This window comes from Haliotis rufescens, unplaced genomic scaffold (genome assembly GCF_023055435.1).
Source record: "Haliotis rufescens isolate VD_foot unplaced genomic scaffold, xgHalRufe1.0.p SCAF_1, whole genome shotgun sequence".
NCBI lineage: Eukaryota > Metazoa > Mollusca > Gastropoda > Lepetellida > Haliotidae > Haliotis > Haliotis rufescens.
This window is the reverse complement of record NW_025963779.1, coordinates 4,212,002-4,317,199: the sequence shown is the minus strand read 5'-3', so window position 1 is coordinate 4,317,199 and position 105,198 is coordinate 4,212,002. Positions and strand designations below refer to the sequence as shown.

The window sequence follows — 105,198 nt, the reverse complement described above, 5'->3', positions numbered from 1 at the left end:
AATTTCCAAGTGTAGAGAAATCATGAGTAATATGCCACTTGCCAAGAAATGGTGATGCCAGTAGGGCAGGTCATGTTTATGATAATAGGGTACGGGGCGGTCGGGTAGCCTAGTGATTAAAGCGTTCGCTCGTCACGCCGAAGACCCGGGTTCGATTCCCGACATGGGTACAATGTGTGAAGCCCATTTCTGGTGTCCCCCGCCGTGATAGTGCTGGAATATTGCTAAAAGCGGCATGAAACCATATTCACTCACTCTTTAGCCCCAACTGCAGCAGCATCGATAATTATGACAACCACATCCACAGTGGTGTCCACCAACTACTCCATCCCAACCCAGTACATCAAACACGTATTCTATTTTGTAATTGCATTTTCTTACGAGTGTATGAAAGCAAACTGTGGTATGTTTAACGATGTGATTTGTCTGTTATTTCTATTTTTCAGTGATGTGTAACTGTTTACAAAATGGTTATGAAACACCGGTGATCATCATAGCACCGTAAAATCACATATAAGGATATTTTCCAATAATGTTGGTGTGCTGAACTGGATTTATTTCCTATAATAAAAACAAAGATGAAAGAGGGTTGGATTTAACGCCGCTTGGATATGACATCGTGTCGGTTTATTGTTGCAAGAAAGCCCAACAAGTGAGGACAGGCCAAGGATCACACGAAGGGTATGCGATCTGAATATATATACTCACACGCAAAAGAAACACAAGTGGTTTTAAGCAAATAGGTAACAAACACGGAACCATAAATTGATACGAGTTTTAGCATGTAGTGAAGCCTGATGGTATTATCAATATTTTTTATTGCATTTTGGAAGCCCAACGCAACATAAAAAACGAATCGCCAAAACGCACTCATTTCTCGCGAAATCGAAAATGCACGAACTTTCTCGAACTGTAGTGGGTATAAACTGTGGCCGATTCTTGGACCTACCACTCCTTGGTCAACAATGCCACGCCTTACTCAAATTCAGAGAAACCAGGCGATCGGACGTTTGGAAGCTGGACAGTCTGTCCAAGATGTTGCCCGTCATTTCAAGGTTAACAGAACCACAATTTACCGTCTCCTGCATCGATACAATGCTACACAGACCACAGATGACCTTCCTCGGAGCGGTCGTGCTAGGATCACCACACCTCGACAAGATCGGCAGATTACCCGTCAACACCAGCAACATCCTAACTGCAAGTGAAAGTGCTCGACAGACCATAGGAACACATAATCGACACATTAGCCGAGACACTGTGATCCGACGTCTCCGTTCCAACAACCTCAGACGTCGCCGACCAGCACGTCGTCCTGCTCTCCAACCACGGCATCGACAAGCACGACTTCAGTGGGCACAGGGTCATCACACTTGGCGTCATCGTGAGTGAGTGAGTGAGTGAGTGAGTGAGTTGATATTTAACGTCACATCGGCAATATTTCAGCCATATCGTGACGAGAATTAATACATTAATAACATATAAGTATGTATACTTTATAAAAACCTGTCATCGAAGGACAGTACAATAACTAGAATATCACAGAGTGTATTAAAACTAGTTGAGGAACATATAAAAGCAGAAAGAATGAGTTAACAACACAATATAAAAATGGGCTAGAGATCATCAGTAACTAAAGGGAGATCACCATACCAGGGACCATGGGGACTTACAATGCCTTTGCTTCCTGCATGGGCCCTGGCTGGATTTATATCATCCCTTCAGTCACTGGCGATAGTTTACCAGTTAAGCCTTAGATTAAAATGACAAAAATACTACGTTTTAAAATTCTGGTATGCATAACAATACATTGAATGATGTGGGACTGACATACCCTCTTAGGGGGACAATAATTTTACGCTACTTCAACCCCCCTCGAGGGCACAGCCACTTACAATCTAAGTTATTTATTAGCACTACCAATATATAGAAAATATTTTTTGTACATCAAAATTTATGAATCAGTTCAATTTCCTTTAAAAAACACAATACTAAAATATAGCTGCAAGCAGCGATGTCGGGCTCCCGCTGGTTAGGAATTGTAGAAGCGGATCCTGTTCTATTCATAGAAGTACTTTTGCAAAATTGTACTTTGGTTATACAGAGTACTAAAAATCATTGAAACTGAGTTCTTAATTAAACTAATTTATTACCATTAAGGCATTTTCTCTTGTTGTTATATAAAAGCATTCGGATATGCGGAAGGATATGTGCTATACTGTGTACGAGTATAAGCTGATCTGGATTATCAATAGGAAATTTCACCGGTCCGTTTTGACCAAGAAAAGAATTCCCATTTTGTCCCTGGGTCTGTTCAGGATGGAAGATACAAGCATGCAGAGGTGTTGGTGACTTGTTATTGTAATATTCAGGAAATGGATCTTGTAATTTGACCCGTGCTCAGGGATGAGATGGCTTAGACCATTATCTAACAGTAACAACACATGTCGGTCACCTCTTGTCATGTCCTTGTTGAAGCAATTCAACCAATCAGCTAAGAAAACAACAAGTCTTCCAAGCGTTTGTGATCAAAGTTTAAAAGAAGATTAGCTGTAAACACAATGGAGATGAGAAAGGGACTGGTTTCTAAACCATAATGATTTGGGTAAATAATACTCCTTAAAGTTGGCATTATATCTGGGATCTTTCAGGAAAAAATGGAATTATCAAAAATGAACAGGTTCGTATTATTAAAAGCTAATTTGATAGTGCGGAAATCCGTTCCAAGGAAAATAAGGCATTTTATAAGAAGAATACCAAACATGTTGTACAACGATCCTTTTAGACAGGGAGCAACTGAATGGATCTAGTGTACAAGTACGGGAAACTGTGCACTTTCCACTGGCAGAATGTATTACAAACAGCGTGAAGAGAATCTATACAGAAACAGACTAGAAGTCGCTACTATTGAAACGAAGTGAACATATAAATGGTCTGTTATTATTTGAAATTGTGGTAATACAATTAAGACAAGTACCAGTAAATTAAACGGAGAGTTCAGCGATATTAAACTTTCAATCACAAACGTACAAAATGCGTGCTTTCTGCTGGCAGAGACTACTGAAAACAGCGTGAAGAAAATCCATAATGAAACAGACTATAGAAATCGCTGCTATCGAAACATGAAGTTAACATATAACCCGTCGGTTACTGTACTTGGAAGTTGCGGTAATACAATTATGACAAGTACCAGTAAATTAAACGGAGAGTTCAGCGATATTAAATCACAAACGTACAAAATGCGTGCTTTCTGCTAGCAGAGACTACTGAAAACAGCGTGAAGAAAATCCATAATGAAACAGACTATAGAAATCGCTATCGTCGAAACATGAAGTGAACCTGTCTGTTGTAGTAAGAAAATTATGACAAGTACGTTTAAAAGATAGTACATTAATCGGAGAGTTCAGCGATATCAAACTTTCAATCACAAACCTACCGTAAATCCCACAGTCTGAACAGCATTTATGAAGGAGGCAACACTTCGGGCGGGATGTAGGTCATGTTTTGACTGAAGCACCCCACACGCGGCTCTCGGACGACCCCGCTATAGCTGTCTCACCATACCATTCCCGTGCACGTGGATCACGTTCCAATATGCAACCGACCGACCGACCGACCGACCCAGCCGCATGGGACTGAGGTACGCTGGCACGCTGTGAGGCCAATACACATGTATGCGCAGTTCTTTGCTTAAGTCTGTTGACAATGTGTATTGTGAATTCGCGCCAATTGATGCAGATATGAGCTTTCACATAACAAATCACACAATGTCGTTATTTACTCCAAGCTACACTGTTTTCTATGCAGAACCGTTGAACAAACGAGCGCAAACGTAAATCTATTTCTATAGTCCGTTTCTGCTTGCGTTATCCATCAGCTGTATAAACACTGTACCTCATTGACCCTGGTAACTGATTTCTGTAGTCCACAGCCGAAAACTATACACAAAGCTCACGTACTGCAAACTGTAGTTTGTTATATAAATAAACCTATACCGACAATAGTGTAGCGTATAGCGCCAAGAGAACGGAATCGTATGCACGAGTATTGCTGTCGATTGAAGTGCAGTGAACGGGACTTATTTGTCATTCTATGGCTGCTTCTTTCAGTGTCTTTTACTTTAAAAAATGTTTGAAGAGTTCGTAAAGCACCCATGTCATCCCCACTAAATGACATTTCCAGAACATGTGAAATAAGAGTTTGATGTATGTAGGATTTGTGATTTGTGACTGCATTTTAATATCGAATTGCACATGTAAATACTAAAGATTGCCTAGTCTGCCAGTTATAGAATGATCTGGTTAGGAGCAAGATGCTGAAAGATGTTGTTATACATAAATTATGCATCATTTCTCGTCCCGTCGTCTTATTTCCTATGTCGCTACAATTGGTCGTGATAACAGACATCCCCACTCAATATACATATACAAAATCTGGTCGAAATCGGACGAGTACTTTCGGAGTTACGGGTATTTAGAGTTCAGCTACGGGTATTTAGAGTTGTGCTATTTGGCAAGTTGATGGACCTGGGCCAAAGAGTGCCGTTTTCAAAAGGCTGTAGCTCCGTTGTCCATTGAGCTACAGATAAACGGTTTGGTGTTCTGGAATCGTCAGGACAAGGGCTATCAGGTCAACATATCACATACATATATTTTCTTTGAAGTTGTTAGTATGGTACTTGGAGCCAAAGTGTGGAGAGTTTGGAAGCTTTTGAGCTGGTAGTTTGAGCTGAGGAGATTTTGGGAGTCAAGTACTGAGATATCTGGTAAAAAACAGTGCCAAAACACTTAATCCAATATGGAGGCCAAACGAAGCAATTTGGCTACATTGGATGTGTAGAGATTTTGTTGGGCTTCTGATTCTGGATCTGTTCAGGAATTTTGGAAGTCTTTGGAGCTTTCGTGGCGGAGTTATGAGCTGTTGAAATTGGGATTTTTAGAGTTGTTTTGAGTTATCTGCCCTTAGTCTTGGAGTCTAGAGTCTTGAGATTTTTGTGGTATCTGCTTCAGGACCTGAGCTATCTTTGTGGAAATTTTGAAGAGATTCTGAGCAGTAGTTTTGGAGGTAGGATTGGAACAAAAAACGCCGGAATAATAATAATAATAATAATAATAATAATAATAAAGAATAATAATAATAATAATAATAAATCGAACAATTACAATAGGGCTCTTGCCTTGTAGGCAGGGAGCCCTAATAATAATAAATCGAACAATTACAATAGGGCTCTTGCCAGGATGGCAGGGAGCCCTAATAAGAAATCGTTATTTTTGCGATTTTGGCACTTTTGACCCCGGGATCGGGTAGCTGGACTAAAACCATTTTAAAAAATTCAAGGTCACCAAGGTCACGGGGTCAAGGTCATTTAGGTGGTCCGTTAAACGAAAATGTACTTTTTTTGGCGAGCTCTCACGCGACTGTTATTGCATGTATGGTGGAAGTGATTAGTAATTATGCATTACCCCGACCAGTTCTAGCATATGTATAGGTAAATTTTGATGATATGCATGTCCGCCGTCCGTCCGCGCGTCTGTCCACCAAAACTCTGTTTTGTCATTTTCTCACGAACTATCTAACTTACAAAGCTGAAACTTTGCAGACATCTTCCTATGGTCTGTATCTAATAGTTCTGTGAATATCAATGCATTCCGTTGTCAAGTTTGGTTTCCATGGCAACCTGACGAAGAAAAACTTAAATCCAAGATGGCGGCCAAACGGCTGGAAATATCCATTTTGACGGCCCGATCGAAAATGATCGCTATCTTATGACGGTGTCACATGCAAAATAGGGTAGCTATTGGAGCAATTTTGGCGGAGATATATGCTGTTTTGTGCCGTTTTTATCACTTTTGGCATTTTCACGGTCTTTAATCCAATATGGACGCTAAATGACGCAACTTTTGACAAACAGCTAAGAACATGAAATGTTCAGCGTCTGATGCTGGTGTATTGTGGTAATTTGTAGCACTTTCTATCAAGAACTTTAGCAGCTACGTAGTTTGCAAAGTAAAAATATGAGAGGCTAGCAAAATCCAATATGGCCGCCACATCACGTGACTTTTGACATAAGAGCAAGAAGAGATCTTGTTCAGCAACCAAAGCAAGACTCAACAGAAGTTGTTCAAATGCCTTACCTCATAAGTTTCCAATGCCAGAGCTAGCTAAAGATGTCCTCTCAAAATTTTAAAAATAACTTTGAGCCGGAAGTTGGAGTCAATATGGCGGCCATTGAAGACATATCTGAGGATTTTTTGTTTGAAGTTGTTAGTATGGTACTTGGAGCCAAAGTCTGGAGAGTTTGGAAGCTTTTGAGCTGGTACTTTGAGCTGAGGAGATTTTGGGAGTCAAGTACTGAGAAATCTGCTAAAAAACAGTGCAAAAACACTTAATCCGATCTGGAGGCCAAACGAAGCAATTTCGCTACATTGGATGTGTAGAGATTTTGTTTGGCATCTGATTCCGGATCTGTTCAGGAATTTTGGAAGTCTTTGGAGCTTTCGTGGCGGAGATATTAGCTGTTGAAATCGCGATTTTTAAAGTTGTTTTGAGTTATCTGCCCTTAGTCTTTGAGTCTAGAGTCTTGAGATTTTTGTGGATATAACTTCAGTAGCTAAGCTATCTTTGTGCAAAATTTCAAGAGATTCTGAGCAGTAGTTTTGGAGTTCGGATTGGAACAAAAATCGGCGGAATAATAATAATAATAAAGAATAATAATAATAATAATAATAATAAATCGAACAATTACAATAGGGCTCTTGCCAGGATGGCAGGGAGCCCTAATAATAATAAATCGAACAATTACAATAGGGCTCTTGCCAGGATGGCAGGGAGCCCTAATAAGAAATCGTTATTTTTGCGATTTTGGCACTTTTGACCCCGGGATCGGGTAGCTGGACTAAAACCATTTTAAAAAATTCAAGGTCACCAAGGTCACGGGGTCAAGGTCATTTAGGTGGTCCGTTAAACGAAAATGTACTTTTTTTGGCGAGCTCTCACGCGACTGTTATTGCATGTATGGTGGAAGTGATTAGTAATTATGCATTACCCCGACCAGTTCTAGCATATGTATAGGTAAATTTTGATGATATGCATGTCCGCCGTCCGTCCGCGCGTCTGTCCACCAAAACTCTGTTTTGTCATTTTCTCACGAACTATCTAACTTACAAAGCTGAAACTTTGCAGACATCTTCCTATGGTCTGTATCTAATAGTTCTGTGAATATCAATGCATTCCGTTGTCAAGTTTGGTTTCCATGGCAACCTGACGAAGAAAAACTTAAATCCAAGATGGCGGCCAAACGGCTGGAAATATCCATTTTGACGGCCCGATCGAAAATGATCGCTATCTTATGACGGTGTCACATGCAAAATAGGGTAGCTATTGGAGCAATTTTGGCGGAGATATATGCTGTTTTGTGCCGTTTTTATCACTTTTGGCATTTTCACGGTCTTTAATCCAATATGGACGCTAAATGACGCAACTTTTGACAAACAGCTAAGAACATGAAATGTTCAGCGTCTGATGCTGGTGTATTGTGGTAATTTGTAGCACTTTCTATCAAGAACTTTAGCAGCTACGTAGTTTGCAAAGTAAAAATATGAGAGGCTAGCAAAATCCAATATGGCCGCCACATCACGTGACTTTTGACATAAGAGCAAGAAGAGATCTTGTTCAGCAACCAAAGCAAGACTCAACAGAAGTTGTTCAAATGCCTTACCTCATAAGTTTCCAATGCCAGAGCTAGCTAAAGATGTCCTCTCAAAATTTTAAAAATAACTTTGAGCCGGAAGTTGGAGTCAATATGGCGGCCATTGAAGACATATCTGAGGATTTTTTGTTTGAAGTTGTTAGTATGGTACTTGGAGCCAAAGTCTGGAGAGTTTGGAAGCTTTTGAGCTGGTACTTTGAGCTGAGGAGATTTTGGGAGTCAAGTACTGAGAAATCTGCTAAAAAACAGTGCAAAAACACTTAATCCGATCTGGAGGCCAAACGAAGCAATTTCGCTACATTGGATGTGTAGAGATTTTGTTTGGCATCTGATTCCGGATCTGTTCAGGAATTTTGGAAGTCTTTGGAGCTTTCGTGGCGGAGATATTAGCTGTTGAAATCGCGATTTTTAAAGTTGTTTTGAGTTATCTGCCCTTAGTCTTTGAGTCTAGAGTCTTGAGATTTTTGTGGATATAACTTCAGTAGCTAAGCTATCTTTGTGCAAAATTTCAAGAGATTCTGAGCAGTAGTTTTGGAGTTCGGATTGGAACAAAAATCGGCGGAATAATAATAATAATAAAGAATAATAATAATAATAATAATAATAAATCGAACAATTACAATAGGGCTCTTGCCAGGATGGCAGGGAGCCCTAATAATAATAAATCGAACAATTACAATAGGGCTCTTGCCAGGATGGCAGGGAGCCCTAATAAGAAATCGTTATTTTTGCGATTTTGGCACTTTTGACCCCGGGATCGGGTAGCTGGACTAAAACCATTTTAAAAAATTCAAGGTCACCAAGGTCACGGGGTCAAGGTCATTTAGGTGGTCCGTTAAACGAAAATGTACTTTTTTTGGCGAGCTCTCACGCGACTGTTATTGCATGTATGGTGGAAGTGATTAGTAATTATGCATTACCCCGACCAGTTCTAGCATATGTATAGGTAAATTTTGATGATATGCATGTCCGCCGTCCGTCCGCGCGTCTGTCCACCAAAACTCTGTTTTGTCATTTTCTCACGAACTATCTAACTTACAAAGCTGAAACTTTGCAGACATCTTCCTATGGTCTGTATCTAATAGTTCTGTGAATATCAATGCATTCCGTTGTCAAGTTTGGTTTCCATGGCAACCTGACGAAGAAAAACTTAAATCCAAGATGGCGGCCAAACGGCTGGAAATATCCATTTTGACGGCCCGATCGAAAATGATCGCTATCTTATGACGGTGTCACATGCAAAATAGGGTAGCTATTGGAGCAATTTTGGCGGAGATATATGCTGTTTTGTGCCGTTTTTATCACTTTTGGCATTTTCACGGTCTTTAATCCAATATGGACGCTAAATGACGCAACTTTTGACAAACAGCTAAGAACATGAAATGTTCAGCGTCTGATGCTGGTGTATTGTGGTAATTTGTAGCACTTTCTATCAAGAACTTTAGCAGCTACGTAGTTTGCAAAGTAAAAATATGAGAGGCTAGCAAAATCCAATATGGCCGCCACATCACGTGACTTTTGACATAAGAGCAAGAAGAGATCTTGTTCAGCAACCAAAGCAAGACTCAACAGAAGTTGTTCAAATGCCTTACCTCATAAGTTTCCAATGCCAGAGCTAGCTAAAGATGTCCTCTCAAAATTTTAAAAATAACTTTGAGCCGGAAGTTGGAGTCAATATGGCGGCCATTGAAGACATATCTGAGGATTTTTTGTTTGAAGTTGTTAGTATGGTACTTGGAGCCAAAGTCTGGAGAGTTTGGAAGCTTTTGAGCTGGTACTTTGAGCTGAGGAGATTTTGGGAGTCAAGTACTGAGAAATCTGCTAAAAAACAGTGCAAAAACACTTAATCCGATCTGGAGGCCAAACGAAGCAATTTCGCTACATTGGATGTGTAGAGATTTTGTTTGGCATCTGATTCCGGATCTGTTCAGGAATTTTGGAAGTCTTTGGAGCTTTCGTGGCGGAGATATTAGCTGTTGAAATCGCGATTTTTAAAGTTGTTTTGAGTTATCTGCCCTTAGTCTTTGAGTCTAGAGTCTTGAGATTTTTGTGGATATAACTTCAGTAGCTAAGCTATCTTTGTGCAAAATTTCAAGAGATTCTGAGCAGTAGTTTTGGAGTTCGGATTGGAACAAAAATCGGCGGAATAATAATAATAATAAAGAATAATAATAATAATAAATATAGCTGCAAGCAGCGATGTCGGGCTCCCGCTGTGTAAGAATTGTGGAAGCGGATCCTGTTCTATTCATAGATGTACTTTTGTAAAATTGCACTTTGGTTATACAGAGTACTAAAAACCATTGAAACTGAGTTCTTAATAAAACTAATTGATTACCATTAAGGCATTTTCTCCTGTTGTTATATAAAAGCATTCGGATATGCGGAAGGATATGTGCTATACTGTGCACGACTATAATATGATCTGGATTATCAATAGGATATTTCACCTGTCCGTTTTGACCAAGAAAAAAATTCCCATTTTGGCCCTGTACCTGTTAAGTATGGAAGATACCAGCATGCAGAGGTGTTGGTGACTTGTTATTGTAATATGCAGGAAATGGATCTTGTAATTTGACCCGTGCTCAGGGATGAGATGGCTTGGGACATTATCTAACAGTAAGAACACATGTCAGTCACCTCTTGTCATCTCCTTGTTGAAGCAATTCAACCAATCAGCTAAGAAAACCCCAAGTCTTCCAAGCGTTTGTGATCAAAGTTTAAAAGAAGATTAGCTGTAAACACAATGGAGATCAATGCACTTAAGTAGGTTGAGAAAGGGACTGGTTTCTAAACCATAATGATATGGGTAAATAATACTCCTTAAAGTTGGCATTATATCTGGGATCTTTCAGGAAAAAATGGAAGTATCAAAAATGAACAGGTTCGTATTATAAAAAGGTAAGTTGATAGTGCGGAAATCCGTTCCAAAGAAAATAAGGCATTTTATAAAAAGAAAACCAAACATGTTGTACAACGATCCTTTTAGACAGGGAGCAACTGAACGGATCTAGTGTACAAGTACGGGAAACTGTGCACTTTCCACTGGCAGAATGTATTACAAACAGCGTGAAGAGAATCTATACAGAAACAGACTATAGAAGTCGCTACTATTGAAAGGAAGTGAACATATAAATGGTCTGTTATTACTTGAAATTGTGGTAATACAATTAAGACAAGTACCAGTAAATTAAACGGAGAGTTCAGCGATATTAAATCACAAACGTACAAAATGCGTGCTTTCTGCTAGCAGTGACTACTGAAAACAGCGTGAAGAAAATCCATAAAGAAACAGACTATAGAAATCGCTACCGTCGAAACATGAAGTGAACCTGTCTGTTGTAGTTACAAAATTATGACAAGTACGTTTAAAAGATAGTACATTAATCGGAGAGTTCAGCGATATCAAACTTTCAATCACAAACCTACCGTAAATCCCATAGTCTGAACAGCATTTATGAAGGAGGTAACACCTCGGGCGGGATGTAGGTCATGTTTTGACTGAAGCACCCCACGCGCGGCTCTCGGACGACCCCGCTATAGCTGTTTCGCCATGCCATTACCGTGCACGTGGATCACGTTCCAATATGCACCCGACCGACCGACCCAGCCGCATGGGACTGAGGCACGCTGACACGCTGTGAGGCCAATATTCATGTATGCGCAGTTCTTTGCTTGACAATGTGTATTGTGAATTCGCGGCAATCGATGCAGGTATGAGCTTAGACATAACAAAACATGCGATGTTGATATTTACTCCAAGTTTCTATACAGAACCGTTGAACGTACGAGCGCAAACGTAAATGTATTTCTATAGTCCGTTTCTACTTGCGTTGTCCATCAGCTGTTTTAACACTGTATCTCATTGACCCTGATAACTGATTTCTGTGGTCAATAGCCTAAAACTATACACAAAGCTCACGTACTACAGACTGTAGTTTGTTATATAAATAAACCTATACCGACAATAATGTAGCGTATAGCGCCAAGAGAACGGAATCGTATGCACGAGTATTGCTGTCGATTGAAGTGCAGTGAACGGGACTTATTTGTCATGTTACTGCTGCTTCTTTCAGTGTCTTTTACTTTAAAAAATGTTTGAAGAGTTCGTAAAATACTCATGTCACCCCCACTAAATGACATTTCCAGAACATGTGAAATAAGAGTTTGATGTATGTAGGATTTGTGATTTGTGACTGCATTTCAATATCGAATTGCACATGTAAATACTAAAGATTGCCTAGTCTGCCAGTTATAGAATGATCTGGTTAGGAGCAAGATGCTGAAAGATGTTGTTATACATAAATTATGCATCATTTCTCTCCCCGTCGTCTTATTTCCTATGTCGCTACAATTGGTCGTGATAACAGACATCCCCACTCAATATACATATACAAAATCTGGTCGAAATCGGACGAGTAGTTTCGGAGTTACGGGTATTTAGAGTTCAGCTATTTGGCAAGTTTATGGACCTGGGCCAAAGAGTGCCATTTTCAAAAAGCTGTAGCTCCGTTGACCATTGGGCTAAAGACAAACGGTTTGGTGTTCTGGAATCGCCAGGACAAGGGCTATCAGGTCAACATATCACATACGTATGTTTACTGCGAAGTTGTTAGTATGGTACTTGGAGCCAAAGTGTGGAGAGTTTGGAAGCTTTTGAGCTGTTAGTTTGAGCTGAGCAGATTTTGGGAGTCAAGTACTGAGATATCTGCTAAAAAACAGTGCAAAAACACTTAATCCGACCTGGAGGCCAAACGAAGCAATTTCGCTACATTGGATGTGTAGAGAATTTGTTGGCCATCTGATTGCGCACCAGTTCAAGAATTTTGGATGTCTTTGGGGCTTTCGTGGCGGAGATATTAGCTGTTGAAATCGCGATTTTTAAAGTTGTTTTGAGTTATCTGCCCTTAGTCTTTGAGTCTAGAGTCTTGAGATTTTTGTGGGCATAACTTCAGTAGCTAAGCTATCTTTGTGGAAATTTTGAAGAGATTCTGGTCAGCAGTTTTGGAGGTACGATTGGAACAAAATCGGCCGGAATAATAATAATAATAATAAATAATAATAAATCTAACAATAACAATAGGGCTCTTGCCAAGATGGCAGGGAGCCCTAATAAGAGTTGACATGACTAAAAAGGTCCTTGATGATATGCATCAACCAAGTCAGCGAGCCTGACCACCCGATCCCGTTAGTCGCCTTTTACGGCAAGGATGGGTTGCTGAATACCTACATGTATTCTACCCCAGATCTTCACGGGTGTACACTGTATGAAGCCTTTGGTGTTCCCGTCATTATATATTGATAAGAGCGACGCAAACCACATTATATCAACTCAGAAAGAATGCTTGGTTTAAGTTACACGCGTCGCAGTTCTGTTCAGTGCACAACATTGATCAGTCAGGCCCCCTCTAGCATGGAGGAATACGCTTACACGTAACTACGGTACCAGTCATTAGTTGCATGACATAGACAGCAATCACGCGATAGGTTTATCCCCAGTATGGCGTTCAGGTAAATTGTAAGGGAAGCCGACCGGTTTCAGTTCATACGCTGGAAGACAGCGTGGATCACAGTGTTGAGCTAAAGATAGGGAGGTAGCAGAATGTACGAGGTGATTGTAAGTCCCGTACTTTAACATAGGCTTACGAACATCGTAGAGCGAAGATTGCTTTGAGGCGCACAGACATGAGGCCGCAAAATGTCAGCACACCTGTTGAGTACTGGCAACACTGATGATCACTATGTGATGCAGGCTCTAATGTTCTGACTGGTTTGTTTGTTTGCTTTACCTGAATTTGAATTATTTGCGATAATACGTTAAGATGACGTAACCAATCAGCAAGAGGCAAAACAACGTAGTAAGAATTACAGAAAATAATTGTGTAGCAGGGCAGTGAATGATGTGATAGCCAAACACTCGCTACGGGTGAGAGACGTATATTAAAGGAATGATAAGTAATATGAACAATATACATAATGCAATCATCGACATCACAGTATTACAAACCATTTTTCGTCACGATATGGCTGAAATATTGCCGATGTGACGTTAAACTTTAACTCACTCACTACAAACCATTTTACATTACAAACACATCTTATTCATATATTAGTAGTTACACTGTGCAATGACCTGCTAATTGATGTAAGAACCAAATAGAAAAATTATTCAAATATTATATTATCTAAGTGTAAAGCGATTATAAATCTCTTCCAAAATACATACATATACATGACTTTACAGGTGTGACACACTCATGGTGTAATATAGAAAACTGATTATACAAGTTATTATGTGCCTACCCTGTGGGTGAGACTGGGGTGTCTTCCCGACTAGCGCCGAAACTTATAATTCCGGGGATGTGAATAAACCATATACTTTTATAACAATGACTAATACAACTATTTACATACATATTAAAATATTTCTCCGGATCCCGTATAGTACAGATTGTATATTATACAGAACTGATCACAAAAGCAATTAAAACATAGCCTATTCCATAAAACAACACATACACTCTTCCTCATACATACAAGAATAAAGAGACAGAAAAGTGATATATTAGTAATTACCAAAGCTTACAATTTAGAAGTCTTGTTTACCACATTGACTTAAATAGGTTGTAACTGAGAATATGTGGTATCAAACACGTTTAGTTAAAGTTTAGTATTATATGTTTAATATACTGCAACATTTAACTGCAAAAACATACAAGTATACACATATATATTAAACTAACCTGATTTTAGATGATTTCACCTGTCAACTTGTCTGTGCAGGAATTGTGTGCAGACTGAGAACATGCAGTGAGACAAAGGGTCAACTTTGAGGGTTAGCTTGGCCAATCAGTTGAGCACGTCTTGGCTTGGGTTTGTTAAGGCTTACAACATGAAGGACACATTAAGTACATCTAATCTATCTTAACAAATGATTAAACATAAAAGTTGAACACTTAAAAGCAGATACTGAAGGTGAATAAAATAAATATGTACAATGTTGAATCTGTCACAATTGCACCTATACTCTTGCCGATGCATAACATAATTACCATGAAATGAACTGTGAAATGAACTTCATTTTCATAAAGGCATCGCCAATATCCTTTTCATCATTCCCACAGACATTGAGTCATGCTCCCTTCTGGTCAAGAGACGTGGCCAAACTGCTCAACCCTGAAGACCTTCTGGACTGGACACTTCTCTCTAGACGTCTTGGCTACACCAATAATGACATCAGGAGCTGGGCTCAGATGCACGACCCACGTATGGCCATGCTGAATGAATGGTACGCGACGAGGGAAGCCACATACGCTGTGCTGACAGCACTGCAAGAGATGGGCAGAATGGATGCAGCTGTGATCGCGGAGGATGAATCTGTACAGGAAAAGTGGGATGAGGAGAGATTTGATGAATTGTTGACTAAGCCAGACCAATATGTGCCGGATACCATAGCGTTTGGTAAAGGGGAGGCAATGGAAGAACCATTCCCGTCTTCAGAAGAAATCCCTGACGAACAGGACACACTAACACCTCTTCCCAAGAAGGAACCAGAAGGAGGTTTTGAGCAACAACCATCTTCAAAACAAACATCCCAACAACATTTTAGCAACTCCCTCTTCAACAGCTTCCTCAAGAGCCTCTGCAACAACAGTCGTATTCGCATCGACAGCCACATCATTAGCCCCAACCGCAGCAGCATCGTTATGACAACCACCTCCACAGTGGTGTCCACCAACTACTCCATCCCAACCCAGTACATCAAACACGTGTTCTATTTTGTAAGTGCTCGACAGACCATAGGAACACATAATCGACACATTAGCCGGGACACTGTTATCTGACGTCTCCGTTCCAACAACCTCACATGTCGCCGACCAGCACGTAGTCCTGTTCTCCAACCACGGCATTGACAAGCACGACTTCAGCGGGCACAGGGTCATCAAACTTGGCGTCATCGTGAGTGGAGGCGCGTCATATTCTCTGATGAAAGTCGCTTTTGTGTCTCCCATGCAGAGGGAAGAGTCAGAATTTGGCGGCGTCGAGGTGATCGTTTCGCTGACAGAAACGTTGTGGAAAGGGTTCCATGGGATGGACCTAGCGTCATGATATGGGCAGGGATTAGCCTTAATGCGAGACTTGGACCCATGTGCTTTCTGAATGTTGGTCAAGGTCGGGGACACGGCGTCACTGCTCAGCGGTATATCGACCAAGTGATCAGACCCTACGTTGTTGCAAATTTTGCACAACATCCAGAACACATTTTTCAGCAGGACAACGCTCGTCCCCATGTTGCCAGAGCTAACATGGCCTTTCTGCAACAACACAACATCCGTGTTCTACCGTGGCCAGCCCTCAGCCCTGATCTGAACCCCATCGAACACTTGTGGGATGAGGTTCAAAGGCGTCTGCACAATGTGCGCTCAGTCCCTACAACTGGAGAACTACGCACAGCTGCTCTGGATGTGTGCAGGAGGATCCCTAGGGCCTTCACAAATCGTCTGATCCACTCAATGTACAGGAGTGTGGCAGTGATAAATGCTAATGGTGGTCACACCAAGTATTGACTGACATTTTTGGTATTGACCCGAAACTGTGTAAGCCCTCAACATTTGAAACAAACAATTTTGTCATCTGCCTTTTAATCCATTAAGCTGTCTTCAGTCAAATGTTTGCCTATCTTGCCCTATTAGTATTTCTTGTCTTTACTGTTGAAAGTAAATAACATGTATACTGCAAACTCGACTTGCGTTTCTTTTGCGTGTGAGTATACTTGTTATTATAATTAAGTTAGTTATTGTTTTGTGTGTTTTGAATTATGGCTTTATTTTGTTCGCATATGTAATTATGATAGCATGTTGATAAAGACACGATGTACACACGCAATCTAACACAGACACACACACGGGTGAACATACGTATATACGTACAGACACGCATTTGAACTCAGACGTACACACATGAAAGTACACACTTGTACACAGATATCCACACATACGTATAGAATATAGACATACAGATTAACAGACGAACGTACACACACACACACACACACACACACACACACAAGAATACATTAGCACATCCTTATCTTTACACACACTGCAGAAGCTGAAGCTTGTGGGGCCCATGTCTTGTGAGGTTTCATGTCATGTATATTTTGTACATCACGCAAACTGAATAAATACAAATTTGAGGCACCTGATGTTGGTACTTCCTCGATTGCTTCACTTCTGTATCTACGTGCATTGTAAACGGTTGGATATAATGTTACTTCTTTTGGTTCAGTGTTTGCTGGGGAGTGGGGTAGCCTAGTGGGTAAAGCATTCGCTAGTCACGCGAAAGACACGGGTGCGATTCCCCACAGCTGGAGTATTGCTAAAGGCGGCGTAAAACAACACTTACTCATCCCTCATTCATTCAGAACATCAATTGTCCCTTCAATTATCTTAATGTAGAACTCCTTTCCCATTGTAATAAAACCGTAGGCACAAGAAATCCTAGACATGTGGAGCTAAGGTACAACTGGATACAAGACATTGATACCTATTTCCTCTTCATGCGTTAACTAAAGTTTACTTTACATACCCACACATGTAGCTGCTTCTGGAGTATAGGCTATTTTGTCATGAAAGTTCCTTTCATAGTCTGTTTTCTCAGGTGAATAATTGCCTTGCCTTTGTATGTATTTATGATGGGAGCTGCTGATGGAAAGGGATACCCTCACCTTTTCGCAAACACCTGGTATATTCACACATACTAATGATATAGTCGGAATCATACACTGTTTTTTAGCAGAGTTTGTTTTTACCATTATGGAAAGGGTTGTGTCCGTTTTGCCTCACTTCATCTTCTGTTAGCTGCCTCCTCTTTGTTTTCATCTCGCTTCTGATCCGTGAAGATCCGGGGTAGAATAGGTCTTCAGGAACCCATACTTGCCGTAAAAGGCGACTATGCTTGTCGTAAGAGGCGACTAACGGGAACGGGATGCACATTTCATCATATCCCAATTGCGTTTATCGATGCTCATGATGCCAATCACTGAATTGTCTGCTCCAGATTCGATTATTTACAGACCGCCGTCATATAGCTAGCATATTGCTGAATGTGGTGTTAAACAACAAACCAACAACAAAAACATCTTGCATCTTCACAATATATTTTACAATTTGCGAAGGTTTGATGGGACCCAGCTCAATTAACTTGGACAAACGAATGTCCGGTAGGGCAGGACATGCTGACACCCGGTGTCATCACTGGTCTTTAGTGATCCATTCATGTAATGTTGACCACTAGTTTGCTTTGTTCGCCCAATTGAACCTGTTTCGGCGGATAATCGATAGTTTTTTATTTATATATATATTTGAGAAAGAAGGAAAGGCTAATGAGAAATATCACGAAACCTCGACTATACCGCATCCAAGTAGTGATCTTATTATTCTGTGAATTACGGGATTGGATATAATGAAATGATTGTCTACAGGAGTTTGTTATACGCGGGGTTGACTGTAACGTGAATAGTGTTCATTGTTGTGAAGAATGCACATCCCATATGGTTGATAATTGTTCATATTTAATACATACATGAGTTGTTTATATTTAGTTCATGTCTCGTTTAATACGTATATTGACTGTTTGACAACTATACACTAATAGACACTGTGTCACATTCTATTACCCAGAACTGTGATCTATCAGCTCATATGCACAACTACAGCTGACATTCGAAATCGTCTTCCTGATCTCAGTACTGTTAACTTCTGTCCATCGCCATTCTCTATCTGTTCTTCAGTAAACGATCACATTCTCCTGTGTTGGAGCTCGAACTGCTGAATGAAAACCGCAGCATGTGTGTTTCTTTGTTTACCCTTCACACCTGTCCAGCTGACCAAAAGCCAAACATGGAACAATGCCTCATCTATTGCCTTCACACACACGCACGCACGCACGCACGCACGCACACACACACACACTTTAGAATTAATCATGTGATATCATTTACTCTGCATTCGTTGAAACGAAGGTTACACTTCCCAACTTTTTATCATTATATCAAATATACGTGAATCATTACGCAACGAGTTGACAATTCTTTAAGCTATGCCCGTTTGTTTTTACACGGAGCCCAGTCGCAAACAGGGCGGTCGGGTAGCCTAGTGGTTAAAGCGTTAGCTCGTCATGCCGAAAACCTGGGTTCGATTCCCGACATGGGTACAATGTGTGAAGCCCATTTCTGGTGTCCCCCGCCGTGATATTGCTGGAATATTGCTAAAAGCGGCGTAAACACATACTCACTCACTAACTCACTCACTCACTCAGTCGCAAACAGGGGCACGAGTCGCTATTCGGCTTGTTCCGGAATAACACGAGTTTGTTACGAATGTGTCCAGATGATATCATACCCTAGTCATGCGCCTCCAAACACGAAATGTCGATAACCACCCTATAAGGACATATAGCCTGTGACTATACAGACTCGTTATCTTATCAGTAGGTGATTCACGGAACATTATCAACTGTTATCATGCTAGCATATGACGTAGTTATTACTTCATGGAAAAGGCATACCTTGTGTGGTCCCCATATTCTGTAGGCAGTGCAGACATCTTGCTGGGACGTGAACGTGAGTATGTCTATCTTGGTAAATGAATGATGGTAACATTGTTTTACAGCAATATTTTAAACATTTGCAATTATACTTTTTTTTCTGTAAAACGACGTTCTATCATGACAGAACCTTTTGTTTCCAAACTAAAATAAATACTGACTCTATTTGACCCTCTGTACCATACATGTACAAATCCACCATTTGTAGATTTGTGTCCTCTACAATACGGTTTACAATGTATCAACGGGTATATATATATAACACATGAACGCCATGACTCATATTTCCTGGAACCCATTGTTGTCCCTATATGGCATCTCTAAGGCCTTATTACTTGACTACAGGTACCCTGTTACGTACACAGTTCAGTCAATAGCTGTAGGGAGCACATGTGAGTTAGAGATCTTTAGATATTAACTTGTTTACCAGATTAGATGTGGTGTTATTAGGCTTTGCAGAACAAGAAATATGTCTGTCTAAACCGACACCATGATAAAAATATCATGTTCAGCTGGAAGTGCAAGTCCCAAGCATGTTGCTATGGTGACGCAATATATACGCAGCACCAGGCGTGTCAAGCTGACATTGATGTAGCAACGTCAAGTTGGCTCATTGTCAGGTACCGTTGACAATATGTTTTGCATACAAAATTTTAAGGTATCGTCTAAATAAAGATTCGGCACAAGTTATCAACTTACTAGTCCTTCTCCTTACACATTTTAACAACATCGATAACCACAGGCCTAGAAATTGCAATTATAAGATTTCTGATATATTACATACTTCAGCGTCAAAACATTTTCTGAAGTTGAGAAAAGTGATATTTATACTGCAGTAAACCAGAGACGTATATACGTCCGTTCGTGCTGTTAATTAGACGTTTCAAAACCCATGGGGAATAGCCTGCCACTTGCTTGGAAGGTGCTGTCCTAATTCCCGTATATTTGCTGGTGGTCCATGGCTGTTTCTCCCCACCTCGTCCCATGCATGTTCAATCGCAGCCGAATCAGGAACTCGGTCACCACTATAACACGATGTGGTGTGGCGTTACCATCCTGCAATATGGACTTTGATCAAGCTGGCAAAGTGCAGGAAGGACTCAGGGTTGAATAATCTCTTTTAGATAACAGTGACAAATTTAAAACAGTAACCCAATACAGTAGATTAATCCTAGGTTAAGCTTGAGCGCTACCGTATGCAGACTGTTACTTGTGTGGATCAACTTGTTGTAAGAGTTGTGTTTCCTACTGAGGAGTCATGAGGAGTTGCACCCGAGTATAGACTGCATACTTTGGAGGGTATGCTTAGCCCAGGTCAAGATGAATTATCTGATCCTTTGTCATCTGAACCTAATTGATTTCTGTTACTGTTTCAGGTGGCCACTGGACATTGTTCGGCATAAAACTTTGGTGACAGTCAGCTCAAGATGGACCAAGATACACAGTCAGCTGGTGAGTTACAATCAGTTGAAGCAAATTAAAAGATTTAAAAACATCGATGTAAAAACATATATTAAAATCTTCTACTTGTTTAAAATATAAAGTATGCATTATAAATGTAATACATTAACCATCAATATACATAATTCAACTTGGCTAAAGAAAAGAAAAAGAAAGTACTCAGTAGCATGTATACTGAACTGCAAAAGAAACGTCACCCCAAGTAAATTTGCATGAAAAGTTGTCATTTAAATATGTGGGTACTTTTTGTCAAAGTTTCTAAAATTTAACATTACCATGTCCGGACAAGTGAAATTTGATGATAAAAAACAAAGCAGATGACAATAAAACTAATCGCCTTAACGCATCACGGCAATGGCCATGGTAACCCGATACACGTGAGTTCTGTGGAAATTGAAATGCACATGCGTTCCCCCATTTCTTGCCCTATAAAAATCCACCCAGATCGGATAACATTCGTTCGTTATTGAATTTCTACCACATGCCAAGATTGACAAAAAATCAGCGACACCAAGCTCTTGGCCGATTGCAAGTTGGACAAAGTCTTGAGACCACACGCCATACCTCATTTGGCACGTCGCCGCAGCCACGAGATTCAGCATGATAACGCCCATGCCCATAGTGCGAGAGCAACAAGAGACTTCCCCCAGCAGAATGGCATCGGAACCATGCAGTGGCCGCCTCATCCATTCCATGTATCGACGTTGCACGGCAGTCATCAATGCACATGGCGGACACGAGATACTGACTTGTGATGCCATTTTCTGAGAGACTAGTGTTGTGTTTCACTTTAAGAACATTTGACACTTTAATTTCAACCTTGATGATCAGTTTTGCCAGGTTTCATCTTTTTAATATGTCTCCAAGTATGTTTTCAGTGTTTGGACAAATTGGGCTTCTCATATATCTATCCATGGTGACGTTTCTTTTATGGTTCAGTATATATACGAACACTCGAATGATCGAAACGGGGAAGGGTAACATATGTATTTTATTAAGAAGACGTTCTTTTACAAAGAATCAGACGATGATGGCTACACATGTATGGAGCTGCCTACCCTTGTCAAGCAGTTGCAGGTCGTTCTGGACCAGTACCCTGATGATGGACAGATACTCAAGGTAAGTCAGCGTTGGACCAGTGACAAGATGATGGACAGATACTCAAGGTAAGTCAGCGTTGGACCACTGACAAGATGATTGCCAGATACTCAAGGTAAGTCAGCGTTGGACCAGTGACAAGATGATGGACAGATACTCAAGGTAAGTCAGCGTTGGACCAGTGACAAGATGATGGCCAGATACTCAAGGTAAGTCAGCGTTGGACCAGTACCCAAGCGTTAGGTCAGTATCCAACTGTTTGAGTATCTAGATATGCAATGTGAGTCTATGTTGGACAAGTACCAGCGTGTTGGATCAGTACCTAATTGTTGTGGAGATACTTATTGTGAGTCTACGTTGGACGAGTAGCCACGAGTAGTTGTCAGCAGTACTTTGGTACCGCTCCTGGCTTCTGATTGGTCGAGAGGATCTGTGACGTCACTTCCGGTTTCGGTTTGGTCACGTGACTGCGCATGCGCACAGGGCATAAGGGGGTCCTGCGTGCGCATCCAAGATGGCGGCCCATCCGTTTCCGGTGGCGCGCGCATCCAAGATGGCGGCACATCCGTTTCCGGTGGCGTGCGCACCCAAGATGGCGGCACGTCCGTGTCCGGTGGCGTACGCCTTCAAGATGGCGACGCATCCGTGTCCGGGGAGGAGGAGGGATGGGGGAAAAACCCAGAGAAACGGCCGTACAAGGTGAACAAGAAAAGAGTTTTGTTGTTGTTGTTGTTCTTGTGTTGTTCTAAAAATAGAAATAGAAAAGGCGGTGGTGGTGAAGGGAGGAAGGTGGGAGGAGGAGGAGGAGGGAGGAAGGCGGGAAGGGAGTCGGGTTCTTTGTTTTGTTTTGTTTTGTTTTGGTGGGTGGGTGGGTGGCGATGGCATGTGGAGATGATAGCTCACTGAGACGAGCTTATCATACACAGTCGACGACTCTGACACTTTGTTGCTAGGTTGACGTCATATCGGCGAAGGATCTTGCAACAACATGTCACAAATCATGTCATCGGGTATGGTGATGTGTTTGTCAACTTTGAGGTGTAAGGTTTCGTTCCACAAGGCGATCGTGTATTGTAGCCCACGATGACAGCCGTTCGTCTAAGTTAAAAGTCGGGGAGTGGCGAATTTAAAGGGGCTCAAGGTGTTGGCTGAATTCTAACGGTGAATCGACAGGCACAGACATGAACGTGTTGTAGGTATATGTCTACGTGAAGTACTTCGTGTCACCCCCATGCAAACGTGGTGCCACGCGTGACGACAAACAGACGTTGACGTTGATCCATAGGATGATTATTATCATTTATTTATTCACGATACCGAGGTGCTGGCACTCGTGTCGGTTGACAGGTGTACTGTCATTCGTGTTGCCAGGCACCCGTAGTGTTTTGCGCGTGTTGCCAGGCAAAACGTGGTGTCCTCTGTGTGTTGTGCGTGTGTGTGTGTGTGTGTGTGTGTGTGTTCAAACAGACGTCGACGTTGATCCATAGGATGAACATTATTATGAATGACGCCGAGGAGTCGGTACTCGTGTCGGTCGACAGGCGTACTGTCATTCGTGTCTCCATGCACACGTCATGTACGTCGTGTTTTGTCATGCAAAACGTCATGTACTTCATGTTGCCATGCAATCGTGATGTCATGCGTGTGTGTCTTCAAACACACGTTGATCCACAGGAGTATTGATCCTATTTTGTATTTTATAAGGAGAGAGAGAGAGAGAGAGAGAGATCGATAGACATACGTGGTGTTTGACTCGTGTCTCCAGGCACCCGTGGTGTTTCACGCGTCTCTATTTCTATATATTTATTTTATCATTTGGAGACGTACCATGGTGGTGTCACGCGTCTACAGGCGTGTACCTCCAAGAGGACGAGGGGGTGGGTGTGGGTTCTTTTGGATGGTTGTTGTTTGGGTTGGCAAAGCAAGCAGGGTGGGTGTCGATGGCGTGTGGAAATGAGAGATCACTGAGACGATCGAGTTTATCAAAGTTATCATACACAGTCGACGACTCTGCCACTCTGTTGCTAGGTTGACGCCACATCGGCGAAAGATCTTGCTACAACATGCCACAAATGACGTCATCGACTATGATGATGAGATTGTAAACTTTGAGATGTAAGGTTTTGTTCCACAAGGCGGGCGTATTGTAGCACAAGGACAATCGTTCGTTTAAGCAACAGGGGATGAGTGGCGAAAAGGTGCTCAAGGTGTTGCCTGAATTTCTAAAGGTGAATCGACAGCCACAGACATGTAGGAATGCAGGGAGCGATCGAAATGGTGCCTGTTTTGATTGGTCCAACACACTGCGCGCTGATTGGTCCGTTCCGGCGCCTGACTTTCACCTCGGTTTTCCAAACTGGCCCGGCCCTTGTGTTTCTTGTTCATAGGAAAAATGATGACCAGAGAGTGTCTATCTTATTTAAGACACTGTCGACCTGTTTCCTGATTGAACGACAACCCAAGCTTCTGATGGGTAACCATTTTTTATCCTGTTTTTCTCCCTGGGGTGAGCATGCTGATTTCTCCATCCTAAAAAACACAACACAATTCATTTTTTCAACTTTTAGAGTGGATCGAAAGGGCTCCTGTTTTGATGGCTCCAAAACGCGACACGCCGATGGATCCGTTTCGATGCCTGGACTGAGCCTCAGTTTTCCAAATGGGTCCGACCGTTGTGTTTGGTTTTTTTCATAGGAAAAAAATGTATTTTCCACGGGAGAGAAAGCACAACTCGGCTCGGGTGCTGTCTTCTGATTGGTCGGGGCTGTCTTCTGATTGGTCAGATTTTCGACCAATCAGAGACCTTCTATAAATAGATCCTCTTTTCTGTGTATATAAAGGAAGGGCTGACGTTCATCAGACACTCATCGCCACCATGACGGACACGCAGAGTACACCCTATCGTTTGGAGAGGAAAGACATCACCCGCTCCAGGCGGTTAAGAACCGCTAACCATACCTATCGTTTGACTTTCAACCCAGACTACTTGGACACCGTACCACCGGAACGCGTCCCCATGGAACTGCCTGCATTATTTGACAGGGTGATCGATGACTTTTATGAACAGATGTCAGGCCAGAATGGAGATCGTATTGGTCTAGGTATCGATCATCCCGCTTTGAACACCCCCATACGGATTCCCTTTCGACGTTTTGAAGATCTCCATGGGCTCGATATTTTGCAAGCCGTGGAAAAAGTCCAACAGTCCAACAAAGACCTGAACATCGATGCCACCATGGATGTGACCTAAGTACACGTCGCAGATCCCGACAGGCTAGGATCTGGCAGTGGTGGTCACCAACTGAAACACGTGATTGGACTCGAAGCCTTTTTAACACGCAAAAAGGGTATCGTACGGATCAACAACCAAGATCAATCCTGTTTGGCACGGGCCCTGGTGGTGGCACAGCATTATGCCCAGAAACCTTACCCTCTGACCCAAGAATGGAAAACCCAACGAGTGAGACTGACGAGAACGGATCGCGTCGACGTTCAAGGCATACGGGCACGGGACTTGTTTCGGCGCCTTGGCCTGCCCGAAGGCCCCTGTCAAGGTCTGGACGACCTCGCACGCGTGGGACGCGCCTTGGTCCCCCTGAATTATCAACTGAAAGTCTACAGTCAAGAGGTGGACCAGAGACTGTTGTACAAGTGTGATGAGGCTCCACCCCACGCCACCGTGCTGCATGTCTACCATCATGATCAGCACTACGATGTCATCACGTCCATGCCCGCTTTTTATGCCTCTAGCCATTACTGCGAACGCTGCGACCAACGTTACGACCATCCCGAAAACCATCCCTGCAACAAGGAATACCGCTGTCACCGCTGCCTCCACTCTAGCTATTGCGGATCCCAGGAAGAGCACGGGATCCCTTGCTTGACATGTCAACGTTGGTTCCCCAATCCATCGTGTTACACCCGACATCTCCAGTCACCGTCAGAGGGAAAACCCAGCGCCTGTCAATCGCTTCACAGGTGCCCGACCTGTTTTCATCTGGTCCGCGTCTTGGAGACCCCCATGGTTAACCACGAGTGCTTCGACGAAAAACATCCCTGCTCGGTGTGCCGAGAACCGATGACCCCAGATCATCGCTGTTACATGACGCCTCTCCGTGAAGAAAACGAGGAGGAGGAAGAGGGGGAGGGAGAAGAAGCGGAGAAGGAGGAGGGGGAAGAGGAACAACATCACGTACGAGACAACGTCCAATACGCCTTCTACGATTTCGAATGCATGCAAGACACGGGGGAACACATTCCAAATTTGTGCGTGGTGCAACTGGGTTGTGGACGATGCATCGGTGAAGTGAGCAAGAACTTGTGCGAACACTGTCCATGGAGAGAAGAAGGGTATGGTCCTAGCCGTGAGATCGTGTTTCGAGGCCCCACCACGCGACATGATGTGTGTGTGTGGTTGACCACGTTGGCTGAAAAACCCAAGAAGAAGCCCCACCCAGAGGAAGAGGAGGGCAGCACACGCAAGGGGACAACACAACAACAACAAAAAAGAAAACGGGATGGCACCCCCTCGAGAAAGGTCGCTTCCAAACGTCAACGACATGCATCACCCCAGCAGGAGGCGGAGGAGGGGGAAGAGGGGGAAGAGGTCATGGAAGTGGAGAAAGCAAAGAAGCCAAAGCACAAGAACACCCCCCCGCCATACAGTCCCGAAGGAGGATCGCATTTATGTGATGGCCCATAATGCACGATCGTATGATTTACACTTAGTCCTGAAGGGTCTGTCCCCCCTCCTGGTGACACTCCCTACCAAGATTCGACATGGCCAACAAATTTTGCAGATGACCCTGGGACGGTTGTGTTTCGAAGACAGCTTAAATTTCATCCCTTACCCCCTGAAAGCCTTTCCGAAGAGCTTTGGGCTGACAGAAATGAAGAAAGGGTACTTTCCACACTTTTTTAATACGAGAGTCAACCAGACCTACAGAGGTCCCTATCCACCAGCCGTGACGTACGATCCCGATGGCATGTCTCCCGCGGAACGCACAGTCTTCCTCCAGTGGCATACCCAAAAAGTGCAAGAAGGAGCCTTGTTCGACTTACAAGGAGAACTTTTAGCTTACTGCCAGAGCGATGTGGACATGTTGAGACGGGGATGCGCCGACTTCCGACAGAACGCCATCCACTCGGTGGGCATGGATCCCTTTGTGGAAGTGATGACAGCTGCAGCGTTCACCATGAAATCCTTTCGAAAACACGACTTGAAACCCAATACCATCGCCATTCTTCCACCTCAAGGCTACCAACCCAAGAGAAACTATTCCCAGGCCTGTCTGCACTGGCTCCACTATCTGATGGAAACGGACCCCCATCTGCACCTCCAGCACGCCAGGAATGGAGGTGAACAAGAGTTCACGTGTGGAGAGGGTCAACATCGGTACACCGTGGATGGCTACGATCCAGCGACGGGCACCGTCTACGAATTCCTGGGCTGTTTCTGGCACGGGTGCCAGGTCTGTCACAAGACCCAACGTGGAGAACCGCATCCCGTCCTGGGCTCGTCGTTGGGAGCCCGTTACACCGACACCCACTACCACTTGAGTCTCTTGAGTCAACACCCTGAGGTGAAACGAATCGTCACCCTGTGGGAGCACGAGTTTACGAAAATGCAACGGGAGGACTCCGCTCTGCGTGCTTTCTTGCAGGGACCCCGCTGTATCCACGTCCCCGGACCGCTCAACCCTCGCGACGCCTTCTATGGAGGACGCACCAATGCGACGCGATTATGCTACGAAGCCCAAGAAGGTGAAACCATCAAGTACATCGATATTTGTTCCCTTTACCCCTACATTTGTAAGACCGGAGCGTTTCCCACGGGACACCCGACCCTTCTCCATCAACCCCCTGTGGACACGTTGTTTGAACTGAAAGGCATGATCCAATGCCGTGTCCTACCCCCGAAACGCCTCTACCATCCGCTACTGCCTTACAGATCGGGTGGCAAACTGCTCTGTCCTTTGTGCCGTACGTGTGCCGATACCCGGTCAGACTCCCCCTGCGAACACACGGACGAAGAGAGGTTATGGGTGGGAACGTACGCCACCGTAGAACTCCAGGAAGCCGTGAAGAAGTATGACTACCGGGTGCTTCAGATCTACGACGTTTGGCATTTTGACACCTTTGCACAGCATGACCCCGACACCCAGCAAGTGGGACTCTTTGACACTTACATCGATCGGCATTTCAAGGAGAAGCTCGAAGCCAGCGGATACCCCGAAGGATGTACGGATCACGACGCTTACATCCAGGAGATCTACGACAAAGAAGGCATTGGGTTGGACAAGGATCGCATCGAAAAAATCCGGGACGTCGCACGATTGCCAAGATGCAACTGAATTCGCTCTGGGGCAAGTTTGGACAACGGGTAGACTACAGTCAGAACGTGCATATGAACGATCCTGTACAGTACTTTGCCTTGTGGAGGGATGAACGCAATACCATCGAGGATGTGACCGTGGTCAACGAACACATGGTGGAAGTGACCTATACCCATCAGAAGGAATACCAAACCCCTCATTCTCATTTCAACGTCGCCATCGCCGCTTGGGTCACCGCCCAAGCACGTCTCAAGCTGTACGAGACCCTTGCCCTGGTGGGCCGCAGGGTCTTGTATTTTGACACGGACAGCGTCATTTACATTCATCGCCCCCACGACGCGAATCCAGAGCTGGGCCATTCGTTGGGTGAATTTACGGATGAACTGGACGGAAACACCATCAAGACGTTTGTGTCGGGAGGTCCCAAAAACTATGGCTACGAGTTAATGAGCCCCAGACCCGATGGAACGCGCACGACCTGCAAAGTGCGAGGGTTCACTTTGAATTACCGAAACCAACGCCATCTCAACTTTGACACCATGAAAGGACTGATACTGGGGCAACGACCTGGGAAAGAGGAGGAGAAAATCAGTTTGGATTACCCTCATCAGATCATTCGAAAAGGACCTCGGCACGAAAACGCACTCGTGACCCGACCCACCCGAAAAGACTATCGTACCGTGTACGACAAGCGACGTCTCGTCTACGACGACATCACAGGGCTACCCGTAGACACGCTCCCCTTTGGGTACAGAGATGACTTTCTATAAAAAAATTCATAATTGAAACTGAATCGACGTGGACCCCTACAGAAACAAACGGATCGACATCTGATCAATCCGAAGCCTGGGTGGTCGACCCATCAGAGGTCGTGTTCGTGCCAGGGTGGCCTCTGATGGGTCGAACTGAGGTTGTGCTTTCTCTCTCACTCTACAAGCCTGACCCTTTGGAAAAGAAACACTAAGGACGTACCACACTGGTGGGTGGCGTGTGGGACAGAAACCATCCAATCAGAAGGTCGGATTTTCCACCAATCAGAAAGCAGAGTGTCAGTGTCTTTAAATACGCCCAACGTTCCCTGGCCATCACTTTTCACTGAACGGTCCAAGCAACAACACCATCATGTGCCGACTACTACTACCGTATGACAACAATGGCCACTACCGCATCATCATCAAACAGAAGAAGGAGAAGGGGGGCAAGGACGAGGACGTTCTCAATAGCGAGCATTTCCGTCGTGCCATGGCGGACATCCTGGGGGAGCAGCTAGTTCTACATTGGGAGATGATGAGAACAAGTGCCTTGTACAAAGCTTCCCATGACTGCATGCATGAGAAGTTAAAGAGTGTTGTGGACACATTTCTGCCTCCGGAGTATGGCATCTGCATCCCCAGCATGGAACTCTACGTGGAAAAGTCAACCCCAACACCTGAAGCAACAGCACTCACAGCATCCATACTCAAAGCAGCCCAAAAAGCAGCAGCACCATACGTCGCAGCACTTACCACAGTGGTAGCAGAGGGGACGTTAAAAGAAACGCCAATACGCCTTCTACGATTTCGAATGCATGCAAGACACGGGGGAACACATTCCAAATTTGTGCGTGGTGCAACTGGGTTGTGGACGATGCATCGGTGAAGTGAGCAAGAACTTGTGCGAACACTGTCCATGGAGAGAAGAAGGGTATGGTCCCAGCCGTGAGATCGTGTTTCGAGGCCCCACCACGCGACATGATGTGTGTGTGTGGTTGACCACGTTGGCTGAAAAACCCAAGAAGAAGCCCCACCCAGAGGAAGAGGAGGGCAGCACACGCAAGGGGACAACACAACAACAACAAAAAAGAAAACGGGATGGCACCCCCTCGAGAAAGGTCGCTTCCAAACGTCAACGACATGCATCACCCCAGCAGGAGGCAGAGGAGGGGGAAGAGGGGGAAGAGGTCATGGAAGTGGAGAAAGCAAAGAAGCCAAAGCACAAGAACACCCCCCGCCATACAGTCCCGAAGGAGGATCGCATTTATGTGATGGCCCATAATGCACGATCGTATGATTTACACTTAGTCCTGAAGGGTCTGTCCCCCCTCCTGGTGACACTCCCTACCAAGATTCGACATGGCCAACAAATTTTGCAGATGACCCTGGGACGGTTGTGTTTCGAAGACAGCTTAAATTTCATCCCTTACCCCCTGAAAGCCTTTCCCAAGAGCTTTGGGCTGACAGAAATGAAGAAAGGGTACTTTCCACACTTTTTTAATACGAGAGTCAACCAGACCTACAGAGGTCCCTATCCACCAGCCATCCCGATGGCATGTCTCCCGCGGAACGCACAGTCTTCCTCCAGTGGCATACCCAAAAAGTGCAAGAAGGAGCCTTGTTCGACTTACAAGGAGAACTTTTAGCTTACTGCCAGAGTGATGTGGACATGTTGAGACGGGGATGCGCCGACTTCCGACAGAACGCCATCCACTCGGTGGGCATGGATCCCTTTGTGGAAGTGATGACAGCTGCAGCGTTCACCATGAAATCCTTTCGAAAACACGACTTGAAACCCAATACCATCGCCATTCTTCCACCTCAAGGCTACCAACCCAAGAGAAACTATTCCCAGGCCTGTCTGCACTGGCTCCACTATCTGATGGAAACGGACCCCCATCTGCACCTCCAGCACGCCAGGAATGGAGGTGAACAAGAGTTCACGTGTGGAGAGGGTCAACATCGGTACACCGTGGATGGCTACAATCCAGCGACGGGCACCGTCTACGAATTCCTGGGCTGTTTCTGGCACGGGTGCCAGGTCTGTCACAAGACCCAACGTGGAGAACCGCATCCCGTCCTGGGCTCGTCGTTGGGAGCCCGTTACACCGACACCCACTACCGCTTGAGTCTCTTGAGTCAACACCCTGAGGTGAAACGAATCGTCACCCTGTGGGAGCACGAGTTTACGAAAATGCAACGGGAGGACTCCGCTCTGCGTGCTTTCTTGCAGGGACCCCGCTGTATCCACGTCCCCGGACCGCTCAACCCTCGCGACGCCTTCTATGGAGGACGCACCAATGCGACGCGATTATGCTACGAAGCCCAAGAAGGTGAAACCATCAAGTACATCGATATTTGTTCCCTTTACCCCTACATTTGTAAGACCGGAGCGTTTCCCACGGGACACCCGACCCTTCTCCATCAACCCCCTGTGGACACGTTGTTTGAACTGAAAGGCATGATCCAATGCCGTGTCCTACCCCCGAAACGCCTCTACCATCCGCTACTGCCTTACAGATCGGGTGGCAAACTGCTCTGTCCTTTGTGCCGTACGTGTGCCGATACCCGGTCAGACTCCCCCTGCGAACACACGGACGAAGAGAGGTCATGGGTGGGAACGTACGCCACCGTAGAACTCCAGGAAGCCGTGAAGAAGTATGACTACCGGGTGCTTCAGATCTACGACGTTTGGCATTTTGACACCTTTGCACAGCATGACCCCGACACCCAGCAAGTGGGACTCTTTGACACTTACATCGATCGGCATTTCAAGGAGAAGCTCGAAGCCAGCGGATACCCCGAAGGATGTACGGATCACGACGCTTACATCCAGGAGATCTACGACAAAGAAGGCATTGGGTTGGACAAGGATCGCATCGAAAAAAATCCGGGACGTCGCACGATTGCCAAGATGCAACTGAATTCGCTCTGGGGCAAGTTTGGACAACGGGTAGACTACAGTCAGAACGTGTATATGAACGATCCTGTACAGTACTTTGCCTTGTGGAGGGATGAACGCAATACCATCGAGGATGTGACCGTGGTCAACGAACACATGGTGGAAGTGACCTATACCCATCGGAAAGAATACCAAACCCCTCATTCTCATTTCAACGTCGCCATCGCCGCTTGGGTCACCGCCCAAGCACGTCTCAAGCTGTACGAGACCCTTGCCCTGGTGGGCCGCAGGGTCTTGTATTTTGACACGGACAGCGTCATTTACATTCATCGCCCCCACGACGCGAATCCAGAGCTGGGCCATTCGTTGGGTGAATTTACGGATGAACTGGACGGAAACACCATCAAGACGTTTGTGTCGGGAGGTCCCAAAAACTATGGCTACGAGTTAATGAGCCCCAGACCCGATGGAACGCGCACGACCTGCAAAGTGCGAGGGTTCACTTTGAATTACCGAAACCAACGCCATCTCAACTTTGACACCATGAAAGGACTGATACTGGGGCAACGACCTGGGAAAGAGGAGGAGAAAATCAGTTTGGATTACCCTCATCAGATCATTCGAAAAGGACCTCGGCACGAAAACGCACTCGTGACCCGACCCACCCGAAAAGACTATCGTACCGTGTACGACAAGCGACGTCTCGTCTACGACGACATCACAGGGCTACCCGTAGACACGCTCCCCTTTGGGTACAGAGATGACTTTCTATAAAAAAAATCATAATTGAAACTGAATCGACGTGGACCCCTACAGAAACAAACGGATCGACATCAGATCAATCCGAAGCCTGGGTGGTCGACCCATCAGAGGTCGTGTTCGTGCCAGGGTGGCCTCTGATGGGTCGAACTGAGGTTGTGCTTTCTCTCTCACTCTACAAGCCTGACCCTTTGGAAAAGAAACACTAAGGACGTACCACACTGGTGGGTGGCGTGTGGGACAGAAACCATCCAATCAGAAGGTCGGATTTTCCACCAATCAGAAAGCAGAGTGTCAGTGTCTTTAAATACGCCCAACGTTCCCTGGCCATCACTTTTCACTGAACGGTCCAAGCAACAACACCATCATGTTCCGACTGCTACCACCGTATGACAACAATGGCCACTACCGCATCATCATCAAACAGAAGAAGGAGAAGGGGGGCAAGGACGAGGACGTTCTCAATAGCGAGCATTTCCGTCATGCCATGGCGGACATCCTGGGGGAGCAGCTAGTTCTACATTGGGAGATGATGAGAACAAGTGCCTTGTACAAAGCTTCCCATGACTGCATGCATGAGAAGTTAAAGAGTGTTGTGGACACATTTCTGCCTCCGGAGTATGGCATCTGCATCCCCAGCATGGAACTCTACGTGGAAAAGTCAACCCCAACACCTGAAGCAACAGCACTCACAGCATCCATACTCAAAGCAGCCCAAAAAGCAGCAGCACCATACGTCGCAGCACTTACCACAGTGGTAGCAGAGGGGACGTTAAAAGAAACAGACGTACTCACCTCAGCACTCATTGCAGCGTCAACAGCAGCAGAAGCAGCACCCATACTAACAACAACACCCTCAGAAGCAGTGAAAGCAGCACAACAACTCGACTCAGCACTATGGACAGCGATACTAGCATCAGCCGCAGCAACACCTGCAGCCATAGAAGCAGCAGCAGTAGCACTCGTTGAAATAGTAACCTCACATGCACCCTTGCTGCAGCAGTACTCATCGCAGACAACACCATCAACAACACCCGTAGCAGCAGCAGAAGCAGCCACCACACAGGAAGAAGAAGATGCAGCTGCAGACGCAGCAACAACACCCTCACTAAAAATATTCATCAATGCACTACAGATGGCGCAATGCGTGGCAGGTGTGAGGGCATCGAAGGGGACACCCCGAGAAGCAGCAGCAACAAAAAAATTCGCCTCAGCACTATCCTGGGCGGCAGCAACAGCCACAGCCGCCACACCCACAGCAGTAGAAGCAGCAACAGCTGCACTCGTCGCCGTAGTAACAGGAGTAACTTCAGCGCAGTCATCATCACCACCACCTTCACCATCACCGATGGACACCTCAGATGCTGCAGCATCCACACCAAAACCAGTGGCAGTCACCACAGCACCCACACCAAAACCAGTGGTAACAGCAATGGTAGCAGCAGTGGCACCAACAGTGGCAGACACCACCCCCACAGCCATAGAAGCACCAGTAGCAACACCTTCACCAACAGAAGCAGCAGCCACAGAAGCACTCGTTGCAACATTGAGCAGGCTACCTGTGTGATGACGATGACGAAGGTTGTCATCCACTTTTTCGCATTATTCGCATCATTTCACCTTGTTTGTCTGTATCTAAGTTGTTGTTCATTATTAAACAGGGATAAATTGAACTGACTCTTTGTGTCTTGATTTGTGTCTTGATCTACTCCAGTAGAATGCCGAACCGAGGGTAGAGGTTGAGTTGAGATGTCGTCTACGTTGTCTGTCCGTGCGTCTGTCATGTCAGTGCACATGCTCGTTGTAATATATTATATAGTATAAATAGATAAAAGAGAAGGGCCATGTTTGAAAAATCAACTGCCTGGTAAGACATGATGGAATCCACATGGTGTTCTGACTAATCGACACCCACCCTGCTTGCTTTGCCAACCCAAACAACAACCATCCAAAAGAACCCACACCCACCCCCTCGTCCTCTTGGAGGTACACGCCTGTAGACGCGTGACACCACCATGGTACGTCTCCAAATGATAAAATAAATATATAGAAATAGAGACGCGTGAAACACCACGGGTGCCTGGAGACACGAGTCAAACACCACGTATGTCTATCGATCTCTCTCTCTCTCTCTCTCTCTCTCTCTCTCTCTCTCTCTCTCTCCTTATAAAATACAAAATAGGATCAATACTCCTGTGGATCAACGTGTGTTTGAAGACACACACGCATGACATCACGATTGCATGGCAACATGAAGTACATGACGTTTTGCATGACAAAACACGACGTACATGACGTGTGCATGGAGACACGAATGACAGTACGCCTGTCGACCGACACGAGTACCGACTCCTCGGCGTCATTCATAATAATGTTCATCCTATGGATCAACGTCGACGTCTGTTTGAACACACACACACACACACACACACACACACACACACACACACACACACACACACACACACACACACACACACACACACACACACACACACACACACACACACACACACACGCACAACACACAGAGGACACCACGTTTTGCCTGGCAACACGCGTGAAACACTACGGGTGCCTGGCAACACGAATGACAGTACACCTGTCAACCGACACGAGTGCCAGCACCTCGGTATCGTGAATAAATAAATGATAATAATCATCCTATGGATCAACGTCAACGTCTGTTTGTCGTCATGCGTGGCACCACGTTTGCATGGGGGTGACACGAAGTACTTCACGTAGACATATACCTACAACACGTTCATGTCTGTGCCTGTCGATTCACCGTTAGAATTCAGCCAACACCTTGAGCCCCTTTAAATTCGCCACTCCCCGACTTTTAACTTAGACGAACGGCTGTCATCGTGGGCTACAATACACGATCGCCTTGTGGAACGAAACCTTACACCTCAAAGTTGACAAACACATCACCATACCCGATGACATGATTTGTGACATCCTTGTGCAAGATCCTTCGCCGATATGACGTCAACCTAGCAACAAAGTGTCAGAGTCGTCGACTGTGTATGATAAGCTCGTCTCAGTGAGCTATCATCTCCACATGCCATCGCCACCCACCCACCCACCAAAACAAAACAAAACAAAACAAAGAACCCGACTCCCTTCCCGCCTTCCTCCCTCCTCCTCCTCCTCCCACCTTCCTCCCTTCACCACCACCGCCTTTTCTATTTCTATTTTTAGAACAACACAAGAACAACAACAACAACAACAAAACTCTTTTCTTGTTCACCTTGTACGGCCGTTTCTCTGGGTTTTTCCCCATCCCTCCTCCTCCCCGGACACGGATGCGACGCCATCTTGAAGGCGTACGCCACCGGACACGGACGTGCCGCCATCTTGGGTGCGCACGCCACCGGAGACGGATGTGCCGCCATCTTGGATGCGCGCGCCACCGGAAACGGATGGGCCGCCATCTTGGATGCGCACGCAGGACCCCTCATGCCCTGTGCGCATGCGCAGTCACGTGACCAAACCGAAACCGGAAGTGACGTCACAGATCCTCTCGACCAATCAGAAGCCAGGAGCGGTACCAAAGTACTGCTGACAACTACTGCCACGCGTTTGATCAGTACCCAATTGATACGGAAATACTTAATGTGTCTATGTTGGACCAGTACCTACGTGTTGGATCAGTACGCAGTTGATGGGAGAAATCCCATAGGAGTCTATATTGGACCAGTACCAGCGTCTTGGATCAGTATCCATTTTTTTTGAGATACTCAATGTGAATCTACGTTGGACCAGTACCTACTTGTTGGATCTGTACCAAATTGATGGGGAGATACTCAATGTGAGTCTCTGTAGACCAGTACCCACGTGCTTGATCAGTACCCAATTGGAGGGGGTGGGGGGGTGGGGGGTGGGGTGGAGGGTGGGGGAGGGGGGGGGGGGGGGGTATTCAATGTGAGTCTATGTTGGATCAGAACCCACTTCCTGGATCAGAACCCACCTATTGGTGAGATACTCAATATGAGTGTATGTGGGACCAGTACCATCGTGTTGGATCAGTACAAAATTGTTGGTGAGATACACAATGTGAGTCAATATTCGACACTACCAACGAGCTGGATCGGTAGCCAATTGTTGGAGATACTCAATGTGAGTCTATGTTGGACCATAACCCATGCGTTCGATCAGTACCCAATTGTTTGGAAAACACTCAATGTGAGTCTATTTTGGACCAGTACCCACTTGCTGGAGCAGAACACACCTATTGGGGAGATACTCAATATGAGGGTATGTGGGACCAGTACCAGCGTGTTGGATCAGTACCCAATTGTTGGGGAGATACTCAATGCGAGTCTATGTTGGACCAGTACCCACTTGCTGGAGCAGAACACACCTATTGGGGAGATACTCAATATGAGGGTATGTGGGACCAGTACCAGCGTGTTGGATCAGTACGCAATTGTTGGGGAGATACTCAATGTGAGTCTATGTTGGACCATAACCCATGTGTTGGATCTGTACGCAATTGTTTTTGTAGATACTCAATGTGAGTCTATGTTGGACCATAACCCATGCGTTGGATCAGTACCCACTTGTTGGGGAGATACTCAATGTGAGTCAATATTCGACACTACCAACGAGCTGGATCGGTAGCCAATTGTTGGAGATACTCAATGTGAGTCTATGTTGGACCATAACCCATGCGTTCGATCAGTACCCAATTGTTTGGAAAACACTGAATGTGAGTCTATTTTGGACCAGTACTCAAGTGTTAGATCAGTACCCAATTGTTGGGGAGATACTCAATGTGAGGCTATGTTGGACCAGTACCAACTTGCTGAATCAGAACCAACTCATTGGGGAAATACTCAATATGAGTGTATGTTGGACCATAACCCACGTGTTGGATCAGTACGCAATTGTTGGGGAGGTACTCAATGCGAGTCTATGTTGGACCAGCATCCACTTGCTGGATCAGAACCCTTGTGTTGGATCAGTACCAAATTGTTGTGGAGATACTTAATGTGAGGCTATGATGGACCAGCGCCCACTTGCTGGATCAGAACCACCTATTGCGGAGATAATCAATATGAGGGTATGTGGGACCAGTACCAGCGTGTTGGATCAGTAGCCAATTGTTGGGGAGATACTCAATATGAGCCTATGTTGGACCATAACCGACGTGTTGGATCAGTACCCAATTGTTGGGGGAGATACTCAGTGTGAGTCTATGTTGGACCAGTACCCACGTGCTTGATCAGTGCCCACCTATTGGTGAGATACTCAATATGAGTGTATGTGGGACCAGTACCATCGTGGTGGATCAGTACCAAATTGTTGGGGAGATACACAATGTGAGTAAATGTTCGACACTACCCACGAATTGGATCGGTAGCCAATTGTTGGAGATACTCAATGTGAGTCTATGTTGGACCATAACCCATGCGTTGGATCGGTACCCAATTGTTTGTAAAACACTCAATGTGAGTCTATTTTGGACCAGTACTAAAGTGTTGGATCAGTACCCAATTGTTGAGGAGATACTCAATGCGAGTCTATGTTGGACCAGTACCCACTTGCTGGATCAGAACCCAATTGTTGGGGAGATACTCAATGTGAGGCTATGTTGGACCAGTACCAACTTGCTGAATCAGAACCCACTCATTGGGGAGATACTCAATATGAGTGTATGTGGGACCAGTACCAGCGTGTTGGATCAGTACCCAATTGTTGGGGAGATACTCAATGTGAGTCTATTTTGGACCACAACCCATGCGTTGGATCAGTACCCAATTGTTTGGAAGACACTCAATTTGAGTTTATGTTGGACCAATATCCACTTGCTGGATCAGAACCCAATTGTTGGGGAGATACTCAATATGAGTGTATGTGGGACCAGTATAAGCGTGTTGGATAAGTACCCAATTGTTGGGGAGATACTCAATATGAGTCTATGTTGGACCATAACCCACGTGTTGGATCAGTACCCAATTGTAGTGGAGATACTCGATGTGAGTATATGTTGGACTATTACTCCCGTGTGGGATCAGTTTCCAATTGTTAGGGAGATACTCAATGCGAGACTATGTTGGACCAGTACCCACTTGCTGGATCAGAAGCCACCTATTGGTGAGATACTCAATATGAGTGTATGTACGTGGGACCAGTACCATCGTTTTGGATCAGTACCCACTTGATGGGGAGTTACTCAATGTCAGTCTGTGTTGGACCAGTAGCCACGCCTTGGATCAGTACCCAATTGTTGGGGAGATACACAATTAAGGCTTTGTTGGACCAGTACCCACGTGCTTGATCAGAACCCACCTATTGGGGAGATACTCAATATGAGTGTATGTGGGACCAGTATAAGCGTGTTGGATAAGTACCCAATTGTTGGGGAGATACTCAATATGAGTCTATGTTGGACCATAACCCACGTGTTGGATCAGTACCCAATTGTAGTGGAGATACTCGATGTGAGTATATGTTGGACTATTACTCCCGTGTGGGATCAGTTTCCAATTGTTAGGGAGATACTCAATGCGAGACTATGTTGGACCAGTACCCACTTGCTGGATCAGAAGCCACCTATTGGTGAGATACTCAATATGAGTGTATGTACGTGGGACCAGTACCATCGTTTTGGATCAGTACCCACTTGATGGGGAGTTACTCAATGTCAGTCTGTGTTGGACCAGTAGCCACGCCTTGGATCAGTACCCAATTGTTGGGGAGATACACAATTAAGGCTTTGTTGGACCAGTACCCACGTGCTTGATCAGAACCCACCTATTGGGGAGATACTCAATATGAGGGTATGTGGGACCAGTACCATCGTGTTTGATAAGTACCTACTTGATGGGGAGATACTCATTGTGAGTCTATATTTGTCCAGTGGTCACGTGCTAGATCAGTACCCAATTGATGGGGAGTTACACAATGTGAGTCAATGTTCGACACAACCCACGAGTTTAATCGGTAGCCAAATGTTGGAGATACTCAATGTGAGTCTATCTGGACCATAACCCATGCTTTGGATCAGTACCCAATTGTTGGGGAAACACTCAATGTGAGTCTATTTTGGACCAGTACTCAAGTGTTGGATCAGTGCCCAATTGTTGAGGAGATACTTAATGTGAGGCTATGATGGACCAGCACCCATTTGCTGGATCAGAACCCACCTATTGCGGAGATAATCAATATGAGGGTATGTGGGACCAGTACCACCGTGTTGGATCAGTACCCAATTGTTGGGGAGATACTCAATATGAGTCTATGTTGGACCATAACCCACGTGTTGGATCAGTACCCAATCGTAGTGGAGATACTCAATGTGAGTCTATGTTGGACTATTACTCCCGTGTTGGATCAGTTCCCAATTGGTGGGGAGATACTCAATGCGAGACTATGTTGGACCAGTACCCACTTGCTGGATCAGAAGCCAGCTTTTGTTGAGACTCAATGTGAGTCTATGTACGTGGGACCAGTACCATCGTTTTGGATCAGTACCCTTTTGATGGGGAGTTACTCAATGTCAGTCTGTGTTGGACCAGTAGCCACGCCTTGGATCAGTACCCAATTGTTGGGGAGATACACAATGTAAGACTATATTGGACCAGTATCCACTTGCTTCATCAGTGCCCACCTATTGGTGAGATACTCAATATGAGTGTATGTGGGACCAGTACCAGCGTGTTGGATCAGTACCCAATTGTGGGGGAGATACTGAATGTAAGTCTATGTTGGACCAGTACCCACGTGTTTTATTAGTACAAGATTGATTGCTGAGATACTCAATGTGAGTCTATATTGGAGCAAGACCCACATGTTGGATCAGTACCCAGTTGATTGGGAGAAACTCAATGTGAGTCCTTGTTGGACCTGTACCCATGTGTTGGATAAGTACCCAATTGTTTGGGAGATATTCAATGTGAGTCTATGTTTGACCAGTACCCACGTGTTAGATCAGTACCCAATTGTTTGGGAGATATTCAATGTGAGTCTTTGTTGGACCAGTACCCACATGTTGGATCAGAACGGAATTGTTGGGAAGATACTCAATGTGAGTCTATGTTGGAGCAGTTCCCACATGTTTGATCAGTACCCAATTGTTGGGGAGATATTCAGCGAGAGTCGATGTTGGACCAGTACTCACCTGTTGGACACATTATCATGATATTGTGTTAGACCATTACCTTGGTGATTGGGAAATACTCAAGGTAAATCTATTATGAATCAGGTGAGGATACTCTAGGTGAGTCTATGTTGGACACGGACCCAAGTGATGGGCAGAGTACCCATGTTGTACCAGGTCCCAAATGTTGGACACATTATCTTGAGTTAGTGTTAGACCATTACCCAGGTGATGGGGAGACACTAAAGGTGAGTCAGTGTTGGACCTGTACCTAGGTGATGTGCAGATACTCACAGTAAGTCTTTGTTAAACCAGAACCAAGACGATCTTATAATGAGATATATATTGCTGCTGTAGCTATGATAATATCATATAACTATGATAACATAATAACGGTATGATATAACTCTTTGCAGGAGCTGATACAGAATGCTGAAGATGCTGGAGCCGAAGTTGTCAACATCATGTTTGATGGAAGGAATATTCGTCCTGAAATAGATCCCCAGGAATTGAAACAGAACACTTTCCTGAAATCTTTGCAGGTACAGATTCTTATATCACATGGACAGGCAATGTTCTCAATTAGTGTTTAAATCGGGTTTGAGGTAGAAATGTGCAAATAGCAACAACCTGAATAAAATTGCTTATGTAAATATCTCTTCTTGCCAGTCTTGGTTTTACCATGTCATTCTAATGTTGGATTTAAGTCTTTAACCATAACTAAATACAATGGGAGAAATGGTCTAATTAAGGGTTGTGTGTTCTTATTCATTTGTGTGTCCCGAGGACAACATGTTCACTGTTACCAATAGGTGTAAATGACTTCATCAAACTTTCAAATAAATTGATCCATTCTTTGGCAGGGTCCTGCGTTGTGTGTCTTCAATGATGCTCTATTCAGGAAGAAGGATTGGGCAGGTATCAGAATGTTGCATACTAGCCTCAAGAATGAGTCACAGAATATAGGACAATTCGGACTTGGTTTCAAATCTGTATTCCATATTACAGGTTAGTACTAAACTTGCAAATCGCAAATGCACATTTCCAAAGCAGCCTGTTTATAATATTTCTATTCCCTAGTTTAGAATTTCCTTTCTAGGAGTTACAACTCAGAAACATATTCACATGAATAGAATTACAATACATAATGTGGTGAAAAGTGATGTCCCCCATTTGTAGAGATATTTCGAGAGAATAAACGTTCATTCCTTGAACATATTGAAGGTTAGATGGTCAATATGTCCACCAAGGATAAAGGACAATTCGACATCGTCATCATTTGTTGACCCCAAATAGTGCACTTGGTAGTAACACTCTTTCCAGACACAGTCAGCTGCTAGTGGGATCAATCCTCCATCATAAAGGCCATAGCCATGCATGATTAATACAAATGAATCATCCTTTTAAACTTTTTGCTATATATTTCAGATTATCCATGTATCATCAGCGGTGACCACATCCTTTTCATTAATCCAGAAGAAGTAGCACATAAAGTGTGTTTCGCCAAAAAGTTAAAGAATCTAACAGATAGAGTGAAAGATATTTTAAGTCAGGTCCTGAGTGGTACATTTGGGTTCTCAGACAAGTGTTTGACAGCTGGTTATGACGGAACTCTATTTTGGTTTCCTCTGAGGGTTCAAACATCACAACTTTCTGGAAATATATATACAGAAGAGAGTGTTATGGACCTATTTCGGGCGCTGAGATCGGAGGCGCCAGTAACACTCCTTTTTCTCAATTCCATACACAAAGTTCAATTATTCCAGAAGCATGCAGCTACAGAAGAGGTGATTTTCTGTGTACAGCTTTCAAAAAGCTGTTTAGCATCTGTTAAACGTCAAAGGATGGATTTTGCCACAAAAGTGAAACGCATTGACTGTGAATTGACATGCCCTTCCATTGAAAACAGACTTAATGTTGAGATAGAAACTGAAGATTTCATAAAGTCACAAATATTAAGCCAGGAATGGGTAATTCTCAATGTGTTCAAAGCCAGAGATATGTCTGAAAGACTACAAAGACTCTGCAAGGAAATGTCACAGTATCCGCGTGTGGGCCTGGCTGTTCCACTTGGTAAGAAATGTGAAGGTCATGTGTTCTGTTTCCTCCCTCTTCCCCTGGAGAGTCACAGTCCCACAGGTCTGCAGGTTCATGTAAATGGCTGCTTTGCCTTAAGTCAAAATCGAAGGCATATCAAATGGCCAACAGCAGATCAGCTACAGAATCAGTCTCATACAGACAAGGATATTGAGTGGAACAAGTGTCTTGTGAGTGAAGTGCTACCAGAGGTTTATTGTAATATTCTAAACGAGCTGATTCAGCATTCTCAACAGGAACAGAATCCAGATGACCTGATACAGCAGGTGTATTCCTTGGTTCCAAGTCAAGAAAATGTCAGTGTACATTGGAAACCAATGGTGGATGGAGTTTTAAGAGAACTGCAAAACATTCCAATCTTGTTCACAGAAAATGCTGGTGGATGTTGGATGACAGCCGAATGTGCCACTGTGCTTGATTCCAGCTTGGCTATTGATGTCAAAGATGTTGTCAAGGATATTTATCTTTGGTGTAATCAAAACATTGTTGATTTGCCTGGAAACGTTTTGGCATTGTTGGAATGCATAATGTGCACATCCTTAACAAAGGTTTCAAGTGAACGTGTCTGCTCACTTCTGACATCAAATGACTGTTACATAAGATGTCTATCTCCGCCCAAAAAGAGGATTTTGCTGAAGTATATATTATCCGGTGGATGTGTAGCCTTCTTACGTGGATTACACCTTTTGCCTACAATGGATGGATGTTTCACAGAAATTGGAAAGGGACATGTATACATTTGGACGGATGTTATTGATTCAGAGTTTTTGTTTCCTGGCCTTGAATCCATGCTAGTGGACACTGTGGCATCACCTGAACTTGACCAAGTCTTACAAAGTGAAGAGAATCGAGGTAGATAATGCAATATTCTAATGTTAAATCAAAACTTATTAAAGAGAATCATAGAAAAACTAAGATGACAGCACCATATGAACAATAATAATGTATCATAATCAGTGCATGAACAGAGAAGATTCAGGCAAGCCTCTGAATGATGTTATACAAATTTCACATTACCATCAGGGCAATTCAATGTTCATGACCAAGTTAAAACTACTTAAAACACACAGAGAGAACGTTTTTATGTCATACATGACACCTATAAAATTGTGTCGGCCTGAAATAAATACAAACTCAAGGTCTTTATGAACTAAACAATTCTGAACCGATCAGTGTTTGAATTATCACAACTAAACATAACAGATTCTGAATCAACTTTTGACTTTGCACAATTGTTCAATGCGTTTGCTAGATTCGAATTAGTTTGAATTTCAGTGAAATACTTTTTCATGTGCCCATTTGGTAATATTGGAGTATTTAATTGCATTTCATATTGATTTCCAGATCTTCTCAACGTGGGCCTGATAACCAGTGCCGTATTTCCAAGTCTTCTGCAGAGATGTGTTGCACAACATTTCGGTGAAAACAACCCCAAATATCTACATCTACCTGTTGATGACACTTGGTTGAGGACAGTGTGGACTTACATCAACAAGAGCTATTCCTGTGATCAGCTTGGTAGTATGTTTGGGTCACTGCCTCTTATTCCAGAATTACAAGAGCAAGGTAAAACACGTGTACATGAACTACAAAAGCCACTTATTGTTGAGATGGTAGATGGCGTGAGTTCACTCCCTAAGCACATGGCTGATTGTCTGAGGAGGCTTGGTGTTGTAGTGTTAAAAAGCATTTCAGACATTACACCCAAGAATATTCTTGGAGTGATAATACAGTACCCGACCCATAGCGGTGTCATGAAAGTCCTAGATGCTGTGTCAGAGAATGACAATATACAGACAAAGATCAATCAATTCAACACAGAGGCAACCCATGAGGAAAGAAACAGCTTAACTTGTTTTTTGGGAGAAAGTACAACAGACTTCACAAAGTCAAAGGATATTTTAAGGAGTCTTCAAATGTTCATGGCAACTGATGGGTCGTCAAAGTGTTTAGAAGATGTGGGCATTCTGGCACCTGTTTTGGAACCCCCATTTCCAATCCCTTACTCTGAGGTCTATCTAGTGTCTACCCCCAGAGCTGTAAGGTCGCTAGCTGTGTCTCTAGGGGCATCGCAAATAAAACTGGATGCAGCAGTCATACTCACTTTACAAAGCATCATTGAAGGAAATCCCATGGGAATGGCTGATAGGGATCTTCTTATGCTCATGGAGTTCTTGATATTGTCTTGCCCTTATCTGCTTGAAAATGATGAAGTTGCAAACCTAGCATGGGGAGTGAAATTTCTTTCATCTGAGAAAGGATCAACAACGTTCCAAGCATGCCAGCTGTTTGACCCTGCATCATCTCTTTTGACACAGCTATTCATAGGTGAGGACAAATTCCCCCACTCAAGACATGTCAGAACCAGGCAGCTGAAGCAAGGTCTGACGCTGTTGGGGTTACGAAGGGAAGAAGAGGTGACAGCTGCAGAACTTGTAACAACAGCAAACATTATACAAAGTTTGAATGCTTCCAGTAAAGAGGACGCATTGTTGAAAGCAAGGGGTCTTGTTTTGTTTCTCACTCATCATGAAAAGAACTTTGACCCAGATTCTCTAACTAACATACAGGGTCTTCAGTGCATCCCATGTATTTCACAGAAGCCAGATTTCTATCCAGGTCGACTTCAGTTTCCGGGAGAAATGAGAATGCTTGGAACATCAAACATTGTTTGTAGTTCTAAATACCTGCACGTAGTCGGATCTACCATGAGTGTAGCTGAAGAAATGTCAGAACCATTGGAAGTATTATTTGGGTTGGATGTTCCTCCTCCAGTTACCTCTGTCATTAAACATTTACGGAATCTCTCAGCATCATACTATAGTCAGGCACACCACCTGTACATGACCCTGCTGCACAATGTCTACAAGCATTTGTCATCAGTGAGCTTGTCCAAGGAACACATCCAACTGCTTAGTGAATTCCCCTCAGTATGGGTAGGAATAGATGAAAGGTTTCAGCATCCGTCATCTGTATTCATAGATCAGATGACTAAAGACATGGATTTAAAACCTTACCTATTTGCTCTTCCATCTGTATTTCATCATTGGCGCAGTTTGATGTTGACACTTGGGTGTAACCAGGAACTTACACCTCAGTTACTTGCAGGTGTGCTTGAAAAAATCAAATCGAAACATGACACATACAGAGAAGCGAGTGCTTTTAGAGAAGACAATTCCTCCAGACAATCAGAAGTTCAGAAAGATTCACAACTTGTTCTACAAATTGTCAACAGGTTGTCAGAAGAACAAGAAAAGCCCGCAACTATTTTTCTTCCAATCCAACAAGGGGACAACTCGTGTCTGACTCTATTGCATGTTGAAGAATGTACATACAGTGACTGGCTGAATGAGGAGTCAGAGGATGAAGGGGCTGGTGTTCACTTTCTTCATAAATCTATTTCCAAAAATACTGCACAAATGCTTGGAGTAAATATCTTGGATGATATAGACTATGATTATCATCAGTCAGAATCTTTAACTAGACGTCTGAACTCTTTACTTCATGCATATGTTGATGGACTGTCCATTCCAAAAGAAATGATTCAAAACGCAGATGATGCTGGTGCTACTGAAGTATGTTTTCTGTATGATGAGCGACAAAATTGGGATGCAAGATCGTCTCTGATCAAAAGTGAAATGGCTTCATTACAAGGGCCTGCACTCTGGTCTTTTAACAATGCTACCTTTAAGGACACAGACTTTAAGAATTTGATAAAGTTAGGTGGAGCCACAAAACATGCAGATACTTCCACGATAGGAAAATTTGGGTTAGGGTTTACCTCTGTCTACAATCTGACAGATGTTCCAAGTATCATCAGTGGAAATACAATGGTTATTCTTGACCCAAGTGGCTCTTACTTGGAAAAACCAGGAATGAAAGCAAATCTGAAAAGTGCTAGAAACAAAGCTACAATGAGGAATCAATTTAAACCATTCGAGGGTGTGTTTGGTTGTGACTTCAATAGAGAGGTAATCTGCAATGGCACTTTATTCCGATTACCACTAAGGACAGAAGAGCAGGCACGTAAAAGTGACATTAGTAATACTTGTTACACGAGGACAGAGGTAGAGTCTCTCTTCAAAAAGTTTGTTGATGCCTGTGGAAACCTCCTTCTGTTCACACAGAATGTGAAATCTTTGAAGTTTTTGTTTGTGCCCTCTGAAGGAGATCCTCGAGTACCACAGCTGTTGGTAGACGTAGTAAAGCATGTTAAAATATCACCTGCCATCCTACCACGAGGTGACAAATTAAAAAGTGAAAACATTTTGGTTTATGCGTCAAAAAAATGGCAAAGACTAGCACAGAAAAACGAGAGCTTATCAGTAGCTCAAAGGGCCGACATTGAAATAGATCTTTCCAACAACATAAAAGAGTTGAACCTGGAACATAGTGGGGGGCGAGCAAAGGTGGAGTGGGTTATTGTATGGAACACAGGTGGAAAGGAGTCCTACACGTTTGCATTATCTGGAGTACTGAAAGATTTGCTCCCCCTGGCTGCAGTTGCCATACCGATGACAAAGCTGAGCATGTGTCCCTTTGGGTTCTACAGAAAGGGACATCTCTTCACTTTCCTTCCACTACCAATAGAAAATCCATTTCCATTTCATATCAATGCAACATTTGCACTCAGTGAAAACAGAAGAGAGCTACTTAAAAGGACGGAGGATGACAAGACCATACATGGAGTTGTATGGAACGACATCTTACTTCGTGATGTTGTGCCCAGAGCATTCATTGCTGCATTGAAATACATAGACTTGAACTCAGTATCAACAGCAGAGTATTACCAGCTGTGGCCCACCAGTAAAGAACAGATGGACTGTTTGGGGTCAAGTTTCTACAAAATGATTGTTGATGAGAAACATGAAGTCTTTGTTGAAGGAAGTACAAAACAAAGATTGCCTCTCAATACGATCTGGTATCTGGATACATCCATAAGAAACCAACCAAACATAGGAGACATTGCTTTAAAAGCTTTGGTAAACTTTTGGAAAGGTAAAAGTAAAGTTGTTGTAGACATTCCAAACAATGTCATTGCGTGTCTCATCGAGGAGAGAGGTTGTGCCAAGAATCGCTGTGTGGCAAGTCAAACATTCTACTGTGATGTGTTTTTCCCTAATTTTGAGAATGAATATTGGTTACCAAGAGACAGGGTCTCTCTGACCATCTCTGCTATACAATACAATGACAATGCAACCAATCAGCAAGTGAAGGCTACGAAATGCATCCCAACATCTCATAAGGGCACGTTAAGACGACCTCAGGATTGCATTTGTCCATCTAGGGCATGTGCTAGCCTGTTCTCAGAAGAAGATGACATGTTCCCAGACAAACGTTTCAGGACGTGGTCAGTTCTTGAAGGTCTGTGTCTAGCTGGAATGATAGAAGATAATTTGCCCTGGAAGATATATGTAGAAAGGGCGAGTACAGTGTCTGAATTGTACTTTACAGATTATCAAAAGGCAATTCAAAGGTGTAAGAATCTATTACAGTATCTGGGATGCCACGTCAATCCACGCTATAAGAACTTCACAAAATGCCCACCAGTTATTCTTCAAAAACTTTTAAAAATCAGGTTTCTGCCAGTGCTTCAACGTCCCAAGACATGGAAGTTCGTTTGGAAGGCTGATGAAGCAGACTCTGGTCTGTCAGCCCCAAAAGGAAATGTTCAGAGAGGACACAGTGAATTTGGTTGGATGTACCCATCTGATTTTGGATGAATCTGAACTGGATTTTGACAATAGTGAAGAGATAATCTCTGATGCTCTTCAGTTGCTACAAGTGAAGAACAGTTGTGAAGTTACCCTTGAAAGTGTTACAGCGCAACTCCTTTCTGTTTCGGAGTCAATACAAGAAGGTCTAAGACCACCCAATACGGAACTGTGCGAAACATGTAGAGCCATTTACAGTCACATGAACAAACTATATGAAAATAGTTCCATCAATGGGAAGGAGGAGTTCAAAAGATATGTGGAGGAACACTTGCATGGAAAACAGACAATCTTGGTGGGGAACAAACTGGTGAAACCTGAACAGGTAGTCCTCCACAGGCAAAGTAGTGTGGAGCCAGGCATGTATACACTGGAGCACACGTTCGAGGATGTTCTGCCGCTGTTTGAACTATTTGGCATGAATACAAGAATTCATGGTACACGCACCTTGATTATAATAGGAATACTGGCAGGGATTGTGGGTCTTGTGTTGGCATTTTGTACAAAGTAGTATGACATATGCACGTAACGTGCAAAGAAATACACATACATTTAGATATATATGTACAAGATCCTCTGCCATCAACGTACGTGATCAGGAGCACAGTAACGCTGCTGCAAATAATGTTTAATAGAAATCTTCATGGACGTATAAGAAACGGTGTTTCATGTTGATTAATGTTCATCCATACTGAAGCCATAATTGTTGGCCAAGTGGCAGGCTACTACTTCCAACTATAACAACCTTCCATCAAAGGCCTGCAAACGCCCTGGGAGTACAGATGACGACCATGCAACCACAGGCCAGTGTATGATGTGTTTAACTATGATGTCTTTAGAGACCCCTCTGCTCCCTGGCTTTATTTCCGTAACTGCTCGGCAAAGTCCGGCGGTCATCGTTGTATGGTGTCATTACATTCTGTGTTAAGGAATTAGTGGCCCAACAATTTCATTCTCTTGTAATCTAATGACACTCTCAAATCATGTATTCATGTATTGAAAATGTTTTTGTAACTATGATGTTCAAACATTAGGGGTATTTATATGTACTCTCAGATATTTTTCATGTATTTATGTAATTTTTGCCTCATAAATAATTGTGTATATAGCTTGTTGTATATCTTTAATGATACTGTTGGATAGCTTATATTCAGCGCTTTATTTTGATACTTACATCTTCAATATGGATATAGTAGTTGGTTTGCTTTTCGTGTTTTCAATATGTTTAGAAACACAGTTTGACTAAGCGCCCCAGCCTGTGGTTTTCCTCGGTTGCGCAGCATATTCATACTTCTGTTGGGTTCTTGTGTCTTTACCCACCAGGATAAAGACACAGAACTTGTTTTGTTTTTCTGGTTGTACTGAACTAAGAACTTAGAAGCTAGAGTTTCCAATGCTTCATTTTTCTAGTAATCCATAGATAACCAACATTCGCGTGATTGTCTAGCTTTTTTGGAATTTTAGTATTACTTCGGTCAGTCAAAGTGATCAGTTGATCAGACTAGCTTAATTTTCAGACGTACTCGTCAATGTTATAGTTATAGGAGGCTATAAGCAAAATTGTTTACTTCAAGGTCGACAGATATCGTTAACATCGTTTACATTGTCAGCCAGTTTATACTTTCCAAAGAATTTTTTTCGATACAATTATCAAGCTTCTGGCTTAAATCAAGCATTTTGTTTAAAACTTCGTGTCATGGCCATGGCAAATAGTTAAAGTAATACCACTGATGGGTATACTGACGTTATTTTTTGTCCTCGTAGGCCCTTTTCAACCATGGATCCTACTGTTTACAACCTCTGGATGATAGTCAACCTCCCACAATACAATACTCGTCGATCTCCCTGATTACTTTGCTATCTCACCTGCTAGAGATACATATTGTTATATGTGAGCATTATGTATATTGACCATGTGTTGTAACCAAAGTGGTTATTGGGGATATAGTATAGGTGGACCCAAGGTTGACCTGTGATTGATTAGCTTTGCCACTGTGAAGGATTGGTAAGCTCGCCACATTGAGTAGCAAGGTATGGTGTATTGTTTTAGAGGCTTGTAGACTTGTTACTGAGCTAGCAGGGGCCAGATTGTGTATAGCTACCTCCAGGCATGAGAGAGAGTTTTTTTTTTGCGAGCTGAGACGGGTCCAGGATGTCCACACTTACTAGGTCTCTGTATTGACCATATCGGTCTGTGACATTCCTGCCAGTGAGTCTTGTGATGTATTCGACCATGTCGGTCATTTGTGAGAGACAGGAAAGTTGATCCCTGTTAGTCGACACAGACTGAGTCTGTGCACAATCTGTCGTTGGCTAATCAAACTGATCGGAATATATTTGTTACCAGGATCCAGATTGTGTCCGATTGGTAGCTAGTGTTTCTGTATCACAATGAGTTTTCACCTATTTTGCTTTGCAATAGAAATGTTAGTTTGCCAGATTGTAATCGAAATTGTGTTAATATTGAATAATTGTAGGTTTTGGTAATAATAAAATATTCTTAATAGTGAAACTCAGTTGGGTCCTTCCTTTTGTTACCTGAGACGGTGTCTCACTCGTAAAAATATTTTCCCCAAAGTGAAACGCAATTTAGTTGTTGTCTTGGTGTTCACTTAAAACATTATCCTACGTGAACGCCACAAACTTCAATCAGTAAATCCTCAGGTATTTCGTCCTTGTTTCTTAGCAACGTCAACCCTACACATGAAATGTGCAAGTTCAGATATCGACTGACTTAAAAAAACGGCAGCCACATACGACCTGAGTCACATTCCTCACACCGTGATGCGCGATGGAGGCTGAACAGCTTTTGTTTGTTTGTTGTTTAACGCCGCACTCAGCAATATTCCAGCTTTATGACGGCGGTCCGTAAATAATCGAGTCTGGACCAGACAATCCAGCATCATGACCATCGATCCACGCAACACGATGATATGCATCAACCAAGTCCACGAGTCTGACCACCCGATCCCGTTAGTTGCCTTTTACGGCAAGCATGGGTTGCTGAAGGCCTATTCTACCCCAGATCATCACGGGTGTACACTGTATGAAGCCTTTGATGTCCCCGTCATTAAATATTGATAAGAGAGGCGCAAACCACATTATTTCAACTCAGAAAGAATGCTAGGTTTAAGTTACACGCGTCGCAGTTCTGTTCAGTGCACAACATTGATCAGTCAGGCCCCCGCTAGCGTGGAGGAATACGCTTACACGTAACTACGGTAGCAGTCATTAGTTGCATGACATAGACAGCAATCACGCGATAGGTTTATCCCCAGTATGGCGTTCAGCTAAATTGTAAGGGAAGCCGACCGGTTTCAGTTCATACGCTGGAAGACAGCGTGGATCACAGTGTTGAGCTACAGATAGGGAGGTAGGAGAATTTACGAGGTGATTGTAAGTCCCATACTTTAACATAGGCTTACGAACATCGTAGAGCTAAGATTGCTTTGAGGCGCACAGACATGAGGCCGCAAAATGTCAGCACACCTGTGGAGTACTGGGAACACTGATGATCACTATGTGATGCAGGCTCTAATGTTCTGACTGGTTTGTTTGTTTGCTTTACCTGAATTTGAATTATTTGCGATAATACGTTAAGATGACGTGACCAATCAGCAAGAGGCAAAACAACGTAGTGAGAATTACAGAAAATAATTGTGTAGCAGGGCAGTGAATGATGTGATAGCCAAACACTCGCTACGGGTGAGAGACGTATATTAAAGGAATGATAAGTAATATGAACAATATACATAATGCAATCATCGACATCACAGTATTACAAACCATTTTACATTACAAACACATCTTATTCATATAATAGTAGTTACACTGTACAATGATCTGCAAACTGATGTAAGAACCAAATAGAAAAATTATTCAAATATTATATTATCTAAGTGTGAAGCGATTATAAATCTCTTCCAAAATACATACATATACATGACTTTACAGGTGTGACACACTTATGGTGTAATATAGAAAACTGACTATACAAGTTATTATGTGCCTACCCTGTGGGTGAGACTTGGGTGTCTTCCCGACTAGCGCCGAAACTTATAATTCCGGTGATCTGAATAAACCATATACTTTTATAACAATGACTAATACAACTATTTACGTACATGTTAAAATATTTCTCCGGATCCCGTATAGTACAGATTGTATATTATACAGAACTGATCACAAAAGCAATTAAAACATAGCCTATTCCATAAAACAACACATACACTCTTCCTCATACATACAAGAATAAAGAGACAGAAAAGTGATATATTAGTAATTACCAAAGCTTACAATTTAGAAGTCTTGTTTACCACATTGACTTAAATAGGTTGCAACTGAGAATATGTGGTATCAAACACGTTTAGTTAAAGTTTAGTATTATATGTTTAATATACTGCAACATTTAACTGCAATAACATACAAGTATACACATATATATTAAACTAACCTGATTTTAGATGATTTCACCTGTCAACTTTTCTGTGCAGGAATTGTGTGCAGACTGAGAACATGCAGTAAGACAAAGGGTCAACTTTGAGGGTTAGCTTGGCCAATCAGTTGAGCACGTCTTGGCTTGGGTTTGTTAAGGCTTACAACATGAAGGACACATTAAGTACATCTAATCTATCTTAACAAATGATTAAACATAAAAGTTGAACACTTAAAAGCAGATACTGAAGGTGAATAAAATAAATATGTACAATGTTGAATCTGTCACAATTGCACCTATACTTTTGCCGATGCATAACATAATTACCATGAAATGAACTGTGAAATGAACTTCATTTTCATAAAGGCATCGCCAATATCCTTTTCATCATTCCCACAGACATTGAGTCATGCTCCCTTCTGGTCAAGAGACGTGGCCAAACTGCTCAACCCTGAAGACCTTCTGGACTGGACACTTCTCTCTAGACGTCTTGGCTACACCAATAATGACATCAGGAGCTGGGCTCAGATGCACGACCCACGTATGGCCATGCTGAATGAATGGTACGCGACGAGGGAAGCCACATACGCTGTGCTGACAGCACTGCAAGAGATGGGCAGAATGGATGCAGCTGTGATCGCGGAGGATGAATATGTACAGGAAAAGTGGGATGAGGAGAGATTTGATGAATTGTTGACTAAGCCAGACCAATATGTGCCGGATACCATAGCGTTTGGTAAAGGGGAGGCAATGGAAGAACCATTCCCGTCTTCAGAAGAAATCCCTGACGAACAGGACACACTAACACCTCTTCCCAAGAAGGAACCAGAAGGAGGTTTTGAGCAACAACCATCTTCAAAACAAACATCCCAACAACATTTTAGCAACTCCCTCTTCAACAGCTTCCTCAAGAGCCTCTGCAACAACAGTCGTATTCGCATCGACAGCCATATCATCAGCCCCAACCGCAGCAACAACATCCACATTCGCATCAACATCCACATCATTAGCCCCAACCGCAGCAGCATCGTTATGACAACCACCTCCACAGTGGTGTCCACCAACTACTCCATCCCAACCCAGTACATCAAACACGTGTTCTATTTTGTAAGTGCTCGACAGACCATAGGAACACATAATCGACACATTAGCCGGGACACTGTTATCTGACGTCTCCGTTCCAACAACCTCACATGTCGCCGACCAGCACGTAGTCCTGTTCTCCAACCACGGCATTGACAAGCACGACTTCAGCGGGCACAGGGTCATCAAACTTGGCGTCATCGTGAGTGGAGGCGTGTCATATTCTCTGATGAAAGTCGCTTTTGTGTCTCCCATGCAGAGGGAAGAGTAAGAATTTGGCGGCGTCGAGGTGATCGTTTCGCTGACAGAAACGTTGTGGAAAGGGTTCCATGGGATGGACCTAGCATCATGATATGGGCATTAGACTTAATGCGATACTTGGACCCATGTGCTTTCTGAATATTGGTCAAGGTCGGGGACAAGGCGTCACTGCTCAGCTGTATATCGACCAAGTGATCAGACCCCACGTTGTTCCATTTTTTGCACAACATCCAGAACACATTTTTCAGCAGGACAACGCTCGTCCACATGTTACCAGAGCTACCATGACCTTTCTGCAACAACACAACATCCGTGTTCTACCGTGGCCAGCCCTCAGCCCTGATCTGAACCCCATCGAACACTTGTGGGATGAGGTTCAAAGGCGTCTGCACATTGTGCGCTCAGTCCCTACAACTGGAGAACTACGCACAGCTGCTCTGGATGTGTGCAGGAGGATCGCTAGGGCCTTCACAAATCGTCTGATCCACTCAATGTACAGGAGATGTGTGGCAGTGATAAATGCTAATGTTGGTCACACCAGGTATTGACTGACATTTTTGGTATTGACCCGAAACTGTGTAAGCCCTCAACATTTGAGACAAACAATTATGTCATCTGCCTTTTAATCCGTTGAGCTGTCTTCAGTCAAATGTTTGTCAATCTTGCCCTATAAGTATTCCTTGTCTTTACTGTTGAAAATAAATAACATGTATACTGCAAACTCGACTTGCGTTTCTTTTGCGTGTGAGTATACTTGTTATTATAATTAAGTTAGTTATTGTTTTGTGTGTTTTGAATTATGCCTATATTTTGTTCGCATATGTAATTGTGATAGCATGTTGATAAAGACACGATGTACACCACATGCAATCTAACATAGACACACACACGGATGAACATACGTATATACGTACAGACACGCATTTGCACTCAGACGTAAACACATGAAAGTACACACATGTACACAGATATCCACACAAACGTATAGACTATAGACATACAGATTAACAGACGAACGTACACACACACACACACACACACACACACACACACACACACACACACACACACACACACACACACACACACACACAAGGGATACTCTCACCTTTTCGCAAACACCTGGTATATTCACACATACTAATGATATAGTCGGAATCATACACTGTTTCTTAGCAGAGTTTTCTTTTACCATTATGGAAAGGGTTGTGTCCGTTTTGCCTCACTTCATCTTCTGTTAGCTGCCTCCTCTTTGTTTTCATCTCGCTTCTGATCCGTGAAGATCCGGGGTAGAATAGGTCTTCAGCAACCCATACTTGCCGTAAAAGGCGACTATGCTTGTCGCAAGAGACGACTAACGGAATCGGATGGTCAGGTTCGCTGACTTGGTTGATGCATATTTCATCATATCCCAATTGCGTGTATCGATGCTCATGATGCCAATCACTGAATTGTCTAGTCCAGATTCGATTATTTACAGACCGCCGTCATATAGCTAGCATATTGCTGAACGTGGTGTTAAACAACGAACCAACAACAAAAACATCTTGCATCTTCACAATATATTTTACAATTTGCGAACGTTTGATGGGACCCAGCTCAATTAACTTGGACAAACGAATGTCCGGTAGGGCAGGACATGCTGACACCCGGTGTCATCACTGGTCTTTAGTGATCCATTCATGTAATGTTGACCACTAGTTTGCTTTGTTCGCCCAATTGAACCTGTTTCGGCGGATAATCGATTGTTTTTTATTTATATATTTTTGAGAAAGAAGGAAAGGCTAATGAGAAATATCACGAAAACCTCGACTATACCGCATCCAAGTAGTGATCTTATTATTCTGTGAATTACGGGATCGGATATAATGAAATGATTGTCTACAGGAGTTTGTTATACGCGGGGTTGACTGTAACGTGAATAGTGTTCATTGTTGTGAAGAATGCACATCCCATATGGTTGATAATTGTTCATATTTAATACATACATGAGTTGTTTATATTTAGTTCATGTCTCGTTTAATACGTATATTGACTGTTTGACAACTATACACTAATAGACACAGTGTCACATTCTATTACCCAGAACTGTGATCTATCAGCTCATATCCACAACTACAGCTGACATTCGAAATCGTCTTCCTGATCTCAGTACTGTTAACTTCTGTCCATCGCCATTCTCTATCTGTTCTTCAGTAAACGATCACATTCTCCTGTGTTGGAGCTCGAACTGCTGAATGAAAACAGCAGCATGGGTGTTTCTTTGTTTACCCTTCACACCTGTCCAGCTGACCAAAAGCCAAACATGGAACAATGCTTCATCTATTGCCTTCACACACACACACACACACACACACACACACACACACACACACACACACACACACACACACACACACACACACACACACACACACACACACACACACACACACACACACACACACACACACACACACACACACACACACACACACACACACACACAAACACACACACACACACACACAAGGGATACTCTCACCTTTTCGCAAACACCTGGTATATTCACACATACTAATGATATAGTCGGAATCATACACTGTTTCTTAGCAGAGTTTTCTTTTACCATTATGGAAAGGGTTGTGTCCGTTTTGCCTCACTTCATCTTCTGTTAGCTGCCTCCTCTTTGTTTTCATCTCGCTTCTGATCCGTGAAGATCCGGGGTAGAATAGGTCTTCAGCAACCCATACTTGCCGTAAAAGGCGACTATGCTTGTCGCAAGAGACGACTAACGGAATCGGATGGTCAGGTTCGCTGACTTGGTTGATGCATATTTCATCATATCCCAATTGCGTGTATCGATGCTCATGATGCCAATCACTGAATTGTCTAGTCCAGATTCGATTATTTACAGACCGCCGTCATATAGCTAGCATATTGCTGAACGTGGTGTTAAACAACAAACCAACAACAAAAACATCTTGCATCTTCACAATATATTTTACAATTTGCGAACGTTTGATGGGACCCAGCTCAATTAACTTGGACAAACGAATGTCCGGTAGGGCAGGACATGCTGACACCCGGTGTCATCACTGGTCTTTAGTGATCCATTCATGTAATGTTGACCACTAGTTTGCTTTGTTCGCCCAATTGAACCTGTTTCGGCGGATAATCGATTGTTTTTTATTTATATATTTTTGAGAAAGAAGGAAAGGCTAATGAGAAATATCACGAAAACCTCGAATTTACCGCATCCAAGTAGTGATCTTATTATTCTGTGAATTACGGGATCGGATATAATGAAATGATTGTCTACAGGAGTTTGTTATACGCGGGGTTGACTGTAACGTGAATAGTGTTCATTGTTGTGAAGAATGCACATCCCATATGGTTGATAATTGTTCATATTTAATACATACATGAGTTGTTTATATTTAGTTCATGTCTCGTTTAATACGTATATTGACTGTTTGACAACTATACACTAATAGACACAGTGTCACATTCTATTACCCAGAACTGTGATCTATCAGCTCATATGCACAACTACAGCTGACATTCGAAATCGTCTTCCTGATCTCAGTACTGTTAACTTCTGTCCATCGCCATTCTCTATCTGTTCTTCAGTAAACGATCACATTCTCCTGTGTTGGAGCTCGAACTGCTGAATGAAAACAGCAGCATGGGTGTTTCTTTGTTTACCCTTCACACCTGTCCAGGTGACCAAAAGCCAAACATGGAACAATGCTTCATCTATTGCCTTCACACACACACACACACACACACACACACACACACACACACACACACACACACACACACACACACACACACACACACACACACACACACACACACACACACACACACACACACACACACACACACACACACACACACACACACACACACACACACACACACACACACACACACACACACACACAGACGCACGCATACACACACAAACACACAGACACACACAGACACACACAGAGACAGACACACACACAGACACACACACAGACACACACAGACACAGACACACACACACACACAGACACACAAACACACGCAGACACAGACACACACAGACACACACACATACACACACACAGACAGTGAATCATTACGCAACGAGTTGACAATTCTTTAAGCTATGCCCGTTTGTTTTTACACGGAGCCCAGTCGCAAACAGGGCGGTCGGGTAGCCTAGTGGTTAAAGCGTTAGTTCGTCATGCCGAAAACCCGGGTTCGATTCCTGACATGAGTACAATGTGTGAAGCCCATTTCTGGTGTCCCCCGCCGTGATATTGCTGGAATATTGCTAAAAGCGGCGTAAACACATACTCACTCACTCACTCACTCACTCACTCAGTCGCAAACAGGGGCACGAATCGCTATTCGGCTTGTTCCGGAATAACACGAGTTTGTTACGAATGTGTCCAGATGATATCATACCCTAGTCATGCACCTCCAAACACGAAATGTCGATAACCACCCTATAAGGACATATAGCCTGTGACTATACAGACTCGTTATCTTATCAGTAGGTGACTCACGGAACATTATCAACTGTTATCATGCTAGCATATGACGTAGTTATTACTTCATGGAAAAGGCATACCTTGTGTGGTCCCCATATTCTGTAGGCAGTGCAGACATCTTGCTGGGACGTGAACGTGAGTATGTCTATCTTGGTAAATGTATGATGGTAACATTGTTTTACAGCAATATTTTAAACATTTGCAATTATACTTTTTTTCTGTAAAACGACGTTCTATCATGACAGAACCTTTTGTTTCTAAACTAAAATAAATACTGACTCTATTTGACCCTCTGTACCATACATGTACAAATCCACCATTTGTAGATTTGTGTCCTCTACAATACGGTTTACAATGTATCAACGGGTATATATATATGACCCATGAACGCCATGACTCATATTTCCTGGAACCCATTGTTGTCCCTATATGGAATCTCGTGGCCTTATTACTTGACTACAGGTACCCTGTCAGTTCAGTCAATAGCTGTAGGGAGCACATGTGAGTATGGAGATCTTTAGATATTAACTTGTTTACCAGATTAGATGTGGTGTTAATAGTTTTGCAGAACAAGAAATATGTCTGTCTAAACCGACACCATGTTAAAAATATCATGTTCAGCTGGAAGTGCAAGTCCCAAGCATGTTGCTATGGTGACGCAATATATACGCAGCACCCGGCGTGTCAAGCTGACATTGATGTAGCAACGTCAAGTTGGCTCATTGTCAGGTACCGTTGACAATATGTTTTGCATACACAATTTTAAGGTATCGTCTAAATAAAGTTTTGGCACAGTAACCCAATACAGTAGATTAATCCTAGGTTAAGCTTGAGCGCTACCGTAGCGAATCTTGAGACGAGAGTATGCAGACTGTTACTTGTGTGGATCAACTTGTTGTAAGAGTTGTGTTTCCTACTGAGGAGTCATCAGGAGTTGCACCCGAGTATAGACTGCATACTTTGGAGGGTATGCTTAGCCCAGGTCAAGATGAATTATCTGATCCTTTGTCATCTGAACCTTATTGATTTCTGTTACTGTTTCAGGTGGCGACTGGACATTGTTCGGCATAAAACTTTGGTGACAGTCAGCTCAAGATGGACCAAGATACACAGTCAGCTGGTGAGTTACAATCAGTTGAAGCAAATTAAAAGATTAAAAAACACCGATGTAAAAACATATATTAAAATCTTCTACTTGTTTAAAATATAAAGTATGCATTATAAATGTAATACATTAACCATCAATATACATAATTCAACTTGGCTAAAGGAAAGAAAAAGAAAGTACTCAGTAGCATGTATACTGAACTGCAAGGAAACGTCACCCCAAGTAAATTTGCATGAAAAGTTGTCATTTATATATGTGGGTACTTTTTGTCAAAGTTTCTAAAATTTAACATTACCATGTCCGGAAAAATGAAATTTGATGATAAAAAACAAAGCAGATGACAATAAAAACCAATCGCCTAAACGCATCACGGCAATGGCCATGGTAAGCCGATGCACGTGAGTTCTGTGGAAATTGAAATGCACATGCGTTCCCCCATTTCTTGCCCTATAAAAATCCACCCAGATCGGATAACATTCGTTCGTTATTGAATTTCTACCACATGCCAAGATTGACAAAAAATCAGCGACACCAAGCTCTTGGCCGATTGCAAGCTGGACAAAGTCTTGAGACCACACGCCTTACCTCATTTGGCACGTCGCCGCAGCCACGAGTTTCAGCATGACAACGTCCATGCATGCCCATAGTGCGAGAGCAACAAGAGACTTCCCCCAGCAGAATGGCATCAGAACCATACAGTGGCCGCCTCATCCATTCCATGTATCGACGTTGCACGGCAGTCATCAATGCACATGGCGGACACACGAGATACTGACTTGTGATGCCATTTTCTGAGAGACTAGTGTTGTGTTTCACTTTAAGAACATTTGACACTTTTATTTCAACCTTGATGATCAGTTTTGCCAGGTTTCATCTTTTTAATATGTCTCAAAGTATGTTTACAGTGTTTGGAAAAATTGGGCTTCTCATATATTTATCCATGTTGACGTTTCTTTTATGGTTCAGTATATATACACTCGAATGATCAAAATGGGGAAGGGTAACATATGTACTTTATTAAGAAGACGTTCTTTTACAAAGAATCAGACGATGATGGCTACACATGTATGGAGCTGCCTACCCTTGTCAAGCAATTGCAGGTCGTTCTGGACCAGTACCCTGATGATGGACAGATACTCAAGGTAGGTCAGCATTGGACCAGTACCCTGATGATGGACAGATACTCAAGGTAAGTCAGCGTTGGACCAGTGACAAGATGATGGACAGATACTCAAGGTAGGTCAGCGTTGGACCAGTGACAAGATGATGGACAGATACTCAAGGTAGGTCAGCGTTGGACCAGTGACAAGATGATGGCCAGCTACTCAAGGTAAGTCAGCGTTGGACCAGTGACAAGATGATGGACAGATACTCAAGGTAGGTCAGCGTTGGACCAGTGACAAGATGATGGCCAGATACTCAAGGTAGGTCAGCGTTGGACCAGTGACAAGATGATGGACAGATACTGAAGGTAAGTCAGCGTTGGACCAGTACCCAAGTGTTAGATCAGTATCCAACTGTTAGAGTATCTAGATATACAGTCTATGTTGGACAAGTACCAGCGTGTTGGATCAGTACCCAATTGTTGGGGAGATACTTATTGTGAGTCTACGTTGGACGAGTAGCAACGCGTTTGATCAGTACCCAATTGATACGGAAATACTCAATGTGTCTATATTGGACCAGTACCTACGTGTTGGATCAGTACGCAGTTGATGGGAGAAATCCCATGGGAGTCAATATTGGACCAGTACCAGCGTCCTGGATCAGTACCCAATTGATACGGAAATACTCAATGTGAGTCTATGTTGTACCATAACCCACGTGTTGGATCAGTACCAAATTGTCGGGGAGATACTCAATGCGAGTCTATGTTTTGACCAGTACCCACTTGCTGGATCAGAACACACAAGGTGGGGAGATACTCAATATGAGGGTATGTGGGACCAGTACCAGCGTGTTGGATCAGTACCCAATTGTTGGGGAGATACTCAATGTGAGTCTATGTTGGACCATAACCCATGCGTTGGATCAGTACCCAATTGTTTGGAAGACACTCAATTTGAGTCTATGTTGGACCAGTGGCCACTTGCTGGATCAGAACCCCTCTTATTGGGGAGATACTTAATATGAGTGTATGTGGGACCAGTACCAGCGTGTTGGATCGGTAGCCAATTGTTGGGGAGATACTCAATGTGAGTCTATGTTGGACCATAACCCATGCGTTGGATCAGTACCCAATTGTTTGGAAAACACTCAATGTGAGTCTATTTTGGACCGATATTCAAGTGTTGGATCAGTAACTAATTGTTTTGGAGATACTCAATGTGAGTCTATGTTTTGACCATAACCCACCTGTTGGATCAGTACCCAGATGTTTGGAAGAAACTCAATTTGAGTCTATGTTGGACCAGTACCCATTTGCTGGATCAGAGATACTCAATATGAGGGTATGTGGGACGAGTATCAGCGTGTTGGATCGGTAGCCAATTGTTGGGGAGATACTCAATGTGAGTCTATGTTGGACCATAACCCATGCGTTGGATCAGTACCCAATTGTTTGGAAAACACTCAATGTGAGTCTATTTTGGACCGATATTCAAGTGTTGGATCAGTAACTAATTGTTTTGGAGATACTCAATGTGAGTCTATGTTTTGACCATAACCCACCTGTTGGATCAGTACCCAGATGTTTGGAAGAAACTCAATTTGAGTCTATGTTGGACCAGTACCCATTTGCTGGATCAGAGATACTCAATATGAGGGTATGTGGGACGAGTATCAGCGTGTTGGATCGGTAGCCAATTGTTGGGGAGATACTCAATGTGAGTCTATGTTGGACCATAACCCATGCGTTGGATCAGTACCCAATTGTTTGGAAAACACTCAATGTGAGTCTATTTTGGACCGATATTCAAGTGTTGGATCAGTAACTAATTGTTTTGGAGATACTCAATGTGAGTCTATGTTTTGACCATAACCCACCTGTTGGATCAGTACCCAGATGTTTGGAAGAAACTCAATTTGAGTCTATGTTGGACCAGTACCCATTTGCTGGATCAGAGATACTCAATATGAGGGTATGTGGGACGAGTATCAGCGTGTTGGATCAGTACCCAATTGTTGTGGAGATACTCAATGTGAGTCTATGTTTTGACCATAACCCACGTGTTGGATCAGTACCCAATTGTAGTGGAGATACTCAATGTGAGTCTATGTTGGACCAGTGGCCACTTGCTGGATCAGAACCCACCTATTGGGGAGATACTCAATATTAGTGTATGTGGGACCAGTATAAGCGAGTTGGATCTGTACCCACTTGTTGGGGAGATACTCAATGTGAATCTATGTTGGACCATAACCCACGTGTTGGATCAGTGCCCAACTATTGGTGAGATACTCAATATGAGAGGATTGGAGACCAGTAACATTGTGTTGAATCAGTACCCAATTGTTGTGGAGATACTCAATGTGAAACTATGTGGGACCAGTATCCACTTGCTTGATCAGTGCCCACCTATTGGTGAGATACTCAATATGAGTGTATGTGGGACCGGTACCATCGTGTTTGATCAGTACCCAATTGTTGGGGAGATACTCAATGTGAGTCTATATTTGTCCAGTGCTCACGTGCTAGATCAGTACCCAATTGATGGGGAGATACACAATGGGAGTCAATGTTGAACACAACCCAAGAGTTGGATCGGTAGCCAATTGTTGGAGATACTCAATGTGAGTCTATGTTGGACCAGTACCCACTTGCTAAACAGAACCCATCTATTGGGGAGATACTCAATATGAGGGTATGTGGGACTAGTACAAGCGTGTTGGATCTGTACCCACTTGTTGGGGAGATACTCAATGTGAATCTATGTTGGACCATAACCCACGTGTTGGATCAGTGCCAAACTATTGGTGAGATACTCAATATGAGAGGATGGGAGACCAGTAACATTGTGTTGAATCAGTACCTAATTGTTGTGGAGATACTCAATGTGAGTCTATGTTGGACTATTACTCACGTGTTGGATCAGTTCCTAATTGGTGGGGAGATACTCAATGCGAGTCTATGTTGGACCAGTACCCATTTGCTGGATGGGAACCAACCTATTGGCGAGATACTCAATATGAAGGTATGTGGGACCAGTACCAGCGTGTTGGATCAGTACCCTATTGTTGGGGAGATACTCAATATGAGTCTATGTTGGACCATAACCAACGTGTTGGATCAGTACTCAATTGTAGTGTCTCACCAACAATCTGGTACTAATACAACATGTGGGTACTGGTCCAACATTGACTCACATTGAGTATCTCCCCAACAATTGAGTACTGATCCAACACGCTGGTACTAGTCCCACATACACTCATATTGAGTATCTCCGCAATAGGTGGGTTCTGATCCAGCAAGTGGGTACTGATCCAACATAGACTCGCATTGAGTATCTCCAAAACAATTGGGTACTGATCCAACACTTGAGTACTGGTCCAAAATAGACTCACATTGAGTGTCTTCCAAACAATTGGGTACTGATCAAACGCATGGGTTATGGTCCAACATAGACTCACATTGAGTATCTCCCCAACAGTTTGGTACTGATCTAGCACGTGAGCACTGGACAAATATAGACTGACAATGATTATCTCCCCATCAATTAACTACTGATCCAGCACTTTGGTAATGGTCCAACATAGACTCACATTGAGTATCTCCCCAACAATTAGCTACAGATCCAACTCGTGGGTAGTGTCGAACATTGACTCACATTGTGTATCTCCACAACAATTTGGTACTGATCAAAGACGATGGTACTGATCCCACATACACTCATATTGAGTATCTCACCAATACGTGGGCACGAATCAAGCACGTGGATACTGGTCGAACATAGACTCACATTGAGTATCTCAACAAGAATTGGGTACTGATCAAACATGTGGGTTATGGTCCAACATAGACTCACATTGAGTATCTCCCCAACAATTGGGTACTGATCCAACACGCTGGTATTAGTCCCATATACCCTCATATTGAGTATCTCCCCAATAGGTGTGTTCTGCTTTAGGAAGTGGGTACTGGTCCAACATAGACTCACATTGAGTATCTCCAACAATTGGCTACCGATCCAACTCTTGGGTTGTGTCGAACATTGACTCCCATTGTGTATCTCCCCATCAATTGGGTACTGATCTAGCACTTGAGCACTGGACAAATATAGACTCACATTGAGTATCTCCCGAACAATTGGGTACTGATCAAACACGATGGTACCGGTCCCACATACACTCATATTGAGTATCTCACCAATAGGTGGGCACTGATCAAGCACGTGGATACTGGTCCCACATAGACTCACATTGAGTATCTCCCGCAACAATTTGGGTACTGATTCAACACGGGAGTAAAAATCCAACATAGACTCACATTGAGTATCTCCACTACAATTGGGTACTGATGCAACACGTTGGTTATGGTCCAACATAGACTCATATTGAGTATCTCCCCAACAATAGGGTACTGATCCAACACGCTGGTACTGGTCCCACATACCCTCATATTGAGTATCTCCCCAATAGGTTGGTTCCCATCCAGCAAATGGGTACTGGTCCAACATAGACTCGCATTGAGTATCTCCCCACCAATTGGGAACTGATCCAACACGTGAGTAATAGTCCAACATAGACTCACATTGAGTATCTCCACAACAATTGGGTACTGATTCAACACAATGTTACTGGTCTCCCATCCTCTCATATTGAGTATCTCACCAATAGTTGGGCACTGATCCAACACGTGGGTTATGGTCCAACATAGATTCACATTGAGTATCTCCCCAACAAGTGGGTACAGATCCAACACGCTTGTACTAGTCCCACATACCCTCATATTGAGTATCTCCCTAATAGGTGGGTTCTGTTTAGCAAGTGAGTACTGGTCCAACATAGACTCACATTGAGTATCTCCAAAAATTGGCTACCGATCCAACTCTTGGGTTGTGTTCAACATTGACTCCCATTGTGTATCTCCCCATCAATTGGGTACTGATCTAGCACGTGAGCACTGGACAAATATAGACTCACATTGAGTATCTCCCCAACAATTGGGAACTGATCAAACACGATGGTACCGGTCCCACATACACTCATATTGAATATCTCACCAATAGGTGGGCACTGATCAAGCACGTGGATACTGGTCCCACAATATGAGTGTATGTGGGACTAGTACCAGCGTGTTGGATCAGTACTCAATTAGTTGGGGAGATACTCAATGTGAGTCAATGTTGGACCAGTACCCACGTGTTGTATTAGTACCAGATTGTTGATGTGATACTCAATGTGAGTCTATGTTGGACCATTACCCACGTGTTGTATTAGTACCAGATTGTTGGTGAGATACTCAATGTGAGTCTATGTTGGATCAGTACCCAATTGTTGGGTAGATACTCAATGTGAGTCTATGTTGGATGAGTACCCAATTGTTGGGGAGATACTCAATGTGAATCTCTGTTGGACCAGTACCTACTTGCTGAATCAGAAGCCACCTATTGGGGAGATACTCAATATGAGTGTATGTGAGATTAGTGCTATCGTGTTTGATCAGTTCCCAATTGTTGGGGAGATACTCATTGCGAGTCTATGTTAGATGAGTACCTACTTGCTGGGTCAGAAGCCACCTATTGGAGAGATACTCAATATGAGTGTATGTGAGACCAGTGCTATCGTGTTTGATCAGTTCCCAATTGTTGGGGAGATACTCAATGCGAGTCTATGTTAGACCAGTACCTACTTGCTGGATCAGAAGCCACCTATTGGAGAGATACTCAATATGAGTGTATGTGAGACCAGTGCTATCGTGTTTGATCAGTTCCCAAATGTTGGATCAGTACCCAGTTCCTGGATCAGAACCCACCTATTGCGGAGATACTCAATATGAGTGTATGTGGGAGTAGTACCAGCGTGTTGGATCAGTACTCAGTTGTTGGGGAGATACTCAATGTGAGTCAATGTTGGACCAGTACCCACATGTTGTATTAGTACCAGATTGTTGGTGAGATACTCAATGTGAGTCTATGTTGGACCAGTACCCACGTGTTGTATTAGTACCAGATTGTTGGTGAGATACTCAATGTGAGTCTATGTTGGATCAGTTCCCAATTGTTGGGGAGATACTCAATGTGAGTCTATGTTGGATGAGTACCCAATTGTTGGGGAGATACTCAATGCGAGTCTATGTTAGACCAGTACCTACTTGCTGGATCAGAAGCCACCTATTGGAGAGATACTCAATATGAGTGTATGTGAGACCAGTGCTATCGTGTTTGATCAGTTCCCAATTGTTGGGGAGATACTCAATGCGAGTCTATGTTAGACCAGTACCTACTTGCTGGATCAGAAGCCACCTATTGGAGAGATACTCAATATGCGTGTATGTGAGACCAGTGCTATCGTGTTTGATCAGTTCCCAATTGTTGGGGAGATACTCAATGCGAGTTTGTGTTGGACCAGTAGCCACGGCTTGGATCAGTACCTAATTGTTGGGGAGATACTCAATATGAGTCAATGTTGGACCACTACCAAAGTGCTGGATCAGTAGTTAATTGATGGGGAGATAATCATTGTGAGTCTATATTTGTCCAGTTCTCACGTGTTAGATCAGTACCAACTGTTGGGGAGACACTCAATGTGAGTCTATGTTGGACCGTAACCCATGCGTTTGATGAGTACCCAATTGTTTGGAAGACACTCAATGGTCTATGTTAGACCAGTACCTACTTGCTGGATCAGAAGCCACCTATTGGAGAGATACTCAATATGAGTGTATGTGAGACCAGTGCTATCGTGTTTGATCAGTTCCCAATTGTTTTGGAGATACTCAATGCGAGTCTATGTTAGACCAGTACCTACTTGCTGGATCAGAAGCCACCTATTGGAGAGATACTCAATATGAGTGTATGTGAGACCAGTGCTATCGTGTTTGATCAGTTCCCAATTGTTGGGGAGATACTCAATGCGAGTTTATGTTGGACCAGTAGCCACGGCTTGGATCAGTACCTAATTGTTGGGGAGATACTCAATATGAGTCAATGTTGGACCACTACCAAAGTGCTGGATCAGTAGTTAATTGATGGGGAGATAATCATTGTGAGTCTATATTTGTCCAGTTCTCACGTGCTAGATCAGTACCAACTGTTGGGCAGACACTCAATGTGAGTCTATGTTGGACCATAACCCATGCGTTTGATCAGTACCCAATTGTTTTGGAGATACTCAATGTGAGTCTATGTTGGATCAGTACCGAATTGCTGGATCAGAACCCACCTATTGCGGAGATACTCAATGTGAGTCTATTTTGGACCAGTATCCACGTGCTTGATCAGTGCCCACCTATTGGTGAGATACTCAATATGAGTGTATGTGGGACCGGTACCATCGTGTTTGATCAGTACCGAATTGTTGGGGAGATACTCAATGTGAGTCTATATTGGTCCAGAGCTCACGTGCTAGATCAGTACCCAATTGATGGGGAGATACACAATGGGAGTCAATGTTCGACACAACCCAAGAGTTGGATCGGTAGCCAATTGTTGGAGATACTCAATGTGAGTCTATGTTGGACCAGTACCCACTTGCTAAATCAGAACACACCTATTGGGAGATACTCAATATGAGGGTATGTGGGACTAGTACCAGCGTGTTGGATCAGTACCCAATAGTTGGGGAGATACTCAATGTGAGTCTATGTTGGACCATAACCCACATGTTGGATCAGTACCCAATTGTTGGGGGAGATACACAATGGGAGTCAATGTTCGACACAACCAGAGAGTTGGATCAGTAGCCAATTGTTAGAGATACTCAATGTGAGTCTATGTTGGACCAGTACCCACTTGCTAAAGCAGAACACACCTATTGGGGAGATACTCAATATGAGTGTGTGTGGGACTAGTACCAGCGTGTTGGATCAGCACCCAATTTTTGGGAGATACTCAATGTGAGTCTATGTTGGAGCATAACCCACATGTTGGATCAGTACGCAATTCTTGTTGAGATACTCAATGTGAGTCTATGTTGGACCACAACCCATGTGTTGGATCAGTACCCAATTGTTGGGGGAGATACTCAATGTGAGTCTATGTTCGACCAGTATCCACGTGCTTGATCCGTGCCCACCTATTGGTGAGATACTCAATATGAGTGTATGTGGGATCAGTACCATCGTCTTTGATCAGTACCAAATTGTTGGGGAGATACACAATGTGAGTCAATGTTCGACACTACCCACGAGTTGGATCTGTAGCCAATTGTTGGGGAGATACTCAATGTGAGTCTATGTTGGACCACTACCAAAGTGCTGGATCAGTAGTTAATTGAGGGGGAGATAATCATTGTGAGTCTATATTTGTCCATTGCTCACGTGCTAGATCAGTACCAACTGTTGGGGAGACACTCAATGTGAGTCTATGTTGGACCATAACCCATGTGTTTGATCAGTACCCAATTGTTTGGAAGACACTCAATGTGAGTCTATTTTGGACCAGTACTCAAGTGTTGGATCAGTACCCAATTGTTTTGGAGATACTCAATGCGAGTCTATGTTGGATCAGTACCGAATTGCTGGATCAGAACCCACCTATTGCGGAGATACTCAATGTGAGTCTATTTTGGACCAGTATCCACGTGCTTGATCAGTGCCCACCTATTGGTGAGATACTCAATATGAGTGTATGTGGGACCGGTACCATCGTGTTTGATCAGTACCCAATTGTTGGGGAGATACTCAATGTGAGTCTATATTTGTCCAGTGCTCACGTGCTAGATCAGTACCCAATTGATGGGGAGATACACAATGGGAGTCAATGTTCGACACAACCCAAGAGTTGGATCGGTAGCCATTTGTTGGAGATACTCAATGTGAGTCTATGTTGGACCAGTACCCACTTGCTAAATCAGAACACACCTATTGGGAGATACTCAATATGAGGGTATGTGGGACTAGTACCAGCGTGTTGCATCAGTACCCAATTGTTGGGGAGATACTCAATGTGAGTCTATGTTGGACCATAACCCACATGTTGGATCAGTACCCAATTCTTGTTGAGATACTGAATGTGAGTCTATGTTGGACCACAACCCACGTGTTGGATCAGTACCCAATTGTTGGGAGATACTCAATGTGAGTCTATGTTGGAGCATAACCCACATGTTGGATCAGTACGCAATTCTTGTTGAGATACTCAATGTGAGTCCATGTTGGACCACAACCCACGTGTTGGATCAGTACCCAATTGTTGGGAGATACTCAATGTGAGTCTATGTTGGACCAGTACCCACTTGCTAAATCAGAACACACCTATTGGGAGATACTCAATATGAGGGTATGTGGGACTAGTATCAGCTTGTTGGATCAGTACCCAATTGTTGGGAGATACTCAATGTGAGTCTATGTTGGAGCATAACCCACATGGTGGATCAGTACCAATTCTTGTTGAGATACTCAATGTGAGTCTATGTTGGACCACAACCCATGTGTTGGATCAGTACCCAATTGTTGGGGGAGATACTCAATGTGAGTCTATGTTCGACCAGTATCCACGTGCTTGATCCGTGCCCACCTATTGGTGAGATACTCAATATGAATGTATGTGGGATCAGTACCATCGTCTTTGATCAGTACCAAATTGTTGGGGAGATACACAATGTGAGTCAATGTTCGACACTACCAACGAGTTGGATCTGTAGCCAATTGTTGGGGAGATACTCAATGTGAGTCTATGTTGGACCACTACCAAAGTGCTGGATCAGTAGTTAATTGAGGGGGAGATAATCATTGTGAGTCTATATTTGTCCAGTGCTCACGTGCTAGATCAGTACCAAACTGTTGGGAGATACTCAATGTGAGTCTATGTTGGAGCATAACCCACATGGTGGATCAGTACCAATTCTTGTTGAGATACTCAATGTGAGTCTATGTTGGACCATAACCCATGCGTTTGATCAGTACCCAATTGTTTGGAAGACACTCAATGTGAGTCTATTTTGGACCAGTACTCAAGTGTTGGATCAGTACCCAATTGTTTGGGAGATACTCAATGCGAGTCTATGTTGGATCAGTACCCACTTGCTGGATCAGAACCCACCTATTGCGGAGATACTCAATATGAGTGTATGTGGGACTAGTACCAGCGTGTTGGATCAGCACTCAATTGTTGGGGAAATACTCAATGTGAGTCAATGTTGGACCAGTACCCACGTGTTGTATTAGTACCAGATTGTTGGTGAGATACTCAATGTGAGTCTATGTTGGACCAGTACCCACGTGTTGTATTAGTACCAGATTGTTGTTGAGATACTCAATGTGAGTCTATGTTGGATGAGTACCCAATTGTTGGGGAGATACTCAATGTGAGTCTATGTTGGATGAGTACCCAATTGTTGGGGAGATACTCAATGTGAGTCTATGTTGGACCAGTACCCACTCTCTGAATCAGAAGCCACCTATTGGGGAGATACTCAATATGAGTGTATGTGAGACCAGTGCTATCGTGTTTGATCAGTTCCCAATTGTTGGGGAGATACTCAATGCGAGTCTATGTTAGACCAGTACCTACTTGCTGGATCAGAAGCCACCTATTGGAGAGATACTCAATATGAGGGTATGTGAGACCAGTGCTATCGTGTTTGATCAGTTCCCAATTGTTGGGGAGATACTCAATGCGAGTCTATGTTAGACCAGTACCTACTTGCTGGATCAGAACCCACCTATTGCGGAGATACTCAATGTGAGTCTATTTTGGACCAGTATCCACGTGCTTGATCAGTGCCCACCTATTGGTGAGATACTCAATATGAGTGTATGTGGGACCGGTACCATCGTGTTTGATCAGTACCGAATTGTTGGGGAGATACTCAATGTGAGTCTATATTTGTCCAGTGCTCACGTGCTAGATCAGTACCCAATTGATGGGGAGATACACAATGGGAGTCAATGTTCGACACAACCCAAGAGTTGGATCGGTAGCCATTTGTTGGAGATACTCAATGTGAGTCTATGTTGGACCAGTACCCACTTGCTAAATCAGAACACACCTATTGGGAGATACTCAATATGAGGGTATGTGGGACTAGTACCAGCGTGTTGCATCAGTACCCAATTGTTGGGGAGATACTCAATGTGAGTCTATGTTGGACCATAACCCACATGTTGGATCAGTACCCAATTCTTGTTGAGATACTGAATGTGAGTCTATGTTGGACCACAACCCACGTGTTGGATCAGTACCCAATTGTTGGGAGATACTCAATGTGAGTCTATGTTGGAGCATAACCCACATGTTGGATCAGTACGCAATTCTTGTTGAGATACTCAATGTGAGTCCATGTTGGACCACAACCCACGTGTTGGATCAGTACCTAATTGTTGGGAGATACTCAATGTGAGTCTATGTTGGAGCATAACCCACATGTTGGATCAGTACGCAATTCTTGTTGAGATACTGAATGTGAGTCTATGTTGGACCATAACCCACGTGTTGGATCAGTACCCAATTGTTGGGGGAGATACTCAATGTGAGTCAATGTTCGACACAACCAGAGAGTTGGATCGGTAGCCAATTGTTGGAGATACTCAATGTGAGTCTATGTTGGACCAGTACCCACTTGCTAAATAAGAAAACACCTATTGGGAGATACTCAATATGAGGGTATGTGGGACTAGTATCAGCGTGTTGGATCAGTACCCAATTGTTGGGAGATACTCAATGTGAGTCTATGTTGGAGCATAACCCACATGGTGGATCAGTACGCAATTCTTGTTGAGATACTCAATGTGAGTCTATGTTGGACAACAACCCATGTGTTGGATCAGTACCCAATTGTTGGGGGAGATACTCAATGTGAGTCTATGTTCGACCAGTATCCACGTGCTTGATCCGTGCCCACCTATTGGTGAGATACTCAATATGAATGTATGTGGGATCAGTACCATCGTGTTTGATCAGTACCAAATTGTTGGGGAGATACACAATGTGAGTCAATGTTCGACACTACCCACGAGTTGGATCTGTAGCCAATTGTTGGGGAGATACTCAATGTGAGTCTATGTTGGACCACTACCAAAGTGCTGGATCAGTAGTTAATTGAGGGGGAGATAATCATTGTGAGTCTATATTTGTCCAGTGCTCACGTGCTAGATCAGTACCAAACTGTTGGGGAGATACTCAATGTGAGTCTATGTTGGACCATAACCCATGTGTTTGATCAGTACCCAATTGTTTGGAAGACACTCAATGTGAGTCTATTTTGGACCAGTACTCAAGTGTTGGATCAGTACCCAATTGTTTGGGAGATACTCAATGCGAGTCTATGTTGGATCAGTACCCACTTGCTGGATCAGAACCCACCTATTGCGGAGATACTCAATATGAGTGTATGTGGGACTAGTACCAGCGTGTTGGATCAGCACTCAATTGTTGGGGAAATACTCAATGTGAGTCAATGTTGGACCAGTACCCACGTGTTGTATTAGTACCAGATTGTTGGTGAGATACTCAATGTGAGTCTATGTTGGACCAGTACCCACGTGTTGTATTAGTACCAGATTGTTGTTGAGATACTCAATGTGAGTCTATGTTGGATGAGTACCCAATTGTTGGGGAGATACTCAATGTGAGTCTATGTTGGATGAGTACCCAATTGTTGGGGAGATACTCAATGTGAGTCTATGTTGGACCAGTACCCACTCTCTGAATCAGAAGCCACCTATTGGGGAGATACTCAATATGAGTGTATGTGAGACCAGTGCTATCGTGTTTGATCAGTTCCCAATTGTTGGGGAGATACTCAATGCGAGTCTATGTTAGACCAGTACCTACTTGCTGGATCAGAAGCCACCTATTGGAGAGATACTCAATATGAGGGTATGTGAGACCAGTGCTATCGTGTTTGATCAGTTCCCAATTGTTGGGGAGATACTCAATGCGAGTCTATGTTAGACCAGTACCTACTTGCTGGATCAGAACCCACCTATTGCGGAGATACTCAATGTGAGTCTATTTTGGACCAGTATCCACGTGCTTGATCAGTGCCCACCTATTGGTGAGATACTCAATATGAGTGTATGTGGGACCGGTACCATCGTGTTTGATCAGTACCGAATTGTTGGGGAGATACTCAATGTGAGTCTATATTTGTCCAGTGCTCACGTGCTAGATCAGTACCCAATTGATGGGGAGATACACAATGGGAGTCAATGTTCGACACAACCCAAGAGTTGGATCGGTAGCCATTTGTTGGAGATACTCAATGTGAGTCTATGTTGGACCAGTACCCACTTGCTAAATCAGAACACACCTATTGGGAGATACTCAATATGAGGGTATGTGGGACTAGTACCAGCGTGTTGCATCAGTACCCAATTGTTGGGGAGATACTCAATGTGAGTCTATGTTGGACCATAACCCACATGTTGGATCAGTACCCAATTCTTGTTGAGATACTGAATGTGAGTCTATGTTGGACCACAACCCACGTGTTGGATCAGTACCCAATTGTTGGGAGATACTCAATGTGAGTCTATGTTGGAGCATAACCCACATGTTGGATCAGTACGCAATTCTTGTTGAGATACTCAATGTGAGTCCATGTTGGACCACAACCCACGTGTTGGATCAGTACCTAATTGTTGGGAGATACTCAATGTGAGTCTATGTTGGAGCATAACCCACATGTTGGATCAGTACGCAATTCTTGTTGAGATACTGAATGTGAGTCTATGTTGGACCATAACCCACGTGTTGGATCAGTACCCAATTGTTGGGGGAGATACTCAATGTGAGTCAATGTTCGACACAACCAGAGAGTTGGATCGGTAGCCAATTGTTGGAGATACTCAATGTGAGTCTATGTTGGACCAGTACCCACTTGCTAAATAAGAAAACACCTATTGGGAGATACTCAATATGAGGGTATGTGGGACTAGTATCAGCGTGTTGGATCAGTACCCAATTGTTGGGAGATACTCAATGTGAGTCTATGTTGGAGCATAACCCACATGGTGGATCAGTACGCAATTCTTGTTGAGATACTCAATGTGAGTCTATGTTGGACCACAACCCATGTGTTGGATCAGTACCCAATTGTTGGGGGAGATACTCAATGTGAGTCTATGTTCGACCAGTATCCACGTGCTTGATCCGTGCCCACCTATTGGTGTGATACTCAATATGAATGTATGTGGGATCAGTACCATCGTGTTTGATCAGTACCAAATTGTTGGGGAGATACACAATGTGAGTCAATGTTCGACACTACCCACGAGTTGGATCTGTAGCCAATTGTTGGGGAGATACTCAATGTGAGTCTATGTTGGACCACTACCAAAGTGCTGGATCAGTAGTTAATTGAGGGGGAGATAATCATTGTGAGTCTATATTTGTCCAGTGCTCACGTGCTAGATCAGTACCAAACTGTTGGGGAGATACTCAATGTGAGTCTATGTTGGACCATAACCCATGCGTTTGATCAGTACCCAATTGTTTGGAAGACACTCAATGTGAGTCTATTTTGGACCAGTACTCAAGTGTTGGATCAGTACCCAATTGTTTGGGAGATACTCAATGCGAGTCTATGTTGGATCAGTACCCACTTGCTGGATCAGAACCCACCTATTGCGGAGATACTCAATATGAGTGTATGTGGGACTAGTACCAGCGTGTTGGATCAGCACTCAATTGTTGGGGAGATACTCAATGTGAGTCAATGTTGGACCAGTACCCACGTGTTGTATTAGTACCAGATTGTTGGTGAGATACTCAATGTGAGTCTATGTTGGACCAGTACCCACGTGTTGTATTAGTACCAGATTGTTGTTGAGATACTCAATTTGAGTCTATGTTGGATGAGTACCCAATTGTTGGGGAGATACTCAATGTGAGTCTATGTTGGATGAGTACCCAATTGTTGGGAAGATACTCAATGTGAGTCTATGTTGGACCAGTACCCACTCTCTGAATCAGAAGCCACCTATTGGGGAGATACTCAATATGAGTGTATGTGAGACCAGTGCTATCGTGTTTGATCAGTTCCCAATTGTTGGGGAGATACTCAATGCGAGTCTATGTTAGACCAGTACCTACTTGCTGGATCAGAAGCCACCTATTGGAGAGATACTCAATATGAGTGTATGTGAGACCAGTGCTATCGTGTTTGATCAGTTCCCAATTGTTGGGGAGATACTCAATGCGAGTCTATGTTAGACCAGTACCTACTTGCTGGATCAGAACCCACCTATTGCGGAGATACTCAATGTGAGTCTATTTTGGACCAGTATCCACGTGCTTGATCAGTGCCCACCTATTGGTGAGATACTCAATATGAGTGTATGTGGGACCGGTACCATCGTGTTTGATCAGTACCCAATTGTTGGGGAGATACTCAATGTGAGTCTATATTTGTCCAGTGCTCACGTGCTAGATCAGTACCCAATTGATGGGGAGATACACAATGGGAGTCAATGTTCGACACAACCCAAGAGTTGGATCGGTAGCCATTTGTTGGAGATACTCAATGTGAGTCTATGTTGGACCAGTACCCACTTGCTAAATCAGAACACACCTATTGGGAGATACTCAATATGAGGGTATGTGAGACTAGTACCAGCGTGTTGGATCAGTACCCAATTGTTGGGGAGATACTCAATGTGAGTCTATGTTGGACCATAACCCACATGTTGGATCAGTACCCAATTCTTGTTGAGATACTCAATGTGAGTCTATGTTGGACCACAACCCACGTGTTGGATCAGTACCCAATTGTTGGGAGATACTCAATGTGAGTCTATGTTGGAGCATAACCCACATGTTGGATCAGTACGCAATTCTTGTTGAGATACTCAATGTGAGTCCATGTTGGACCACAACCCACGTGTTGGATCAGTACCCAATTGTTGGGAGATACTCAATGTGAGTCTATGTTGGAGCATAACCCACATGTTGGATCAGTACGCAATTCTTGTTGAGATACTGAATGTGAGTCTATGTTGGACCATAACCCACGTGTTGGATCAGTACCCAATTGTTGGGGGAGATACTCAATGTGAGTCAATGTTCGACACAACCAGAGAGTTGGATCGGTAGCCAATTGTTGGAGATACTCAATGTGAGTCTATGTTGGACCAGTACCCACTTGCTAAATCAGAACACACCTATTGGGAGATACTCAATATGAGTGTGTGTGGGACTAGTATCAGCGTGTTGGTTCAATACCCAATTGTTGGGAGATACTCAATGTGAGTCTATGTTGGAGCATAACCCACATGGTGGATCAGTACGCAATTCTTGTTGAGATACTCAATGTGAGTCTATGTTGGACAACAACCCATGTGTTGGATCAGTACCCAATTGTTGGGGGAGATACTCAATGTGAGTCTATGTTCGACCAGTATCCACGTGCTTGATCCGTGCCCACCTATTGGTGAGATACTCAATATGAATGTATGTGGGATCAGTACCATCGTGTTTGATCAGTACCAAATTGTTGGGGAGATACACAATGTGAGTCAATGTTCGACACTACCCACGAGTTGGATCTGTAGCCAATTGTTGGGGAGATACTCAATGTGAGTCTATGTTGGACCAGTACCCACTTGCTAAATCAGAACACACCTATTGGGAGATACTCAATATGAGTGTGTGTGGGACTAGTATCAGCGTGTTGGTTCAGTACCCAATTGTTGGGAGATACTCAATGTGAGTCTATGTTGGAGCATAACCCACATGGTGGATCAGTACGCAATTCTTGTTGAGATACTCAATGTGAGTCTATGTTGGACCACAACCCATGTGTTGGATCAGTACCCAATTGTTGGGGGAGATACTCAATGTGAGTCTATGTTCGACCAGTATCCACGTGCTTGATCCGTGCCCACCTATTGGTGAGATACTCAATATGAATGTATGTGGGATCAGTACCATCGTGTTTGATCAGTACCAAATTGTTGGGGAGATACACAATGTGAGTCAATGTTCAACACTACCCACGAGTTGGATCTGTAGCCAATTGTTGGGGAGATACTCAATGTGAGTCTATGTTGGACCACTACCAAAGTGCTGGATCAGTAGTTAATTGAGGGGGAGATAATCATTGTGAGTCTATATTTGTCCAGTGCTCACGTGCTAGATCAGTACCAAACTGTTGGGGAGATACTCAATGTGAGTCTATGTTGGACCATAACCCATGCGTTTGATCAGTACCCAATTGTTTGGAAGACACTCAATGTGAGTCTATTTTGGACCAGTACTCAAGTGTTGGATCAGTACCCAATTGTTTGGGAGATACTCAATGCGAGTCTATGTTGGATCAGTACCCACTTGCTGGATCAGAACCCACCTATTGCGGAGATACTCAATATGAGTGTATGTGGGACTAGTACCAGCGTGTTGGATCAGCACTCAATTGTTGGGGAGATCCTCAATGTGAGTCAATGTTGACCAGTACCCACGTGTTGTATTAGTACCAGATTGTTGGTGAGATACTCAATGTGAGTCTATGTTGGACCAGTACCCACGTGTTGTATTAGTACCAGATTGTTGTTGAGATACTCAATGTGAGTCTATGTTGGATGAGTACCCAATTGTTGGGGAGATACTCAATGTGAGTCTATGTTGGATGAGTACCCAATTGTTGGGGAGATACTCAATGTGAGTTTATGTTGGACCAGTACCCACTCTCTGAATCAGAAGCCACCTATTGGGGAGATACTCAATATGAGTGTATGTGAGACCAGTGCTATCGTGTTTGATCAGTTCCCAATTGTTGGGGAGATACTCAATGCGAGTCTATGTTAGACCAGTACCTACTTGCTGGATCAGAAGCCACCTATTGGAGAGATACTCAATATGAGTGTATGTGAGACCAGTGCTTTCGTATTTGATCAGTTCCCAATTGTTGGGTAGATACTCAATGCGAGGCTATGTTAGACCAGTACCTACTTGCTGGATCAGAAGCCACCTATTGGAGAGATACTCAATACGAGTGTATGTGAGACCAGTGCTATCGTGTTTGATCAGTTCCCAATTGTTGGGGAGATACTCAATGCGAGTTTGTGTTGGACCAGTAGCCACGGCTTGGATCAGTACCCAATTGTTGGGGAGATACTCAATATGAGTCAATGTTGGACCACTACCAAAGTGCTGGATCAGTAGTTAATTGATGGGGAGATAATCATTGTGAGTCAATATGTGTCCAGTTCTCACGTGCTAGATCAGTACCAACTGTTGGGGAGACACTCAATGTGAGTCTATGTTGGACCATAACCCATGCGTTTGATCAGTACCCAATTGTTTGGAAGACACTCAATGTGAGTCTATTTTGGACCAGTACTCAAGTGTTGGATCAGTACCCAATTGTTTTGGAGATACTCAATGCGTAGTGTATGTGGGACCAGTATAAGCGAGTTGGATCAGTACCCACTTGTTTGGGAGACACTCAATGTGAATCTATGTTGGACCATAACCCACGTGTTGGATCAGTGCCCAACTATTGGTGAGATACTCAATATAAGAGGATGGGAGACCAGTAACATTGTGTTGAATCAGTACCCAATTGTTGTGGAGATACTCAATGCGAGTCTATGTTGGATCAGTACCCACTTGCTGGATCAGAACCCACCTATTGCGGAGATACTCAATGTGAGTCTATGTTGGACCAGTAGCAACGTGTTGTATTAGTACCAGATTGTTGGGGAGATACTCAATGTGAATCTATGTTGGACCAGTACCCACGTCTTTGTTCAGTACCCAGTTGATGGGGAGAAACTCAATGTGAGTCTTTGTTGGACGAGAACCCATGTGTTGGATAAGTACCCAATTGTTGGGAAGACACTCAATGTGAATCTATGTTGGACCAGTATCCACGTCTTTGATGAGTACTGAATTGTTGGGAAGATACTCAATGTGAGTCTTTGTTGGACCAGTGGCCAAGTCTTAGATCAGTATCTAATTGCTTGGGAGATGCACAATGTGAAGCTATGTTGGACGAAATGCACATGTTGGATGAGTACCAAACTGAGTCTTTGTTGGAGCAGTACCCACATGTTGGATCAGTACCCAATAGTTGGGGAGATACTCAATCTGAGTCTTTGTTGGAGCAGTACCCACATGTTTGATCAGTACCCAATAGTTGGGGAGATACTCAGCGAGAGTCGATGTTAGACCAGTACTCACCTGTTGGACACATTATCATGATATTGTGTTAGACCATTACCTTGGTGATGGGGAAATACTCAAGGTAAATCTATTATGAATCAGGTGAGGATACTCTAGGTGAGTCTATGTTGGACATGTACCCCAAGTGATGGGCAGATAACCCATGTTGTACCAGGTCCCAAATGTTGGACACATTATCATGCGTTAGTGTTAGACCATTACCCAGGTGATGGGGAGACATTCAAGGTGAGTCAGTGTTGGACCTGTACCTAGGTGATGTGCAGATACTTACAGTAAGTCTTTGTTAAACCAGAACCAAGACGATCGCAGATACTTAAGGCGTGTGATTGGAAAGTACTCAAAGAAAGTCTGTGTAAGACAGATACCTAACATAAGTCTTGATAATCTTAGACCTTTAGTTAGTTTCAGGGAAAAATAACGGTATGATATAACACTTTGCAGGAGCTGATACAGAATGCTGAAGATGCTGGAGCCGAAGTTGTCAACATCATGTTTGATGGAAGGAATATTCGTCCTGAAATAGATCCCCAGGAATTGACACAGAACACTTTCCTGAAATCTTTGCAGGTACTGATTCTTATATCACATGGGCTGGCAAAGTTCTCAATTAGTGTTTAAATCGGGTTTGAGGTAGAAATGTGTAAATAGCAACAACCGGAATAAAATTGCTTATGTAAATGTCTCTTCTTGCCAGTCTTGGTTTTACCATGTCATTCTAATGTTGGATTTAAGTCTTTAACCATAACGAAATACAATGGGAGAAATGGTCTAATGAAGCGTTGTGTGTTCTTATTCATTCGTGTGTTGCGAGGACAACATGTTCACTGTTACCAATAGGTATATGACTTCATCAAACTTTCAAATAAATTGATCCATTCTTTGGCAGGGTCCTGCGTTGTGTGTCTTCAATGATGCTCTATTCAGGGAGAAGGATTGGGCAGGTATCAGAATGTTGCATACTAGCCTCAAGAATGAGTCACAGAATATAGGACAATTCGGACTTGGTTTCAAATCTGTATTCCATATTACAGGTTAGTACTAGACTTGCGAATCGCAAATGCACATTTCCAAAGCAGCCTGTTTATAATATTTCTATACCCTAGTTTAGAATTTCCTTTCTAGGAGTTACAACTCAGAAACATAGTCACATGAATAGAATTACAATACATAATGTGGTGAGAAGTGATGTCCCCCATTTGTAGAGATATTTCGAGAGTATTGACGTTGATTCCTTCAACATATTGAAGGTTAGATGGTCAATATGTCCACCAAGGATAAAGAACAATGCGACATCGTCATCATTTGTTGACCCCAAATAGTGCACTTGGTAGTAACACTCTTTCCAGACACGGTCAGCTGCTAGTGGGATCAATCCTCCATCGTAAAGGCCATAGCCATGCATGATTAATACAAATGAATCATCCTTTTAAACATTTTGATATATATATATTTCAGATTATCCATGTATCATCAGCGGTGACCACATCCTTTTCATTAATCCAGAAGAAGTAGCACATAAAGTGTGTTTCGCCAAAAAGTTAAAGAATCTAACAGATAGAGTGAAAGATATTTTAAGTCAGGTCCTGAATGGTACATTTGGGTTCTCAGACGAGTGTTTGACAGGTGGTTATAACGGAACTCTACTTTGGTTTCCTCTGAGGGTTCAAACATCACAACTTTCTGGAAATATATATACAGAAGAGAGTGTAATGGACCTATTTCAGGCGTTGAGATCAGAGGCGCCAGTTACACTACTTTTTCTCAATTCCATACACAAAGTTCAATTATTCCAGAAGCATGCTGCTACAGAAGAGGTGATTTTCTGTGTACAGCTTTCAAAAAGCTGTTTAGCATCTGTTAAACGTCAAAGGATGGATTTTGCCTCAAAAGTGAAACGCATTGACTGTGAATTGACATGCCCTTCCATTGAAAACAGACTTATTGTTGAGATAGAAACTGAAGATTTTATAAAGTCACAAAAATTAAGCCAGGAATGGGTAATTATCAATGTGTTCAAAGCCACAGATATGTCTGAAAGACTACAAAGACTCTGCAAGGAACTGTCACGGTGTCCGCGTGTGGGCCTGGCTGTTCCTCTTGGTAAGAAATGTGAAGGTCATGTGTTCTGTTTCCTCCCTCTTCCCCTGGAGAGTCAAAGTCCCACAGGTCTGCAGGTTCATGTGAATGGCTGCTTTGCCTTAAGTCAGAATCGAAGGCATATCAAATGGCCAACAGCAGATCAGCTGCAGAATCAGTCTCACACAGACAAGGATGTTGAGTGGAACAAGTGTCTTGTGAGTGAAGTGCTACCAGAGGTTTATTGTAATATTCTAAACGAGCTGATTCAGCATTCTCAACAGGAACAGAATCCAGATGACCTGATACAGCAGGTGTACTCCTTGGTTCCAAATCAAGAAAATGTCTGTGTACATTGGAAGCCAATGGTGGATGAGGTTTTAAGAGAACTGCAAAACATTCCAATCTTTTTCACAGAAAATGCTGGAGGATGTTGGATAACAGCCGAATGTGCCACTGTGCTTGATTCCAGCATGGCTATTGATGTCAAAGATGTTGTCAAGGATATTTATCTTTGGTGTAATCAAAACATTGTTGATTTGCCTGGATATGTTTTGGCATTGTTGGAAGACATATTGTGCACATCCTTAACAATGGTTTCTAGTGAACGTGTCTGCTCACTTCTGACATCAAATGACTGTTACATAAGATGTCTATCTCCGCCCAAAAAGAGGATTTTGCTGAAGTATTTATTATCCGGTGGATGTGTAGCCTTCTTACGTGGATTACACCTTTTGCCTACAATGGATGGATGTTTCATAGAAATTGGAAAGGGACATGTATACATTTGGAAGGATGTTATTGATTCAGAGCTTTTGTTTCCTGGCCTTGAATCCATCCTAGTGGACACTGTGGCATCACTTGAACTTGGCCAAGTCTTACAAAGTGAAGAGAATCGAGGTAGATAATGCATATATTCTAATGTTAAATCAAAACTTATAACACACAGAGAGAACGTTTCAATGTCATACATGACACCAATAAAATTGGGTTGGCCGGAAATAAATACAAACTCAAGGCCTTTATGAACTAAACAATTCTGAACCGATCAGTGTTTGAATTATCACAACTAAACATAACAGATTCAGAATCAACTTTTGACTTTGCACAATTGTTCAATGTGTTTGCTAGATTCGAATTAGTTTGAATTTCAGTGAAATACTTTTTCATGTGCCCATTTGGTAATATTGGAGTATTTAATTGAATTTCATATTGATTTCCAGATCTTCTCAAGGTGGGCCTGATAACCAGTGACGTATTTCCAAGTCTTCTGCAGAGATGTGTTGCACAACATTTCGGTGAAAACAACCCCAAATATCTACATCTACCTGTTGATGACACTTGGTTGAGGACAGTGTGGACTTACATCGACAAGAGCTATTCCTGTGACCAGCTTGGTGGTATGTTTGGGTCACTGCCTCTTATTCCAGAATTACAAGAGCAAGGTAAAACACGTCTACATGAACTACAAAAGCCACTTATTGTTGAGATGGTAGATGGCGTGAGTTCACTCCCTAAGCACATGGCTGATTGTCTGAGGAGGCTGGGTGTTGTAGTGTTAAAAAGCATTTCAGACATTACACCCAAGAATATTCTTGGAGTGATAATACACTACCCAACCCATAGTGGTGTCATGAAAGTCCTAGATGCTGTGTCAGAGGATGACAATATACAGACAAAGATCAATCAATTCAACACAGAGGCAACCCATGAGGAAAGAAACAGCTTAACTTGTTTTTTGGGAGAAAGTACAACAGTCTTCACAAAGTCAAAGGATATTTTAAGGAGTCTTCAAATGTTCATGGCAACTGATGGGTCGTCAAAGTGTTTAGAAGATGTGGGCATTCTGGCACCTGTTTTGGAACCCCCATTACCAATCCCTTACTCTGAGGTCTATCTAGTGTCTACCCCCACAGCTGTAAGGTCGCTAGCTGTGTCTCTAGGGGCATCGCAAATGAAACTGGATGCAGCAGTTATACTCACTTTACAAAGCATCATTGAAGGAAATCCCATTGGAATGGCTGATAGGGATCTTCTTATACTCATGGAGTTCTTAATATTGTCTTGCCCTTATCTGCTTGAAAATGCTGAAGTTGCAAACCTTGCATGTGGAGTGAAATTTCTTTCATCTGAGAAAGGATCAACAACGTTCCAAGCATGCCAGCTGTTTGACCCTGCATCATCTCTTTTGACACAGCTATTCTTAGGTGAGGACAAATTCCCCCACTCAAGACATGTCAGAACCAGGCAGCTGAAGGAAGGTCTAACGCTGTTGGGGTTACGAAGGGAAGAAGAGGTGACAGCTGCAGAACTTGTAACAACAGCAAGCATTATACAAAGTTTGAATGCTTCCAGTAAACAGGACGCATTGTTGAAAGCAAGGGGTCTTGTATTGTTTCTCACTCATCATGTAAAGAAGTTTGACCCAGATTCTCTAACTAACATACAGGGTCTTCAGTGCATCCCATGTATTTCACAGAAGCCGGATTTCTATCCAGGTCGACTTCAGTTTCCGGGAGAAATGACAATGCTTGGAACATCAAACACTGTTTGTAGTTCTAAATACCTGCACGTAGTCGGATCTACCATGAGTGTAGCTGAAGAAATGTCAGAACCATTGGAAGTATTATTTGGGTTGGATGTTCCTCCTCCAGTTACCTCTGTCATTAAACATTTACAGAATCTCTCAGCATCATACAATAGTCAGGCACATCACCTGTACATGACCCTGCTGCACAATGTCTACAAGCATTTGTCATCAGTGAGATTGTCAAAGGAACACATCCAGCTGCTTAGTGGATTCCCCTCAGTATGGGTAGGAATAGATGAAAGGTTTCAGCATCCGTCATCTGTATTCATAGATCAGATGACTAAAGACATGGATTTAAAACCTTACCTATTTGCTCTTCCATCTGTATTTCATCAATGGCGCAGTTTGATGTTGACACTTGGGTGTAACCAGGAACTTGCACCTCAGTTACTTGCAGGTGTGCTTGAAACAATCAAATCGAAACATGACACATACAGAGAAGCGAGTGCTTTTAGAGAAGACAATTCCTCCAGACAATCAGAAGTTCAGAAAGATTCACAACTTGTTCTACAAATTGTCAACAGGTTGTCAGAAGAACAAGAAAAGCCCGCAACTATTTTTCTTCCAATCCAACAAGGGGACAACTCGTGTCTGACTCTATTGCATGTTGAAGAATGTACATACAGTGACTGGCTGAATGAGGAGACAGAGGATGAAGGGGCTGGTGTTCACTTTCTTCATAAATCTATTTCCAAAAGTACTGCACAAATGCTTGGGGTGAATATTTTGGATGATATAGACTATGATTATCATCAGTCAGAATCATTAACTAGACGACTGAACTCTTTACTCCATGCATATGTTGATGGACTGTCCATTCCAAAAGAAATGATTCAAAACGCAGATGATGCTGGGGCCACTGAAGTATGTTTTCTGTATGATGTGCGACAAAATTTGGATGCAAGATCCTCTCTCATCAAAAGTGAAATGGCTTCATTACAAGGACCTGCACTCTGGTCTTTCAACAATGCTACCTTTAAGGACACAGACTTTAAGAATTTGATAAAGTTAGGTGGAGCCACAAAACATGCAGACACTTCCACGATAGGAAAATTTGGGTTAGGGTTTACCTCTGTCTACAATCTGACAGATGTTCCAAGTATCATCAGTGGAAATACAATGGTTATTCTTGACCCAAGTGGCTCTTACTTGGAAAAACCAGGATTGAAAGCAAATCTGAAAAGTGCAAGAAACAAAGCTACAATGAGGAATCAATTTAAACCATTCGAGGGTGTGTTTGGTTGTGACTTCAATAGAGAGGTAATCTGCAATGGCACTTTATTCCGATTTCCACTTAGGACAGAAGAACAGGCACGTAAAAGTGACATTAGTAACACTTGTTACACGAGGACAGAGGTAGAGTCTCTCTTCAAAAAGTTTGTTGACGCCTGTGGAAACCTTCTTCTGTTCACACAGAATGTGAAATCTTTGAAGTTTTTGTTTGTGCCCTCTGAAGGAGATCCTCGAGTACCACAGCTGTTGGTAGACGTAGTAAAGCGTGTTAAAATACCACCTGCTATTCTACCACGAGGTGACAAATTAAAAAGTGAAAACATTTTGGTTTATGCGACAAACAAATGGCAAAGACTAGCACAGCAAAACGAGAGCTTATCAGTAGCTCAAAGGGCCGACATTGAAATAGATCTTTCAAACAACATAAAAGAGTTGAACCTGGTACACAGTGGGGGGCGAGCAAAGGTGGAATGGGTTATTGTATGGAACACAGGAGGAAAGGAGTCCAACACGTTTGCATTATCTGGAGTACTGAAAGATTTGCTCCCCCTGGCTGCAGTTGCAATACCGATGACAAAGCTGAGCATGTGTCCCTTTGGGTTCTACAGAAAGGGACATTACTTCACTTTCCTTCCACTACCAATAGAAAATCCATTTCCATTTCATATCAATGCAACATTTGCACTCAATGAAAACAGAAGAGAGCTACTTAGAAGGACGGAGGATGACAAGACCATACATGGAGTTGATTGGAATGACATCTTACATCGTGATGTTGTGCCCAGAGCATTCATTGCTGCATTGAAATACATAGACTTGAACTCAGTATCAACAGCAGAGTATTACCAGCTGTGGCCCACCAGTAGAGAACAGATTGACTGTTTGGGGTCAAGTTTCTACAAAATGATTGTTGATGAGAAACATGAAGTCTTTGTTGAAGAAAGTACAAAACAAAGATTGCCTCTCAATACCATCTGGTATCTGGATACATCAATAAGAAACCAGCCAAACATAGGAGACATTGCTTTAAAAGCTTTGGTTAACTTTTGGAAACGTAGAGGCGTTGTTGACATTCCAAACAATGTCATTGCGTGTCTCATCGCGGAGAGAGGTTGTGCCAAGAATAGCTGTGTGGCAAGTCAAACATTCTACTGTGATGTGTTTTTCCCAAATTTTGAGAATGAGTATTGGTTACCAAGAGACAGGGTCTCTCTGACCATCTCTGCTATACAATGCAATGACATTGCAACCAATCAGCAAGTGAAGGCTACGAAATGCATCCCAACATCTCATAAGGGCACGTTAAGACGACCTCAGGATTGCATTTGTCCATCTGGAGCATGTGCTAGGCTGTTCTCAGAAGAAGATGACATGTTCCCAGACAAACGTTTTACGACGGGGTCAGTTCTTTGTGGTCTTTGTAGAGCTGGAATGATAGAAGATAATTTGCCCTGGAATATATATGTAGAAAGGGCGAGTACAGTATCTGAATTGTACTTTACAGATTATGAAAAGGCAATTCAAAGGTGTCATAATCTATTAGAGTATCTGGGACGCCACACAACATGCCCACCAGTTATTCTTCAAAAACTTTTAAAAATCAGGTTTCTGCCAGTGCTTCAATGTCCCAAGAAATGGAAGTTCGTTTGGAAGGGTGATGAAGCAGACTCTGGTCTGTCAGCCCCAAATGAAACGTTCAGACAGGACACAGTGAACTTGGTTGGATGTACTCATCTGATTTTGGATGAATCTAAACTGGATTTCGACAAAAAGAACAAGATAATCCCTGCTGCTCTTCGGTTGCTACAAGTGAAGAACAGTTGTGAAGTTACCCTTGAAAGTGTTACAGCGCAACTCCTTTATGTTTCGGAGTCAATACAAGAAGGTCTAAGACCACCCGATAGGCAACTGTGCAAAATATGTAGAGACATTTACAGTCACATGAACAAACTATATGAAAATAGTTCCATCAGTGGGAAGGAGGAGTTCAAAAGATATGTGGAGGAACACTTGCATGGAAAACAGACAATCTTGGTGGGGAACAACCTGGTGAAACCTGAACAGGTAGTCCTCCACAGGCAAAGAAGTGTGGAGCCAGGCATGTATACACTGGAGCACACGTACGAGGAGTTTCTGCCGCTGTTTGAACTATTTGGCATGAATACAAGAATTCATGGTAAACGCACCTTGATTATAATAGGAATACTGGCAGGGATTGTGGGTCTTGTGTTGGCATTTTGTACAAAGTAGTATGAAATATGCACGTAACGTGCAAAGGAATACACATACATTTAGATATATATGTACAAGATCCTCTGCCATCAACGTACGTGATCAGGAACACAGTAACGCTGCTGCAAATAATGTTTAATAGAAATCTTTCATGGGATATGTTAAGATATCATCCCTGTGGTGTGGTGTCATGGACGTATAAGAAACGGTGTTTCATGTTGATTAATGTTGATCCATGCTGAAGCCATACTTGTTTGCCAAGTGGCAGGCTACTACTTCCAACTATAACAACCTTCCATCAACGGCCTGCAAACTCCCTGGGAGTACAGATGACGACCATGCAACCACAGGCCAGTGTATGATGTGTTTAACTATGATGTCTTTAGAGACCCCTCTGCTCCCTGGCTTTGTTTCCGTAACTGCTCGGCAAAGTCCGGCGGTCATCGTTGTATGGTGTCATTACATTCTGTGTTAAGGAATTAGTGGCCCAACAACTTCATTCTCTTGTGATCTAATGGCACTCTCAAATCATGTATTCATGTATTTAAAATGTTTTTGTAACTATGATGTTCAAACATTAGGGGTATTTATATGTACTCTCAGATATTTCTCATGTATTTATGTAATTTTTGCCTCATCAATAATTGTGTATATAGCTTGTTGTATATCTTTAATGATACTGTTGGATAGCTTATATTCAGCGCTTTATTTTGATACTTACATCTTCAATATGGATATAGTAGTTGGTTTGCTTTTCGTGTTTTCAACATGTTTAGAAACACAATTTGACTAAGCGCCCCAGTCTGTGGTTTTCCTCGGTTGCGCAGCATATTCATACTTCTGTCGGGTTCTTGTGTCTTTACCCACCAGGATAAAGACACAGAACTTGTTCTGATTTTTTTTGGTTGTACTGAACTAAGAACTTAGAAGCTAGAGTTTCCAATGCTCCATTTTTCTAGTAATCCATGGATAACCAACCTTCCCGTGATTGTCCAGCTATTTTGGAATTTTAGTATTACTTCGTTCAGTCAAAGTGATCAGTTGATCAGACGAGCTTAATTTTCAGACGTACTCGTCAATGTTATAGTTATAGGATTATAAAATTGTTTACTTCAAGGTCGACAGATATCGTTAACAACGTTGACTTTTGTCAGACAGTTTATACTTTCCAAAGAAATTATTTCGATACAATTATCAAGCTTCTGGCTTAAATCAAGCATTTTGTTTAAAACTTCTTGTCATGGCCATGGCAAATAGTTAAAGTAATACCACTGATGGGTATACTGACATCATTTTTTGTCCTCGTAGGCCCTTTTCAACCATGGATCCTAGTTTACAACCTCTGGATGATAGTCAACCTCCCACAATACAATACTCGTCTATCTCCCTGATTACTTTGCTATCTCACCTGCTAGAGATACATATTGTTATATGTGAGCATTATGTATATTGACCATGTATTGTAACCAAAGAGGTTATTGAGGATATAGTATAGGTGGACCCAAGGTGGACCTGTGATTGATTAGCTTTGCCACTGTGAAGGATTAGTAAGCTCGCCACATTGAGTAGCAAGGTATGGTGTATTGTTTTAGAGGCTTGTAGACATGTTACTGAGCTAGCAGGGGCCAGATTGTGTATAGCTACCTCAAGGCATGAGAGAGAGTTTTGTTTTTGCGAGCTGAGACGGGTCCAGGATGTCCACACTTACTAGGTCTCTGTATTGACCATGTCGGTCTGTGACATTCCTGCCACTGAGTCTTGTGATGTATTCGACCATGTCGGTCATTTGTGAGAGACATGAAAGGGGATCCCTGTTAGTCGACACAGACTGAGTCTGTGCACAATCTGTCGTTGGCTAATGGTAAGTGATCAGAATATGTTTGTTACCAGGATCCGGATTGTGTCCGATTGGTAGAGTTTCTGTATCACGATGAGTATTCACCTATTTTGCTTTGCAATATATACTCTTCAAAAAAGAAACTTGACACTGATTTTCAATTGTTATTGTTTCCAAATAGGACACAGAAACTATAATTGAAACACTGTTTGAAGATCAATGTACACAATGTTCAAAACATTAATCGTGTCACCTAGACAGACACACGTACACGATACAGTTAATGTCACAGGGGTACAGAAAATATCAGTATCTGTTGTGCCCACCAGGTGCATCAATCACCACTTGACACCGACGACCCATAGATGCAATCAAGTTGTCAATAACACGCTGTTGGATTTGCTGCCATTCATGCTGAAGTGCATCAAGATGTGCCGGAAGTGTTTGGGGCGGTGGATTCCTTCTGCGAACGCGTCGATCCAACTCGTCCCACAGATGCTCAATCGGGGACAAATCTGGTGACCGGGCTGGCCAAGGTAATGTCTGGATGTTGTTGTGCTGTAAGAAGTCCTGACAAACACGTGCAATATGCGGTCGAGCGTTGTCCTTCTGGAACTGTCCGCCATGAACGTTGTCGTGAGGAAGAACGTAAGGCTGTAGGATCAAGTCTCTTTAACGCACACCTATCAATGCACCTGCCACATGCACGAGAGGCGTCCTACCACCATGAGGAATTCCGGCCCATACCATGACACTCCCGCCGCCAAATGGGACAACCTGCTGCGCACAGTTGGGGGCATAACGTTCACCCCGACGTCTGTAGACACGTGCGCGCTCATCAGCACGTGTGAGTAGGAAAGTCGTCAGTAAACAGTACATTTCTCCACCTTGCATGTGCCCATTTAACCCTCTGTTGGCACCAAACCAGACGGTTCGCCAGATGACGTGGGGTCAATACATGACGTCGAACAGGTCTTCGTGCAAAAAGTCCAGCCTCCCTCAGTCTGTTGCGTACCGTTTGATCTGATATTCTGCGTACCCCAGGGATCTGTGTGGTTGTAGACGTGGCTGTGGTGTGCAGTCTCGGTGGTGTCACAGCCGGATGTATCGATCTTGTGCTTGGGTTGTCACCCTTGGTCTTCCTGACCTTGGTCTGTCGTCAACTCTGTTGGTGTTGTATCTGGTCCACAGTGCGGAGATTGTCTGTCTGGATACTCGAAAGTTGCTCCAGCTTGTAATCTCCCAATGGCGTTGTTCCGTTGAGCTGCATTCAGTCTTGGCATTCTGTCACCGCCTCTGCTGCCGTTATAAGGACTGTATGAACAGCCGTTGATGTGGATTTTTGTACCCATTCAGCAGGGGGACCTGCATGCCTAAATGCAGGATCCTATGCTGCACGTTTGTTACAGGCGGTTGCGTTTGGATGAAGCTGTAAAATTGATCCCCAAACGCTACGTTTATGTGCTTTGCATGTGTTTTCGCGACACATCATCTTTCTGTTTGACTTACTTGGTTCTCATTTAATGTAATTATTTTAGATATTTGGCAAAAAGTGGTTTTACATCTATGTCAAGTTTCTTTTTTTGAAGAGTATATATGTTAGTTTGCCAGATTGTAATCGATATTGTGTAAATATTGAATAGTTGTAGGTTTTGGTAATAATAAAATATTCTTAATAGTGAAACACAGTTGGGTCCTTCCTTTTGTTACTTGAGACGCTCTGTCACTCGTAAAAATATTTTCCCCAAAGTGAAACGCAATTTAGTTGTTGTCTTGGTGTTCGTTTAAAACAGTATCCTATGTGAACGGCACAAACTTCAGTCAGTAACTCCTCAGGTATTTCGTCCTTGTTTCTTAGCAACGTCAACCCTACACATGAAATGTGCAAGTTCAGATATCGACTGACTAAAAAAACCATTGGTGATGGACGTAGACCATGGAACAGTTCTTATGTCCAACGTAACTTAAATCCTTTATACTCACAGTCAACAGTTCCCCAAGATCGTTGCTTGTGTTACATGTGTAGTACACTTATCTTGTAACAATGGCTGACCATTTTAATATCCCTCCTCGAATTAATCATTGCAAAGAACTTACACCCATCACGAAATTATATCCAATCAATTTGTCTGTGTTCCGGCACTTTTTCGAAGCAGAACGGTTAGCAGCTTTTACTGATGAAACATTTTTCCAGAAAGAACACTGTTACGTGCCAATTCCCAAATTGAAACAATATGGTAACCCAGACATCTGTAGTAAAAGAGCATAGTGTCAAACCAACAAATGGTATACAATCAACACATGTATTACAAAATTCACTAAGTTTACAAATAAACACAAATTACTGCACAGCAATTTTAATGGCAGTTAACAATAGTTTAGTAGTACAGTATTCAATGGCAATAAATAATATCATGGTAGTGGTGAGTATCAAATACACAAATAAAGTGGTGATAGCAAAAGTCAGTGATAATAATATATATTCACCTAGCAGCGACAGTGGTCAAGCTTCCGAGATGGGCTAGGCAGGGAATCAGGGATGATGAGCGATCCTCACACGAGAGCTGATTCCAAAGCCATGAAAATGCGTGAGAGTTCCGTAAACACGCTATTGTCCCCCTACATACAACCTACCCAAGTTCTATGTTTCTATAACAAATACTGAACAACAAAAGTTCCTGTGACATTGAATAAGATCTAATGCAAAGTTATGTTTTTTACCAAATCTGAAACAATTTCGGTTTGCAACAGATAAAAGACTGCTGTAAGTGTTCAAATGGTTTAATTTGCCATACTGACTTCAGAAAATGCGTGATTTCATAAAGAACATGAACATGCCAAAATGTCAATTTACAAATTAAAAATAGCGTGTGTGTCCACCTCTGGTTGCGATGCAAGCAACACATCTTCGTCTCATGGAATGGACCAGGCGTCACCCAAAGTCCTGTGATATCTGTCCATATCTGCTGGAGTATGTTTCGAATTTCCTAGAGTGTCTGTGGAACACGTGGTTGACGTCGAAGGCGCCGATCTATCTCATGTGCTAGATTGGTGAGAGATCAGGGTAGCGAGTCGGCCAGGGGTGACATTCACGTTGTTTTATTGAAGAGAGTCCTGAACAAGTCGAGCAATATGAGGCCGGGCGTTGTCATGTTGAAGGGTAATTCCTGGGCCATGACGACGTAAAAACGGTAGAACAACAGAGCCGATGATCTCGTCGCGGTAGCGCTGTCCATTGAAAATGTCCCTCTACCACCATCAAACGGGTCCTCAGTCTTGCTGTAATCCCACCCCATACCATAACGCTGCCGCCCCCGAACCGATCTTCTTCCATGACACAATGATTGACATGCCGTTCACCTCGGTACACTCGAATCCGTCCATCGCTTTGGCTGAGGTGAAAACGAGACTCGTCAGTGAATAGAACTTGTTCCCACTGCATGGCCGTCCAGCGTAGACGCTGTCTGCACAACATTAGACCTGCTTGACGGTGGTTTCCTGTCAAAATGGGACGTATGGCGGGTCTTCTGGCGACAATCCCTGCACATCTGAGGCGGCGACGTACGGTTTGTGAAGATATTCTTGCAGTCACTGTTGCTGGCTGGAATCGATTTCGTAGGTGTGTTGTTCGAGTCCAGTTGTCTTGTCGATTATTGGTTACGCTCATTTTCGGGCAGGCGTGGCATTTCGTTATGTTGAATAATTGCGTTATTTTGTTGTTTTTCGGAGTGGTTGTTGTCAGCACAATGCTAAACAATGCATATGGAATCCCGTTAACGCACATGTTTTAATACCCATTCTTGGGTAGTGAAATGCATGGGGCTTGCATGAAAATCATCTTTTGCATGGAATGCATGCTTTTCTGTAGCAGTTGCGTTTTTGTGACTTGATTCCATACATGTACTTCAATATTGAAAACCAAACTTTACTTTGTTTGAAAAATACACTAAAATATTGGTGTCACAGGAACTTTTGTTGTTGAGTATAGTATCACCATCACCGTCACAGCTTTCGGCAAGCGGATATTTAAACATCACACTGGCATCTAAAGATAGTAACTTCCTGACGAGTGCTTACATTAAGTGACACTACATTCCTGACGTCTAATCACAGCCTTAATACAATGCAACGAGCGTCTACTGAATCCCAACAAACACAATGTAACACATTAACAATCATTTTATATAACAACGCAAATACCATATTCCACCATTTAACCTTATTTCAAGCAGCACTTCACATCTGATCGCCCCAGACCACAAGGCAGATCTAGATTTACGCTGCATAGTAACAATGGCAAAGATATAAAGCCAATGTATAAGTCACTGTCGGATCACTTGTATCACCAATCTATATCTGACAAGAACCTGGCAGATGATGCTTGGTTTGGTACACAATATATTCTTTCCATCAGTGCAATCGTCGTTTCCATTCGAGCCCTTCCTTGTTTCATCCTTTGTGTTTATCAGGGTTCGACACTGACTTGCTTCTTTAACTTCAGCGCGGGGTCTACCTCAAACAAAGACTTTACAGATGTTAGTGTGGGCACCTTCAAGTATCACACCATCCTTTGTGTTTATCAGGGTTCAACACTGACTTGCCTCTTTAACTTCAGCGCGGGGTCTACCTCAAACCAAGGCTTTACCGATGTTAGTGTGGGCACCTTCAAGTATCACACCATCCTTTGTGTTTATCAGGGTTCGACACTGACTTGCCTCTTTAACTTCAGCGCGGGGTCTACCTCAAACAAAGGCTTTACCGATGTTAGTGTGGGCACCTTCAAGTATCACACCATCCTTTGTGTTTATCAGGGTTCGACACTGACTTGCCTCTTTAACTTCAGCGCGGGGTCTACCTCAAACAAAGGCTTTACCGATGTTTGTGTGGGCACCTTCAAGTATCACACCAACAACGCCCTGTTAAAACCCTTAATGTAAAAAATACTCTTAATGTAAAGCAATTTCCATTAAGGGTTGTTACTCTTAATGTAAAAAAATACGGATACATTAAAAGTTAAGACGTAATCCTTAAGGTAACATGGTAACGTGAGAACAATCAAACTCAGATAATATCGTCTTATGACAAGAACGAAGACAAAAGAGAACCCTTTATTCTCCAAGTCACTACATAAGCTAATATTTTAAACATGTCCTGTGTTTGAGGTCTTCATATGCATAGGATTTCGCAGTGGTGGTCTCCTGCAGCACACCTTTACAATGGATGTCAGTGCAGGCATATATACTGAGACTGTACTTGACTTGCATTACACATACTGCTGCTCTAGTCTCTGCGTTGTTCGGTCAGGCAGGCTATCCACAATCCATGGTGGCAGTCGTGGTGCCATTAGTTACAGGCAATAAGTATGGTTATGTCTTTGTTAAAATGGTGGTCATAAACTAGAGCCCGACCGGCACATTTCTTCGTGACTTAGTGACGTGTGTGTCAATTGGAGTGGCAGGTGAACATGCAGGTGTACATCATACCTATAGCGGCATACTTCAAAGTCCTAACTCGCCTAGAATAGGTCTTCATAACCCATACTTGCCGTATAAAGCGACTATGCTTGTCGTAAGCGACGACAAATGGGATCGGGTGGTCAGGCCCGCTGACTTGGTTGATGCATGTCATCGATTCCAAATTGCGTGCATCGATGTTCATGATATCAGTCGCTGGATTGACTGGTCAAGACTCGATGAATTACAGACAGCCGTCAATTAGCAGGAATGCGGCATAAAACAACAAACAAACAACAGAGGGATATGCATGATAGCTGACACAATAGACACCGGTTCAGGGCAGACGCCTGATCAGTCACGTGGGACAACGTCAAGTTGGAACTTTTTAAGCGTCAACGACAGAGTATTATTGGTTTAGATTATCAGCCTAAATCCACTGGGCAAAGGCAAAATAGTAGTGAAAGTTATGTTATATAATAAAGATCATGAAATAAAATGTATGTACAGTAGATCAACGATTATCAAATACTTGTTACACAATAGTACTCACTCGATCACTCACCCACTTACTCACTCACGCACTACCTCATGATCTCACGATCTCACTCACGATCTCACTCATGATCTCACTCATGATCTCACTCACGATCTCACTCATGATCACACTCACGATCTCACTCATGATCCCACTCAAGATCTCACTCACGCACTACCTCATGATCTCACTCACGATCTCACTCATGATCACACTCACGATCACACTCATGATCTCACTCACGCACTACCTCATGATCTCACTCACGCACTACCTCACGCACTACCTCATGATCTCACTCACGATCTCACTCATGATCTCACTCATGATCTCACTCAAGATCTCACTCACGAGGTCACTCATGATCTCACTCACGATCACACTCACGCACTACCTCATGATCTCACTCACGATCTCACTCACGATCACACTCACGATCTCACTCACGATCACACTCATGATCTCACTCATGATCTCACTCATGATCTCACTCACGATCTCACTCACGATCTCACTCAAGATCTCACTCACGATCTCACTCACGATCACACTCATGAACTCACTCACGATCTCACTCATGTTCTCACTCACGATCTCACTCACGATCTCACTCATGATCTCACTCACGATCTCACTCATGATCTCACTCACGATCTCACTCAAGATCACACTCACGATCTCACTCATGATCTCACTCAAGATCTCACTCATGATCACACTCACGATCTCACTCATGATCTCACTCACGATCTCACTCATGATCTCATTTACGATCTCACTCATGATCTCACTCAACATCTCACTCATGATCTCACGATCCGGGGTAGAATAGGTCTTCAGCAACCCATGTTTGCCGTAAGTGGCGACTATGCTTGTCGTAAGAGGCGACTAACGGGATCAGGTGGTCAGCTTCGCTGACTTGGTTGATGCATTTCATCGTATCTCAATTGCGTGGATTGATGCTCATGATGTGAAACACTGGATTGTCTGGTCCAGACTCAATTTTTTTACAGACCACCGTCATATAGCTGTAATATTGCTGAGTGCGGCGTTAAACATCAAACAGACAAACAAACAAAACACTCACTCACTCACTCACTCACTTCAGTGACGATGGAACACCTGGTACGGGGGTACAACTTCATGACGGGGGCCAGCAAATAGAATTCAGCAAAGAACAACTAGTACGACAAGTACGAGGCGGTGGTGAACGAGGAGGATCACATTGGGGCGTTCAGGTGGCTGAAGAAGGGGGGGGGTGTCGGCCGGACCTCCCCGGGGAGAGTTTTTTTCAGCATGGTTTCGCTGAAATTGTCCTGGAAAGTTTGATGACTTGGTCAAAGTGAGTATCAGAGAATTTCAAATACACTTGACCACCTCGCCTCAATCGGTGAACGGCACAACCCGTTCCCCGTAGGACCGTTTTCCAGTGGGATCGGTTCATCACACTGACTGCTGTGTTTGACCGCTGCATGTCCTTCTAAACTGGTGCTCACTCTATCCACCACTAGTTTCTCTGATCAAAGTAGATGACTTACATGCATCCGTCATACACTTGCAGTAATGATCAAATAGCGTACAGGTAATGTCTGATATTTGGATAGGGACTGGTGTGTGTGTGTGTGTGTGTGTGAGGGAGAGAGAGAGAGTGTGTGTATGAGAGTGTGTGAGAGAGAGAGTGTGTGTGAGAGAGTGTGTGAGAGAAAGAGAGAGCGAGTGTGTGTGAGAGACTGTGTGTGTGTGTGAGTGTGTGTGAGAGAGAGCGTGTATGAGAGAGAGGGTTTGTGTGTATGTGTGTGAGAGAGAGTGTGTGTGAGAGGGTGTGTGTGTATGTGTGGGTGTAAGGAGGGGTGTGGGTGAAAGAATGTTACATACAATTGGGGGTCAGGGGGTACAGCTGCGTCATTGATGGAATCGACCATGAAGTGGAGATCTGGAAAGGAAGATTTCAGATTGTAGTATTAAGACCTTTATGTGAGCAGCACCCACAAACGTCAACCATTAACCCTCCCCTCCAACTCAACTAAACAATCTCCTTTTCACTAGTGCAAACACACGAACGAAAAACGCTGTGCGGGAAGGTCGAGTTTTGTCAATGCAAGGCTGTCATATAATGGACGCTGACATGGATGTGAACATCGCGGCCAATCGGCTCCAAATTCAAAGTTAACTGTCCCATGGCCCCACGTTCAGCGTTTGTCGTTGACATTCAGTCGGATTGGATGCCTGCTCCTCCGACCAAGAGTTCTATGTAGACGAACGTGACACTGGTTACGACTCCACCTTCTAGAGTGTCCTCAGAGTACAGTTATCCCCAGTAATAAAGATATCTTGTTTGAAAATATGTATCTACAAAGAACTAAATAGAATCTAAACGGTGGCCAGAACAATACTTAATTTCTAGAGCTGGGGCAATCTAGACTTTTCAAATCATTCTAGACTTGGGTTGGATTCATTTTATACTTTTTCTCAAGAGTGAGTGAGTGAGTATGGTTTTACGCCGCTTTTAACAATATTCCAGCAATATCACGGCGGGGGACACCAGAAATGGGCTTCACACATTGTACCCATGTCGGGAATCGAACCCGGGTTTTCGGCGTGACGAGCTAACGCTTGAACCATTAGGCTACCCGACGGCCCCTTTTTCTCAAGAATCTGGCAGATATGTTACAGTGCACGTGTCTTAATCGAACACGAAGCTGCCAAATGCGCGATAATCTAGCTAACTATGGTATCTGCAACTATTAAAAGACTATCCCAGACTTAAACGTATCAAAGATGAAAAATTCAATTTTCTGTCATAAGTTAGGGAACTACATCGATTGTCTAAATAGGCATCCTGACCCGTGAAGATCCGGGATAGAATAGGTCTTCAGCAACCCCTGCTTGTCCTAAGTGGCGACTTTGCTTGTCGTAAGGCGACTAACGGGATCGGGTGGTCAAGCTCGCTGACTTGGTTGATGCATGGCATAGATCCCAATGGCGAAGATCGATGCTCATGATGTCAATCACTGGAGTGGCGGGTCCAAACTAGATTATTTACAGACCGCTGTCATATAGATGTAATATTGCTGAGTGCGGCGGTAAACAACAAACAAACAACAAACAAAAAACCCATTGCATCCTGACCACACTGTAGTACTACAAAGATAATGTTCAACAAGATTCACAACCTTGACGTGGATTCTAAAACAAAGATGCTGGCTAGCAGTGTAGAGGTGAGGTGAAATGGGTTTTACCGTCGCGTTGGTAGTGAAGAGGCGATGCGGTGAGGTGAAATGGGTTTTACCGTCGCGTTGGTAGTGTAGAGGCAAGGTGGTAAGGTGAAATGGGTTTTACCGTCGCGTTGGTAGTGTAGAAGTGAAGTGGTGAGGTCAAATGGATTTTACCGTCGCGTTGGTAGTGTAGAGGCAAGATGGTGAGGTGAAATGGGTTTTACCGTCGCGTCGGTAGTGTAGAGGCAAGGTGGTGAAGTGAAATGGGTTTTACCGTCGCGGTGGTAGTGTAGTAGTGAGGTGAAATGGGTTTTACCGTCGCGTTGGTAGTGTAGAGGTGAAGCGGTGAGGTGAAATGGGTTTTACCGTCGCGTTGGTAGTGTAGAGGCGATGTGGTGAGGTGAATGGGTTTAACCGTCGCGTTGGTAGTGTAGAAGTGAGGTGGTGAGGTTAAATGGGTTTTATCGTCGCGTTGGTAGTGTAGAGGCGATGTGGTGAGGTGAAATGGGTTTTACCGTGGCGTTGGTAGTGTAGAAGTGAGGTGGTGAGGTGAAATGGGTTTAACCGTCGTGTCGGTAATGTGGAGGTGAGGTGAAATGGGTTTTACCGTCACGTTAGTAGTGTAGAGGCGATGTGGTGAGGTGAAATGGGTTTTACCGTGGCGTTGGTAGTGTAGAGGTAAGGCGGTAAGGTGAAATAGGTTTTACCGTCGCGTTGGTAGTGTAGAGGTGAGGTGAAATGGGTTTTACCGTCACATTAGTAGTGTAGAGGCGATGTGGTGAGGTGAAATGGGTTTTACCATCACATTGGTAGTGTAGAGGTAAGGCGGTGAGGTGAAATAGGTTTTACCGTTGCGTTGGTAGTGTAGAGGCGATGTGGTGAGGTGAAATGGGTTTTACCGTCACGTTAGAAGTGAAGAGGCGATGTGGTGAGGTTGAAATGGGTTTTACCGTCGCGTTGGTAGTGTAGAGGCGAGGCGGTGAGGTGAAATGGGTTTTACCGTCGCGTTGGTAGTGTAGAGGCGAGGCGGTGATGTGAAATGGGTTTTACCGTCACGTTAGTAGTGTAGAGGCGATGTTGTGAGGTGAAATGGGTTTTACCGTCGCGTTGGTACTGAAGAGGTGAGGTGGTGAGGTGAAATGGGTTTTACCGTCGTGTTGGTAGTGTAGAGGCGATATGGTGAGGTGAAATGGGTTTTACCGTGGCGTTGGTAGTGTAGAGGTAAGGTGGTAAGGTGAAATAGGTTCTACCGTCGCGTTGGTAGTGTAGAGGCGAGGTGAAATGGGTCTTACCGTCGCGTTGGTAGTGTAGAGGCGATGTGGTGAGGTTAAATGTGTTTTACCGTCGCGTTGGTACTGAAGAGGTGAGGTGGTGAGGTGAAATGGGTTTAACCGTCGTGTTGGTAGTGTAGAGGTGAGGTGAAATGGGTTTTACCGTCACATTAGTAGTGTAGAGGCGATGTGGTGAGGTGAAATGGGTTTTACCATCGCGTTGGTAGTGTAGAGGTGAGGTGAAATGGGTTTTACCGTCACGTTAGTAGTGTAGAGGCAATGTGGTGAGGTGAAATGGGTTTTACCGTCGCGTTGGTAGTGTAGAGGCGATGTGGTGAGGTGAAATGGGTTTTACCGTCACGTTAGTAGTGTAGAGGCGATGTGGTGAGGTGAAATAGGTTTTACCGTCGCGTTGGTAGTGTAGAGGCTAGGCGGTGAGGTGAAATGGGTTTTACCGTCACGTTAGTAGTGTAGAGGCGATGTGGTGAGGTGAAATGGGTTTTACCGTCACGTTGGTACTGAAGAGGTGAGGTGGTGAGGTGAAATGGGTTTTACCGTCGTGTTGGTAGTGTAGAGGCGATGTGGTGAGGTGAAATGGGTTTTACCGTGGCGTTTGTAGTGTAGAGGTAAGGCGGTAAGGTGAAATAGGTTTTACCGTCGCGTTGGTAGTGTAGAGGCGAGGTGAAATGGGTCTCACCGTCGCGTTGGTAGTGTAGAGGCGATGTGGTGAGGTTAAATGTGTTTTACCGTGGCGTTGGTACTGAAGAGGTGAGGTGGTGAGGTGAAATGGGTTTAACCGTCGTGTTGGTAGTGTAGAGGTGAGGTGAAATGGGTTTTACCGTCACATTAGTAGTGTAGAGGCGATGTGGTGAGGCGAAATGGGTTTTACCATCGCGTTGGTAGTGTAGAGGTAAGGCGGTGAGGTGAAATAGGCTTGACCGTCGCGTTGGTAGTGTAGAGGCGATGTGGTGAGGTGAAATGGGTTTTACCGTCGTGTTGGTAGTGTAGAGGTGAAGCGGTGAGGTGAAATGGGTTTTACCGTCGCGTTGTTAGTGTAGAGGCGATGTGGTGAGGTGAATGGGTTTAACTGTCGCGTTGGTAGTGTAGAAGTGAGGTGGTGAGGTAAAATGGGTTTTACTGTCGCGTTGGTAGTTTAGAGGCGATGTGGTGAGGTGAAATGGGTTTTACCGTGGCGTTAGTAGTGTAGAGGCGATGTGGTGAGGTGAAATAGGTTTTACCGTCGCGTTGGTAGTGTAGAGGCGAGGCGGTGAGGTGAAATGGGTTTTACCGTCACGTTAGTAGTGTAGAAGTGAGGTGGTGAGGTGAAATGGGTTTAACCGTCGTGTTGGTAGTGTAGAGGTGAGGTAAAATGGGTTTTACCGTCACGTTAGTAGTGTAGAGGCGATGTGGTGAGGTGAAATGGGTTTTACCATCACGGTGGTAGTGTAGAGGTAAGGCGATGAGGTGAAATTGGTTTTACCATCGCGTTGGTAGTGTAGAGGCGATGTGGTGAGGTGAAATGGGTTTTACCGTCACGTTAGTAGTGTAGAGGCGATGTGGTGAGGTGAAATGGGTTTTACCGTCGCGTTGGTAGTGTAGAGGCGAGGCGGTGAGGTGAAATGGGTTTTACCGTCACGTTAGTAGTGTAGAGGCGATGTGGTGAGGTGAAATGGGTTTTACCGTCGCGTTGGTACTGAAGAGTTGAGGTGGTGAGCTGAAATGGGTTTTACCGTCGCGTTGGTAGTGTAGAGGCGATGTGGTGAGGTTAAATGTGTTTTACCGTCGCGTTGGTACTGAAGAGGTGAGGTGGTGAGGTGAAATGGGTTTAACCGTCGTGTTGGTAGTGTAGAGGTGAGGTGAAATGGGTTTTACCATTACATTAGTAGTGTAGAGGCGATGTGGTGAGGTGAAATGGGTTTTACCATCGCGTTGGTAGTGTAGAGGTAAGGCGGTGAGGTGGAATAGGTTTTACCGTCGCGTTGGTAGTGTAGAGGCGATGTGGTGAGGTCAAATTGGTTTAACCGTCACGTTAGTAGTGTAGAGGCGATGTGGTGAGGTGAAATGGGTTTTACCGTCGCGTTGGTAGTGTAGAAGCGAGGCGGTGAGGTGAAATTGGTTTTACTGTCATGTTAGTAGTGTAGAGGCGATGTGGTGAGGTGAAATGGGCTTTACCGTCGCGTTGGTACTGAAGAGGCGATGTGGTGAGGTGAAATGGGTTTTACTGTCACGTTAGTAGTGTAGTAGTGAGTTGGTGAGGTGAAATGGGTTTTACCGTCGCGTTGGTAGTGTAGAGGTGAAGCGGTGAGGTGAAATGGGTTTTACCGTCGCGTTGTTAGTGTAGAGGCGATGTGGTGAGGTGAATGGGTTTAACTGTCGCGTTGGTAGTGTAGAAGTAAAGTGGTGAGGTAAAATGGGTTTTACCGTCGCGTTGGTAGTGTAGAGGCGATGTGGTGAGGTGAAATGGGTTTTACCGTGGCATTGGTAGTATAGAGGTAAGGCGATAAGGTGAAATAGGTTTTACCATCGCGTTGGTAGTGTAGAGGCGAGGTGAAATGGGTTTTACCGTCGCGTTGGTAGTGTAGAGGTGAGGTGAAATGGGTTTTACCGTCACGTTAGTAGTGTAGAGGCGATGTGGTGAGGTGAAATGGGTTTTACAGTCGCGTTGGTAGTGTAGAGGCTAGGCGGTGAGGTGAAATGGGTTTAACCGTCCCGTTGGTAGTGTAGAGGTGAGGTGAAATGGGTTTTACCGTCACGTTAGTAGTGTAGAGGCGATGTGGTGAGGTGAAATGGGTTTTACCATCGCGTTGGTAGTGTAGAGGTGAGGTGAAATGGGTTTTACCGTCACGTTAGTAGTGTAGAGGCGATGTGGTGAGGTGAAATGGGTTTTACCATCGCATTGGTAGTGTAGAGGTAAGGCGGTGAGGTGAAATAGGTTTTACCATCGCGTTGGTAGTGTAGAGGCGAGGTGAAATGGGTTTTACCGTCGCGTTGGTAGTGTAGAGGCGATGTGGTGAGGTGAAATGGGTTTTACCACCGCATTGGTAGTGTAGAGGTAAGGCGGTGAGGTGAAATGGGTTTTACCGTCGCGTTGGTAGTGTAGAGGCGATGTGGTGAGGTGAAATGGGTTTTACCGTCGTGTTGGTAGTGTAGAGGTGAAGCGGTGAGGTGAAATGGGTTTTACCGTCGCGTTGTTAGTGTAGAGGTGAAGCGGTGAGGTGAAATGGGTTTTACCGTCACGTTAGTAGTGTAGAGGCGATGTGGTGAGGTTAAATGGGTTTTACAGTCGCGTTGGTAGTGTAGAGGCTAGGCGGTGAGGTGAAATGGGTTTAACCGTCGTGTTGGTAGTGTAGAGGTGAGGTGAAATGGGTTTTACCGTCACGTTAGTAGTGTAGAGGCGATGTGGTGAGGTGAAATGGGTTTTACCATCGCGTTGGTAGTGTAGAGGTGAGGTGAAATGGGTTTTACCGTCACGTTAGTAGTGTAGAGGCGATGTGGTGAGGTGAAATGGGTTTTACCATCGCATTGGTAGTGTAGAGGTAAGGCGGTGAGGTGAAATAGGTTTTACCATCGCGTTGGTAGTGTAGAGGCGAGGTGAAATGGGTTTTACCGTCGCGTTGGTAGTGTAGAGGCGATGTGGTGAGGTGAAATGGGTTTTTCCATCGCGTTGGTAGTGTAGAGGTGAGGTGAAATGGGTTTTACCGTCACGTTAGTAGTGTAGAGGCAATGTGGTGAGGTGAAATGGGTTTTACCGTCGCGTTGGTAGTGTAGAGGCGATGTGGTGAGGTGAAATGGGTTTTACCGTCACGTTAGTAGTGTAGAGGCGATGTGGTGAGGTGAAATAGGTTTTACCGTCGCGTTGGTAGTGTAGAGGCTAGGCGGTGAGGTGAAATGGGTTTTACCGTCACGTTAGTAGTGTAGAGGCGATGTGGTGAGGTGAAATGGGTTTTACCGTCACGTTGGTACTGAAGAGGTGAGGTGGTGAGGTGAAATGGGTTTTACCGTCGTGTTGGTAGTGTAGAGGCGATGTGGTGAGGTGAAATGGGTTTTACCGTGGCGTTTGTAGTGTAGAGGTAAGGCGGTAAGGTGAAATAGGTTTTACCGTCGCGTTGGTAGTGTAGAGGCGAGGTGAAATGGGTCTCACCGTCGCGTTGGTAGTGTAGAGGCGATGTGGTGAGGTTAAATGTGTTTTACCGTGGCGTTGGTACTGAAGAGGTGAGGTGGTGAGGTGAAATGGGTTTAACCGTCGTGTTGGTAGTGTAGAGGTGAGGTGAAATGGGTTTTACCGTCACATTAGTAGTGTAGAGGCGATGTGGTGAGGCGAAATGGGTTTTACCATCGCGTTGGTAGTGTAGAGGTAAGGCGGTGAGGTGAAATAGGCTTGACCGTCGCGTTGGTAGTGTAGAGGCGATGTGGTGAGGTGAAATGGGTTTTACCGTCGTGTTGGTAGTGTAGAGGTGAAGCGGTGAGGTGAAATGGGTTTTACCGTCGCGTTGTTAGTGTAGAGGCGATGTGGTGAGGTGAATGGGTTTAACTGTCGCGTTGGTAGTGTAGAAGTGAGGTGGTGAGGTA

The 105,198-nt window shown here is 43.6% G+C and overlaps 2 protein-coding genes across 7 annotated transcripts; both read left to right on the top strand.

Moving 5' to 3' along the window:
- Positions 1-19,234: 19,234 nt before the first annotated feature.
- LOC124150112 (sacsin-like) lies at positions 19,235-51,042 on the top strand. Of its 3 annotated transcripts, XM_048397670.1 has the most exons (8): positions 19,246-19,331; positions 19,661-19,707; positions 20,692-20,767; positions 21,795-21,895; positions 41,146-41,271; positions 41,593-41,737; positions 42,158-43,678; positions 44,171-51,042. In XM_048397670.1, exons 3-8 carry the CDS (start codon positions 20,743-20,745, stop codon positions 48,547-48,549), a joined length of 6,297 nt encoding a protein of 2,098 aa, XP_048253627.1. In that variant the 5' UTR covers positions 19,246-19,331; positions 19,661-19,707; positions 20,692-20,742; the 3' UTR covers positions 48,550-51,042. The 3 variants fall into 3 exon arrangements, with proteins under 3 accessions (XP_048253609.1, XP_048253627.1, XP_048253645.1); XM_048397652.1 differs by lacking the exon at positions 19,661-19,707 and having other exon boundaries at positions 19,235-19,331; XM_048397688.1 differs by lacking the exons at positions 19,246-19,331; positions 19,661-19,707; positions 20,692-20,767; positions 21,795-21,895 and adding an exon at positions 21,903-22,083.
- Positions 51,043-58,910: 7,868 nt separating this feature from the next.
- Positions 58,911-90,277, top strand: LOC125371716 (sacsin-like). Of its 4 annotated transcripts, none has more exons than XM_048397508.1 (7): positions 58,911-58,986; positions 59,896-59,971; positions 61,001-61,101; positions 80,626-80,751; positions 81,071-81,215; positions 81,640-83,160; positions 83,484-90,277. In XM_048397508.1, exons 2-7 carry the CDS (start codon positions 59,947-59,949, stop codon positions 88,331-88,333), a joined length of 6,768 nt encoding a protein of 2,255 aa, XP_048253465.1. In that variant the 5' UTR covers positions 58,911-58,986; positions 59,896-59,946; the 3' UTR covers positions 88,334-90,277. The 4 variants fall into 4 exon arrangements, with proteins under 4 accessions (XP_048253465.1, XP_048253557.1, XP_048253491.1 ...); XM_048397600.1 differs by having other exon boundaries at positions 58,915-58,986; positions 61,007-61,101; XM_048397534.1 differs by having other exon boundaries at positions 58,919-59,004.
- Positions 90,278-105,198: the final 14,921 nt, after the last annotated feature.

What these genes read in the sequence shown, in the direction of transcription:
- LOC124150112 (XM_048397652.1), top strand. Translation starts at nt 20,743, where the DNA reads ATGGACCAAGATACACAGTCAGCTG. An exon ending in CCAAGATACACAGTCAGCTG is followed by an intron (nt 20,768 to 21,794) that starts GTGAGTTACAAT and finishes TCTTTTACAAAG; the next exon opens with AATCAGACGATGATGGCTAC. An exon ending in CTTTCCTGAAATCTTTGCAG is followed by an intron (nt 41,272 to 41,592) that starts GTACAGATTCTT and finishes ATTCTTTGGCAG; the next exon opens with GGTCCTGCGTTGTGTGTCTT.
- LOC125371716 (XM_048397508.1), top strand. Translation starts at nt 59,947, where the DNA reads ATGGACCAAGATACACAGTCAGCTG. An exon ending in CCAAGATACACAGTCAGCTG is followed by an intron (nt 59,972 to 61,000) that starts GTGAGTTACAAT and finishes TCTTTTACAAAG; the next exon opens with AATCAGACGATGATGGCTAC. An exon ending in ATGATGGACAGATACTCAAG is followed by an intron (nt 61,102 to 80,625) that starts GTAGGTCAGCAT and finishes AACACTTTGCAG; the next exon opens with GAGCTGATACAGAATGCTGA.